The sequence below is a fragment of the Meleagris gallopavo genome, chromosome 1, assembly GCF_905368555.1.
Source record: "Meleagris gallopavo chromosome 1, MGAL_WU_HG_1.1, whole genome shotgun sequence".
In the NCBI taxonomy this organism is placed as follows: domain Eukaryota; kingdom Metazoa; phylum Chordata; class Aves; order Galliformes; family Phasianidae; genus Meleagris; species Meleagris gallopavo.
In genome coordinates, this window is record NC_139404.1 from 76,762,363 (window position 1) to 76,869,773 (window position 107,411).

Below are 107,411 nucleotides of genomic sequence, written 5' to 3' on the forward strand. Positions count from 1 at the left end.
GACCTGGCTATGAACATACAGGGATGTGGCATCCACAGCTTCTCAGGGCAGCCTGTTCCAGCACCTCACCACTCTCTCAGTGAATAATTTTCCTCTGATATCTAATCTAAATCTCTCCTCTTTTAGTTTAAAACCATTCACTCTTGTCCTATCACTATGAGGTCATATAAAAAGAGTGTTTCCTTCCTTAATATAAGCAAGTTTGCTGATGACATTGAGCTGAGTGTTGCAGTTGATAGTGTATAAAGTAAAAGGAAGGAATGACATCCAGAGGAATCCAAACAAGCTTGAAAAGAGGGCCTCTGAGAATCTAATGAGACCCAACAAGATGCTGCACTTTGGCTGGGGAAATCCTAGATATGTATGTAAGTACTTAAAAGGAGCTTACTGACTTTTTAAACTGTCTTATAGTAATAGTACAACATGGATGGTTTTAAAGTGAAACATGGGAAGTTTAGATGTTAGGGGGAAATGTAATTTGCACTTTTACATCAAAAATTGGTTGGTGCATTTCCTATTAATTAATGTTGTATGAGTTAACTAGAAGATGATGTACATTTGTTCTCCAGACTTTCAATCTACTCTTTATCCATAATGTTGTGGTGACTTAAACCGTCTGCAGAGTGGGTTCTGAAGCAGAAGGTCAGGTAGCTCTCCTTGAAGGTCAAATGAGTCAATCATTGTTGCTCAGTTTTCTTTTTAATTTCCCATTAATCTTCCCTTCCTTCTCATAAAAACCACAGCAGCAACACCAAAAGCAAAGCAAAAAAAAAACCCCACCCACAATCCATTCCTCACCTTTCTTTCCTTCTTTTCCCTTTCAATGAGATCAAGTTGGAATTCATGACCTTGGGGCTACCATTAAAAATTCAAGTGACACAAAAGATCTGAAAGATACTCCTTCAGCAGCTGTAATGTCATCAAAGTGCATGTCTATGTAACTTTGTTTTTGGCAGCTTAATGATTATTCATGTTTTCTAGAAGTCTTCTCTATATTTAGAATTATCTAAATATATAATATTTATGTATTAATAAATATATATAAATAACAGCTGCATTTGAACCAGAAATACAACAGTACTGAGAGACTGGATAAAATTTTGACTTTCATGTTTTTCCTTTCACAGTTTCCCTGCAGAGAAGTTGTTATCATTTCTCCTTTCTAACTGAAAATGCAACACAACATGTATCACTTCGCTTCTTTGTGGAATTATACTGAAAGTTGCCATTTATTTAATGCTTACACTTCACAAAATTTGTAACTGTAGAAAACAAAAGAAACTCAATTCTGTGACTTGTCTCAGTATCTTTGGAGATCTGCTTTCTGCTTTTATTTCCATAGCTTCATTTATATTAAGAGCAAACTGCTTCAAAATCTTGAAATTAGTGCCACTTTTCAATCAAAAAAACAGTAGGGATTTTTAACCAGCTGAGAAGTCTTACTAGAAACTGCAGTGCACATAGCAGCTCAGTCTTAATCCTCAACTCACTATGAAGTATTACTTTAGCTTATTTTCTGCATCCTCCCCTTCAAGGGATAGCAAGACTTGCAGAGGTAATTGGACTTATCAATATGGCTTATACTTTACTTCTTTTGAGAATCTGGTAATATATAACTTAGTGATACTATTCAAACTGTTGAATAAGATATCTGGAAATATCTGAATTCTGCAGAGAAGGATTTGTGAACATCACATCTCTCACTTAATTACTATTCCTGGACTCCTTTTTTGTTTTGTTTGTTGTTTTTTTTTAATTAAAGCATTTTTTATATTCATGAATGTTTATGAGGATATGTATGCTAGGATACCCAAAAAAAAAAAAAAAAAAAAAAAAAAAAAAAAAAAAGCAAAAGCTTTTCTATTTTAAAGCTTGTATTATTGCCATGCTTTGGCAATAAATAAAAAATTTCAGGAACCTAATGAGGAAGCAGAGCCATTACTACAGGATTTTGAAGCCCACCATTACTGAATTTATTTATTTTCTTCCAGATAAAATTATTGTATTAACATGTCAGAGTTGTCAGAGTTGTCATCATGTACTGCTGCATGACATTACTTCTTTAACACCTTCCATGCTTTGCAACTTTTGATTTTGTAAGATGATTAAAATTGGAAAACAATAAAAAATACTGCTTGCCTCTTAGTATCTAGTTTGAACTTAAAAAATTTATGGTTTATGTAGAATCAGACATGTTTAATTTTCAAATAAGAAAAATGAATCTAAGAGTGTAATACCAAAGAGGAGATGATAAGTATCTATGGATTGGCTCCATCTTTAAGGTTAGTTTCTCAAAGATGAGTTACATTTCAAAACGACTGAATCAGAAGTTATATATCATCAGTATCCAATCATTAGCAAAATATGTACAATCATTAGCAAAACATGTATCTTGGACAAAACATCTCATTAATCAAGAGATGTAGCTTAGAGAAAGTGTTATGAGAATGTTTTAACCTCTTCTTGTTTGGAAGCATAGTGTCAAGGCCTACTAGTACACAAACTTCCTTCGCTCCTCCTTGAGCCCTCTCCAGGCTTGAAGTGGAATCAAAGGGAGAATGAAACCATAATTCTCATGTAAATGTGTTTATTCAACAATATATGGATCCTCTTGCAGCAAAGTTGGAGACCTCACCTACAAGTGGATGCACTGCATAGGACTTCCCAGTTGCTGGGAAAGGCTCTTCACATCCTCACTGCAACCAGGGCTCCCCAGTGTCTGCAGATCTGGATGATGATAAAGTATTAGGGCGATCTGTGATATATCTTTCTTAATCACTATCACTATCTTCATGTAGGTGCATTGCCTTGTTCTGTATTATTCTTGCAGCATTGTTTCACTTATTTTCTCATTGCTTTAAAGTTAAGTAAAGATAAATGCATTCCTTTAACTTGATCTTTGTGCTGACCTCTGTTCACTGGCAAAACACCACCCACTGTAGTAGTTCTTACCATCAGAACAGCAAATTGTAATTATTTATAATCTTTCTATGCATTACACAACAATTCTTAGTCTTTCCTAGTATCAGAGAAATTACAGATGTTAGGAACTTAAAAGCTACTTACCATAGTGGTATGGGAAATTATCAATGAAGATTGGGAGCTAGCTGTTTACACTAAGATGAATTACATTTGGTATTATGTTCCTATTTTACATATGATAAAACCATAATGGAGAGTTCAAGTGTCCAAGGGAATAGACGCGTTTGGTAGCACAATAGTTTTTATATTATGTATTTCTTTACACCAATGCACACAGCCTGGGAAATAAGCAAGAAGAGTTGGAAGCCACAGTGCAATTAGAAAACTGTGACCAAATTGTGGTCACAGAGACATGGTGAGGTGATTCACATGACTGAAGCATGATGAATGAGGGCTTCAAACTTTTTAGAAGAGACAGGCAGGGAAGGGGAAGGGGGAGTTGCCCTTTACATTAAGAGTTGGATAGAGTGTGAAGAGCTGTCTCTGAGAAACAGCTATGGTCAGGCTGAAAGTCTGTGGGTGAAAATCAGGGACTGGACCAACAAAGGGCGTCCAGCGGCCAGAGTATATTAAAACTGCTTGACTGAGGGAAGCCAGTGGTTGAGGCCTTTTTGCTTCATTTTACAAGAGGTGTCATGCTCACAGGGGGTTTTCAGTCACCTGGATGTCTCCTGAGAAGGTAACACAACAGACTGGAAGCAATCCAGGAGACTCCTGGAGTATGTTAAAGATAACATCATGGTCCAGATATTAGATAAACTGACCAGAGAAGTGTTTCTGTACCTGATGTTCACCAATGCAGAGGAGCTCATTAAAGAGATTAAGATTGTAGGCACTGTGGTCTTAGTGACAATGCCCTGTCAGAGCTTGTGATCTTGAGGAGAATGGTCTCAGCGAAAAAAAAAGTCAGGGCCCTAAACCTCAGGAGAGCAAACGGCAAACTATTTAAGGAATTACTAGATAAGATTGATTCCCTGGAAAGCTGTCCTTAGAGACATAGAAGCCAAACAGAGTTGGAAACTTTTTAAGAATGCCTTTCTGAGAGCACATGAGTTCTCTGTCCCCAGACAGAGGAAAACAAGCAGAAAAAGAAGCAGAGGAGGTAGGAAACTGGCGTGGCTGAACAAGGTCCTGCTGGTCAAACTGAGTAGTAAGAAGGACATGTACAGGCAGTGGAAATAAGGGAATGTTACCTGGGAAGAATAAAGAGAAGCTGTCCAGACATGCAGAGATGGGATCAGGAAAGCCAAGGCACAGGTGGTATGGCATTTGGCAAAGGATATTAAAAATAACAAGAAATTCTACAGGTACATTGGTCAAAAGAGACAGGCGAAAGCAAGGGTACTGCTTCTCATGAATTAGAAGGGGAAAATAGTTCCAAGAGACATGGAGAAGGCTGAAGTACTCAGTGGTTCTTTGTCTTAGTCTTCACTGGCAGCCAGGCTTCTCATTCTCTCACATCTCAGAGCCTCACACACCTGAACCTCTGGGTGGGGACTGTGGAAGAAAATCTCTCCCAGCAGTAAGACAAGAGCAAGTTTAAAACCACTTGTCCAGGTGAAAACTGGTGATGAGTGGTGTCTGCCAGGAGTCCATTTTGGGATCAGCACACTTTAACATCTTTTTCAGTGACATAGATCACAGAATCTAGAACACCCACAGGCTCAACAAGGCCAAGTGCAAAGTGTGTCAGGGAAATCCCATATAGGAGTACAGTCTGGGAGAAGAACTCCTTGAGAACAGCCCTGCTAAGAAGGACTTAGGCCTCCTGCTAAATGAAAAACAAGTTTGAGAAGTGGACCCATGTGAACCTAATGAGATTGAAGATCAGGGCACTCACAGATCTGAGTATGGATAATGACAGCAGCCCTGCAGAGATGGACTGGGAGGTTCTGGTGGATGAAAATCTCAACATAAGCCAGCAGCTCAGAAAACCATCTGTATCCTGGCCTGCATCATAGGGGGTGTTCAGCATGGTTAGGGAAGTGACTGTCCCCCTTGGCTTTCTGTCCTTGTGAGGACCCACCTGGAATAATACATCCAAGTCCAGAGGAGGTCCATGATCAGAGGGCTGGAGAACCTGTCCTTTGAAGGAGAAGGTGAGGGAATTGGGCTTGTTTGGTCTGGAGAAAAGAAGGCTCAGAGGTCTCATGGCAGCCTTTCAGTAATTAAAAGGGCATAAAAAAAAGATGGAAAGAGAATTTTACATGTTCTTGTAGTGACAGGAAAAGAGAGAAATAGTTTTAAACTAAATAAGACTTAGGCTAGATATTAGAAGGATTTTTTTACTTGAGAGTGGTGTGGCACTGGAACAGGCTGTCCAGAGAAGCTGCGGATACCCCATCCGTGAAGGTTTTCAAGGCCAGGTTGGATGTGGCCCTGTGCAACTTGGTCTAGTGGATAGCAACCCTGCCCACAGCAGTGGAGCTAGAACTAGATGATCTTTGAGGTCCCTCCCAACCCAAGCCATTCTGTGATGATTATGTTTATTTAACAAGAGATCAATTACCTAATTCATTTAGCAAGAAACCTGTTACATATCTCATCCTCACACTTCAGTTTTCATACTTCTTTGATTAAATAATGTAAGAGAAAATAAAAATAACTGCAGAGATATCTTTATTAAAGGGAACTTTCTGGGGATAAGTCTTTGCAGACCCTTTGCTGTTATATTTTTGGTTTAATGACTCCCAGAAGGGGGGAAAAATGGCTTAGAGTAGGCAACAGGCATACATAGTTTTTTCCCCAGGGACTGCACTGTAAGCAAATGCATCAGGACTTGCTCATCATGGTAAGAGACATGAGAATTTTTCCTCAAACATAATGCAGAAGAGCTTCAAGCAAATCTTTGGCTTTCTTTTTAAGTGAGGGGCAAAATGTAGCAGAAAAAGAAAGTGAAAAGGAAGGAAATGCAGCTGGTGACAACCTTTGTTGTTCTCTGCTATTTCTCTTAAAATCTGTACTTGGAAATCTGTTCTGGAAGCTCTGTGTGGGGCATAATCAGAATACAAAGATTCCACATAGCTTTTACAAAAAAAAAAAAAAAAAAAAAAGTGCTTTTTTAGAGAGAACAGAGCTTTCTCTCTAAAAATCAGAAAGTGGTATGGAAGAAAAGTGTGTGCTACCTTTCACTAAGCAACTTTCCAGCAGGCTTTCTCTGAAACTTACCTTCAGCCAAATGTTGCAACTCTTTGTTGATCTTCTGTCTTGACCTTTTCCATAGAAGCACCTGCTTCCCTCTTAGGTTGTTTATTTCGAGTGAAATATGGAGAGAAAATACTGTTTACAGGCATTAGAGGGAGAAAGACATGTAGGTGACCATTACACTAGAAGGAGAAAAAGATGAAGGTGACAGTTTGAGTTCAGATGGGGAGGAAGAGCACAGCATCATGGAGATCGTCCTGTCTGAGAATCATGGGTTGCTCCACTAGCTCTTGCCACAGTTTGTAGGGTGAAAGAGTTCAGGCCAGGTTCCTGGATGAAATCAACCTATTGCAGCAAAAAAGCTATGGCTAAGAGCTCCCATTCCTCACTGCTTTTTATTTCAGGTCTTTGTCTTGTCTGCTGTTCCCACCTTGTATTTGTTTTCTGCCATAGGCAAAACATAATTGCTGTCTTTCAGGCAGCTTGGAAATAGTTCTTTTCATATATCATTGGTTGTTAAAATGGGTATTTCAGAGGGCAAACCTCCTAAGGACTAACTGAAGGGCACTGCGACAAAAAGATGATTTGACTTCAGTAGGTCCCAATTTTTAGGGAAAGAGTAACAGAGACCTTAGTAATCTTTTGCCATCTTTAGTCATCTGTGATCTCGAAAGAGACATACTCCAACCTTTAGCCCAATTGCAACCAGAAATTTGATGTGTCACACCCATCCTCTGTTATCTTCTCTGTTATGTCTCCTTTCTGCTGAAATATTTGTGGAGAGAGACACATTTTTAAAGCATTTGTGCTTTCTTCTGACTGTGGATAAGAATGTAACAGAGATTTAACAGATATCTTCCACCATCTACATACAAAGTCCTAGGGGAAGAAAATCAGACAATTAGAAAATGCCCATTCAGTTAGGCTGAATTTATGTGGCCACAGTATCTGACATCTTGTGCTTTGGCTGCCACTGGAAAGAGAAGATCCCTCTCCGTCTTTCTTTACTTGTGCAAACACTGATGCTAATGTATCTGTGCTCCAACTTGCAGCAGAGAAATGAAATTGCTGCAGACTACAAATCTGTGGAGAGTGTTTGTTTTTAGCGGTTTCAATTCTTTTACTGTTTGCTGAGAACTGAACTATCATTGACACATGCAAAAGAAGGCAGAAGCAGAGAAAATGATAGGACTATTTTCTTTGTTCCCCCCCCGCCCTCCGCACTCAAAATGGTTGTGCAGCAGCAACCTTAAACACAACTTGCTTAACATCCTCCTCCTGTGATGGTGTTGTGCATTGCAGTGGGGGATAGCCAACTGTCTGAAACTAGGCTGCAAAAACTACCCCTTCAGCCCTTGGTGTTCTTGCTGAATAAGTAGTATTCTTGAGTTTTAGCTGAGAAGTACCTCATTCTTCCTTGCAGGGAGCTATATATGAAAACCATCATTGTTATAAATTTTAAGGAGACAAAGAATCAGTGTTACTTAAATGATATTTAGGAGGGGGGGAGCATGCTCTGGGTGACCTGTTGCTCTACCAGGTTGAATACAGTGAGGGAAATAAAACCCTTTTGTTATTATGGGAATTTTTTCACAATGTGAGCATAGTAGCTGCTGTAGACTCTTTTCTTGTGAGGTATTTGGAGAAAATTGAGTGTTGTGCTGCAGATGATAATTTCCTCTAGGTGGCCAAATAGGTGACTCATAGGACTGGCTTGATTGGTTGTTTGTGCTATTAAGTCTTAGGGTGCATACATTTAATTCTGTTTGTCTCAACCATGATGACTTGTACCTCGGAAATTCATGAACATGAAGGCAATAAAACTTGACCTGAGAACTGAAGTACAGAGGGCCAGTAATTATATAGTAACTAGAAGTAACTGTAAACCTTTCTTCTAAGCCCTCCTACTCAATTATTTAACAATGTTCACCACCACTGATTTAACCAACTGTCTAAAGCAAATAACGAAATTAATGGAATATGTTTGTAAATAGGAAAAGTGTTAGGTGTTAAAATATTTCATTTCTTACTAGTTTACTTTTTAAATTTTAGACTATTTAAAAGTAGGTAGAGAATGAGAAAATAATAATGCTTAGGGCTATAGGCAAATATAAGCTGAATGAAATAACAGTTACAGTCACCATCGCTCCAAAAATTTGCTTCTGTCTTATTCTGTAAATGAGTGAGAAAATTTTCTGCTGGAATCATGTGTTCAGGTTACCTTATCATCCTATCTGGAAAAAAAAAAAAGAAAAAAGAAGGAAAGAGGGTAATGTGTGAATGTGCACAAAAGCTTATTGAAAGCATGAAGAAACTGTGATGTAAGAAGGAGCTGAAATTGTTTGGTTTAGAAAGTAGGTGAGTAAGTGGGAGTCTGTGTACACAGAGGGAAGATGTCCTAAGATAGTCAATGGAGTAAAGAAAGATGGCCCTATCCTTCTTATAGGGGAAGAAATATGAGATGCTTTTAACTAAAAAAATTGTTTTTAGAGAAAATATAATTAACTTCTGGAATAGGATATAGTAAAGTAAAAAGCGCAGCACACACACACACACAAGCATAGAGAATATAGAGGGGTTTTTTTTGTTAGTTTGTTTGTTTTTAAGGAAGATTAAATTCATAGTTACATAGTTATCTGTTGTTTACCAGAATACAGTCAGAGATCCAGGAGACTTTTTAATGATGCAGCTTTACCAGGAAAGGGACAGTTAAATGTCCTGCAGGTTCTCCCATCCTCAGAGCAATTATGCTAGTTTACATTATATATCCCTTAGCATCAACTGCCTCATATATTTAATGAGTGGATCTGACCCAGATATTGGCCTCTGTAAGACCTCTGGCATCTTTCTCCAGAAATGTCTCGTATATGACATTGGCCACATTCTCTAACAGAACACTGGATGAGTGAGCTGCAACAGTGTCACAGTATGGTAAAGACTGTATTTTCTTAGTAGTCAAGATGATAGTGAGGACTAGACTATTATCTTAGTTTCACAGTATTTCTTAACTGAAAGCAAATTTGTGTTGCACAAGTGCAACTTAATCTTGAATTTTAATTGTGGTTCATCGGCATGAATAATTTCCTCTGATTAATCCACATTTTAAAACAGGTCAACGTTGATTAAAAATGTTAACTATATCATAGAGAGTAATATCTTGGTTAAATTAAGAATATGAAGGGGTTGATCTTCCAAAGATTTCTATTTCTTAAAATCTGTATATACCATTTGATTATGCATTTTAAATGATTATAAATCATTAAATTATAGATATATTTTTGGAATATGCATAGAATTTTTTGACACAATGTGCATTCCTGGCATAGGTAAGGCCAAAGACTGTCGTTGGTGTGTGCATGTTTCATGTTAAATCAGCTTTGTTTAGTCAGATGTCTAAGAAGTGCCCCACTACCTAGCAAGAACTGGAATTTCATGTAGAACTGTCTGGGCATTCTTTTAGATGATTACATAGATAACATGCCAAGGAATGCAGCCCTGCTAACAGAGTATTAGCAACGTAGTCATTACCATAAAAGAATGACTTTTTCTAAAAGGTTTATCTAAAAGTTTATTATGTAACACAAACAGCCTGGAGCCATTGCATTTTTATGAGCTAATTCTTACTGTCAGTGACACTCTCCAACCCCACTGACCTCAGCTAGCCTGTCCAAGTGGGTCCAAGAATGTATGACCTTTTGACCAATAGTCCTTCTACCTATGTTATCTCACAAAGCTACACAAATAGTTGAAGGATTTTTATATCTGAAATCCAGTTTGATTTTTTTTTAATTATTTAATTGTATCTGGCAAATAGAAATGTGTAGTAAGTACAATTAATTGAAAAAAAATTGTCTGTGTTGGAGATAAATCTGTTTAAACCCAATTTCATGTTTTCCTTTCTGTAACTGGCATCTTTAGCAGGTTTACTTGCATAACAAAAGCTGAGCGAGAGCTATATGAGCACCATGAAGATGGTCTGCCACAGTGATGTGAGAAAGTTTGTTTCTAATATTACAGAATCACAGAATGGCCAGGATTGGAAGGGACCTCAAGGACCATGCCACATGCAGGGCCAACAACCTCCCCATTTAATACTAGACTAGGCTGCCCAGGGTCCCATTCAATCTGGCCTTGAACACCTCCAGGGACGGGGCATCCACAACCTCTCTGGGCAGCTCATTCCAGCACCTCACCACTCTCTTTGTGAAGAACTTCCCCTGAGATCCAACCTAAATCTTCCCTCCCTCAACTTAAAACAATTTCTCCTTGTCCTGCCATTATCTACCCTTTCAAAGAGTTGATATTAATTATCCTATCATGATTAAAGGCAGGGATGTGTCTTTTCTTGCATTAAAGAACAACGGGATTTTTACAGATTTAATGGTTTCTAATCTTTTTACCATTTCCATATAATTAAACCAAAAGAAGAGGAAATCTTCTTTTACAATTCCTTGCAGGAGTCTGGTGCGAGCCTTTTCCTAAGACTCTGAATTAAATTCTACTTTGTATTATGTATTGTATGGATTTAAATTCAGTGCTGCCATAGCGTAGGTGAATGAGTTGAAAGGCACAGTAGGGTGTCGCTTTCCCTTCCCTTTAAATCTTGTATATGATAGTTCTGTTTATATTTGCTTCAATCTGATAGGGTTCATACTTTGTGGTCCTAAGGTAGTTGTAAAATTAGTTCCAAACTTAATTTTCATGTGGATAAAGTATTTGCCAAAAACTGCAAAACCAGCACCAGCAAATCATCAAGTACATTAGCTCTAGTAGAGTAAATTTAAGTATGGATGTTTAGATATTTAGAGCATTTTAGTTCTAATGGATTTGAAGTAGTTTGATGTGCCTAGGCTTCACCTTAGTCAAAAAGTTCTACAAAAGGATTTCGTAGAAAATTGCAATGATATTCTCTTCATTTACAAAGGTGATCTATGATCTTGAAGTGACATTCCACCAACTTTGCTCTAATTCACTGTGCAGCCAAAATTAACGTAATTCTGAGCCCTAATTTAAAGAGAATTATGTTCTGACCTAAACCTAAACTAAGCTAGTTTTATTCTTAGAAAAGAATGACTTCTCTGGTACTCCAAATCAAGTATTTCAATTGTTGCAGTTTTTTTTAATAGTCATTTACTCCACAGACGTATTCACATATATTTTATTTACTCGAAATAGCTTGAATAGAATCTCAAACATCTCCACTTCTTTGTTGCATTTTATATCAGAAGTTCATAATGAAGATAATTCTCAAAGCTCCGTATTCTGGGCAAAATACAGTATTTGAAGACTTAAAAGACACCAGCACTTTATGATGTCATGTAATCCATATTCCTTCTCATAGAACACTACTCCTCTTTAGTACAGTTCTTAAAGAACTTGAGCCCTAAGGCTTTTGAAATGGAAATATATGTGATGATCTCTAGGGTGATATGATCTTCTAGGGGACAGAAAATTGTTATGTCCTGAGTTACCTATACCTAGGATGGAGCAGTAGATATGTTTATAGACTAGCCTTTGGAATAGAACTCTAGTTTAGTAAGAAGAGGATTTATTTTGTTTGGAACTTATCAGACTTCTAAACTTGATAACCATAGTAAAGGAACATTAATAACTTGTGATATTTTTCCTTACAATTCTTTTCATGAAGTGGATCTGAAATAATAAATATTTGAATAGTTTTAAGCTTGGATTTTATCTGTTTGAAGATAAAGGGGCAAATTTTCTCTCTGGTATCTGACAGTAGGGCTTAGTGGTTACATCAGGGAACTGAATGACATGATACCTTCGAGTTGGGCATTTTCATTTTGACTGGCTTTGTGAATTTGACATCACTCTCAACATCTCAGTTTCCTCATCTGCATAATAAAAAGAAAAAACATAGCTGTGTTCTGAAAAGGATTTGAGATAATCAGATGAAAACAGCAACATGAAAATGAATATAAAATTTAATTCCTCAAGAAGTAGAAAGATGGTTCACTGCAGTCTCAAAGCTAGCATGACTTATATTGAGATGTCATGAATCTAAACTGCTTTCAAAAACACTTCAGCTTTTTTTTCAATTTCAATATAAAGACAACTATCCCTGGAATACTGAAGAATGGAAGCAGCCAAGGTAAAAGTAGAGAAATCCGACCTGTATTATTTCAAAATAATTTTACCCACAACAGCAATATAATAGGAAAATAAATGACACTTTGGTCTATTTGAATGATGTCGAAGTATCTTTTTTTCTTTTTTTCCTCTAATTGCATAAAAATCGAGGTTCATTTATTTCACCTTTTTCCCTTCAATAAAGATGTCCTTGTCATCAATGTATTTTTTATCTCCAGATACTGTAAGAATATTTTACCTGTGTAATTTCAGGAGGGCAAATCCCTTCTAAATGTATACATATTCTACTTGGTTTTATATTTTTCATTATTTTTCTAACGTTGCATGAAGAATAAAGGAACAGTAAGTACCTGGCCAAATGATACACAATGGTACAGTTGGATTTTGAGAAAATTGAAGTAAAATTAATATATATTCTGACCTGAGACTTTTCTAATCTGTGATTCAATCTCTGTTGCTTGGTATAAGAATAGTCAAAGTTAATAACTTGGAAAAAAATCTCTTAATCTCTGGCTATTATTTTGAAACAAAGGTTTCATTTTCAAGATTTACTGACATATCCGTAAAGAATTGCCCAGATGTGTTATTTCCAATAATACACTGAATATAGTGTGTTGGTGCTTCTAATTTCTGCTCAGCTGGACGTGAGGATGGTGAAAAAAATCAAGTAGATATGATATGGCTGGGTACTTTGTTCCTTAGGAGCTGTAAGAACGAAGTAACAATTTGTCCATGTAGGGAAGGCAGCTAAAATAAACACTACTGAATAATGTGTTCTGCACTTATTCTTGAATGGCTCCTTTTCTTATCAAACTACGTGCACACTTCCAAAGCAGAGTGTCTATTTATGCAGGAAGAAAAGTTGTTTTAATCTCACATGACTTAACACCGAGTTAGTTTATAACAGCACGTTTGAAAACCGAAACATAATTCAGATGCTTTGTATATACTTGAAATTGATTCATGTAGATCTTCTCTAAACATAAACATATATTTTTACTCTTTAAAGTGTGATTATGTGCTAGCTTTATTAACCAGTCCAAATATATGTGTGAATAATACAATATTAGTCTTTGTAAATGCAAGTTAAATTTCTAGAAACAGCTAAATAAAAAGGTGTTTCTGGGTATCCAAAGACACAGTTAACATAATTATCTAAATGTCACTGTAAAAATCATTGTTCTCAGTGATCACGGCAGATCTATTTACAAATAAAACCAACCCAACTGCCAACCTGATACAGTTGTTTTGTATTCTGAACACATCTGAGAACTCTCCTACTTTTCTGTCATTAAAACTTAGCTTTTACATCAATTTCCAGGTATGCAAACGGGCAGTTTTTTGAACAGCTTACTTGTAGTCATATACTGAGTTATGTAATTCCTCCCAGAAAAAAATAGATTTCAAACATTGGATTTCCTTAAGCCACTTCTGTTTTCCACTCAGGTCTCTGCTGTCACCTTGTGGTCATATAATTTCATTACATCAGAATGGATATCAGATTTGTATTACAGCCTTACCAAAAATCTGTTCTGGGACCTTACAGTAACAGTCCAAAATGGATAGTTTCAAGTCCAGACAAGTATTTGTAGTAGTCTTTTGAGGTATACTTTTAGGTCTGAGTGATCGTTTTTAGATTAGCAAATTCTTTGCAGATGGTTATTTCTGTCTTACACCCACTATCTGTTCACACTAAAGTTTGCTCCAAAGAGATTTTTTCTATCCACTGAAAGATAGAAGCCAGTGCTTGGCAAAACACATGGTTTATGAGTGTTTCTATTTCCACCATCATTCTAGAAGCAGCAGAAACACTGGTGAGAATTTTCATTTTTCAGTGAGCAAGAAAATTTCATTTGATCAATCATTTGTCAGGCAACTGTTCAAAAAAGCTGTTCTGCTGATGACAGGATTTCTTGCTGCTTCCACCTCTAACAAATATATATGTTATGAAAACAACTGTCATGTTTATTTCTTATCTATCAAATAGTCAATTTTCACAAATGTTTATTCTCTTTGGCATGGTGGTCTATCTCTCCAGAAAGGCTTACTGGCCAGACAGACCTGAATACCACTGTATTTGTTGAGGTAATTTTCAAATGCAAAGAAAGAAAACCACAGGCTTGAATGACATTTTATCTTATGTTTTTATTAGATAGAAAATATCCACTTGCTCAATGAAGTGAAAAAAACTGTGAAGAACTATTTTCTTCCTGTAGTCACACATCTGAATAATAGATTGTAAAAAGAATAGAAAGAAAGCTGAAAATTTGCCATTATGTAATTCAGAGCTAAGTCCTGCATGTGAGATGGAACTGACTGCATGACAGTACAGGCCAGGGACAAAGTGATGAGAGGATGGCCTGGCGGAAATGAAATAGGCAAACACCAAGAAGAACATGTGTAAGAATTGTGCCTTTGAGGTAATGCCTTTAACTTCTTGCTGTGATGTGCTAGAAAAAGCATAGTCTACAGGACAGAGAAGTGATTATTTACTTCAGCACAGATGAGGCTGCATTTAGCAAAAGTCCTGGGCTGAGATCTGCAGTACAGAAATGAGTACAGTTAAGGATCAGTGTAATATTCAGAGTGCTGGAGGAGGGTAATTGAAAAAGGAGTCATCCCACTCTTCTTAGAATAACACAGTGAAAGAGAGAGGCAACTGAAACAGTTTGCATTATGGAAAGTTCTGATGGGTTTAAGGAAAAAATTCTTCTCCTGATGGTAGTTCAGGCTCAGCATGGGAAAAGCTTCCCAGAGTTTCTAGCCTGAAGAACCTAGATTCTTGGAGATGTTCAGAATTCACTTGAAGAACCTGGTGAGAAGGCATTTTAAGTAGAAAATCCCAGAGAAGACACCTCCAAAGGTCTCTTCCAGACAAAATATTAAATTCTGACAAGGTAGAATTCTTTTTTTCCTTGAAGCTAGTCTCAAAAACAGGTGGTTTGTTTTTGTTTTGTTTTGTTTTGTATTTGTGTTTTTTATCTCCCAATTAACAAAGCAAACAAACAAAAACCCAAAGAGTCTTAAATACTGGTTTGTGGTTGAAACAGTATTAAAATAACTGGATACATAGTATACAAACTGGGAGAAGGGCCTCAGAAAAGCAGCCTATGGTGACATCAATCAGTCAGTGCCTTTTGTATCTGGTAAAGTCTCCTCCTTGCTATCAAACCAAACACTCAAGATATGCCCAATAGTTTTAAATGAATAGTAGATAGGAGATCAGGGCTATCTTCTATTTATTTTGAGTATAATCATTTCATTCACTGGAACAGGCTGCCCAGGGAGGTTGTGGAGTCTCCTTCTCTGGAGATATTCAAGTCTCGCCTGGACGCCTACCTGTGCGACCTGGTGTAGGGAACCTGCTTTGGCAGGGGGGTTGGTCTCGATGATCTCTAGAGGTCCCTTCCAACCCCTACAATTCTGTGATTCTGTGATTCTGTGATTCATTGGAAAGATTATTTTCTTTAGGTAGTCATTGCATGTGCAGGGAAGAGACAAAACACTCTCAGCACTTGAATTTGAATTTTCATGGTCCAAAATACTGTTGCTAATTTGTAGAAAAGCTGCAGTCAGTGGAGGAAACAGAAAAAGATGAGGGGAAGAAAATCCCTTCCTATTTCCTACCTTTCGAAAGAGGAATTAGTCTCAGCTCATGACCCACCAGATGTACTCTCATTCTTCCTAGATATGTTTGATTGTGTTATTGGCCAATTGTCAGATTAAGATGGCTTGAGCAATGGGATTCTCTCATTATCCTTGGAAGCATACACCAGAATAAAGACTTCTCACTGATTCATGATTGTTTATTTTTCATGTTTGAATCTCTGAAAACAGTTTCTCCCTACACGTTTTCTCTGCTGGTCTCTACATGCTTTGTAGTCACTGTACCATACAGTAATGGTTTCTAAAATCATTAACAAAGACCATCTGAAGGGTGAAAGGTCTAAAATAAGTATGTTTCTGGCAGAAAATTAAACAATCAACTAGGAAAAAGTGATAAGAATTGAGTCTGTATTTGGCTTTTCAAAACATAATGAATTTTTCTTTCTATTGTATTCCAGACAGAGTATCATTCACTACTCAGAAAGCTCTAAATGGAGAATTTTGATACAGGGTTATGCAGAGAACAAAAAGAGGGCCCTGTAAGGGCTCTATACTGGAACTCTGAAGTACTTTGATATTTCTTTATATGGAATATTATACCACAAAGCATGCCCCTTTCTACTGGGTTTATGTAGCAAGCAGCAGATGTGCTATACTGAACAGCTACTGTATACTGACACACTCTAAGATAGCTTCTATTTTCCTTTTGTAGACTTACCATTGTTTTTTTTTTAAATGCATTTCATTTGGAACAGTTGAGCCTGAGTACACATGAGACTAGAGAACAATGCAGATTTCCAGCCTACCAAATATCTTGCAGACGTTCAGGCTCAATACCTTTCGTTTATTCATGACTCTCTTAGGAGTACCTTCTGAGAGGAAAGAATTGTGATTTTGAAGGTTTGATCACCATTCCTGAGGAACATTCCTGAAGAACCTGCTAAAAAAGGAACATTTGAACATTTAATAATGAGAAATATCATCTGTCAATTGTTTTGTGTGAATTCACTGTTCCTTTTGTAGTTATCTCAGGCAAGTAACTAGAGGTTGAAGGTGAATACTAAAATGGTATTTGGTGGAAGAACTGTTTCTTATTCAGTCTTAGCATATGTTACTTGTCCTCTGCAGCTGCAGTTTCAGCCCAGAATTTTTGTCTTGACTTACTGAAAGATAAAAAGCTACTCATTTGTGGAAATAGCATTCCATGTTTCTTCTGAAGAAAGAAGTTTTCTGCTCTTTCTCACATACGTATAGCTTTCTATTCTGAGTCATCACTGAAGATACAATAGTCTACCTGGACAAAGAGAAGCTACGAAGACATCAGAGTAGTCTCCTTTCCCATGGTGTGCATGGAAACTGAGGAGAAACACAATAAGTGAACATACAAGACATAAGTAAGATGGTTTCCCCCCTTTTTCTTGAATACTTCAGGAGCAGCAGTATTGATTCTATTATTTTACCCAAACTCAGGGCAAAAATTACGTTTAACTCTGGATTTTTTCTGTAAAAGAGTTACTATTTTAGAATGCTTTCGAGGCAATTCTGTGCATTGTTTCAGAATTGTATTTCTGAGAAATACTGAAAAAAATAAGGAGTATAATCTAGACATTCATGTGGAAGACCTAGATACTGTCATTTCCCTGTCTCCAAATAAGCTTCTACATTTCTTTGTGCCTCAGTTTCTCCATCTGCTTGTTTTGAATGACTATTCACTTCACAGCTATGATTTGTTTTTCCTTGGTCAAAATAAAGTCTGCATGTATGGGAAACTAAGCCAGATCTTCGCAAAGGAAAATATCCAGAATGTCTTCTACGAAGTCTCTGTCAACATGCAAATTGGATGAGAGTCTGTTTTGAGAATTACAAGAAAATCTAAAGAAATTAGATCCTTGTATATTCACTGTTGATTCCCATGGAAAACTGAAAATCCCATGTTCCCCCAAGCATCTGAATTTTCCACTAAAAAAATATTTCTGGCTATGTTGTGGATGTTTAATTGCCGAAGAGCTTCTGGCACCTTTCATGTGGTGAGACACAGTTTTCACATTACTAAGATGAAAAAATATATCAGTCTGGTAAAAAGCAATTGTGGGAAAGGGAGTTGATGACAAGAATCCTTGAGCCTCAGGATACTCTCATCTGCTTTGGTATTTATGTGAGAGCTAAACTGATACGATGTCTTTTTATCTGACATACTAGCTGAATGTCTTTGTATTTGTCTTCCGTTTCTTCCTCTTTATATCAATATCTCTAGCCAGTAGCATGTCCTTGAGTCTTTCATAAGCCCTAAGATTAGAATTGACAAGGAATTCTAACCTTGTCTGAAATGTTGTCATTGTTTAAAATAAATGAATAAAATAAAATAAAAATTTACTGCATTTACTAAAAATTTCCTATCTGGAATTAATTTTCATTGTGGGGACAAGTCTGTGAGCCTGTAGGCAGCCTGAAACTGTAGTTAAAAAAAAAAACCAAAAACTTTAATACTTAATACTTTAGTCTTCTGTAATATAATGATATTCATGACTTCACTGTCACCTGTTACAACACTAATAGAAATAAGCTGAAAACTTCATATTGTATTTTCTCTTGTGCTTAAGAGCAGAAGCTCTTCAGTATATAATCTAAGCAACTTCAACTATGCAGTATGGAATTCTGAGGTATATTGAAAATAATAACAGAACAAACCCATCATAAAAATGCTATGAAGAGCAAAAGAGCAGATTGTATAAAAGCATTTGTCTTGTTAAATGTTTTCTTCTCAAGTATTTCTGTTGTTCTGTGGGCCCACACAGGCTGAATGGAAATATTTGAGATCATCTATAGCTTTTCTATTTGTCCCTTAAAATAATTTAGTTATTTTTGTGTTAATTACACTGCTCATTTAAAATACAGCTTTCAAAAAATATTTATACTTATATACACAAAATTTCGTGTGCTATTTTGAAATGAAAGTTAATTGCCTCCAAATGCACAGAGACTGGTAATTTAATCATCTGTCTTTTGTTTCTTTCTTGTGTGAGTGCTCTTTTTTCTGCTTCTTTCTCAGTAACCATGTCACGTCTCATCACACCACCTCATCTTACCTTATCCCATTCCATCTCATTTCATCATATTCTTCAAAGAAGTATATGACAGCCAGGGAGAGCATTTTTTCAAAAAGATCCAAGAAAACATAACAAAAAGTAAAAGAATTTAATAATGAAATGTATAGGTTGAGCATCAGGAAATATTTCTGATAGTCAGGGTATGAAGTATTTCCCTAGGAAGTTTGTAAAGATTTCAAAGCACTATTCACTTTAAACAAACAAACAAACAAACAAACAAACAAAAACCTGAGAAAAAAATTAAAGAGGAATTATATATTTAGCTGACAGTTCTCTTTTGACACAAGATGCTGCTGAAAATGTTGGAATATCTTTTCTGACAGTATTTGGCAAAATAGGAAGATCTGAAACTAGGATGGTTTCAGGAGATAAGTATATTTTTGTTTTACCATTTAGCTGAATAAGCCCTGAAGAGTAGAAAACCTCTGCAGGACAGATAGAAAAGAACGCAAATCCAGAACGATAATTTTTCATTTTTACATTTTATCATCTACCTGGCATGTTTCTTTTCTCTGTAAATTTGGGTTTTTCCTCTAAGATGTTACTGGTTGAACTGTCATTTGATAAAACCTGGAATACTGCAGAAATATCATTAGCTGATTTAAAGTAGACCATTATTTTTAGTAATTGTCCATGAAACTATCCATGAGTGTAAGCAAAATACTTATGTTTAGGAATAAATTTACAACTACTTCTTTATACTGGTCCTCAAATTCAGTTTTTAGTCAGAAATCTGTGCTGTGTATATATAACTGTGATATAAATACATGTGTGCATGTGTATTTTATATTTATGTATAATAAATACATGTATGTATTTATTAGACGTTGCAGTGGAAATGCTAAGTCACATCTTGAATCAGTGATTGAGCACCTGGTGGGAACACAGGATAAATCCAGGGAAGCTCAGGTGCAAACAATGCACCTGAGTGACTGGAAGGGATGGAGCCAGGATCCACCCCTTGCTGGACCTCATTTAAGAGTTGACAGTGGAGGTGAGAGTATCTCATCTGGATAACTCTGCCTGCTCAAGATTGTATGGGCCTTCTTGAGGAAAGCAAATTCTTATCCCTTTTTTATCTCCTGCTAAAGTTATGTTCCAGCAGATGATCTCTCATCTTAGTTGAAGACCTTGCTACTCTGCTTTCTTGTGACATTTGGCAAGCCAGCCAGGAGTACAGTCTAAGTACTGTGGCTGAACGACCTCAAAGGAATAATGCACTGGCTTGTCACTGGAACTGTTGAAACCCCATAGGTGGAATTCCTAGGGGAATCTCTGTGATTCCTGGTTTCCCTGTGCCTAAGTGCAGCACAGTTTATTGAAGAATGGGGACCTGTAATGGACAGTGGTCCCATTATTAAATTCCCTTCTGCAATAGCAGAGCTTTTGAATAAGTTAGACCAAGCTATACTAACAACCGAGGAAAGAGTAGCAGCAGCATCTGCTGTAGAATGGCCACTACTACTAACTATCAATGCATGATAAAAGGACGACGTGGGTAGCTGTCAAAACATGGAAATTGCCCATACAACTGTCTGACGTCATCCACACATGCAGAGACTGTGATACTTGCTCCAAGACAAGACCAAGAATTGTTACTTGAAATGACAGCCCACCTTGCTAGAGAACACAGTACTCTCCAGTAATGGCAGGCTGATTATGCTGAGCCCCTCCCTTGCTGTGAGGGAGGTGAGATATGCCCTTACCTGTGTTGACGCATCAAGTGAACTGATGCAGGCCTATCTAGTGCCAAGAGTGAGCCAGACATATACCATCAAGGTACTCACTAAGTTGATGGCCGCCTGTGGGACACCTGAAATAATCGAGTGTGACCAAGGGACTCACTTCACTGGCACAGTGGTACAACACTGGGCAGAAGGAAACAACACTGAATGCCAATTCCACCTGCCATGTAATCTGATGTGAGCAGGCCTTACTGGATGATATAATGGCATTCTTAAGGCTACTCTGGAGACAGACTCTCAATCCCCGCAGGGGTGGACAAAGAGACTCTACAAGACCCTGCGGGATCTGAACAAAAGGCTTAGAGATTGGCAGACTCAGCACCCCAAAAATACTGCAGATGTCACTGGCTACCCCACTTAAGATCCAAATGATGGACATGGATAATTGAGTAAGACCTCAAGTTGGCATTGAAAATAACCTTCTACTCCCTGCCTCTGAGAACCTATGAGCGGGTATTTGTAGAATGGAGTGGCTTTTGAAGGTACAAGTGGGTCCAAAGTGGTGTGGCCTACTTGCATCTTGGGGAAATTATTGGAGTTTGGGGGATCAGTAGTTGCCCTGGTAATAAGTACATGGCCTGCAGTTTTCATCATTTAATTGTGTCCCTCAGGTACCCCTTTTTTGTACCTGATATACAGTCTCAGATATTGGGTACGATACAGACAGAATTTGTCCGGGTGCAGGCTGAAGTGTTGACCCAGGACAGGAACATGGTCTGTATCTTGTCACATACAGTGGGCCTACACTTCCTTGTACCTCCAAAACATCTGTATTACTCCCCGTGAGTCTTATCGAATCCACAGAATCACCAGAACCCACAGGAGCAGCAACATGACATTAAGATGCTCAAGTGTCACTGTGAGATCAGTGTGACATCCAGTGATGAACTTTGAACTATGTGGGACTGACTGAACGCAAGCTGAATCTTCACTGGTCCAAACAACCATGTGCCTCCAGGAAAAACACTGAGGACTGGCCCACAAAAGAATAAGGACTTCAACTAGAAACCAATCTGCAATCACCTCATAACTTGTCAATCTACATCACAACAGGTAATTGTACAGGGATCAAAAATCTGCTAGTGACCGTGGGCTAATCTTATTCCTGATTACATCACTCTAAATACTGTAACATTTCAGTGAAAGCATTTAAAGTGAACTATTTTTATCAGGAAAATATCATAATCATAGAGACAGTATGAGGCTGATGCAATCCTACTCACATCAAAAAATAGGGCCATAGTGGGATGTACACTCTGTGCTATTGTGCTAGATGAGCTTCTCACTCATACGAATGCTGAGTAGGTACATCCACTCAAGTTCTATTTTGCTCTGTTAACAGTAATTATATGTAGCAAATAAGACTGTGAAGAGAAGATAAGGTTAATAAAAAACATTTATCTCCCTTCTTTTTTTGATCTTTCTGATGCTTACAAGTAATTTATAAGACTAAGTATTTTCTTTGTTATGTGTCAGTTCATACTTTTATTATTTGAATTGTCCTTTCTCTCCATTCTGTAAGACCAAAGGAGGATTGCTTCTTCTACTCCTACACCAAAATGAAAGCATGTAAAAGTACCTGCCTTTGGCTGTGTGACTTTTGAGAAAAAGACCAGGGCTTCCTGGTGGTCACTAGGTCAATCATGAGCCAGCAATGTACCTTTGCTTCTAAGAAGGCTAATGCATCTTGGTCTGATTCAGTAAAGTATTGTCAGCAGGTCTAAGGTGATGGTCCTTCCCCTCTACTCACTTCTGGTAGCCCGTGCCTGGGATGCTATGTCCAGTTCTGGGTCATCCAGTGCAAGAGAAAGATGGCTCTTCTAGAAAGAGTCTAACAAATGGCCACAAAGACAATCAGGATACTTTACCTTCTCTCACATGAGTAAAGGCTGAGGGTGCTGTGACAGTTCAACACGTGCAAAAACAACAAGAGATGTTGTAACACACCAAGAAACAACAACAAAAAAACTGAGACATATGCTCTTCTCAGTGATCTCCAATAATAGGAATAAGAGGCAAGGGGCACAAACTGAAATACAGGAGGTTCTGTCTGAACATCAGGAAAATCTCCTAGTGTGAGGATGCTAAACGCTGGCACAGGTTGCTCAAAGAGACTGTAGAATCCAGTTAGCCCTGTTCTTCATGTATTCGCTGCATTTTCAGCCTTTTAGAAACTTTAGATCCAAAGCTGTTGCTTAGTTTTACTTTTTTTTCCCCTGCATTTTCTCCATGCCATTTCAAAATGTTTGTTTCTTATGTTTTAGAGCACAGGCAGTGTTTTCATCAATCTTCTCAGTAATGAAGAGAGAGAGGGACAGAAACAGTTGAGCCATCAGCTCCAATAAAGGTGGCTCCACATAATTTTGAGTTTTATAATGATTGAAGAGTCTTTAAGATGAGCTTCTTAGGACCTCCACTTCAAGTGGGAAAAATTTCTTGGACCATAACTCAGCATGACTGATTGAGAGAGCTTTAAGCTAGGATTGATGAGAGAAGGATGCCAGGAGGAACCCTAATGTTAAGCCAAGGGGTTGTATGGCACAATTTGAGAATGGTAAGGCTAATTGGCAAGGTATACACTCTGCTATGAGGAGAAGCGCTGAGATTTCAGGGGCACATCTGAAATGCTTGTATATAAATTCAGTATGAGGAACAAACTAGCCTTAGTAATTTAATCTCCATTTATGATAAGGTCACCCACTTAGCGGGTGAAGAGAAGGTAGTGGATTAAATTAAATTAAAGTAATTTAATCTGAGTTTTAGTAAGGCCTTTGATACCATTCCTAACAGCATCCTTTTGGACAAATTCTCCAACACTGAGCTGAACAGGTTTGTGTTATACTAGGTGATGAACTATTTGAATGGCAGAGATCAAAGGGTTGTGTTTGGTTATGACTATAATAAATGACAAGATATTTTTACAGTATTAATATCCAGATGCACCAACAAATTTTAAAATTTAAATGCCCTGGCCTGACATCCACAGTTGCCCTGCTGGACCTATAAGAAGTAGTTTAAGATGTTTAAAACTTTGTTTTCTGAGTTTAGATCCTAGTTCACTGCTGTGCTTACCTATCAAATCACACATGTGACTCAGTGTTTATCTCTGCTCTGAGCTGGTAGATGCTTTCTCATTGTAACTAAGAAATCAAAACTGTTGTGAAAAATTTGATTAGAAAAAAAAACTAAAAAAGCAGTTATGAACAAACATTTGTGATGTGGTATTGTCTATCTTTTATAAGGCTATTCAATTTTTAGGTAATGGAGAGAAAAATTTTGTATCTTCATAAAGCCTTAAACAATATATAAAATGCATTAGTGATAAGACCCAAGATTTTGTAAATCACTGCCTTTGTTTCATTGTTCCATTTATGAAATTTTATTGTTCCATTTTATGAAATGGAAGCTACAGAGTTAACACTCACTATGTTTAAGAAGGACTTACAATTTCAGAATAACTAGATGACTGATTCTTCTGACAAGGGGGTCCTGAGCAAGCATAAAAAGCTGCGTCTAGTGAAGATGTGGCAGACACTACTGTATTTAATTCAGATTGTTCTTGTATATGATTTGGATAGTAAAGCTCTGATAAAATGTTCAGATGTGAGCTATAGGTGATTATTATTTTGTGGAAGAGATTGGCAATGCTGATTAAAGATTGATTACCATTGTAAAATACTAATATGAAGACTCATTTTTGAAAAACTTTCCTCTAAGGTTAGTTCTTGACAGCTAGGGAAATAAGTGCATATTCTTTCTACGTAGAATGAATTTCCTAAAAAATGTAGAATTGAGAATGATCTGTGTGTCCTACTGGTCAATGAATTCCATTGCAAAAGGCTTACTGTGGTCTGTGGTTGGATCAACAGCAGAGTCAGTGTGGGAGCCTGATTTTTCTGTTCATGTATGCTATTAGTTAGGCTAATGGTGTCTGGTCTTGATATTCACTTAAAAACAATGGCCAAAAATGTGATGAAGCAATGAACCATAACAATAGTATGGAGGCAGTATGAGAGGTGTGACAAGAGATATTTAAATATTTCAAATTTTTAGAATATAGAGAAGTGAAGATGGGACCTGATTATGGTGGGAAATCTAGAAATATCATGTTACAAATAGCTCTTTATTCTCATTTGGTACAGCAAAAAAAGTACAAGGCAAACTGCAGTTAAAGATTGTGTAGCCTCGAGGGAAATTAGTCTAGGTGTCTGGTAGATTCATTGTTCCTGAATTAATCAAAATTAGATGTCTTTCTAGCTAATATCCTTCAGTCAAGTATAAATTAAACTCAACAGTGAGTAGAAGGGTGAAAAGAAATGTACTGAGGAGTAAAGGTAATCAGACTAGATGATCAGTGTTCCCTCTTCTGCCTTAATTTTCATGGTAAGATGCTCTTGTTTCTTTTGTGAAACAATTTAGTCTTTTTACTAAAGACTTTTACTTTGCCTAAGCTGCAGATATGTGAAGTGTGGCCCAAGCAGAGCCTGCTGAAGGAAAAGAGAGGTCATGCAAGATCAAAGAACAAGATGGGGCATAAGTCCAGTAGCTGTCCTCTAGCTAACAACAAGAACTGCCCCTAGCCATGCAGGTCAGATAAAAGGCCATAGTTATGCCTCTGTCACCCTCCTTGCGTAACACCATGTAGTCCAGTACATGTGTCAAGGGACTGAGCTATGACCAGAAGTTCTCAGGGAAAAAAAAAGTACTGCCTTTGGCAAAAATACGGAGACCATAAAACTGTGTGATAATTAACACATAGGTAATCCCTCACGTTTTTGGGATCTGAAATCAAAGTCTTATGGAATGAATGGAAGTTTGTCTGCTTTTCTGTGAAGTCATGTGTTCTTTATACCCCTTTCTATATTTTAATCTGTGTATCTTCTAACAGTTAGCCCCCTGCCCCTTGCTCATCAAGACAAACTGTGTGAAAAAGGGGTATAAAGTCAGGACACAGAAGGACAATTTTCAGAGCTTCACTCAGCCAGCATGAGACCCCTCCAGCTTGTAAGCACCCCCATGTGTGCTTGGACCCCATCCCACAACGAATTTGTTAATGAGACAGGTTGTATAACCTTTCCTGCCCTAATTTACCTTCCCCAAAATTTGTATAACTTTACCCAACCTAATTTACCCTTATCTACCCTAACTTCCTGCCCCCAGAATACTGATTAGTCATAGGCTAATACACTGTTTGCTTAGAATACATGTGATTATAGATCATATGTGCAAACACATTGCTCAGAATATATTTAATTGTTTTTGTGCACCTGATCTGTGTCACTGAAGTGTGGCACAGTTACTAGCTGTGACTGAGCAAAACAAACCAGGGAGCAAGGTGGAACAGTAAAATTCAAACTGTTTTGGTGCACCTGGTATGCATTAGTGAAGTGTGCCATAGTCACCGTCTTCTCATGGGGTGAAATAAACTCGATAATGGGGTGTGTCAAGATGGTATTTCAGGACCTCACGTGGCTCAGCTGGTTCATGGTAGATATGATCTTTGGTTTTGCATCACGTGAGTAAGCATATGTTAGCCAACAAGGTGCCACAAACAAGCCAGTAGAGATTAAAAGGCTAACACAATTCTCCAAAAGATAGCATATTTTAAATATTCACCAACAAAATCCTATAGAATATTTGTATGTGGTTTTCCAATATTTGTGTAAGTCAAGTTAGGACACATAGGTGTGGCTATAAATCTTCTATACATACTATGAATACATACAAATGCCTACTCTGTTATTTCTTTTCTTTTTCTTCAGTCTTCTACTTTTTTTTTCCTTTTTTCATTTTTCTGCTCTCCTTCTCATCTAATCCCTTCTGTCATAGATGACCTGATATATCTTAGCAGAAAAGTTGCTTTGACTTAGTTTGATTAAAAGAAAAGCTATTGAAAGGACCCAAATTATGTAAACTCATAAGAAGAGAACAACTGGAATTTGATTCAATTGTGGAAAAATTCCAGTACTGTTAGTAAGAGAGAATCTACACTCTTATCATTTTTTTTTTTTTTTTTTTTCAGAGAGGCAATATGAATTCACTTCCAGTTCCTGAGCAACAAAAGCATCCCCTGGCCAACTACTGCAGTTTTATTGTTCAGCATGATGTCATGTAGTATGGAATATACCTCTGGTCATTTTGGATCAGCTGTTCTGATTCTGCCCTTTCTCAGCTTCTGGCGCACCCCTGACCTCCTTGCTGCCAGGACAACATGAGAAACTGAAAAGTCCTTGACCTAGTGTAAGCGCTGCTCAGCAACTAAGATGTTGGTATGTGATCAGCATTGTTCTAAATCCAAAACACAACATCATACCAGCTACCAGGAAGAAAATTAACTGTCCCAATTGAAATTAGGAAACATATATAGGAGAGACCAGGATGACATAGCGGTTTGGGCTAAAATCCAATGCTATAGTTTACAGATTATCAGATTATGCTGGCAAGGGCCATGACAGTGGCCTTCAGTTTTCTTCTTTTTTCTATTTTTCCTCCTTTGTTTTATTTGCTAGCTTTTTAAATCATCTTCCAGACCCAAGATCCTGATGGCCACTTTCACAACTATATTAAATCATTTTTCAGTACTTAAGAGTTCTTTACCAAGATGAATGGACCTGCCAGCAGTGAAATAGACCAACCCCTCATGTATTACATCAGATATTTAACCTTCACTGTTTCTGCCGCTCTCTTTATGCTCAACTTGCTCATTGCTGTGATGGATGCCACCCTGTGGAGAGTGGCTTATAAGCAGGATGAGCTTTGGAGAATGCAGGTAAGAAAACAGTTCAGTTACATAATTCCCTCTTTGAATTGTGATGAATTTGATGGAAAGGACAGACTGCTTTCCAGTTTCGGAAGAGATAGAACTTGGGTCTCAGAGACATTTGGCCAGTTCAGTTCATAAGAGTTGTGGATTTTCTTATGGAGGGAAAAACTGAACACTTACGAGCAGAGGTGAGACTAGGTGATAATTACACGTATGTGATGTGGAATACCAATAACGAAAATCATAAAGACATTAATGAATTTCAAGGTGATTAGAAAAATGTGACTTTTATATTTGCTATGCTGGTCTCATGGTAGCCATGGATATTCTTCTCTATCTCTTCTGCTTCTGCATCCTGTAATGCCTATTATACACATTACAGGTATTATCCACATTTACTCCATATAATAACTAGTTAATCTCCCAGCTGATTCTCCAGCAGATAATATGGTTCTGAAAGACTTCACTGTATTTTTCTCTTTTTCTCCAGTAATTACAGATAGCAGATGTCTAGGTGGATCTCACTGCTTTCCCTTCTGATTTTCATTCCTACTTGTTGAGGGTGCTCATATATTGCAGAAGATCCCCACAGATGTCTGTTGGAACAGAAAGTGAGATTTCTATTTTCACATAGGTTGAGTAAAGTGAGATCAGGATATTATGTCTAGTGCTTTTTTTCTTCCTCTTATCTTTTGTTTATTCACTAGACAGGATTACCTTTCCTTCATATTCGCGGAATTGAGGAGTGACATGATGACAAATCACACAAGATATATTAAACACAACAGTCTTTCCACCCCAAGTTACGAGGAAAAATAGGGATGTCCTGAGAATATATAAAGGGGCTTCTTACACAAGACAGTTGCCCTTTTGCACTCCCTCTGCAAACTCAAGCCTCTCTCTGCACAACTCTAGCTGCAATAGGACATCTTGAATGTTGACCCCTTGGGCCAGTTATAGGAATATTTCAACCAAGCTCGAGAACAGGGAGAAAATTTATCATGTCTTATCACTACTTACCTATCTTGCTATAGCAATGTCCTGATTTCAGATGAAACAGTGCCAATTGCACATGGATGTTTGGTTGTTCATGAGCAATGGAGTGTGGAGAACAGCAGATGCCATGATGGTACAGGGGATGGGACAGAGCCAGGACAGGTGCCTTACCTAGTGGCACCATGTGGAAAGACATAACGCTATGTGGAGTTGGCCAGAGAACAGCTGCTGCTCAGAGATTGTGGGAGCACTGATCAGTGTGAAGGAGACCTTGCATTGCTGGTGGGATGTTGTATTTATTGCTGAGTAATTGCCTTGTGGCAATTATATATTGCTATAATTGCTCTTCTGTTTCCATTTTCCTATTCTGCCTTAGTAAATACTTTTTTATCTCAACCTATGAGTTCTATTTTATTACAAATTCTCTCCCTCATTCCATATAGGGGGGTAGGTGAGAGAGTGAGCAAACAGCTTTGTGGTGTTTAGCTGCCTGCCAGGTTAAGCTACAATAAGCAAATAAATCATTATCCTTTGTATGTGAAAACAACTTTATCATAGAGTTGGTATGCAATAGTAAATGTACTATTGCCTGCACTCTCACCAAACAGATAAATTCATTGCAGATCCCCATAGAAGGCTATTAAACCTCACTGTCATTAGTCTGAGAGTAAGACAAGGCTCCTATCTTGTTTCCTACTGCAGAAAAATTAAGTGCCGAAAAAACATGTAGGATTAAGTTCCCACTGGACTAAAAAGACACAAGAATTTGAACTAGATCATTAATTTCTCTACTAATCTTGACCACTAAAAGGGACCGCTGTGTATGAAAAACATAGCTTGCTGTTTCTCCAAATGGCCTGCAGAACTGTTAAAACATACTCATATATGAATTCATGTACATGTGTTTGTGCCCTCTGTGGAAGGTGCTAGAAAACCTAGATTCCCCTCAACACCTTCTGCTCACTATCCTTTCTGAAGAGGGCAACTCTTGCTTAGTCTCATGTGCTGTGGGTTTAACTGATAGTCAGCATATGCAAAAGTTTGGATTTCTGAGCATTACAAGATCCTAGAAACTCTTTAAAAAGCTACAGACTCTTGCTTTTTACAGGTGGACCACTTCTAGTTTCATTCATTTTTAAAAAATCTTCTCATTCTCTTTGTACTGTTATGAATGTTTTGTTCTTGTTCCTTTGGATTGTTTTTGGATTGACTTTTTATTTCTTGAAAAAATGTACTTCTGTTCTTACTCTTCCAACTGAAAATGTTAGCATATGTTGCTTTTATGTTGTAATAATCTGAACTGTGTTGGCTATTAGAGCGCAAGTATTTTGGTGCACCTCCTATTGTATTATAAGATTCTTAACTGTAAAAAGTAATTTCTGTCTTTTAATTGCTGGGGGAAACTTAAAATTATACAGGAATTAGTTCTGTGGAAGTTGTGCTATTCACACCCTGACAGCTGGAAAAATACAGTGAGTTGATGACTAGTTCATGGTGAACCAAATCATTCACAGATCAGAACAGGTAGGGTGATTCACTCTAGGCATGAAGAAGATATCTTTTTATGCAACGTCTTAATTGTAGTCTTGTTAGCAAGGCTATTTCCATTTCCTTTCTTATGTTTTGATGAGGTGAACAAGTGTACTGGTTGAATTTTACTTTCAAGCTGAGCTTCTTGTTTTCCTGCTTCTGCACAGTGACAGACACTAGGATACCTCCTACATCTTGAAGCTCTTCCCCTCCACAAAGAGATCTTCTCTTAGGCAGTCTATTTAAAGGGAGAGAGAATCTGACTCCTCTGGTCATTCTTTTGCACTACTGACCGGTTGATCCTGAGAACATAGTTATTCTTAGAGACTGAAGTTACTGCTGGGACTGGTACCGTTCTCTGAGAAGAATTTGTGAAGGAGTTTCATATCCCTTGATCCAATTGTCTATTTGGAATTGACTACTGCAGATCTGCATTTTCCTCAGAAACAGTTTTCAATCAGTATTACTGTGGACTGCTATGACTTGTCAGGATGAGAAAAGGAGAAAACATTTTTCAGTTGCAAAGGACTTCAGATTTATTTCTGTTACTCTCTTCCATATCTGCCTGGGTAGAGGGGAAGGACTGGAAGAGAGTTAGAAAAGAATGAAACCAGAATTGAGTGCAACTTGCACCTTTCTTTTTAAGAATGGGCTCTCCAATTGAAAATTCAGCAGGATGGATTTTATGAACCATTATTCATTTTATTCTGTTTAAACTCCCATAGATAGATGCTATGCATCTAAGTCTTGCTATTCCTTGCCTCAGAACAATGGATTAGTAAGTTTCCCTTCTGGATCATGGAACAGACCCAAGAACTGCATATGTTATAGCACAGAATTTCAACCCCTTTACTCTTAACCTCTGTGAAAAATTACCAGGTGATGTACCTCATTGTTTACCACATATTGTGTATTAAGTAGAACGCCAGTTTCTCACAAATCTGGCATACTGCAGATGGAAGCGATGTCCATTTCCAACTGAGTGATAATCTCTCACAATGTGCTGATATTCCTCTGGAAAAATTCTGATTTCTTTGTGGCTTTTATGTCTTTACCACTTTGTTGAGTTCCCAGTCACAGATAAAGCCTGCTGATGGCGTTGGAGAATTGTCTGATATTTTTAGGTAATGAGAAGAGCTAGCAGGTACATGTGATCTGTCCAAACTATTATACCAGCTCCCCCCTGCATTACTATAACTTTCCCTCCCCTGACCTACTCCTAGTGTATGATGCCAGCCATATTTAAACACCACCAGCTATTTAGCTCTGCTTTTAAATCATGGCAAGATTCTCTTTTTGCTGATGGAATGGGACATGTAATGTCTACTCTCTAGGTGCAGTAAGTCTTCAAGGAGCATCTTGCCATTTCCTTTTCTTACAGTGACAATCCCTCTGAATTCTCTCAGAATTTGAGTCTGGTGAAATAAAGAGAGTTAAAGCATCACACTTCAACTGGTTCAAGCTGATTCAAATGAACTTTCATGAGCTGGATGCTGTTTAGAATCTTTTTCTGGTGACCAACCAGGGTGATTCCAATACGCTGGAGATCTCTGCAAAAGAACAGAAGGTGTAGAAAGTGTTAAAATGGTTTTATTATTCTGAACCATCCCAGTTATTCCATATTGATATATATGGTTATCCAGGCCTGGGAAACAGTTAAAAAGGTTTCTGCTTTTGCTTCGCAAACGTTTGGGTAGAGGAGGTACGGGCAGAACTTGATAGATTATGATTTAAAAAAGAAGCATTTTCCTGGCTCCTGTGCTCTATGTAACACTTCACAGAATCACATAATCTTAGAATGGCTTGAGTTGAAAGAGACCTTAAAAATAATCCAGTCCCAACCCAGCTGATACGGGTAGAGTTGCTAGTCAACCGTCACATCTGGGGCATTCAACAACTTCTCTGAGCAACCTGTTTCAGCACCTCACCACACTTGGAGTAAAAAATATATCATCCTAGATAGAATCATCATAAAATCATGGAATGGTTTGGGTTGGAGGGGACCTTTAAGATAGTCTAGTTCCAACATCTAACATAAATCTCCCTCTTTTAGCTTAAAACCTATCGCTATCAGATCATGTAAAAAGGATGGATTTTTTAATAAACTCTCTTTATGTACTGAAATGCTGCAGTAAGACCTTCCTGATGCCTTCTCTTCTTCAGACCAAATAAACCCAGCTCCCTCAGTCTTTCTTCATAGCAGAGGTGTTCCAACCTTCTAATGATCTTCGTGGTCTCTTCTGGACCCACTCCAACAGTTCTGTGTCTTTCCTGTGCTGACAGCCCCAGATCTGGACAAGGTACTCCAGATTAGGCCTCATAAGGAGCAGAATTGGGACCATCCCCTCTTTCTCCCTGCTAGTGACCCCTCTTTTGATGCAGTTGGCTTACAGGCTGTAAGCACACACCTTTTCATCCACCAGAATCACAAAATTCTTCTCTTCAGGACTGCTCTCAATGAATTCTTCTCAAAGTGTGTATATGTATCTGAGATTGTCCTGAACAAAGAGCTGCACCTCGCATTCGGCTTTGTTGAACCTCATTGGGTTCATGCAGGCCTACATCTCATACTTATCCAGGTCTCTTTGGATTGCAACCTTTCCTTCTGCAGCATCAACTGCACTACTCAGCTTGGTGTCATCTGCAAACTTGCTCAGGGTCAACTTGATCTCTTGGCTATGTAAATGATAAAGATAAGAAGCATTGGTCCCAAGACAGACCTCTGAAGGACACTTCTCATCACTGGCCTTCATGTGGACACAGAGCCACTGACCACGATTTCAGCTGCAGCCATGCAGTCAACTCCTTATCCACTGAATAGCCCACCCATCCAATCCATTTCTGTCCAATTTAGTTACATGGATGTTCTGTGGGACCACATCAAAGACCTTACAGAAATTCAGACAGATGACATTGTTCAGTCTTCTCTTGTCAACTGACACAGTCATTCCATCATAGAAGGTCATCAGATTGGTCAGGCATCATTTGTCCCTGGTGAAGCTATGCTGGTTGTCTCAGATCACATCTTTGTCTTACATGTGCCTTAACAGTGCTTCCAGGAGAATCTGCTCCAGGATCTTCCCAGGCACAGAGGAGAGGCTCACCAGCCTTAGTTCCCCAAGTCTTCCTTTCAGTCCTTCTTAAAAGTGGGAAAATTGTTTGTTTTTTCCAGTCACTAGAGACTTCTGATAGTCATGACTTTTCAAATGTGATGGCATGGCAACTACATCGGCCAGTTTCCTCAGTACTCCGGGGTTGGACCCCATATCTTACACACATTCAATTTCACTGAGTCTGCTCTTTGCTTACAGTAGGAAGAACGTTGCTTCCTCAGTCTCCACCTAGAAGATCAGGAACTAGAAATCTGGAAAGCTTGACTGCTAATGAAGACTGAGGCAAAGAAATAGTAGAGTGCCTCGGCCTTCTCCACGTCTGTTGTAGCTGGTTCTCTCTTTCCATTTATCAGAGGGCCTTTCTTTTCTGATCAATCTACCTACAAAATTCCTTCTTGTTATTCTTTGCATCCCTTGCCAAGCTCAGTTCCATATGTGCCTTGGCTATTCTGATCCAATCCCATTCTTACATACACTGATGGCAACCCTGTTCTCTTCCCAAGACACATATCTTGCTTCCACTGCCTTTTCCTTCCTTCCTTCACTGATTTTCCTTCCTTAAATCTCAATTTGACTAGTTAGTCCTTGCTCGGCCATACCAATTTCCTGCCTTCCCTGCTTCATTTCTTACACATGGAAACAGAGAGTTCTTGCACTCTAAGAAAGGTTTCCTTAAAGAGTTGCTAGATTTGCTCAATTCCTTTGTCTCTAAGGACATTTCCCAAAGAACCTTTTCTAGTTTTCTTTTCTAAAGTTCAGGGTCCCTGTCTTTGCTCTTTGTTGAGTTCCTGTTCCTCAAGATCACGAACATAAACAAAACACGGTCACTGAAGCCCAGACCATCTCCAGTCCACCTCTCCTTTAATGATCTTCTCTGCATTGATGAGCAGTCTGCAAGTGTGAGGCCTCTTGTAGCTGAAGCAAGGTCTTGTCAACAGGCTCTCCTTGATGAGGTGTGCAGTAGATCCTAACCACGTGTCCTTTATTGGTCCAGTCCTTGATGTTTAACCACAAGCTCTCAGCCTGTTCATGGTTGTTTCTCAGAGTTAGCTCTCTGCAATCTGTCAATTTCTTAACATAGTGGGCAACATTCTCACCTCTCCTTCTCTGAAAATCTTGTAGCCCTTTGTCATAAAATTCCAGTTGTATGATTCAACCCAATATATTTCCTTGAAAGAAATGACATCATAGTTTTCCAATAGCACTATGATTTCCAGCCTCTCCTGCTTATTTCCCTTTCTGCATGCATCAGTGTAGAGGCACTTCAGCCAGGCTGTTGGCTGCATTACTTTCTTAGAGGAGCCATTCCTATTATTTGGGGGACAATTCACAATTTTTTCCCTGCTGCTTCCTAAAGTGTTGGTGATTCCCTGGATCTTCTTTGTCACTCAGAAGTGCATCTCTTCACCCCACTGAATCTAGTTTAAAACTCTGTTACTACGTCCAGCCATCTTGCTGCCCAGAACATTCTTATCTGAACTGGTCAGCTGTGTCCCATCTGGTATCATTATATCCAGTTTCTTGAAGGTGTGTCCAAGATCATACAACCAATATCCCTGAGAATGGTAGCAACCTTGCATACAGTCATTCGCTCGATCCATTTATCTCCTTCTCCAACTGGGAGGACAGAGGATAACGCTACTTGTGCTCTCAATCCCTTCAACATTTTTCTGAGGTACATAAAATCTCTTTTTCTATTTGGATTCTTCTCATCACAGCCTCATTTGACCATACTTGAAAAAATAGGAGTGAGTTGTAGTTATCTGGCTTTAACAGGCACCATAGCCTCTTCATGATATTGTGAATCCAGACCTCCAGCAGACAGCAAACCTATCTAGAGAGAGTGTCTGGACAGCAAATGGGTGCTTCAGTGTCTTTTAGGAATCTTGAATTACTAGCATCCACTGCACTTTTTTGGTAGCACTGATTCTAATACAGGTGGTTGGTTGGACCAACTTTATGCAGTTGCCCTTTCCTGGGTCTTGATCATTACTTATGTACTTCTCTTTTTTCAGCCCCAGAGCTTGTATCTGTTGTGTGGAAGCACATCAGAGGCAAGAGGGAAATGTCTCCTTCCGCTCTTAGCAGAGATGTCTGTCCAATCTCACTTGTCTTGTGTATCAGTGCAGTCCATCACCTCAGGTTTGGAAACTAGTCAGCCTTCTCCTCTCAGGAATTTAAGCATGACTGTCTCTTGATCAGTACACAATACCAGGCATCAATCTCTTGCTCGGATTACTGGTTACTACAAGAGAGAGAGAGAACAGCACAGCATGGACTATTACACTGCCTGGTGATTTCTTCATGGAACCTGGTAACTTGCTCGAAAACATTCATCCAGGTAGACACATTTGCACCCATGACACCCACTTTCTACCCTCAGGCTTTAGGGTGATATCCAGAATCTGTAGTTCCTTGAAAATGAAGGTCTGGGCAGCTTTTTCAGCCCTTTGGAGGTCTGTTTGGATACATGGGTCTGCATGGGAAGGTTGTGGCCCCTCCACCTGGATTTCAGCTAATTGCCCCAGCAAGTTAATGATGCTTATGCTGTGTTTAAATGTACTGCTTCTGTTCCTGATCTTGCCCATGCCTTGTCAGCCACTCTCACAATGTCTGGTGGCTCTCTCCACTTCCCCTGAGTATCTTCAATCGCAGGAACATCGCTGCACACCTTGATCCTCTGGTCCACTGCAGAACATGCCTACACTGGAGCTGATCACCTCAGCAAGCTATATATACTCAGTATATAGTGTGGCTGGTTCTACACAACCCCCTGTAAGTGATTCCTGTTCAGGTGTCATGAACTTTCTAATGTAACATTCTCTCTGTAACACTGACAATATGTTTTGTATTGTACATCAGTTAGTGCTTATATATTAATGCTTATAGAAACAGATTATGTATATATACAGTGGTATGGAGGGCAACCAGAAGTCCTAATAAAGATACAAGACAGAGTAGCTACTTTGCTCTAGATTCTTTCTCCTGTTTTATGCATATATATTCTCCATATAGCTCTTACTTTGCATCTCTCACTTTCTGCATTATATAGTACGCTCTTTGTCTCTATACTTACTCCAGAGTCATGCGTGATACGACATCAAATGTATTCAGACCAGCCTGGTCAAAATTCTCCTTGTAACGACCCATCTTGATGGCATCCAACCACTCATGGGCATTGCTGAGTGAAGGAAAATCTGGAGGGGAGTTGCTCAGCAGAGGTTGAGATGGTCTGCAAAAGAGTCAGCTTCTAAAATTCCCTGTTATCAACATCAGGTGACCATGATAAGGTCAGTTACAAGAGAGAGAGAGAACAGCACAGCATGGACTAAACAATTACATTTGTTCTTCGTGCTCTGATTCACAAAGCCCCACCTTGATATCTTTTTTTAGATTATATCTTCCTTCTGCCTAAAAGCTATCCACCCAACCTAAGCTGTTGATCCTTCCTTCCCATTTTCTGGGTCTAAACCTATCCTCTGAGTTAAGAGCTGCAGTCCAAGGCACAGAGATGAGACCCTGTACCTTTTTCCCTTTGTGAACAGCTCTGTTTCTTGAGAATGGTTTTTTTTTTTTTTTTGGATCACAAAAGACCCAATAAGATAGTGTATCATTTGGGTTTCAACACACATCAGGCAGAAGAAAGCAATAAAAAGTCAAAGAAAACACTGTTTATGAATGGCATGTTCTGTTTTTCCTGGCATCTGAATCTGCCTAGAGCAATTCCATGCTGTTTTTCAGTAAATTGGGCATTACTTCATTTTCCTTCTCGCGCCAAGCTTTGCAGTGCATTGCACTGAGCAAAGTCCATAACTGCAACAAAATCCTCCATATCAGCAGGATGTAATTCTATTATCAGCCCATCAGCTTTCTAATCTTAGCTCCATTTACCTCCCTCTGGAGACTTCTCCCTTGCTAACCTCCTCCTGCTGGTTATATCAGGTAGCAAAGTAGTGACGGGAAAATATGAGATGTAAGCTGCAATTCTGATTAGTTTTAGCGACAGAATTCTTTCACTCCACAAGCTATGGTCTTTTCTTCCTTTAACACCTCTTGTTGTCACAGAATTTTATGTGATCATACAGTACCTTGTATAGCTGCACTAGATCTGTCCCGACTTACATCCCCAAAGGTCTCTCAACTCATCAAGATCTCTTTCTTGTCACATTCAGCACTCACAACTCCTAATTCATCCTCATCACTCACAAACTGAATCAGGATATACATCTCTTCCAATTGTCTACTTCACTTTTTATTTATTAATTGGTCTCAGTCTTGGAAGAGAGAATTGGAAAAACACTATATAGACTGAGTTCCTGCCTTCTTTTCCTTCTGATGTCTACCCAGATACCAGCTGTATTATTTTGCATTAAATCCTCATCTCACCTGCTGCTCCCAGTGCCAGTGGCTTTGAGAGCAGATGGCTTGCGGATCATTTTATCTAGGGCACTGACTATTTGTTCAAATTTTGGTCTCTGGACTCGTTCCTTTTGCCAGCAGTCAAGCATCAGCAGATGCAAAACTGTTGGGCAGTCTGGGGGTGGTGGCAGGCGATAGTCCTGGTCAATGGCATTAATTACCTGCCAAAAAAAGAAGAATAAAGTTTTATCACAGCTAGGAAAATAAAAGACAGACAAGCTTCAGTCACTTGGCAGTGTATGACTTTCTTCTGCTTGCAGATGCAGAGCAGAAAGGCAGATGTACATTCCCACCACTTCCCCAACTTACATCCTGGTTGGACATGTCCCAGTAAGGTCTCTCACCATAGGACATCACCTCCCACATGACAATGCCATAGCTCCAGACATCACTGGAAGAAGTGAACTTGCGATACTGGACAGCTTCAGGGGCAGTCCAACGGATGGGGATTTTGCAACCCTAGAAAGCATCAGAGAGTAATCAGAATGTTAGTGAGATAAGGACTACTTGGGAAAATGACAACATTGACCTGGTCAGATGCCAGCAGAATGACACAACTCTGAAATGATGTGACAGTTCAGTTAATGCTGTCTTGTACACATTGGTGGTTTAAATTCAAAGTATGTTAAAAGTTCCCACCTTGTTCTACTGAAACCTACAAGTTAAATAAAAACAAACAAACAAACAATATAGATTCATGTCCCCTTGCTGCTACAAATCCTTAATATAATGGAATTTAAGTTTTATAGCTCTTCTGTGCAGCATTTGAGAGGTAGCAGACAGTCAAATCCTCTTGAAAGTCTCAACAGTTTGGAAATTGAAAGCCATGCAGAATAGAATAGAATAGTTGAACAGAATAGTTCAGTTAGAAGGGACTTACAAAGATTGAGTCCAACTACATTATCCAAATGCCTCTTAAAAAGAGAGTCTCACAAGATATCAATCACTGTTCCAGTGACTAACTGGAAATTTCTCCTATGGTCTAGTCTGAACCTCCACAAACAGCTCTGAGCTATTGCCACATGTCCTGTTAAAAGAAACGGGATAAAAGATGAGCAACTCTCTTTCTACTAATCGTACTCAGGAAGTTGTAAAGAGCCACAAAATCCCTTTAAGCCTTGTTTTCTCCAAGCTAGACAAATCAAGTGCTCTCACCGACTCCTCAGAGGACATGCTTCCCAAAGTTTTAACCAGTTTTCTTGCAATCCTCTGAATGCATTCAAGTATCTTAACATCCTTTTTAAATTGTGTAACTCAGAACTGCACACAGTATTCCAAGAGAGGTTGGACCAATGCTGTATGTGATAGGATAATGACCTCTTTTGACTGGCCAGTGCTTAATGCATCCCAGAACACGTTTTGTCTTCTTAGCTGCCAGGGTACATTGCTGGCTCATAATGAACCTACCAGCCAGCTTCCCCACATCCCTTCTTGCAGCACTGCTCTCCAGCCAATCTTCCTGTATGGCCTAACCTCGGCTAGAGAGATCATAATGCTTTCTTTTTCTACTTGAATTCAAGAAGAGTTCCTTATTCAGCCAAGCTGGTCTTCTGCCCTGCTTACTTGATTTATGACACAGTAGATTTGCCTGCTTCTGTGCTTTTAAAAGGGGTTCTTAAAAAGTAATCAGTTCTTGTAGACCCCTAGGCCCTTAGAGGAAGATTCACAGGGAACTCTACTAACTCCCTGAGTACTGAAGTTTGCTCTTCTAAAATCAAGAATGACAACTTTGCTGATCATTCTTCTTATTTCATTAAAAATGTTAAATTAAATCATTTCATGATCACTTTGGCTAAGACAGTCAGCTACAGTCTCATCTCCCATGATGCCTTCTGTATTCATGAACTAGTACAGGAAGACACCTTTCCTGATTAGTTAACTAAGTATTTGTGACAAGAAGTTATCTCCGACATACTTCAGGAATTTCCCAGACTTACTTGTCACTACAGTATGATGTTCCCTGTTAATATCAGAGAAGTTAGAATCTCCCAAAAGGACAGGGACTACCAATTCAGAGATTTCTCTTAATTGTCTATTAAATAACAAATCAGTACTGTCATTCTGGCTGCATGAACTATGATAAAAATCTATGACAGCATCTGCTTTGTTGCACATACCCCTAATCCTTTTACTCAGAGGCATTCAAGCAGGTTATTCCTAACTGAAAGGACTGTACAGTTTAATCTCTCCCTTTCCGGGAACAGACTGAAGTTTTGAGTTCCTCCTGTTTGCTTCTCATAATACATGCACTGATGTAGAGGCATTTCAGATAGACTCCCAAGCCCTTAGTTCTCCCTGGACCAACGTAAACACTCCCATTAACTGTGTCATTCCTTGCCTCACCCACAGCATTCCTAGTGGTTACAACAAAGATTTCTGGCAAAGAAATCGTTGCCAGAAACGTTGGAGCTAGATGTTGTCCTGGATTTGTCTGTTTCTTCCAATATCCTTCTATGTCAACAGGAGGATAGAGGAAAACACTATCTAAGCACCTAAATTCTCTAGCAATCATCCATTTTCATTACCTGAAACTTCCTGAGGCAATATAATTGGTTCCTGCATGAAAGAGAGGAGTTGGTAATAGTTGTAATACACTCTTCATTACTCTAGTGAGATCCCTTATCTGAGTCCTGTGGAGGCAACAAATTGAAACAGGGTCCGATCTGCAGATGGTCACCTCAGTACCACTCAAGAGAGGATCCTGTATGACGATAACTCACAACATGAACTATCTCAACCTGCAGCTCCAATGATGGATACATTGAGTGACTATCATTAAATCTCTCTTCTTTCCACGTTAACCTCTCTGACACTTAGTTACAACCTGGCAGACGAAATATGATTCAGGAGTGTTGGTTCTTCAGAATATGTATATGTAAAACTTGTCTCTGCTTTCAGTGACAGAATTCTTCATTCCTTGCATACTAAATGGTAGTTTTAATACATCTCACACCACTTTTGTGGAAGGTATAAAGGGCATCAGAACATTATAGGCAGTAAGTTCATTTGATGATTTGTAGTAAGTCCATATTTAGGCTGATTGTCTTTTCTACAGGAAAAAAATATTATTTTCTCAAATGTAGTAGAACAGACTTCAATCTTATCTTCAGTTCTTTTAATTTCCTATAAGAAGCTAATGTAAGGGAAAAGATACATCTGTATTAGTTTATGAAGCTTGTCTTCTTTTTGTCCTATTCACCATCATCCCACAAAGAACTTCACTTAGACTCAATTTCACATGGCAGAGGGAATCAGATACTCAAGTTACCGTTCTCTGTTTGTTTGAAATAGACAGCTTGCAAGGTAGAAGGCTTCACCCTCACCTGACTGGTCACACAGGCTTCGAGATGTGCTAGAATGGGTGCACACAGAACAAATTTATAGTGGGCAACACTGCAGTAAATCACTCCACAGTGGTAACTCACCAGAGCTCCAGTATAAGTGGGATTTGAAGCATCATCTTCAAGAAAGCGGGACAAACCAAAGTCTGACACCTTGCATACAAGGTTACTGTTGACTAAGATGTTACGTGCTGCGAGATCACGATGCACATAGTTCATGTCTGAAAGGTAGCGCATGCCTGCTGCAATCCCTCGTAGCATTCCCACCAGCTGTAACACACTGAACTGTCCCTCCTTCTGCTGCAAGTGAAGAGGCAAACACAGGCTTTTATGACCACAGGAAATTAAGCCTATAGGGAGGATATCAAAGAGAAAGTTAATAAGGTAGATTTATGAAGTTAGAAAACATGTCTTAACTTCAGCCGAACTCTAAGGCCTCATGGACAGCAAATAAGAAAGGAAACTGGGCCTAAAGGACTGAATCTCAAATGAAGTCAGACTTTGATGATGTACTTCTGAAGATAAATCTCATATTGTGGTCGTATCCTCCTTTAGCATCCTATGTCTACTCTCTCGTTAACTACTAAGATGTCTAAGTGAAGGGAAACATAAAATCCACTCTTAATGTTCTGAGATTTTTACAATGAGTTCTATTCAATTCCATACAATGGTTTCCTGTGCTTTTCAAAATGCACCTGCTGAAATGGCTGGTTTGAATTATAATCTGCATCAACGAAGAAATAAATAAAGCATCTATACTACAGAAATATCTGTATTTTTATTTCATTACTGGGAAAAAACACTGGAGATTCTTGAGTCCAAAAATAATAACAAATTTAATTATTGGAAGTTACTTGAAAACATTCAGTGGAATTAACTCTGAACAGCATTATTTAAAAGGTAAATTTAGAATATGTCCATAGTAAGTGAAAGGCCATGTATAAAGGTGAATAATTTCATATTGTTGAGTTTGAGAGGTCTAAACAATGCATAGATAATAGGTGAATTTTTGTAATATGGGCTTCAAAAACAATTAGCCTGATTTGCTGTTATTCCTATTGCACATACAGAGGACTATTGAGGACTTGTGGAGACAAGGGGAAGAGGAAGGATAGGCAATTATCAGGTCTGAGAATGGCACGTAGCAAGACTAAGAGGTAACAGTTGTGGGAGACTCCAGTTATGGTACCCTGAGGAAGGAATCCAGTGATCCATTCTCCATGAACTCTGTGACAATCATGACTGGTCGGCTTTTGGTGACCACACCCTCCAGGTGGATGACATTGGGATGCTCAAATTGCCCCATGATGCTGGCCTCACTCAGGAACTCTCGACGCTGTTCATCAGTGTAACCTGACTTCAGGGTTTTAATAGCTACTGTGTATTCACGTTTCCCTGGGTGTTTTAGGCGCCCAAAGCACACCTCTCCAAATTCTCCTGTTAGGAAGGGATGAAACACACTTCAAGTAAGGAAACACAGAAAAGTGTTTAGTCAGGTGCATTAAAACATTCCTATATGGAAGATCTCTGAAACTGCTTGGAAATAACGTTACTTAAGACCATTTAGGTCAAAGTAAAGTTCTTGATGAAGGCTCTGAATTCAGTCAGGTTGGGGACTACTTGTTCAGAGTTCAAATGAGGAAGTCAAATGAATCTTCAAAGGGTGTTTTAAACTTGGTTTGGAGAGAGAGAGATTTGATGTGTCAGAATCTGGTCCACTTCAGGCCACTAGTGTGCTAAGTTATGACAAGAAAATTCAAAATCCAAAGACTCTCATACTACCTGATCCAATGACTTCCTCAATTTTGATGAAGGACACATCAATCTCCTTGGCAAACTCTCGAATAGCTTCGTTGGGATCTTCATACGTGGAAGGATCAATGTAATACTTCACTCCAAGTCCTGCAGTGGAGGAGACAGTCCAAAACATCACCAGAATCTGCCCCTGAGAAAAATGGGTTCTACTGAGTCCTGAAGAGATACGTCTTTGCCATTTGCTGCTTAAAAACACTTACCTCGTGTACTGATATACTGCTGCAGGCGGTCTGTGTATGGAGTCTCTTGTCTTTTACTGCAGGACGTAAAGGAAAGGAAAGTCAAAACATGCAGAAGTCTGCCCTAGATATTGTGGTAGGCTTCTCAGTGAAAGACTTGAATCCTTGAATTTAGGTATATATGATACTGTTAAGATCCTGCAGATCTCATGGTAACCTAGCTTGTTTTCTACTTGATAGTTTTTACACTATCAAGATAGTTTTTACACTATTTTGATACACTATGTATCAAAAATTTGCAAAACCAAGTTAAAATTATTGTATTTGTCTCCATGTATATTTGACCTTTTAAAGATTTTCATTTGGGTTTCCTACATCATCATTTTCCTTATCAAGGACAAATTAAAAATAGCCATGTTATTTCTTCACTTTCTCTGAGCCACTACTATATGATACTTCATGTATAAATGCATCTACTTTTATGACATTTCTTTTTACATGTTTATATTTACCAAAAAAAAAAAAAAAAAAAAAAAAAAAAATCTTTCCCCTACTCAGATTTGGTAATATTAATTTACTCTGGGTTTGGATTTTTTTTTTTAAGAAAAATACACACTTTATTGACTTGCACACATAATGCCACATTTCCATCTGTAACAAGAAATTGTATTTTAAGAGTTCAAATCTGCAAAAGGACACAACATTGTAAATATACCAATATTTGATTCTTTTCTTCCCAGAAATAAAAATATTAAAAGTGAATACACAGTGATGAAAAAAAAAAAAAAAAAGGAAGAGAACAACAACAGAAAAAAAAAGAGCTAAAACTAGGTGTCACTTTCTAAAGATAAATTATTTACATAGTTCTATAGTTCAACAAAGTAAGTTAAAAAGTTCATTTTGTGCAGTGGCAGAGTGGAGAAAAGATCCACGAATTAATTACTGACAGTCTAGGGAATTAAGTTTAAATGTTTACATTGAAGGAGCAGGTGATGACTGTTTTTTTCTTTAGCCCTCCTACACTGTTTACTTTTATACCTCTACACAGCTCTTCCAGCAACCCTCACTTTTCTTCCTTTTTAAGATTCCTGTCCTGGTCTTTTACCATATCAGACTATCTCTACATTGAGTTAACATTTTTTTCCTTTCCAAAATTGAAAGTGGTATTTGCTTTCTTTACCCTATGTTTTATGAATCTGTATTCCGTGGAATGATCTGGGATGTACAGCTTTTATCCTTCAGCAAACTGGCTACAGCTAACTGTAGATCAGGCAGCTGTTCTGGGGATTGTGTTATGTAGCAGGGGTAAGAAAGTTTCACTGTTGATGGTGCAGGTACTGGGACATAAGCAAGTCAAAGAATTCACCTCTTAAAGATGATGGCAAGAATGGCAATGGCAGCAATTACCAAAAAGGCTAGACCACCAAGTGCTGAGCCCACAATAAGTGGCAGTCGATCCTGTGCCGTCTCCGAGTGCTCTCCTAGAAAAAAATACACACACGTGCAAATGTACAGAACAAGTACAATTAGAGTTTCCCATCTGCTCATCTAGATTTCAGCCATAATTCTATCTGTATCAGCTTTCTACCTCCCAGGCTAAACCTGATCATTTAGCAAATGCTTGCCTCAGTTATCCTTTTACTCCTTCAGCTGTGCTGCTCCAGTGCTTTCCTTCCTATTTTTGAAAGCCAGTACTCCCTCCCAGTTCATTCTTCCTTTCCCTAGTTCACCGACAGCTGTCTAGCCATTTAAGTATTGCCTGGCTCTAAATCTGGGCTTTGATCCCATTTCATACTATTATTTTAGCTTGTAGACACATGTACCTTTGATCAAGAGTAAAAGGCATCACAATGCAGTACATTACTCTCTGCATGAGTGGATGGGAATACTGCTAGAAGGTAAGGTTCTGTGTATATGTCCTTTGTCCCACTTGTCTTAAGACTTTCACAGAGCATTCAGAAGTAAGATGTCCTGTCGCAAGTGGAGACCAAACAATGGCATATTGTGCTATGTTCCTAAAGAGACACACACTGCTCCTGCTGAAAGGTATATGAAATCAAGGAGTAGGAAAGGATAATAGGAAGGTAGTCAAAGCTAAGGGAGTGCAAACAACATGCTCTGACAACATGAATTTTCTCAGAGTAAAAACAATCGGCATATGCAAATTGCAATATACAAGCACAAGTTGAGTAGCAGTGTCTTGTAGCATTCTCCAAAGGATAAGCTAATTAAAAGAGTGACACACAAATAAAAGATGGGGATGTGCAGATGTGAATACAGAATGGTAGCACTTACCTCCCATTAAAGTCTGGAAATACATCTTTCCACTGTATGGACCATAACCTACTGCTGTTCTAGCTCGTACTTGGAAGACATAGATCTTGCCTGGACTCAGATTTAATATAGTGGCCATGTTAGTTTCACTAGTCAAAGTAAATGAATTATCTTCATCTTCTGCCTGTGAATGTCAGTGACCAAAAAAAAAAAAAAAAAAAAAAAAGTGAGACTTTTGCCAATATGGCTGGCTCTTCATATCAAGGAATAATAGTTTCCATGTGGGTGTAATATTTTTTGAATTTGTTACAGAGCCTCCCAACATCAATGCTGATTCTCATGGCTACTTTTCATTCCATTATGTCCAGGTTCCCGACAAAGCTCTCAGTGGCCCTTGTGAATCTTTTCCAACTCAGGATATTCTGTGACTCATGTGATTCTCATTGGAGAATTCTGAGTGAGAATATACCCAAGAAGCTAACAGGCAGGTTGTTACAAACAGCAGGCCCCTTTGCTGCTAGAAGAAACAGTAGCCCTACAGAATTCTGCACATATTTAAGTAAGAGAGAATGGCAACTTGTCTGAACAGCCCTATGGACCTCTTCCCCTCAAGATTAGGAGTTGTGAAAGAAGTGAATGGAGAATGACTTTGTATGTGTCACCCTGTCATTTCAGCACATAAACATGTAACTGGGATCTGCCAGCTAGTAAATGAAAGAGAGCATTCTTTTTGCCAGAATTTCTTAGAGGTGTCCATCCAGGCAACAGGATAGTTGCAGTGAGTCCATTTCCAATACAGACATTTGGAAACTTGAGCTTCTTCCACTGTTTCCTGTATCAGATGATGCTAAATTTATTCAGTTATTTCACTCACCGCTTTTTACCTTAGCTACAAACATCTTTTCCCTTTTTAACATCATCTCTAGATGGTTCCAAGCTGGGAAATGCAGATGGACAGATGTTAGATGAAGCATATATTACAAACTTTGGTGCTTACTACAGTTTGATCTTCCTTCATAATTGTATCATTTTTCTCAGCCTCATCCAACCTGATCCAAGGGTGAATCTTCCAGACAGAAGACTTCCCCATTTTCTTCTGCATAATAGCTATACAGCAATCTGCACTGCATCACTCTCTTCTCACCTTGTCAAAGTACCGTAGCTGGTAATCCAGGATAACCCCATTGGGCTGGTCTGGTTGAGGCCAAGACAGTGTGATGCTACTGGTAGCACGACTCACCTGATGTATCATAGGGATTGAGGAGGGCACTGGAATAAAAGAGAGAAGGAGTGATTGCAAAGTGAAAAGTTTAACAAGGTCCTATTGAATATTTGTTATGAAAAATTAAAAGGTTAGGTCACTCCCTCCCTTAATTTCCCTTTTTACTTTGTAAAATAACCAGAAGAAAACCAAGTATAATTTTACTCTACTGGGAGTAGAGATATAGTCACTGAAAATTGGGACAGACAATGAAGAAACCCACATCTAACTGATCGTGCACAGGAGTTCTGAAAATATATATATATATATACTGTAGCTAGAATTATTCTGGGCTTCAAACTTTAAATTTTTACATGCAAAATGAAAGTATACTGACAGAGTGTACTTCCTTGCTCTAGGGTCATGCTTGGACATACAATATGATAAGAGCAAAAGGAGAGCACACTACTCTCTAAAGCTTCTTCCCTACAACATAATTCTTTGCCTGGGGAAAAACAAAACAAAACCAAAACAAAATACTAACTATGGGCTCCCAAAATAACAGAGTTCTCTCACTTCCACATCACTGTTGCAAACTAGAAGACTGACACTGGAGGATACAGATGAGTTAAGGAACAGACTTTGAAGTTTTCCTCTATTCAGTGGTCCCAGATCAGTTGCAGATCATAGAGAATGAAAGCATCTCATTTTCATAGCCTCATCTGCAGCCTATTGTTCAGATTAGCTCCTAAATCTCAGACCAACCCTTAACAAGACTGTAATCCAGATAACAAAACAACTGTTGTATTTAAGACTCCCAGTATCCCTGTGGTCCAGTTTGAATGGAATTCTGACCAGCACTCTGAGTTCAGATTTTGATGTTCAAGTTTCTCTCTTATTTAAGGTCAACATATTAAACACAGCCAGAGAGCTTTCCCACATTTCAAGTAAAAGAGTTTTCTAGATTTCTCCTTTGAAACACCTCATATAAATGCAAAGGTGATATGAAACATGAATGGATCAGTGTAAAATAAGTACGCATTTACTGTCAGAAGCTTGCTAACAAAGTTCTTTTCCCAGTGTTAGCAAATTAGGGAATACAAAGTTCAAAGTTTCCTATCGTAAGAAAACACCTATGCTACCTTGCCTCTTGTGCCACCAAAGCGCTAAAAGCATGTTTTCCTTTGTATGCATTCTGATCTTCAACAATCTGTGTAACAGAATACTGGTTTCAAAGCTTCTTTCACGTATACAGTGAAGCACTTTGTAGCTTCACTAACTATTCACTGAATGCAAACAGCGTATTGTGAGATATGAGGCCTGCATATTTTAAGAAAGTTTGTAAATAGACTGTTTTTTATATTTCTTAAAATATTTATAAAATAGCAAATTCTTGCACAAGTATCACATGTAACACCTAATGAAACGTGTTAAGTAGTCTAACCGCTAGGTGAATACAGCACTTAGATTCTATTTTTTGTTGGATGTTGGCTGCAATTTTTCTACATATAAGGATAATATTTTTCCTGCTAGCACACAATGGTGGATTGAATTTAGAGTACCATGAAAATGTTACATTCTCTGAGTTACTAGTTTTTGACAGGTTTCTGCTCTTTTATAATTCTGATGTCCTTGATAGTAGTATCTGGTCAGATCAGCAACACGAGTCTGCAAGCCTAAAATTGTATCTAAATAAGTGGATTGGGCAAAGAAAGAATGTGAAGGAAAGGGGGACACCTCTTCCTTGGTTCTGCTTCTCCAGGAAAGGGGGACACCTTTTCTTTGGTTCTGCTTCTCCAGAGTTACTCAAGAGGAACATACTGATTCAAAACCCCTTTGTGGGAAAAAAAAAAAAAAACAACAAACATCTATGTTCACTAGATTTAGGAAGTGGACAAAAAGTAGATCTCATCTTGGATCAATATACCTTGCTACCAACTAATCTTCATGAATAGACTGAGGAGTCACACAACCCAAGTTTTTTTTACAAGATGTACTAGGATCCCACAGTATTTCCTTTTCTATCAGCCTAAGATGCCACACAGCTGGGCTTGCAATTGCCAAGAAAGAGAACAAGACCTTGGGAGAACTGAAACATTTGATGAGCAGCAAGTGGGAATTCTGCAAAGATCAAAGAATACTGATCATCATCATCACTTATTCTTTAGCTTCATGTGTATGCAATTCACCAATAAAGAGTTAATGAAACATATCATTTAGTAGAGGGTTGTTAGAGTTAGGATACTATGGTTAGACTGCGGTTGGACTTGATGATCCTTGAGGTCCCTTCCAACCTGAGTAATTCTATGATTCTATGATTCACTTTTTTATCAAGTTACACTGAAGACACAACGATAAAAGGTTTTAAGAAGAGATTCTTTATCTATCACTACCACTACAGAGTATGCTCAAATACTACCTGCCTGTAGGCCGGATACACAAACCTTTTTGGGAAACAGAAATCAGGATGTCTTTATTTCCTAGGAGAGACTGTATCACTGAGGAAGATTCACAAAACTTAGTTATTGCATTAAAAAATCCAGACATAAGGTCAGAGGTATGCAGTTATTATAGAAATAATAAAAATAAAAACAATCTCAATTTTCTAAGACTTGTAGAATAAAAACCAGTTCATATCAAGAGATCTCCAAGCAGTTCAGGGATTCTACCACTGGAGCGCATTTTGTGTTGTTTGATTCTTGCTTAGTGATGGGTGTGTATCTGGGGCTAAACCCAGCCACTTTGCACGATATACCTGCTGGCAGGATGGCATGGGACAGGGTAGGGGCTGCAGGACAGGTTCAGCCAGGCCTCATGAGGCCTGTGGGCCATGGGTTGGACATGACTGTCCAATCTCATCAATTCTGTGATACTGTGCAGTCAATTGAATCACTCAGTTCTACTGTTTATACCTCCATGGATCACCACAGGAGTTCAGATCACTGATTCACAGGTGATTCAAATTAAATCCCATCAAGACCTGTGATTCTTTTCTAGTTATTATGTCTTTTCTTCGCCTTTCCTGTCACTTCAGAGGCTTCTAGAAGCTTCTTTAGGCAACCACTCTTTTTAATTTTGTTTTGACCACTAGGTTTCACATTTTGATCACCCTCACCTATGCCTTTTTCAAGCTCACATTCTCACATTCTCATACTTCTACTTCTTTACCTCTTCAGGTATTTTGGTCTTAAACCCTAGCTTTCTTTGTCACACCATCCACATATCTGTCTGACTACCACACGGAAATCACTTTCTTCCATCTTTAACAGCTTCTCTTCCTTTTGGCAATGCCCTACATCTTTTCCATAGGCTTTAGTTGAGTTCTGACCCTTATTTTTTTTTTTAGGAAATCCTGTAAAAGTATCTTGGGCTGTATTCTGACATAAATTTGTCCTGTAATTGCTATGTATGATAAGTGCTTTTCAAAGGCAAATTTGTTATTTTCTCTATTCTTACTTCTATTATTACTACTTTTTGTGAATGGGTTCCACTTACGCCTAATATACAATGAATTTTCCCTTGGATCACAAGGTGATGGGTGACATTTGGATGTTCTATTTTTTTCAGAAAGCTTCTGTCTTTATTGAAAGAGTTGTTGAAATCTGAAATATGAAAGGAGCAAATTCATCCTCCGCTTATGCTGCAGAAGCAGCGCATGTTAGAGAGAAGAAACTGAAACAATTTCTTCCTCTGGAGTGACCAGAACAATTTTTCAGATCCCACCACACCTGAGCAGATCCACTGGAGACAACAAAGTTGACATATGTTGCTAAGGGAAAAGTTAAACTTCAAGAGTACTTTTGATGTTGCTATACGAGAAGAAAACTTGTTAAATTCTTAGGGATCTCTGCTGAGTGACTGGAGTTGGCAATTAAAGTGATAAGTAAGCAGCTTGTTACTTTGGAAATTAGTGTAATTTATTCGATGGATGATGAAAAATCAGCTCACATTCCATCTGCTTTAGCTGCTCGTTTCAGCCTGGCAAAACACAGTAATATATATTTTTTGTCTATGGGACACTTCCATTTCTTTTTGAAAGAGCAAACATCTTCAAGAAAATTTTCCTGACTGACTCATTCATTTGCCTTTTTAAACTCAGATCATACTTGGAATTTAAGACTTTCTTCCTTTCCACTTGAAAATCTTTTATCAAGTCCTTTGAAATTTCCTGGTATTACCCATAACTATCATTGTTTTCACCCGACCTCCTACACAAGCCTTCAGCCTCTCCAGCTTTTATTTCTGCATTTCTGTGCTTCTTTGATATTGCCAGGTTTCACTGCTCTTAACCAGCTGATGCATAAGGCTGCTAGATATCTTTCCACAGGTACAAAGCAATCTGGTCACATTACCTTTGTCCTCTGTTAGCTAACACAATATCTGGATTCAGCAAAAAAATTCTTCTTGCTTTTAAAACTCTGCAGGGACTTGCTCCAAAATTTGCATCTCTTCTGTCTTTTTCTCTACTGACTAGGAATGCAACAAGTTTCAGAATGAGTAAGTTCTGACTTATAACTCAAGCAACCGATATTATTTCATGCCTCAGTGGAAGGTAGGAAAAAGAAATAATGGATAGGCAGTTTACAGCTGTGCACAGAGAGTTTTTTCAGTGCCCCTAAAATGAAAGCCTGACTTCTGCCCTGAGGCATGAGAAGAAACACTGTTAAAATAATCACTAAAATTTTAATCAGATTATTATTTTTTTTCCAATAATATAGTGATTGGTTTTTAAGTTCTGTGTTCACTCTGTGCCAGGCTCTCTCCTGTCTGAAGAAGAATAATCATGTTAACATTAAATAGTAACCTTTCTTCATGCAATTCAAGCTATCTGGAATGGCCTCCTAACATCCTTCTACATATCCCAATACTTCTTTAGCTATTCACCCTTATCACTTCAGATCCAAGCTGAAAGCAATTCCCTTTTCTCTTGTCTCTCCTCTGGGACAGTTCTTCCTCCTGGTGCTTTGCCTCAGTGTCAGATAATGCCTCATTTTATATCACATTATTACCATCCAAAAAGGTTTCAAATGTTTTTTGCTGTAAGAGATTAATTCTTATTAAAAAAGTTACGTCTAATATTAAAGAAAGTTTCTCTATGCTAGTCCTTCTTATTCTATCTCTAAAAACAGTCACTGAAGGGTAAGAATATCATAATCATGCTATCATTTAAAATGTGATTGTGTAAATAAAGGATCCTACCATACTTTGAATTAGGGTTATCAGACTGTAAGGGATAAGTACACCCTTAGATGAACAGTGTTTTGGAGACAAAGATGAAGAGCAAATGGGGGGGGAAGGAGAAAAAAAAGTAGAACTGTGCCACGACAGAATACCACTTATGACATCTTTAATAAAGAGTCAGTGTGGGGAGGAGTATTTTTTGCATCAAGGAAGTCAGAAAACTCTAATGCATGAATAAGCAGAATATTCAGAAGCTATCAGTACTGAAGGGTATTTCTTTTGTCACTTTTAATTCAATGGAAACCAAATTTATGATATGTCCGTTCATTCAGACAGCTCATCTTTCTCCAATTTAGATTTTTCTGCTCTTCATGTTTTCCTGTCCCCTCCTTATTTTTTTAAGAACGGAACAATCTGAAATATCCATCTTTGCCATATAATAATAATTATTAAAATAACAATAACTATAGTAAGCTAAACTAATGTGTGGCATTTGCTAAAAGTAGGAAGTTGCTTGGGTTGTATGTGTGTTCCCTTCCTTTTGAAGGCACAGAAGAAGCTGAAATCAAAAGACGTGATTTAACCAACTTTATATCCTGCATCACTTTTTTCTTTTTGAGCTTTACTGATTTTTTTTTACCCCAGTGGTTCCTGCAACTACAGTGTGAAATCCAATTGGTTTTATTTTAGTTTAACGCTTACACATCTCTAAATGTTTACAGACATTTTATGTTGCTCAGTTTAAATTGTTCCCCCTCATTCTCTTTCTTATCATATTACTCCTCTCCATACCTTCTCAACCAAGCTGTGTACAGTTCCTCTCCATTCCTGCTTATACATGCTTATAAAGAACAATACATGCCCAATCAATCTCTTATTGCTAACACTTAGCAGAATTGTATGCACGCTCTCTCCAGCTGCTTCTGTAATTAAGTCCTTGTGTAGGATATTCACAGAAATACAGAATTCACTGTTCTTTCTTCTTTCAGATATGCAACTTCTCTATACATCAACTTGACTTCCTCTTCAACACTTTCACCTCTTTTTTTTTTTCTTCTCTGACTGCCCACACAAATCATTTATATTTTAGTGATTATCATGAAGTATAATTAGTTCCTAGTCATCTCTCTAGTTTAGATCCTAGCTACAAGGATCACAACAGCTTTGTGAAAAATGTAAGATATTTTAAAAGTTCTATCATGGTAAAAGGCAAAAAAAGTCTGTTCCTTACTAACAAGAGAGTAACATTCCAAAATCATTTATCAAAACAAGGATAAAAAGGTAAGAGCAAAGTACCAGTAAAAACAAGATGCATAAATAATGGAGTGCAGCAATTAGCAATGGTGACTCTGCTTCTGGATGTTTTGTCAAAATTCAGTTTAACGCTTCCCCAAGAACAGTAAAAACTGTGATTTTCATATTCATTATATGTAGGTGATTAGTAAATGTAATTCTGTACATTCTTTCTGTTATGACCTGTTATACTGTTATACAGTGCCTATCGGTACTCTTTATATTTACATAACATCTTTCTCTATTTTCTACCTTCTTACTTTATTAAGCAATAAGGCAAAAGGTGAATAGATCTGACAAAACACTCAATACTATTTGTTAAAGTGCATCCAGATAGGAACTGAAATGAGGGGATTGGAAGTTGATGTACTGGAACAATAAAGGGCGGAAAAACAGTAACTTTGAAATTAAAATTGAAGAGGTGAAAAATTCTAGTTATGTATATGAATGTACATCATTGAAGTATAAGAAGATAAGGGATTGAACACTTCTACGAGGACAGGCTGAGAGCTGTGGCTGTTCAGCATGGAGAGTAGACAGCTCTGAGGTGATAGCAGCCTTTCAATATTTAAAGAGGACCTACAGGAAAGAAGGGGACAGGCTCTTTATCAGGGTGTCTGGTGACATAACAAGGGAAAATGGTCTCAAACTCAAAGAGGATAGATTTAGGTTGGATATGAGGAAAAAATCTTTTACAGTGAGTGTAGTGAGGCAATGGAACACATTGCCTGAAGATGTGGCTGATGCCCATCCCTGGAGACATTCAAGGTGAGGCTGGATCAAGCTCTGGGCAACTTGTTTTAGCTGTGTATGTCCCTGTTCACTGCAGGGGAGTTGAACTAGATGACATCTAAACATCTATCCTAACACTAACAATTCTATGATAAAATGGAATTTTATTTTAGAATGGATTCTATGATAAAAATAGGAAATAGACAAAGTGAATGAAAAAAAAAAAAAAGAAATGCTTTCTGAGAGCTGCTGTGGGAAGCTGATGCTCACAAAATTCTTATCAAACCCTAGCAGCAGACAAAGCAAAATGCTTTGTCTGACCCATGGAGCTACATTTCCCACTGCTATATACTCCAGGGCAGTTTGTCCTCAACATCTACTCACCATGTACAAGAACATCAACTAATAAACTTTTTTTTGTTTGCTTGTTTTTGTTTTTTCAAAAGGGGAAGAAAAAAAAAGCCATTCAAGAGATATCAGGAAATAGAAAGACAGAGGTGAAATCAAGCAATTGATAGAGCAAGATAAAAAAGGGCGAAAAAAAAAGCTTCAGCTCCATTGAAGCAAATCAAATGAGAGACAGACATAGAAATTTTGTGACTCAGATGCAGGAGGCTTCTCACCTGACTGGCTGGTGCTAACGTTGATGGTAGCATACTGGGGTGCTTCTGAACTCAACTCAGTCACCAAATTGACAGCCTGGATCTCAAAAGTGTACTGCACACGGGCCAATAGGTTGGAGACTTGAACACGACTTTCTGTCAGGCCCACTTGGCGTGGTTCAAATTGTACATTGTCCCCACAGCGCATACATGTCCCTGCTGACCTTGTTGGGCATTCTTTGCAGATGACATTGAAGAAAACATCCTTGCGGCCACCCAAGTCCTTGGGGAGGCGCCAGGTCAGGAGCACGCTGGATCCAACAATTTCGTAGCTGAGGTCACGGGGAGCAGAGGGAATGCCTAGAAGACAGTATGAAAGACAAAAATTTTACGAAAGAATGGGAAAGAGGCTGGGGAAGGAATAAGACAGTAAAGTAGGGAAAAAAATTGGAAGATTAAAAATTAAGATGCTTTTTCTTCTCATTCTTACTCTTTTCTAGATGTTTCTCTGGATAAGATTAAGAAAAATGTGCTCTTTGCTGTATCAGACATACATTTATATACAAAGGGAGTAACTACATGATCATATTTTAGGGATACAAAATTGACTGGAAAGGTACTTGTATCAAGGGTATGACTTATATTTTTCCCCAAAAGAACATCCAGTGTTTAGCAAAGTTTTGAACCTTTGAAATGCTAAATTTTATACAAGCTTAGTGAAGACTTGTCTCCACCGAGACCTCTAGATCTCTCCTTTGGCACCTAATACCTCTGAATTCTCTCACATTTTAGTTTGCCTGCTCCATATATTGCAACAGCTGAACAGCACTTGCCCTACAATTATTCCTGCTGCAGCAGGATGGCATTCTGACAGCATTAAAAACAGCCCATTCTTTGCCTCCACCATGTTGTAGTTTTTCATCTGGGACGGAATTGTTTTTTTTCAGTGCCTGGCCTGATATGATGCCATGCTTTGGTTCTAGGAGAAAAAAAAAATGTTGAAAATATACCAATGTTTATAGTTGCCTATTAAGCAGTGTTGTACCAAGCCAAGACCATTCACAGCAAAGGGCCAAAGGAGCTGGGAGGGAACAGAATTAGGACAGCTCCTGAACACCTGCAATACATTGACAACACTGGGACATACAAACACTGGGACACACATTTAGCAAAAGCTACTTGGCTAATCAACATTCAGGGATCTGCCAGTTGAGCTAGTCCTGCCCAATCAAACCTCCTACATACTGCAGAAGGGGATAAAATGCCAGTGATGCACATATCTACACGTTTTCCATGTGGGGCAAGACAGCCTGGGTTATTCTTGCCTTGGGCAAAGGCAAGCCTATTCATGAGATTGCTTTTGTTCAAGGACCTGGGTACACATTGTGGGTAATGTGGAAGGATGGGAATGTCCATTGTGTACCTAAAGGTGATTTGATGCTGGGTGAGAACAGCCAATAATTTAATTTGTATGATGTTAAATTACTACATAATGCTGCATGCCATTTTATTACGGCTATTATAAGAATTTTTAACAGTAGTACAAAAAGAATTTCCCAGGTTAAAGAACAAAAAAACTTCAGTGGAACCAGAATTAGTTTCTGGATGCAGGAATTCAACACTGTGAATCATCCTTCCCACACTGAGGACTGTTATAACAGATGAAGCCCAAAGTTATGAACTACAATGAATACCATAGACAATTTACATTAAAGGCCCATAGACAATAGGATTTGTTAGGATGTGTAGAAGTTGTGACACCTGAGCATGATGTAAATGTTATGGGATAAAGGGTGGATATTATCTTAGTTTCATCTGAGATGAAATTGTTTTCTTCAGTGTCTGGTATGCTATATTTTGTTTATAGGAGAAAAACAATGTAGATTAACATGCTGAAGATTATAGCTGCCTGCTAAAAATGGTGTACAGAGCCAGGGCCATTCTCAGTGAAGGGCCCAACGAACTGGGAGGGAGCAGAATTAAGACGGCTGACTTAAAGTGGCCAGAGATATATTCTATACCATATGACATCAAGCCGAATGAGTTTTGAAGAGGGTGGAAGTTCATCTAGCTTTCTTCCCCTGTTTGGGGATAGCTGGGCATTGGATGTGGGGTGCTGAGCAATTGCTCGTGCATCACACGTTACATACATACATGCATATTATATATTTGTATATATATTTTTTTATATGTCATAATTATTTTTCTTTTCCTTTTCTCTGTCTTAGAAAATAGCTTTATCTCAACCCACAAGTTCTACTTTGCTTTTCTCAATTCTCTTTCCTATCCCACTGGGAAGTAGGGGGAGTGAGTGAATGACTGTGTCGTGCTCAGCCATCTGCTGGGTTCAAGTACAACACACCACTTGTCCTGTTAGAGGCAGTAAAGTGAAGGTATAAAATGTAGAGAATGAGAAAACAGCGTGGGGATAAGAATGGGACAAGACACTGAAAGCTAGACAAAGCTGTCAGAAAAGTAAAGATAAGAAGCAGAGTTGCACTGCTAAATCTGGACATGGAGACAGGAAAGGCAGGGACAGAGTGGCTGAGCTCAGTAACAGGGAGGGGTAAGGGAAAAAAGAATTACAGAACACATCCTTCCAGAAGGCTTGAACAAAACCCAAGAATTCTCATTCTCACTATTCTTCTATTATCTACCTATAGGTTTCATAGATACTTGCTGATAGTCTTTTGTCTATTTGCTCTTGATTAATTTAAAGGATTGTATTATTTATTATAACAGCATGGATGAGGTTTCTGTGGGGAATCTCTCAATCTACAGTCTTGTTCAGTGCTGGAGCATTTGAACATACTCTGTAGATACATGTATCTAGAGGATTCACTTCCAGTGTTACGAACAAAATAAAAATGCCGAAAAATTGCATGCAGAAGACTGGTTAAAACATATTAGAGGTAAGATGAAGGATCAGAATGTCAAGAAATATAAGAACTAAATTCGATTTTGTTAACTTTGCCACTTTGTATCTGTAATGTATTTGTATTGTACTTGTTTTATGATATAGTATTCAATAGTATAATCACGTACTAGTTTTCCTTGAGGATTCTTATTGCAGCCAATGCAAAGGGTAGACAATTGCTCAGGAAATAAATCTCTGTGAAGTAAAAATTGCTTGATGTTGTTGCTGATAGCGTCTGTGCAGTATATATAGCAAGAGATTACAGAAAAACAAAACAAAACACATTTCCTAATTTCTGAGTGTTTAACTTCATAGCCATAGAGAAACTGTAAGTTGCTCTGGGACACGAATTACTTCCATCACTGCCACAAAATTCATGAGTGATTCTTGATGTGTTATTTAAACTAGACTGTTGAGGACTCATCACCAACTCGAATTCCTTTTCTGGAGTTAATTACTTTCTTGATCTATTAACGTTCATAACTATAGAATTAAAGAATGTCTTAGGGTGAAGCTTAGCAATCATCAAGCTCCAACCCCCCTGCCATGGGGAAGGTTGCCAGCCACTAGATAAGTCTGCCCAGGGCCCCATCCAGTCTGGCTTTGAACGCCCCCAGGGATAAAACATCCACAACTTTTCTGGGCAACCTGTCCCAGTGGTTCACCATCCTCAGAGTAAAGAATTTTTTCCTAACATCTAACATAAATTTCCTCTCTTTTAGTTTAAAGCCATTCCCCTGTGTTTTATCACTATTAGACCATGTACAAAATCGCTCCCCTTCTTGCTCATACTCTCTCTTCAAGTACTGGAAGGCTGCAATGAAGTCTCCCTCGAGCCTTCTCCAAACTAAACAAGTCCAACTCTCTTACCTTTCTTCATAGCAGAGGTCATCCAGCCCTTTGATCATCCTCATGGCCCCTTCTATGGACCCTTTCCAGTGGTTCCAGATCCTTCTTATGCTGAGTGCCCCATACCTGGATGCAGTACTCCAGATGGGGCCTTACAAGGACATAGTAGAGGAGTACAATCTCTCTCAGCTGGCCACACCTTTTTTGATGCAGCTCAGAATACTGTTGGTCTTCTGGGCTGCAAGTGCACAGTGCTGGCATGTCCAGCTTTTTGTCTATCAGAACCACCAAGTCTTTCTCTGTGGAGCTGCTCTTAAGGAGTTCCTCTCTCAGTCTGTAAACATATCTGGGATTGCCCTGACTCAAATGTAAGGAGTTGTCAAACCTCATTAGGTTCTCATGGATCTACTTTTCAAGCCTGTCCAGATTGCTTTGGATAGCATGCCTTCCTTCTGTGGTGTCAACTACACCAGTTAGCTTAGTGTCACCTGCAAACTTGCTAAGGGTGCACTCAATTCCATCATCTGTGTCACTGCTAAAGATGTTAAAGAGTACCAATCCCATGACAGACCACTGGGGGACACCACACATCACCAGCCTCCACCTGGACACGGAGTTGTTGAGAACAACTCTCTGGCTATGACCATCTGACTGATTTTTAATCCAATGAATAGTCCAGCCTTCAAATCTATGTCTTCCAACTCAGAGATAAGGATGTGATCTGGGATGATGTCAAAGGCCTTGAGCAAGTCCAGGTAGACATCATCAGTTGCCCTTCCTTTGTCAATAACTGTGAAAATTTATAACCAATAGATAGCTCAGTGAGAAAATTGATCATTTCCATAAATATAATTTGAATTCCACACGGTAAAGATGGCCACTTTCAGTTATAACAGAAAGAAAATATTGGTTAATTCTTTTAATGTACTATGTTTATCCTGTGTATGAAATGAGCATAGCATGTAATGAGGAATTAGCATATTATTCTCTCATCATCTTATGCATACTTGCAACAGACTTATTTAATGTTGCATGAGTCATTTCAAATCTGGCATATCTTCATTCTAAGTATCTGATATTGCAGCATCCCAATATTCTAAACACATAGTTTCTCTGGTGTACCAACTTTGTAAATAGCATGTAGGAACACTTCTACCTGCTTGTCTACAGTCACCAAGAGAAGGAAGCCCAGGGACATTTTGGACTGTTTCAGTTGGTTATGAGAAGTGGTGAATTGGAACTTCCGTGAATCATTCAGACATGTTATCTCTCATTAACTGCCCTTCTTCCTATTTTCAAATAATCCTTTCAAATACTTACCAGTGCAGGGAGCATCAGAATTGTCAGAAGCAGATCGGTAGTAGTGATTCTGACACACACATTCAATGGAACCTGGCAGTGGAGCGTGGCTGTGGGCAGGGCAGAGAAGGCAAGGGTCATCTCCCACGGATGCTTTAAAGAAACCAATGGGACAGGCTAAGGAGGGGAAAATAAGACAGGAAAGAACAGGAAACTCATTAATTCAGATTCCAGAAACAATGCAATCTTATTTATATTTAACTTGTGCTGCCGGTGTTGAGAAAACTTGTTACTAGCTATGGCAGTTTTCACTGTTTTATGGCAGTACAGAAAATATCAGCTCTGAACTTGAGCGTTGTTTAAGTTGCAATTTTAACACAGTTTATTTTTTTCAGTAAAATAGATACTTAAATTAATTCATCAGCAGATGAAAGAGAATCAGTCCAGGAATAGCTTTGGCCATCAGATATAACTGTCTTCTCTTTACTCACCTAAAGAGCATTAGCACTGGGGAAGCCAAAGAGTGTAGTCATGTGATCTGTTTGGAAATAGCCATTAACAATGCACATCTACTTTCTCTCAGCTGGCACAGCAGAAAAAATTGCTTTTTTAAAAAGCTGTCTTAGACAGTTTTATTGCTTAAAGTAATGTAAGCTACCATGGCTGATTTTGCATCAAATTGAAGCCAGAACTCAGAAAGGCAATCCTAACTGTTTTTCTGCAGTTCCGGAAACTTCCCAGGCATAGATAGAAGCCTCTTAAGTTGGTCAAGTCCAATCTGCAAATTTATAGGAACATGCCTATGGAAAAGGCTGAAACAGGGATGGAAATCCATTGCACAAGAAAGAAAATGAAAAATATAATAAGTTATTATGAATATGGGATTATAACACATTCTAGGGTCAGCAAAGATGCTGTACTGAATTACCTACCAGAAAGTACTTGGATCTTGTGCTGAAATATTAGGACACAACTTTTATAATTTTAATGCAAGTTTTATGCATGCTTTTAGAACTGCTTTTATATATAAATAGACACAGAATTTTTAAATGTTACCACCTAATTAGCTGTGGTGAAAGTTCATTCATGGACTGACATTCGTTTAGTTAGTTTCACAATAAAGAACATTTCTAGGGAAGGAGAAGCTTTCATATAGACGCCAAATGTGTTTTTGATTTCAGAAGAGAGATGGGAATGCTGCTTTCTACATTCAAGAGAAAAACTGTCCAAGTGATTACCATAAGCAGAAGAATCCAAAAGACTGAGAATAGCAAAAATGTTATATATCAAAGAGAACTGCCTAAGAGAAGAACGTTGTGTGCAACTGTTAATATGAAGTTAGGACATCTAATGAGTGTTCTGAAATGGACCACCACACCAGAAACTGAAGAATTAACTCACCTGGTAATTACTTACTATGCTAAAGGAAAGCAGGCTTCCACCTCCAATATCAATAACAAACTTTGGAAATTATTTCTAACTCACTTAGGCTCTAAGTGAACATTTATGCATTTTTCTTAACAACTAACTTCAGAAAAATAGAATATCCCACTTATTGATCCTCCTTTTCATATGCATTCAATTCCTATTGCTTTGAGTTTTCTAAGTACTTTGGGGATTTCTGATGTATACTTTGGGCCTGCGTACAGCCACATTCCAGACATAGCAATCAATAACATCCATGAAGTCCTGTGAGCCTTAGGTCTCTAGTATCATATTCTCTGTTTGCAGTCTTCTGACTGCAGCATAACCTCCACATGTATTGTGATAGAGTGGTAAGTCCTGGAAGAGTCAGACTGTAATGCGGACTTCAAGAATGGTGAATGATAGTAATTAGATGCTTGTATTTCCAGAAGAAATGGCAGATACAGAGCAAGGATCACACTTCCAGATTCTCATTTCTGTCACCCCTACTTATTTCTACTTCCTATGTCAAGAAAAAAAAAATAACCAGCAAACTGAAATCACACAGCATACTAGAAGCTAAGCTGATCTGTAGAGATTAAATAAGACTCACATCTCCCTCACCTTCCTAATGAAAATTTGGGGGGAAAAAAATAGAAAACAGACTATGACCTAAAATTCTAGTTAACTGCATTTTTCATTTGCAGTTTTGTCCAATATAGCTGGACTGATTATAGTAGAGACTAATTGACCTTCATGTAGCTGAAGAATATCCTGCATGGTCAAGGACCACAGCTGTCACACACCTTCTCCTTCCATGCAAACTCAGCTTCCGTATTCAGTTAGGCAGCTGAACACATTTGTGAGCATATTTATCCTTTCCAAAATTGCCTAAGATATGATAGCTTACTGCTTATAGATGGCACCAATAATCATCCCCATGACATGAGGCTCTTTCTAACATTGCCTCAGTCCAGTCACTTTATAAATAAGGTATCAAAGATTAACTCAGAAGGAAAGAGAAAAAAATTCCCTAGCAACCTAAATATGCTAAAGCTATCTCCTTTTAGTCCAGCAGTTGTAGTGAGTCTAGAACCGTCTTTCCATAGTGTCTAGCTTTCACTCATTTCTGCAGGATTCCCTTCTTTACACTCTCGAAGTTTATAGTTTTTGTGTGCCTAAAATTCCCTTCTTAATGCAGATCATGGCATCATGTTCACTTTCTGTATCTTACAGTCTCTGCAGATTTCTACTGTGTTCACTGGAAACAGTCAATAACAAATACCCAAGCTGAAAGGAGCCCACCATTACTAGGACTAACACGTATTGCCTTAGTGAACATCACCATCTTAGGACCATCCTGGAGAAAGCCTGAACAAGAACAGCTTCCCCTGAAACACTTCCACCATTTGCCTATAGAACAACCTCACAAAAAAAAAACATCGATAGAAATTAAGCCACAGGCCTTGTCACTGGATCATCCCCCAGGCACCAGTACTTACCAATAAAACACAGAGTTAGGCCTTATCAATTGAGGAAATCTAATGCAAGGACAGAAGGTAGCAGAGCTAGCACTTCAAGGGATGTAGTAAGCTGCCACTTCCCATTAATCAAGGCTATGATAGGAGAATGCTGACTCTGGCATGCGCAGGTGCTTTTTCTCCCAGCATGTCTCAGACATTTTCACATCTTGGCCCAGTTCCAGAATGCCACAACAGTTTAGTTGGGCAAAGCTCATCTCAGAGACACTGACCCAATTTTCCTTAGCTCCTCCCTAGAATATTCCATGCTGTGTTGTCTGCATTTATCTGAATGCTCTGAGGAAAAGTTCCTCAGAGAGGCTAGAGAAGCAGTTTCTGATAGAGGACTAGCATGTCATAAATAGCAGAGAAAAGTCCTGGGATCATGTGTAGAAGAGGACGGAAATAAAGAAAGCAAGAGAGAAGAATAGGCATAACAAAAAGCTCACTTAGGCAATAAGCAAAGAAAGGTAAGCTTCTGAGAGCAAACAAAATAGAATAAGGAGAAGGATCAAGAAGGATAGACAGAAATATCAATGTACATGTACCCGCAGTGCCATTTTTAGGGCACGACACACAGTTAATGTTTTGACTATTTGTACCCAGTCATACTTTGGTTCAGAGCTGGGACTTAGGAAGACACTTAGAAGAGCAAAAAATCATTCTCCTTTTGACTGAGACAGTGATAAGAGCCCTGGGGAAAATTCCTTTCCTGCAATTGCTTAGGAAAAATTCATGTTTCCATTTTAAAATATGGCAATTGTGTGACTGATCAGTTCTGAAACAAGACATGTCTGGGATATATTTGCTCTGACTGCAAGTGTAGGAAAAGAAATAGTCCAGGTACTAGATCAACAAAACTTTTTGATTCATAAGAATAAGATCAGTATGTAAAAATACATAACAATGATAAAGGATGCTATATCTAGGGAGCTGTTGCTAGTCCAGAAAAGATTTACAGGAAAAATTGCCCAATTCTTATACATACATATATGTGTAGATTATACAGACACATTCTCATGCTCAAATCTCTTGAGCAACAGAGTAAGGGAAAGTTAAAGGAACATTATTGGATGGGATTTAATCAGAACATCCTCTCCAAGTCACCAGTCTGTTTTTGGGTGCTATCCTACTATTAAGGAGAGAGCACAACAATACTAGAAGGCAACTGCTTGGGGAGGTCAGATGGAAAGAACTCTAGAAGAGGACAGAAGAGATCTACTGGCTTTGATATTGGTTATTGATAAATTTAGTAATCTGAAAATATTTCTTATTAAACTGCATTTGTAGGATTGAATGAAAGAAGCCCCATACTCTTACAGTTATCCAGCAGAGATGCAAAGGTTTTAGGACTGCACTGATATTATTACATCCAGTTTTGGATCCCTCAGAGCTATTGAAAAACGGGAGCAAGTTCAGCAGATGGCCACTTATACATTCATACAACTGGGGCAACTGCTCTATGAAGAAAGGCTGAGAAAACTTCATTTTATTAACCTTGAGAAGAAAAGACTTGGGGAATCTGGAAGCAGTCTTCCAAAGACTTTTCTTGGAAGACAGACCTAGGTTCTTTGCAATTGTGCACAGTAGAAAGATGAGAGGTAACAGGCATAAGTTGAAAAACAGAAGATTCTGACAAAGTACAATGAAATTCTTTCCATCATCACAACCATCAAGGAAAATTTCCACAGAGAGGTTATATGGTTTCCACTCCTGAGGACATTCAAGACCATATTAAAATAAAGCCCTGAGAAACCTCTCTGATCTTTTTCTGAGGCTGTTTTGAGCAGGATGTTAGACAGGAAATATAGATCAGTCACTGCCCAGATATAACTCTTCTCTAATCACACAATATATATGCAAACCTTTTACCAGTGCCCTATTACATCAGTTCAAGACAGTGCTAGGGAGCCTTAAGACATGGTTTGCATCACTGCCTGATCTGATAATGACTTATTCTTGAAAAATCAGACACCCATACCTTTACTTGCATTGGACCTAGTGACTGTGTGGTTTTAAAGTGAGTCCATTCACCTATCTAATCTGTTGGTAAAGTAGTCCAACAAATAAACAGTGTGGGACAGCAAGAATGAATATTAGATGTGAGAGTATCAAAAATAAACAGAGTATCAGAGCTGATATTAGAGTAAAACTGTGAGGAATATAGGAATACTTGAGATCACAGCCAGAGAAAACTGGCTGTGCAGAGGGCCTCACATATGAATGACTCTAGGCAAAATATTATCAGCATGGAGTTTAAAAAAGGATAAGTTGGTATGGGTCATGCTGCTTGCTCTCTTGAAATAGTGGAGGACAATGCAAGACAAAGATGTGAAATGGATCAGCTGTAAAGAGGGACAGAGTTTTGTAGTTACAAATGTGGTTCAGCTCTGGTCAGCAGTGCATTCCTGTTGATACCAGCTGGGACAGGCACATTCCAACGTGAGGTAGCTCCTAATCTCTCCACAAAGAAATCAACCCTGCAGTCCCCCCACTGCCAAAACCTTGTGAATCCAATATATTACTAAAAACATTTTTCCCCTAGCTCTCTCCCTTCTTCATTGAGGGGTTTAATGGAGAAGGTTTAATAACTGATACTAGCCCTCAGTAATAGGGTTGTGATTCATTCTACAATGAATACAATACAATTGCAATTTTATCTTCTCCAGCTCACTTCTTAATACATTGGCAAACAGCCAAATGCCCACCCAGCCACTCCCCACCCTCAGCATGACATGGGGAAAAAACAGGATAAGAATGTGGATTGAGATAAAGACAGGGAGATTTCTTACCCATTACTATCACAGGCAAGACAGATTTGTCTCGGGGAAACTTAATTTACTGCTCTTTAAAATAAATTTGGGTAGTTGAGAAACAAAAAAGAAATGCTAAAACAATACTTTTCCTCCCTTCTCTGTTACTCCTTCCCGCCAAAATCTTCTATCTCACTCAAGAAGCACAGGGGAAGATGGGATGTGTGTGGTCAGCACATAGCAATTCCTTCTCTCTCATGCTTTTGCCCTTCCCTGGCATAAGTTCTCCACAGGCTGCAGTTCCATCAGGAAGTATTCACCATTAGAGCACTGGGTCTACCACAGGCTGCAGAGAATATCTACTCTGGTGGCTGGAATACTTCCTCCTCCTGCTCTATCATTCTCTCTGCTGTTTCTCAGTCTTTTTATTCTCTCTTCCGCTCTCTGTCTGGTATTTTTTCCTTTAAACGTGCTTGCCTAGAAATGCCATATGTCTGATCAGTTCAGCTGTGTCCTGTCCTTGGGCTATTGCAGAATCGTCTGGAAACAGTTGTGTCTGGCACAGGAAAGCCCCTAACCTCTTCCAACAGAGGCTGCCCCTTCATTCTCCACCATTACTAAATCCTTATCACAGAAGCTGTATATGTTGTGATACCCAACAAGGGGACAAAGCAGTCTAACTCTAACCAGGAGACTTCAGTAAGTATATTTATATCTCATGATCTTATGATCTAAGTAGCTCCCACCACTCCCCATCCCTTTCAAAGTGTGGTTCGATTTGTGTTCTTTCCAATACTTCTATTATCTTTTCTCCCTCAGAGATCAAAGTGGATAAAAGAAGAAAAGCTGATTCTCTGAGATACATAAGCAGCGATGTAGCTGGTGGGCAATTGCAGATGTAGAAATACACAGATACAGTAATGGCACATTTTCAATGATAAAGGGCAAACACTGTATTGGATACAGAAGAAAAAGATATAACGCTTGATTGACAAAACTGCTCTGGAGTTAGTTTGTATTCTGGACTTCAGAGGGAAAAAGAGAAACACATTATTAAATTAATAGCCTTATTTCAATGACTTTTCAAGTTCAAAGATCACCTTACTCCTTCATTTGAAAGTGTTAGCTTAGCACTTTATCAAATAGTCATTTCTTCTCTTTCCCCCCGACATTCTCATTATTGAAATATTTTCTAAATGATGTTTTAGTCATTAATTCTAAGTACTATTTGCAAAAGCATCTGATAACCCATGGGACTTTTAGCTAAGAGCCCACGATAAACAGTGGGCAGTGAATGCCAAGAAACATATCACACTGTAAACTGATTTGTGGGAATGAAATCCAGGAGCAACTGCTTCCATAAATCAATCTGTCAATTTGAGATTTACCAGTGAGTTGAGTAATATGGGAGCCAATAATCTAAGATGACCTAATCACTCAGAAATTTCTATTCCAGACCCTCTGTGAGGAAAATCCCTTAGAGCTGCAGAAAACCCCACAAGACAAGAATCACAGAATCATAGAATTACAGATTGTCAGGTATTGGAAGGGATCTTGAAATATCATCAAGTCCAATCCCCCTGCTTGAGCAGGAACATCTAGATTAGGTCACCCAGGAATGTGTCCAGGCCTCCAGAGATCCCACAAACTCTCTGGGCAGCCTGTTCCAATGTTCTATCACCCTCACCATAACGAAGTTTTTTTCTCGTATTTTTGTAGAACCTCCTATGTTCCAGCTTGCACCCATTATTCATTGTCCTATGATTGGATGTCACTGAGAAGAGCCTGGCTCCATTTTCCTGACATTCATCCTTTATATATTTATAAGCATTAATTATGTCACCCCTCACTCTCCTCCAAGCAGGAGACCTAGAGACCCAGCTCCCTCAACCTTTCCTCATAAGGGAGATGCTCCACTCCCTTAATCATCTTTGTAGCTCTGTGCTGGACTCTCTCGAGCAGTTCCCTGTCCTTCTTGAACTGAGGGGCCCAGAACTGGACACAATATTCCAGATGCAGTCTCACCAGGGCAGAATAGAGGGGGAGGAGAACCTCTCTCTACCAATCACACCCCTTTTAATACACCGGAGGATGCCAATGGCATTCTTGGCCACAAGAGTGCAGTGCTGGCTCATGGTCACCCTGCAGTCCACCAGGACTCCCAGGTCCCATTCTCTTACGCTGCTCTCCAATAGGTCAGTCCCCAGCCTATACTGGTACAAGTATACAAAAAGACTCTACACTTGCCCTTGTTATATTTCATTAAATGTCTCCCCACCCAACTCAACAGCCTGTCCAGGTTTTGCTGGATGGAAGCACAGACTTCTGGTGTGTCAGCCACTCCTCCCAGTTTTGTGTCATCAGCAAACTTGCTGACAGTGCACTCTATTTCCTCATCCAAGTCATTGATAAATGTATTGAAGAGTACTGATCCCAGTACCAACCCTTGAGGGACTCCACTAGATACAGGCCTCCAACTAGACTCTCTCCTATTGAACAAAATTCACTGGCTTCTTTCTTTCAGCCAGTTCAAAGTCCACCTCACTACCCTGTTGTCCAGACCACACTTCCTCTGTTTAGCTGCAAGAATGCTGTGGGAGGCATTTTCATAAAAGATGAAGGTTGGTCAAGCATGACTTCCCCTTGGTGAGGCCATGCTGACTGCCCCTAATGACGCTCTTATCATTGATATGCCTAGCAACAGCACCAAGGATAAGCTGTTCCATCACCTTTCCAGGGATGGAGGTGAGGCAGACTGTAGTTACCCGGGTCCTCCTTGACCTTTTTGAACACTGGAGTGACATTTGATTTCCTCCAGTCCTCAGGCACCTCTCCTGTTCCCCATGACTTACAAAAGATAATGGACAGTGGCCTAGCAATGACTTCTGCCAGTTCCCTCACCACCCGCAGGTGCATCCCATCAGGACTCATGGATTTATGGATGTCCAGATTTCTTGTTGGCCCCTAACCTAATCGTCATTAACCAAGGCAAACTCCTCCTTGATCATGACTTCCTCTGGGGCCTCTGGGGTATGGGGCCGTATGGCAGTACAGACAGAGACAATGAAGGCATTTAGTAACTCTGCCTTTTCTGTACCTTCTGTCACTGGGACACCCACCTCATTCATCAGTAGGCCTACACTGCCTCTAGCATTAGTTTTATCTGCAATGTATTTGAAGAAGCCTTTTCAGTTGTCTTGGCTCCTCTTGCAAGGTTTAATTCTAAGGAGGCCTTAGCTTTCCTACTGCCTCCCTACATCCTCTGACAACAGCCTTACATTCCTCGCAAGTTGGAATACTGTTGGGATACTCTGATCTTGAGCTTGGAAGAAGCGTTCCCTGAATACTAGCCAACTATCTTGGGACCTTTTAACTTCAAGTACCCTGTTCCATAGGATTTCCCCTAGCAATTGCTTGGAAAGGTCAAAGTTGGCCCTTTTGAAGTCTTGGGTTGTGATTCTGCTTGGTCTTCTGTTCTTCCCACATGAGATCCTGAACTCCACCACCTCAAGGTCGCTGCAACCAAGGCTGCCCTTAACCTTCACCACTTCAACCAGATCCTCCTTGTTAATGAGAACAAGATCCAGCAGTGCTCCTCCCCTATTTGGTTCATCTACCATTTGCATCATTAAGTTATCATCAGTGCACTGGAGGAGCATCCTGGACTGTGAATGGCTCGCTGAGCATGCCTTCCAGCAGATATCAGCGTAGTTAAAATCCCCTATGATAACCAGTGTCTGTAATTCTGAGGCTGCTATCAGCTGTCTGTAGAAGCCTCATCAACTTCCTCATCCTGGTCCGGTGGCCTGTAATGTACGCCCAAAACTGTACCACCTATGCCAGCCACACCCACAGACTCTCATTTTTCATCTGCCCCAGGACAGCACTCAATGAATTTTAGTTGCTCTCTACCACCTTGTCTTGCTGGCTTGTCTTTCCTGAGAAAGACATAGCCATCCATGACCACATTTCAGTCATGTGAGCTGTCCCTCCAAGGCACCCTTTTTACACACATCTCCAGGAAGAAAATAAAACAAGATTCCAACTTTCCCTTTTCTTCTGTAACTTGCCATTCTCCTCTCTGATTGTTTTGCAAAAGAAAAAATTCTACTTGGATAAAGTGAAAAGTGATGATCCCCCAACCATATCAGCTTGAGGTCTGACTTATCTTAGATAAGTCATTCTGTTTAGCTGGAGAAATTTGCCGTACAGTAAGAATCATCAAGCACTGTTAAGAAACTAATGAAAGAAAGAATATCTTAACTGATGGTAGGAAGCAGAGAAGTAGAAGGGCTTTCTATCTACTCTGAATGCTTCTTGCCAAATTCTTTGTACTAAATAAACAGCCAACAGTTGTTCCAGGAAGGACTCCCATATGGTGAGGAAGAAGGCAATGCCCACACTCTTCTACTAAAGAAGAGTGGAATTTGCTTTTCCTTCCTATCCCTAGTTCACCCTTTGGTCCTGATAAAAAGAGCTCTATGCAGGACATTCAGTAGAGGTCTGCTCTTAGACTTCTGCTTTTGCTCTGTTATTTCATATAGAACACTATATAATCACATACCTAATCCTTCAGTTCTTAGGAAGAAGTGAGAACATACAAAGAGGAGAAGTACTGGAAAAGACACTTTATAAAGTATAAACAAGAGGACAAATTGAACTAGCTGAATGTTTTTTTTCATTCTGACAGGACAGCAACATATTTTTAGCATAGGAGTTCAGGTCCTCAAGAGCTTATGAAAAATGGGAGGAGAAAAATAATCTTCTAACACTAAGGTTCACTAGTTGGTTGTTTTTGTTTGGTTATTCTATGCTCAGGAAGCAATTAGTAGGAGTAGTGTTCTGAGTTTGATAAACTGTAAAACTTAAAATATTTGCCTATTCTCATCTATGCCCAGCTCCTGCAGTAGTGGGACTGCAGGGGAGTGTCTGTGTTTTGAAGCCTACAAAAGCCAGAACGTTTGAAAATCTGTAAGATATTTTTAAAAATCCTCATTTTTACTTGCCCATTCTAATTTCCATAGTTTTTGAGTGCTTACAACTACTGTCTGATACTAAATTTTTGACTGGTAGTTTACCTGGATTTTGTATTAGTCGTAGTACTGGTAAAGACAACAGTGGTAGTGCTATTTAGAACCACTGTATGACCGACTGAGTTTTCTCTTTTAAGAGCAATACTGTATGAATGTAGCTTTCAGGATGAGCAAGATAAAAAGACACACACATTTTAATTGTTCTCAAAGAATAAACAAATAAGCAGTACTAACTAACTTTAATTACTCTCATAAATCTTCAGCACAATGAACTGTGTTTTAATAATGTTATTTTGCATAACCCCAACCACTTCAAAAAAACAGAAAGCGAGTAATAAATTGACAACCATTAACAATTATTGGATTTGAACTTTGTGTTAACCAGAATACTTGTACTCTCAATGTCCCAGTCAAACTCTTATTTGAATAAATTATAGTCCAACTTTAAAATTGTGTCTGCAGCTGAAAACAAGCTCCACATTAGATTTAATGTTTTAGAGTACTAATTGTGGTATAGCAACATTTTATATTGCTGGGATGCTCAGTAGATACATATCAAAACCAAGGAAGGATGAAAATGACAATATACATAATATTATATAAGCAAGATAAGCCACAGTTTGGTCTAGTGGATTGTCTTGAGATTGAAATGGGAAGACAGTCAACATATTAGTCTGGATAGTCAGGTTTTAGCCAAATACCATTACTTAGAGATGGCCAAATTATTCTACTTACTCTTAGAAACATTTCACAGAATGTACCATCAGCCTCAGGGCAGAGAGTACATTAGAGAACTAAGAATAAAACAGTTATCACTGTTCCTTACCAAGTCAGGCTCACAGATCTCTGATCCACTGTCGCATGACCAGGATGCTGCTACTTCCCCTTTCTTTTTTTTACTGTTGGTTTCAACAGCACGAACAAAAGGGCCCAAGATAGTTAGGATGGTAGGTTATATTAGATTTGACCTCAGCTCTGCTCCATGTGACATCTTTACTGTACTATTGTTGCATATTCATAAAGAATAAAGAAGTGTAACCACATTAGAGCCGTCTAGTTACAACTTTTCATTCTGGAAATATAGCCCAACAAGCTCTCTCTGGTTGCAGCTTAAACTAAGGGCCTGAATAGAGTTTCCAACTGTGTTCCTGGTTCCAGACATGGCCCCTGATACTGTAGTCTGAGGAACTGGAATCATAAGGAGAAGAAGCTGCTAGTAATCATTCATTCTCTGTGAAAAATGATTTCATTTTCTAGCTCTGTGAACTTCTGGTAAATACCAAATGTTATCAGAGGGAAAGAATAAAAAGGTGTCTACATAACGGGTGGGAAAATGGGATCTCACCTTGACAAGCTTGTTCATTGTCAACAGATTGGTAACCAGCCTTGCAAGAGCATCGTCCAGTGGCCACCATCCACTCTCCTTCTCCATTGCAGTGCAACCGAACACCTGAAGACCCAGTTGTGCTTGCTTCTTCAGCATTTGCTACACACGTCCCTGGTGACTCCACCAGTGAGGTCTTTTCTCCTCCAGCAAAAGTTTCAGGGAAGGAGGCAAATCCTTTCACCACAGCCGGACACTTGTAGAAAAAGACTTGGACTGCCACAAGGGACATACAGGCTCCTGAGTCCTGGAAGGCCAGGTAGAAGCCATGCTTTGTGAGTGGTCCAAAGCTACGTACTTTAACGTTCATCCTTACCACCTTCCCAGTTCTGTCCACCTGGGAAAAGCTTTCATCAGCTGCAATAGTATCCACTTTGGTCCAGGGGCCTTCATGCCACTCTGGCAGTTCCTGAGAGGCTATGTCGACATTTGACTGGTGGTAGTAGAGTGTGAAAGTCTCTTTGCAAGTAGAGGCCACAGTACGCATGCTGGCACAGTCTCTCACTGAGAAATGTAGGCGGACATGGACTCGGTGGGCACCACGTCGCTCTATGAAGTGAGTACGCAACCAGTTATTTTGACCTGGTTCATCCATGTTACAAACTTGAAAGGTTCGGATCTGGCGCTCCTTATCATCCCGGACACTTACTTCTTCCCACTATAAAGAGAAAAAGAAGAAACGATATACAAAATTTAAAAAGGAATTTGGCGTTCAACTATGCCAGAAATACTGGACAGGACTTCTCCCTTTTCTTTCTTCTTTCCCTGTTTATGGTAGGATTTGAACCTGCTGCTGTCATGCAAAACAACACACTACACAGGACTGAGTATGACCTGGTAAAGAAGAGCTGTTTAAGCACATAGGAAAGAATTGTTTTGAAACATAACTCATGTAAAATTGTCATGTGGCATTGAGAGTCTTAAAGTCAGAGAGTCACATCTTTCCCCACTACTTCCCTGTCTCTACATACATGCATAACACAAACAAGACAGAGAAACGAGATCACTGTGGAGAAAACGTTAATGCATCAGTCTCTCCTACCCAATTTCATCAGTTGGTCTGAGCAGAAGGTTGAATAGAGACCTATTAAGTATTTTAGAAGCAGAAAGAAAGGCAGTAGTATCATACCCAGTATCATCTTCTTTTAGTAATCTTGTTTGAACAAAATATGTTCAAGTTCTTCCTAAGTACATGAAACCATAAAACAAATCTTGTTTATTCCAGTCTCCCTTTCTTCATCAGCTGCATGCACACCTTCCCAGCAGAGATGATGTCATGAAAAGGGCAAAGGAAATGCTTACCCCATCAGGAGGGTGAGAAGTCCAGCCAATCTCTGAGGTTTCTCCAGTTGTATCCAGAAGTATTTCTGTTTATATTAAAAAAGATTAAATAAAAAAGTATGTTGTGCTTTCCAAGTCAGTCTAGAATCTTATCTGTCCCTCACAAATTGTCTTTGACAATTAAAATCAAAGAAGTCATCTCTTGTAGAGAGCTTCTACACACCCAGAATATACATTCATATTTTGAGATTAAATACAATAGCTTACCTCTATATTAGGAAATAAAGCATGCCCAACACAGAAGCATGAGGCACGTGATCATGCCTATTCTACGGTTACTAGGTTGTTTGGAAATATTCTGGCCACAAAAAATCTCTACCAGGCAAAGTGTAAGCAGAGTCACATTATTGAATAGTTATTGTAATGAGCAGTACAGGTGAGAACACCCTCCTTTTCGAAAGGAAATAGCAGAACAGAAAGATTAATTGCATGAACTTATGCCAGGCTTTCCATAGGACCATGGTTGTGCGTACATAAACATGGACTAAGCCAAAACACGTTGGTTTCCAGCTCTGGAATAAAATTTCTGTGGTGGGAGTTTAGGACAATAACTGAATCTGTAGTGTATTCACTTTGTTCTGGAACAGAGCATTAGGCTGCAAGTCCAGCTTCATCAGAAGCTCAGTATTAAACAGTCTCTTGCATTATTTGCTCAAGAGTAGAGTATATGCAAAATTTCACAAGCCTAACTTATTCCCTGAAATAGTCTGAATTTCCATTGAATATGAATCTACCACTGGAGACAGGTACTAGATTTCACTGTTCTTGGAGATGGTATTCTCTGTTCAGGTACAAAACAATACAGAACAGATTGTAACAGTGCAAGCTATATATTTAGTACTCTCTAGCAGTTTATATCAGGTCTGTAAATACCCTGGGAAATACTTTTATGCAAGCATGTGTAATTTTCTGTGTACACTTATAGTGGGACATGGAAGGAAAAAAAAAGATTCAGTCAAATAGATATTGACATGTATTGATATACACTGTACAAGTCAACAGTTTTTTTTTCCCCTAAGTTCTGGAAAGTTACTCCGTTTTCCTTCACTTACTTAAAGTTCAAATTTTCTGTCTTTCTATTTTGTGTAAAAGAAAAAAAGAAACAGAAAATACTGGAAAAGAGTATTTTCCAGTACTCTGCAACATCCAGTTTATTTACACACGGTATTTATTAATTATCTCATAAGTGTTTTTTAAGGACATGATTACCCCATCTTTTATGCAGGCTTCTATTTTCAGATTATGGATTGCAAGTTTCACTATTTGTGATCCTTGGGATCTGGTCCACATTAGTCACAGAATGGTTGGGGTTGGAAGAGACTTAGAAGTTCACAACAACTTCTCAGGGCAACCTGTTTCAGAGCCTCACAAACCTCATAGTGAATAATTCCATCCTAATATCTAATCTAAATCTACCCTCCTTTAGTTTAAAGCTATTACTCCTTGACTTATCACTGCGTTCCAGAATAATGCGTTTTTTCCCTGCCTTTCTTGTTGGCCCCCTTTTAACTACTGTCAGCTCATGTTGAACTTACCAACCAATACCCCTTTTCTTTTAAACCAATACCCAAGTTCTTTTAATCAGAGTTGCCTTCAGTCTATTCTCCATCCATCCTGTATTTGAGCTTGGGATTGCCCCAGCCCAGGTATATCACCTTGCACTTGGCCTTGTTGAACTTAATAAGGTTCACAGCTCAAGACTGACAAGGTTCCTCTGGATGGTATCCCCCTTCCAGCATGACAACTGCAACACACAGCTTGGCGTCAGCAGTAATCTTGCTGAGGGTACACTCAATCCCACAGTCCATGTCACCAGCAAAGATGTTAAATAGCACTAATCCCAATATTGATCCCCGAGGAACACCACTAGTCGCAGGTCTACACTGGAACATCAAGCTATTGATAGCAACCCTTTCAGTTTGACCATCCAGACAATTCCTTACCCACAAAGTCGTCCATCTGCCAAATCTATGCCTATTCAATTTGTAGACAAAGATACTGTGTAGAACAGTGACAAGTGCTTTGCACAAGTCAAGGTAGATGGTGTCAGTTGCTTGTCCTTCATCCACCATCCATCACTACTGTAACCTTGTTGTAGAAGGTCACCAAATTTGTCAGATATTATTTGCTTTTAGTAAAGCTGTGGTGGTTGTTACCAATCACCTCTTTGTTTTCCATATGCCTTAGTACAGTTTCCAGGAGGATCTGCTCCATGATCTTACCAGGAACAGAGGAGAGATCAGATCAATGGTTTGTATTCCCCCAGGCCTTGAATCTGCTTTCTTCCAGTGAGTGATTCTTACTTCTCCCAGTCTCTGCCTCTGTATTCAATGTGTTGGGAAATGTGGCTATAGCACTTGCCAGTGAGGGCTGAGGCAAAAAAGACAACAAGTACCTCAGCCTTCTCCATATCTCAAATCATCAAGCCACCCATTTCCTTCAAAGAAAGGCTTACATGGGCCATTAGACCAGGTTTCTCTCAAAGCAAGTCTCATGGTTCAAGCAGCTGAAGCCCAGACTGTAGCATCAGTTCTGCAACCATTTGTTGATTCGCTAAATTCAGCTGCCTGTTTTAATATTCCTTTTCTCTGACCAGGAAGACTGATGAAAGAACTACCCACGCTCCAGAGTCCCTTAACTGCAGTCCTAATGGCTGTGTAATCCTTTATGATATTCTTCAGACTGCTCCTAGCTGTATCACCAATGCCCACATGAAAAAACAGCAGTGGATAATAGTAGGTGTATGAAGCATTTCTCAGTTACAACCCCAATACGAGTTTCCAGTAATAAAAACACTTCTCTAGATAGTGCATCAAGTTGGTAAATGAGTGCCTCAATATCTCTAAAGAAAGTTGCCTACCACTATCACCTGTTGCCTTTTCTTAGTTGTACTGGTCAACCTAGGAGTGGACTGGACTGGATTAGTCACCTCCAGCAGATGTGCAATGGCATCTCAAGCTTCAGGGGAAGTATCTTCTTCCTGCTAGCCCCTGCTGTTCTAAGCTTCCATCCCTCCATGTTATTGGCTCCCCTGCCGGCTGTGTGCCAGTGGAGGAATTTTTTGATTGTTTGGCCATGAAATGTGGGTCCACCGCAGAATGCATTTGGCACAGGCTATCTATCTCCTTCTTAGATTCCCTAGTGTCATGCAGCCTCCTCACCACCTCCTGGTGCAAGCACTTGCTTGCAGGATATTCTCTACTTTGGCACACCCACACCTTTTGCAGGTGTAATCAGCTACCTGGCTCAGGAGAAAGATCTAGGTACTTTCTGCAATCTGAGGACTGCATTGTACTGAAGTAAATGGTGCAGATCTTCCACCCAGAGCTGTATTCTTTGCTCTCAGACAAGTGCCCACCGTTCTGCCTTGAGTGTTAGATCGGATGAGTGTCCTTGAGCAGTGCAGATGCTTTTGGAACAGCCCTAGCTGCTGAGTTATATGTACTGTGAGTCTTCCCCCTTGGCTAACGGAATGGCTCTCCTTCAACAAGGGAGAAATCAGCAGAAAACATCAACTGTCAGTGTTTATCCAGACCTCAGATTTCAGCAAGTCCTAGAATTTATGTTTCCTACATGAATTATTTCTTAGGATTTTCTGAGGAGCAACTGCAGTTCCCAGCTTCAAAAGCAGTGTAAAACATCCCAGCTGGCCTGCCAGAAATGGAAAAAGCAACTGCTTACTGCTAAGCCAGACCTCACTACAGTTACCTAATAGGCCTCATGAAGTGCTATGCAGTTTATTACTCAAGCTAAGATAGCACATTTGAGGAGAAAATATCTGAGAAATACCTATGCCTTCTTGAGGCATAGTCCCTGGCCAGGCTGTCCCAAGAGGAGGACTTCACATTCCCCAATGAACACTACTGACTGAACTGCACATTCTGAGGGGCTGCATGTCATGTCAATCCTTCACCACTGGATTCCCAAGTATGACTTTGACATGCTGAAATAACATGAGGTCATTTTTAAACAAAGAATATATATATATTTTTTCCTAATCATTTCTGAGTCCATCTGTTTTACCAAAGTGTAATGCAACTATGCCGTGGAAAATCTGGGAGAAAACAAAAGAAAAAAAGATTAGCGTAGGGAAAGATAGATAAAAAGTAAGAAAAGTCAGGAAAAGAAAGAAGACTGAAAATACCTGCTCAGTAACTTGAGTTCTGCCATGACTAGTGGGAAGCATATTTTCCAGATGGCTTCTCATTAGTAAGCAAGGTATATTTTATCAAGCACATGCATATTCCACAAACAGACAGAGGCTGCCTGAAGCACATAACTGTACATCTCACAGAAAATATTTTGTTAGGGGGCATTAAAAAAAAAGAAAGTGCACAAAAGTTCTTTTGTGATTCCTCTTCTAGTACTGGTTGTATGCCTCAAATCAATTCCCCAGCCTCACTGGCTGCACACACTCATAAATCTAACAAGTTGTTTAATTCTGAGAACAACTGACACAGTACAGTTCATGTTTACATGGCTAAAAACCCTGCACCCACAAAACCATATGATTGTATCCAGTCTGTCCACTAGGGTTTAGGAGAAGACTAGGTGGCATGGGCCAAGCCCATGACAAGGGACTGTTACAATATTTTAACAGAATAGATGACTACATGCCAGTGTACAGGTGTAAGCTTTCGCAATTATCTGTTCAGTTGAATTTATTGGTCTGGAAAAAAAAAAAAAAACAACAAAGAAACAAACAAAAAAAATTGGCTTGCACCATTTCTATCTCATTCAAAACCAAGGGTCTTGCAATCAGCAAATCACTCCCAGGACCAGGACAGTCCATGATATTAGAGACACTTAACTAGGTAACCTCAGAGCACCAAAGTAATGCTATTCCACTCTGGATTAAAATTGAGGAATAACCAGCATATTTGAGTAATCTGGAGTTTTTTTTAAACACAAGAGATGATCAAAATTCTCCCTTGACTCCTGCTTTAATCTTACTATTTCTACCAAGTATGAGATTCCAGTTTCTTATGGAGACTGTTATTTTAGTTTAAAGAAAATAAAAACAGCTGAGGAAAGATTCTCCTACATTTCTCTTCCCTAAATTAAGAAAAAAATATGATCTTTAATACAACAAACAGATTCACTGTACTCTTCCTAAAGGAAGCTCAAAATAAACTACATATGCATTTCAGTGTTTTCTGCTCTTACAGGCCAGAAAGGGTAAAAAAATCTCAAAGATTAGTACTGGCAGCAGCCTATTCTTAAAACACAAACCAATCTCTTCATTTGCATTGTATTATGATGTCAATATCAAGATCAATTTGGCAGAGACTAAAATTCACTACTACAGATGACAGTAGGCATATTAATGATCTTCTAGGTTATTCAGTGCTTTCAGCAAGACACTGAAATATACTGCCTCCATTATAGGCAAAATACTGCCCTGGTGCAAAAAGATGACAGTTCATCCAAGGATGATCGACTCTGGGACAACATCCTTGAAGGCAGAGGTGGCCTAATAGCTTTCTGGACTGAAACACACTTGTCCTCAGCATTTGAATAGTAGAGTGGTGCAAGGAGGAGTTATACAACCCAAGTTTAGGCCAATCCATAGCCAGAGATTAAATCTGATTTTAAGAAGACAGAGAAACAATCCCTTTACCTGTGGTTTTAGAAGGTGGTGCTAAGAATGATCAAACCATGGAATCACAGAATGAAACAAGATGAAACAGAGGTGTACAAGTCATATTGTGCAGTATCCCTCTCAAGACAAGGCTAGATTACAGTAGATTGCTCTAGGCCTCATCCAGTTGAATTCTGAGTATTTCCAAGTTTACATTGGTAGATAAAGCAAAGGGTTCTAAGGTAAAATATAGCCTTCAGGAAATTTGCTTTGCTGTGCCACTGAATGCCTAAGCAGCACAGCCCTCTGGATTCACATACTTCTTGAAAATAACTGAAATATTACTGGGCATTTTCTTCTTTTCATGACCATGTCTAAACATGAACAATGGGAAAGACTGTGAATACTCTGAGAGTTCCGGAAAGAGAAACCATTTTCTGGTCTTGTCTAAAAACATGTTGTTAGGTTCTGCTTAATCCAGTTATCTGTCAGAAGCAAGTCTGATCCAGCTCAGTGTGCCCAAGTTTTACACAACGGTTGAACATTCCCCGGGTCCAACCAATATTGAGGTTGAGTGTGAATTCTTAATAGGCATACACACAACATACACACAAACATGTAGGCATTACACACATATATATGTCTAGCCAAGAAGATCAGCACAGACAGAAACACTCACCAGTCATGACAGCACCACCAATGGCCTCATCCTGCTCACCTTTCTGGTTGGTCAGGATGCAGGTCTGTTAGTGGGAAATATATATACGTATTTATATACTGTACGGATCCCTGAAATAATTGTCCTCAAACATTGACCTTCCAGTAACTGACCTCTAGGTACATGTTTTGTCCATTTGTTGGCACCTAAGTGTATGAGCACCCAAAACTTGCATCCCCACTCCAGCTGCTGCTATTCAGACACTCTTGCTCACTGATAAACACACATACAAATACAAAATAAATGCACAGGCACACCCACTGTGGATTCCTCCAGTTGTTTGGCTACAACAAACCCAGGCAGTGCTACAGGCTTGGGGCAGAGTAGCTGGAAGACTGTATGGAAGAAGTGGTGTTGGTTGGCACTCAGCTAAACGTGAGCCAGCGGTGTGCCCAGATAGACAGGAAGGCCAATGGCATCCTGGCATGTATCAGAAATAGTGTAGCCAGCAGGAGCAGGGAAGTGATTGTCTCCCTCTACTCAGCTCTGGTGAGGCTGCAACCTCAAGTATTATGTTGAATTTAGAGCCTCTTGCAAGAAGAAAGACAGAGACCCTGGAGCATGTCCAGAGAAGGCCAATGAAGCTGGTGAGGGATTTGGAGCACAAATCTTATGAGCAGCAACTGAGGGAACTGAAATTGTTTAGTCAGGAGAAGAGAAGGCTTGGGGAAACTTTCAAAGAAGGTTGTAGTGAGGTTGGGGTCAACCTCTTCTCCTATGTAAGTGGTGATAGGACTAGAAGGAATGGCCTCAAGTAGAGGTTCATGTTGGATATTAGGAAAAATCTATTCTCCAAAAGAGTGGTCAGACACTGGAACAGGCTGTACAGAGAGGTGGTTAAGTCACTGTCCCTGGAGGTATTCAAAAAAAATTTAGATGTTGTACTAAGAAACATGGTATTCTGGAGAGATATTGGTGGTAGGTGAACAGTTGAACTGGATGATCTTGGAAGTCTTTTCTAACCTTGGTGATTCTATGACAAAAAGATAATTTCACTTTTTTTTTTCCCATTCAAGTAAACTGATATCCATTACAACCTTCCTTTGTATACAATACAAGTAAATGCTATTTCATAGAATGGTTTAGCTTGAAAGGGACATCTGGGAGCCATCTTGCCCAACTCTCTCCTCAAGCAGGTTGCACAGATCTATGTTAGTATAACCGTTTATATTTCCAGGGAAGGGGACCAAACAGCTTTTCCAAGTAACATATTATTTTGCTCAGTTACTGCTAAAGAGATGTTTCCTGATGTTCAGACAGAACCTATCATGTTTCAGTTTGTGCCCACTATCTCCAGTCTTGTCACCTAACGCAAATGAAAAAAGCCTGTCCTCTTTGCATCTCAGGTGCTTACATTTATAAGATCTTCCTGAGCCTTCTCTAAGGTAAAAACTCCCAACTCCATGTCTTGTGTTTTCAACTCATTCAGCAAAAAGCCCAGATCTGTGTTAGTCTTCATTTAGTCACCAGTGTTCTTACAGAAGCCCTTTTTGTTATCTCTGACACCCTTGGCCAGAATCAATTCTGCTAAGGCTTTAGCTTTCTTAACTTTCTCCCTTGATGACATCTCTATACTCCTTCTAGGTTACCCATTTTTTCTTCTACTCTCTGCAGACTTTCTTCATGTGCTTGAGCTTGGTCAGGAGTTCCTTGTTCATATCCATGCTGGTCTCCTAGTGTTTCTGCCCAATCTCTTATTCATTGGAATGGACTGCTTTTGAGCTTGGAGGAGGTGATCCTTGAATATTAACTAGCTTTCTTGGGCTCTTCCTCCCCCCAGGTCCCTATTCAACAGGGTTCTTTCAAGAAGTTCTTTGAAGAGATCAAAGTCTACAGTCCTAAGATCCAGAGTTGTGAGCTTGATTTTCACTGTTCCGCATGCCCTCAGGATTCTGGACTCCTCCATCTCATGATAATTGCAGACAAAGCTGCTTTTGATCTTCACACTTCCTTTTTGGCAAATATGAGCCTAACACCTTTCCTTATTGATTCCTGCCACTTCCAGGAAGAAACTCCTGCAGCCTCCCAGATTGCTTGTCTTGTTGTGTTGTCCCTCCAACAAATATCTGGGTGTTTGAAGTTCTCTATGAGGATCAGAGCCTCATGAGTTATCTGTCTGTTGAGGGCTTCACTTACTTTTCTTCCTGGTCAGATAGCTTGCAGCAAAACAAACAAACAAACAAAAAAAAAACAACTATGCTGGTCTTCCTTTTAATCCTAACCTTTAACTGGCTCCTCATCCATCCCCAGGCAGTGTTCTGAGCACTCCAGCTTTTTTCTCACACAAAGAGCAACAGCCAGTACTTGTCTTCCCAGCCTATCCTTCCTGGAGAGACTGTATCCCTCCATTGCAGTGTTCCAGTCACAGGAAACACATCACCATTTCTTTGCAATTCCAACAAGTTCATAGCCATGCAACACATATCTCTAATTCATCTTGTTAATTCAAGATAATATGTGCATTACTACACAGACAATTAACAGAGACACCCCAGTGTGCTGTGTTCCAAGAAAAGGTTGGGGGGGATTTCTCCATAACAATGCCTATTAGGAATTTCCTTGCCTACGAGCAAGTGCAGAAGGTGGCATTGCTTACACCCTATCTTGTTGATTTTGTGACACCTCTATCACATCACCCTATGCCTTTTATTTTCTGATAGTGACTTCTTCACAGGGCTGCTGCTTGCTCTCTCTTCTATATTGTTCCTAGTATAAAGCCCTCCATACGAGGTTAGCCATCCACTTGTCAAAAACTTTTTGCCTTGCTTTGTGAGGTGGATTTCATCTCTCTCAAGCATTTTTATTCAGAAGATTACCCTTGAAAAGTTTTCCTCCACTTCAATATTAACTGATTTTAGCAATCACTAAGCTGCTTTAAACGACCCAAGATGTCAGACAGTATGTAGAGAAGGTAGGGTAAGAATTAAATAAGAATACTATACTTGAACTCTCAGACTTTTGCGTCCATATTTCCCTTTTGCTAAGGAGGCACATTAATACAAGAAGTTACCAAAGCAGCAGTATTATCCTCTCTTATCTTGAACTTCTAGAAGACATTTAGAAAGACTGTCCAATCTTTCAGCAATCTGTATCATTCGTTGTAAAATAAATGCAGTCACTCACATGCAGAATACATCACTTCTTTGGTACTGCAAAATGAACTCTACTTGTGTTTACAGTTGTAAGCATTTATAAATCAAAACAAAACCAATATTTCACAGAAAATTAAATTGTCAGCCCTAATAAGAGCTATTTAATTAACGAGTTATGATTCACTATCCAATATTTTGACTGCAGCTCATCAACCATTTTTAAACTCTGTGTTTCCTAGCTTTTATGATTGGGAAGGTTAATTTACCAGAAATATTAAATGGCAAACTGTAAAGAGAAATACCAAGCATATACGAGTAGCTACTCACAGATATAATATTTCTGTGTGTTTTTATTTCAGGATTTTTCAAAAACAAGGAAAAACAATGTCTACATTTTTAACATCCGGTATGAAGTTAGAAAAATAATGATCCCAAAGTTAAAATCTCAGAAACTCTTGAAAAGCCACAGACATTATAAAGCACAATCTTAATGAGAAACACTGTGCAATCTTATGTCACCGTATAAAGTTGAAAAAGTTTACAAATGTCTTTGGTTTCCAAAGCAGTTTTATCTCATACTTGCCATTCAAATTGTTTTTTACTCTACAAATCATGTCTGGAAAATTTTGGATATATATTTTCCATTCTAGAATTGTATCAAATTAATTCAGCCTAATGACTTTTTTTTAGACATAAAAATTTTCCACTGACAACAGCAAACAATATTTTAAAGTGCACACAAGAACTTGTTTAGTTGTGAGGAGTTTAAAGTTCAAATAGGTACCGTAAAAGGGTACCACATTCATTATATTTGAAAAGCATTCTGCATAAATAGTAATAGCACTCTTAAGAACGTATAGAAGGCTGGTTTGAATATTTTGTCTATTTTTCTATTCCACTCTCCAGCTTCTCCTTCTATTCCTTAACTACTTGTATTAAGTTTTTAGCAATATTGTTTTTCCACTGATAGAAAATTTTAAAGTTTTGTTTGAGAAGAAAATGTCTAAGAAAATCTTGAAAGAAATATTGTCTTGATTGATTTTACCCATTAAGTCAATTCTCTTCTGCTGGTGTTGAGATGTATTTCACAATGATAGAAACCTCAGTGTTGGAAGAGCTTTTTAAAGGCCACCTAGTCCGAATCCTCAACAAGGAACAGGGACATCCGCAGCTAGATCAGGTTGCCCAGGACCTAGTCCAGCCTCACCTTGAAAGTCTCCAGGGACAAGACACCCACAGAATCTCAAAGTAACCTGCTCCAATACCTCACACTATTGCTGTAAAAGATTTTTTCCTTTATCTATATGGTAACTGTTGAGTCATGGCCTGAACTACTGATTGAGCACCTGGGGAAAGGACCTGGTCAGCCCTGGGAGCACAGGTGAAGGCAATTCACTTGTGCAACTGGAAGGGTTGGAGCCTGGCTGCACTTCTCTTAGACCCCATTTAAAGGCTGGCTGCCACTAGGGAAGGGTCTCTTTCTGGAGATTCCTCCTTGGTGGAGTTTTCTTCTGTGAGCCTGGATCTTTAGAGATGGGTGAACAGTCCTTTTTACCTTCCCTTATAACACCATTCTATTCTATTAGTCCCTTTGTCATTACACTTCTTGTATCACCATTCTATCACATTAATCTTTCTGATTGTTACAGTATCTAACTTAAATCTACCCTCTTTGAGCTTGAAACCGTTTCCCCTTGTTCTATCACAACAACCCTACTAAAGAGTCTGTTCCCTTCTTTTCTGTAGATTCCCTTTAAATACTGAAAGGCCACTATCAGGTCACCTCAGAGCCTCCTCTTCTTCAGACTGAACAGCCTTAACTCTCTCAGTCTGTCCTCATAAGAGAGATGTTCCTTGAATCATTTTCTGGACGTACTCCAACAGCTCTATGCCTCCCCTGTATTGAGGACTCCACATCTGAACAGAGTACTCCAGGTGAAGTCTCATCAGTGCAGAGCAGAGGGGCAGGATCACCTATCTTAACCTGCTGACCATAATTCTTTTGATGCAGCCCAGGATATAGGTGGCTTTCTGGGCTGTGAGGGCACACTGCTGGCTCATGTCCAGCTTGTCATCCACCAATACCCCCAAGTCTTTTTTGGCAGGGCTGTACACAGTCATTTCATCCTCTAGCTTGTATGGTAGTGGATGTTGCCTCAATCCAGGTTTAAAACCTTGCATTGTGATATTCAGTAAATCCAGAGTTTTACCTGGGCCCACTGCTCAAGCTTGTCTAGGATCCTCTAGATGGCAGCCTGTCCTTCTAGTGTGCTGACTGCACTCTACAGCTTGCTGTTATCTGCGGACTTGCTGAGGCTGCATCTGATCTCACTGTCAATGTCATTAATGAAGATATTAGAGTATCAGTCTCAGCACTAACCTCTGGGTTAAACTCATCACCAGTCTCCATGCAGTCAGTGAGCCATTGATCACCACTCTCTGGATTCAATCCTGCAGCCAGTTCTTTGTCTATTGAACAGTCCACTCATCAAATCCATATCTTTTCAATTTGGAGAGCAGGATGTCGTAAGGTACTGTCAAAGGCCTTACTGACATCCAGATAGATGACATCAGTGGCTTTTCCCTTGTCCTTTGGTGCAGTTACACTATCATAAAAGGCCATTAGGTTGATCAAGCAGGATTTGCCCTGGATGAAGCCACGCTAGTTCTCTCACATCACCTCACTGTCTTCCACATGCTTTAGCATAACTTCCAGGAGGATCTCTCCATGATTTCTCCCAATAAATGTGAGACTGACATGTTGATAGTTCCTGGGATCATCCTTTTTAACCATCTTAAAAATTGATGTGATGTTGTCTTTTTTTCCAGTCACCAAGAACATTGGTGCTTTAGAGTATTTTAGACACTAAAATATTTTAGTAAGATTTCTTGAAGACCAAAGTGAATATTCTTTATATTTCTCAACTTAAATCTCTAGTCTGAAGTTTCAAGTTTCTACTACATATGACCATAAGTTAACAGAATGTCTATGGCCGTCATTTCTTTCTTATGGATAACTGTAATAAACCAATGGTGTTTTTTTTACATGGTAATCATCATTTACTTTCCTTCCACTAATACGTAATTGTTATTTGCCTTTTGACCACAACAGAAATACATGTGTGATTCAAATTAGTTTTGGAGTGTGATCCCAGGATGACATAATACTATCACAATGTAAGATTCTGCCTTCCCTGACTGAGCTGAGGATTGTACTTCAGCTTATGGACAGCTGCACTTCTTAACTGTCCTATTCTATCTGTGAAGTTGTATCACACAGTATTTTCTAAAGTCTGTAATGATTGAAAGATTACAGGAGAGATTCTAAAAATGTTCTTGCAGGTATCACTGAGTTACTTCATGTTTAGACATTTTTCCTGCCTTCTGCATCTCAGTTCCCTCTACCAGTTACACAAGCATATAACAACACTTACTGTACTTTTAAAAATAATGTAAAAAATCAGTAACAAACAGTTCCAAATATTTAAGGATTTGTTATATTGTTATTTCCTCTCCGAACTTCCCCCTTGTTCCTCTCTGCTTCTATTAAGTGAAGGAATAATTTAGCAAGATTTTCTCTTCACTGTAAGAAAAAACAACAACAACAACAACAACAACAATTTTTCTATCCATTCTTCACTGGCTGTTTCTTAGATCACTACTGCTCTACTTTCTGTCCCTCCAGGTCTTTCCTTCCCTGTCTCCCTTTGATTCCTCTCCTTTTTCGGAAGCTTTCATGTGTGAGAGAGATGAGCATTCATCACAATGTAGTGCAGTTCAGTGAGCACATGCAGCTGCAAGGATACTTCTTGAAACAAATAGGATTTTTTCAAAAATACCTCTGACTTTCTACATCTTGCTCCCATAGCTGCCATCTTATATACTGTTCTCACAATCCTCCATCCTATCATTTATTCTTTCTTCTCCTCTTTTCTTAGTTTTTTTCCTCCCATTCCTGACTTTTCTGCTTTCTCATTACTCTTTTCTCCTTTTGTCTCCTTTTCTGCTGGCTTAACACAGGCTACCTCTTCTTAATGCAAGGCATTCTCTCCCTGTCTATTTTTTGAGACAAATAGTTCAGATGGAGGGGCAAAAATTCCTGATTTCAGCCTTCCGGATGTTGCCCTGTTGTTGTGGCTTTGTGATTTTATTATTTTTTTGTTGTCAGTATTTCACATCATAACATCATGTAAAGTACTGGGTATTAAAGAGTTAATGTTCCAGTTCCGTGGACCACTGTTTCTGGGTGCTTGGTTCTCAGAGGGGGAGGGAAGGGGCTGCATTCCCCAGAGGACTTTGCACCCAGAGGAAGGGAGGTGGAGCTCCTGGCAGCTCAGGAGCCTCTCTTTCTTTGTTCGCTGCAGAGGAGCACATGCCACCTTGCTGCTTTTTGCCTGCAGCTTTAGAGTAAGGTCTTCGGTTTGGACACTCTCTCATTTTGTTTGATTTGTTGGCCTCGATTCCAATTGAATTGTGTTCTATTGTGTTATCTTACATTCTGATATCATGTTTAGTAAATTAACATTCCTCAGATCATTGCCACTGCTGTTTTTAGACCCATTAACTATCTCCCTGCCCTTCCCCTTTTCCCCTCTCCTGGAGTACGGGTCTGTGGGTCCTCTGTCTCATTAGTCACAGGACCAGGCCAGACCAACCTATGAACTACTGACACTTTTTTTTTTTCTTTCCTTCTTTTCCAGGCCTGTGGGCCTGCTGTTCCCATCATGGACACAATTCCATGACATCTGTAGAACAGTACAAAGCTTTAGAGACTACTTCACTAACATGCTGCAAGAACAGGAACACGAGAACCAAATACATGCAAAGCATGAACAATCAGCTTATTCCTGGGGCAAGTAAGTTTATTATTTGAGACCCTCACTTCCGAGGTAGCCAGTAGTCTCACTAATGAATATTTCTAGTTTTTCATGAGTGTTGTCCTCTCTAGATACAATATTGCCCTTTCCTCTAGAATCAATATGAATAAATATTTTTTTATATCTCAGGAGTTACTGACCAGCCATCATAATCAAGAAAGACATTTGTTTAATGATCATCTTTACTAGAACAAGCATCCTGAAGACACTTTTTTCCTCTAAAGACAATTCTCTTAAGAATTATATGAAATCTATTCTTACCTTCTAGCGAAGTGACTAGATGAAAGAAGCAGACCATCCAGAGCCAATCCATTCCTGACACTCTTCTTGCACTGATGTCAGCATTAGAATCCATGAAGATTCTCTGTAGACTCCAACATATCCAATAAACACACACCACTCACTTGAATTGTTCAGAGGTTGCTTGGAGTGTTTTGGTACCTTTGAGTGTTTTGGAACCAGCCCATAAACCGTTGACATCAAGTCAAAGCAGAAACCTTCACACTGAAATACTGGTTAAGGAAAGACAGAAGTTAAGTCACAATAATACAGACTTGACACTTATACACTTACTGTATAACTTACTACTGAGCTACAGGTAAGAGAGTAGCAAAGACCCAGTATGTACCATATTCCCATGCCTCCCACCCATCACCCTTCATTCTCAATTATTTTGTATGCTGCCAATAAACACAGATTCTGAGACATTCATGGCATCAGCAAGAGTCTTGCTACAGTACTGAAGATGGACAGCATTTTTTCCCTATAAATGTGACATTAGTCAGGAAGCAAGCACAATGATTTTTAGATCAAACAGCAACCCTGCACTACAAATCCAAATTTATTATATAAGTAAAAGACAGGTAAACAAAAAAAACCAACACTATGACAACGCTGATATTAAGTACCTAACATCAAGACTGCTCTCACAGTATGGGAAAGCATGGAGGCTAATCCAAGACTGCGTTACATCAATCCAGTACAATAATTTTACTAAGGAAAGTGTTTCTGGCCCTATCTGCCCAATTCTTCATCCGCCAGAGAAGTATCATGGTAGCATGCAGGTTGCATGCGAAGAACAGTGTGTTTTGTTTTTTTAGGTGCTCTTTGTGCAGAATGCTGAAAACAGGGAAGATAGGGAAGCATGGCTAAGGAGATAAAGAGAAAAATATATATAAAGCAATATAAATAGGAAATGGGCTAGTAGCTCAGATGAAATAGGGGAGGGAAGGGTTGTAATTAAAAAGGGTAGGCTCAGTGAAATTATCTGAAAACTCTGCAAAGGGGAGATTGAACAGTTTTCAAGTGGAAGAGAAGCAGCAGCCTGGAAAGTATGAGATCAGGCAGTGGAGTGGAATTTGATTTGCTTTGTTAAAGATGAACAGAAATTACCATATGAAATGGAATAGTTCTCTCCTGCATTACTCCTACTGAGATTTCAAAATACCAAACCAAAAGCATCCTCAACATCAGAAAAAAGATGTATGAAACTAAAGGGAAGAAAAAACTTTGATTCAAGGAAGTTATTTACGAAGAAAAGAAAATCAGTTACACACAACTGAGTAAAAGTGAAGATTATAAAAGCAGATGGAGGTAATGTAGGTGCTATGTATTAGTTTAAGAATCTTGTAAATACCACAGAAGAAAAATATCACAAGATAAAACTAAAAAGGAGAAAATTTCAGGCAGAATGATCAGAAAACCCTCCTAGTGTCATCTGAAATCTGTGAAGAAAACTCTAATTCCTATGTGGTGTTAGAGAGCGGCCTTCCTTTATTCCTCAAGATGCACACCAGGCAACTTGAGGAGCAAGTGCACCCTCTGAGTTCAGGTTCTAGGTTTCAACAGTTAAGGCATATGTATGCAGTACATTGGAGTACATAATTCACTTTTTCAAGGTCTCACAGATACGTGATAATGTCCCTTTCGGCATGCTGAATGGTATTGAAGGTGGTCGAGTGCCCACCTACTTCTTCCCCTTTTTTCACCATCAGCTTAGTCACTGAAACCTCTGACTTGCTTTCCTCCACTTTTCCCCAGTATGAAAGATTTCCACAGCTTAGTAGGCCCCAGCCAATTTTTGAAAAACAATGTATGTGGAACCTAAGGAAAATGTCCTCACGCGTTTTCAGGTAAAAGACAGAAGTATTCTATTGTGACTCCAATACTTCTTGTGAGACAAAATCACTGAGGCAGAAGATAAAAGTATTCTGTAATGTTCCCAGTGCAAAATTATTGAGGAAAAACAAGGCTGTTCACTCACAAAAGTTGAAATGAAATGTTTCATAATTATCACTTATGGATTCCTTTCACTAAGCAAATATATTGGTTCTTAAACTGATATACTAATACCTATTGCTAAACAAACCAACCTGTATCACTAGCATATCGCAGTGTCTTCCAGAAAAAGGGTTGAAGACTATTTCTTGAGCCACTGGAAACAAGACTGCCTGTCTGACTGCTCTAAGTGCAAATATTAATACTCAGCTTCTGCCTTCCAGCTAATCTCTAATATTCTAATACCCAAAAGGCCTTTTTCAGGCCAGATAAATTTTAAGATATAGGGACTTTTAAACATTCATTTTGAAAACAGATTAATGCAGAAATAAAAATCAAAAATTGAAGAAACATCTTTTCATTTCCATCAGTGGGATGGAAGCAGTCCACTGTTCAAGCTATTTCAGTTACAGAACTTCTGAATGACAAAGCAGGAAACAGAACATAAGTTTACTCTGGGTACAGGTATTTAATCCTAGTTGTGAAATTACTGTGCAATATGTAAAGAGCAAATCAGATTGCTACTGCAAAACAACTAAACAAGTCTTCTACCAAGAGGCCACAGAAATAATTCTGTCCCCGAAGTAACTTTTTGTTTCTCCTTTCCTCCCTACTTGTGCATCTATCCCTCTTTCAACACCTCTCCAATTTACTCTACTAGGTCCTGTGTCCTGTAAATGTTAGACTCTTTATAATGCACCATATGACTTCTGTCTGGACTATACTCAAAAGTTATTTTTCCCCAAAATTAATTGTGGCTAAAGCAAAAAGCTAGATTTAGTTTAGCAGTTAAAAAGGTAAATCTGTCAGATTTTTGGATTCTGCCTCTTCTACAGCCTGATGAAAAAATGGTTATACCACAATGAAAGGAAAAGGAGAATATCAACAAAGCACATAGAGGAGTTGGAGAGGAGTTCTGGCCTCCCTGAATTACTGACTGCCATGCCCGTACACTGCTAACTACTGCTGTGCCTTCCCTCCCAGCACTTGATGTGTGCAGAATTTGACTATGCTCAAAGACACTCATCTAAAATTCTTCAGTTCCCCTACTGTTCCTTCCTTACACCAAACTACTTAAACAGAAACCTCAAACCATCTCAACTTTTACATTGCCCACTTCTGCTGTGCATACAAGTCCCTTTCTCTGACTTTATCAGGTTACTACTTCTTCCAAAACTGCTTTCAGATTACCTGTCCTTGCTATAGAAGCCACTATCCTCTCCTCCAAATCTAATGTTTGCATACAACTTCCCCACACAGGATACTTAAAAAAACTTTCTCAAATCTAAGAACTTTTCCAGATCACCTTGTTTTGTCCCACTGAAAGAATGCTGCTGCTTCTCTTTTTTTTTGTTTTGTTTTGTTTTTTTTGTTAACTGACTCCTCTAGGTCTGTACATGAGTATAGCTTCCCTATAATATACTTAACTCAACAAATGCCCCTCATATTTATTATACTTCTTCCTCATACAAAGCATCTATATGCAAAATAAATGCACAACATCTGAGCTAGTATAATCTTTCCTCCTTTTTCACATTTTGCACTGTGACTTCTAAATGTGTATTATGCCTCTGTGGAGATAGATGAGCACAACCTATAGGAAGTGAATAAACTACTTAATCAATTAATTTATACTGATTCATCATGCTTAGGAGTTAATACTTCTTCCCATTCGTGTTAAATGGGAAATCACAATAGTGTCATACATCAAATCAAAGGCCTTTCACCCCCCCAGTTTTCTTCTTTTACACAGAGATACCCTTGCAAATATGGTCATGAACCTTACTAGGATAAAGCTTATCCGCTCAGCTTACAGTGCTGTTGCTATAAGCTGTCACTCAATGTCTGCAGCACATCGTACATGACATAATACTGCCTACCTTCTTCCTTTAAGCATAATTACATTAACTATTACTCACAGAAATCTTTCTATAAATCAAACAGGAAGTGAACAAGGGTAGAATAGCACATAATTTACCACTAAGAGTTTTAAAATCATGAAGTTAATGTGAGAAATGTTTAACTGTGTAAAAAAGAAGAACTATGGACCGCTAAACTCCTCCTGGTAAGTCATGCAGCCTAAAGATATCAGAGGAATTGTCCGTGCATGCAGTCTTTCAACCTCTCCCATACTCAGAACTGGCACCTTTTTAGCTAACCACAGTATTTTCCTTTAAATTTCTCTTCTCGTTTACCTAGCTATGTGTCACAGCTTTAGATGTCACCCCAGTTTATCTTCCTTACCACAAATTCTTTGCCTTTGCCCTGAGTTTCTTTCGACTCTTCCCATTCCTTTCCATTACATTTCTGCTATGCTTATCAAAAGGTTAGTATCCATTTTGTTATTATTGCAATTAAAAAAAAAAAACAGTAGTCAGACTTTTAAAATTAAAGATACAAATTAAAGATCCTTTCTTTGCTTGCTAGGTACTTGAATTAAATGTGTAGTAAGAACCACAAAATGTACGTTATAGCTCCTGCATAAGTTCTCTTGGCACCTCCCAGGTTCTGACTTGACAGTTTTTATAATGATTCATAAGCGTCTCATACTAATCACGAGTTTTCAAAGAAACACTGTTAATTACACTCAAGTTTCTAACACTAACACCTGGATACAAAACCTCAGATTTATTCTATTAAACACATTATAGAATGTATACATAACCAATCACTTATCTGATATAAACTTTCCTAAAAATAATAGGAACTGGAATGGCACAGAGGTTATTTTAGTTGAATTTTCATACCGTAAGAGATTGCAGAAAGAAGAGAGAACAGCAAAATAAGTATGATTCTACTGTGCTCTTATAATCAGTTTTACTCTAATGTTTCTCAGGAAACTTCCCGTAGCATGAACAGACCTTTGCAGTGCATTTCTATAATATGTGGACATACCATCTATCTTCCAGTTTCAGTTGTTAGCTTTTACAGGTATTCTTTTATCTGTGTAAAAGAAGGATATACAGTTTTGAAGAGACAAAAAATAGATAATTTTCAGCTTCTCAGGAATAGAATAAAACCTTTTTTGTAGCAGTATGTAAAAGATTTTCTTTCCAAAATCCTAAGCAAAGAATTATAGGTATAGGAGATTTGACTTTGGGTATCCCTGAAAGTGATTATATCAAAAACTTCTAGGTGAAAAAAATCGGTAGTAGTTCAAATTCTTTGGAAAAAAAAAAAAAAAAAAAAAATCAGCGTTTCTTTCTCTTGTACAACTGACAGAAAATAATTTTAAGTAAATTCTTCAGGTTTCACAATAATTTTAAAGAAGTGACACCTACAATTTCAACAAACTTGAAAAAATTCAAAGAAAAAGATACATACAATTTTGTCAGAAGTAAAAAAAAAGACATGGAAAATGAGATAAAAGAGGTTTGTAAACAAGGTATCCTTGCTTGGAAGTTGGGCAGATGCTTACAAATTCCCCTCCACTTGATGTATTTATACATTGACCCAATAAAGCTTCAGATATGAAGGTCGATTGACAACCTGAATTTACGAACTTGGACTTACTACACAGGCTTAATAGGCTAATTAATATTAACTTCTTTGCCCCAAGTGATGTAAAGTTGGAGTTCATTATACAGGTGATGTATGATACACAGGGGAGTCACATACAAGGGGGAACATGTATTAGGCAAATCAGCAACTCTGTAACCTCTGAGTACTTCAGCTGGTAGGAGGAGGGATAATGCGGTCAGGAAGAAAGGATAAAAAAGGCTGCATCCTCTGATGGTTTGAGAGACCATATGGGCATATGCCCCCAGCAGACTCTCCCTGTATGCAAATAAAGAAAGCTAAAGTCTCTTTCTGGGATAAGGATAATTGAGCAAGCCTATTTGAGAAAAAAAAAAAATCCGAACAAGAATAAACCTTTATCACGAACAGTACTAAAGCAAAGGATGTCTGACTTGAAGAATATGTCCCTAAAATTGTGTTCTCATCCTTTCATTAATTCTGATCTGTCTCCTTTGCATCTGAAATTAATGTTCTTGTATATATCAAGCTCTGATTCCTAGTGGATGGAAAAATAACAAAGATGCCAGCCACAGCTTTAGTAAGGGCAAGAAGAACAATGTCACAAATCAGACTAATAACCTTGACACTTTCTGCCCTGTCTGAGAGATCATCTGCAAATCTGCATAGACAAACTAAGCACAGAACTGCAAAAGGGCCTTAAGGGCACTGTCATGATGCTGGAAAAGAAATCAAGGCCCTGAAGGGTTGGGTGAGGGGAAGATAGTGGTCGTATGAAAGTAAGACATGGATAATAAAAGCTTAGAATACTAAGAAAAAGGGGTATTTTATCTTAATGCTCTTTCCAATTCTCAGTTAAGAATATTCCCAAGCATGCCACATAAAGCTATATATAAACCAAGATCTATGCACGAATATTTAAAATATATGCTGGAGGGAAAAAGCAAACCGACAGAGAATGTTTTTCTTTACTCAAATTAACCTTTGTGGACAAAAGTTTTCATTAGTAAAGATTAATATTATTATTATTTTTTTAATCTACAGTAAATAATTTTAAAAAGCATTTATTTTTTTCACCTCTGATTTCACTATATGAGGGCTTTACAGCAAGGATATTTGGCATAGGTAGAAAATGCACACTGTTCATTTTCACAGTAATCAAATGTATGTTGTCCATTAGCATCATCATCACTGATAGCAGTTAAAAAAAAAAAAAAAAAAAAAAAGAAGTTCAAATTCTATGGAAATTTCCTACATTTTGAAATTGACTTTAATTCCATGAGAGAAACTGGCCTTTCCAAAATGACTACAGAAATAACTAATATTAAAACATCCTCATCTAAGTGCTGGTCTTTTTATAAACCTAGAAATCTCTCCCTTCTGGCTCCAAAGATGCAGCTTTGGGTTTTCAGATAACATACTTTATGATTTAAGGGTTAATTGTAACTATTTTTTTCATTTTAATCTGCCTTGTGGCCTTGGGGTGTGAAACAGCTTGGATCTCAAACTGTTGTCTGCAAGCATTTCCAGACACAGGCTACTCTTACTTATAGAAATTATTTAAATATGAGCATTATTTATCATCACTGGTTTTATTTCTGATAAGAGAAGTAAACACAGAATGCTTCTTTGTAAAACACAGCAAGGCACAAGTAACAGTGAAGCATATTCACATCACTTTTTCTTTTTGGTGTCCTCGTCTTACTGTCAAAACCTCCTTCTCCAGTCCCACTCCATGCATTTGCCATCAGGCTTTTATCCAATTACACCCCTTCATCTCCTATTGCAAAGGTAAGTTCTCTAATTTTAGATCTGTAAGCATGGAACTAGGAAATAAATATTATCTTCAGTCATATTAATTCACTTACATTTCGTTTTCTGCAACAACAGGCTATACAATGTATAGGCTTTAGCTGCAGAATGTGAAGTGGGGGATATGGAAATACACGCACAAAACTATGAAACACACAGAGAGAAAATGGCTTGTATATGATCACTGTTTACCAAGACAGGAATTTGGTCTTTTCCACCAGCAGTATGAGCTCCACATTGTTATCAGGCATCAAAGCACTACACAGTAAGCCTATATTATACTGGACATTGTCCCCAGAACTGCACACCAACACTAACTTCAGTCTATACCGAACCATTTTTGGATGAGGATGTAACACGCAATCAAAAAGCTATCTTGGTAGCAATCCCTGTAGGCAAAATAAGAGCACAGAGTCAGGGATTATGAAACTAGAACTTATTCTAGGCCTAAGAAAATAGCTGATTTCTCCAGTTTTTCTCTCTCCTGACCAGCTTCCTTATCCAGAATCTTCATTCAGACTCAGTCCTCACTTGTCTCATGGTACTTTGGTCTCACGTGTTACAATGACTGAAACCAGCAAAAAGAACATAGAATATTGTTGTCCCATTTAAGTTCAAAAACATCTTACTTTAATACTATCTTTTAGATTAAATCTTTTGTAAATGATATGCAGATATTTATTACAGGACAGTAGTATAGATTAATGACAATTCAAGGCTCAGACTAGGCTCCTTTTCTGATTCTATATATCTGGTTGCCCAAAGTCAGCTCTTGTTTAGGAGACAGATGAGAGAGCAGTGAGGCAGAAGTGGCAGCCTGAAGAAGAGATTTATGTTCCGAAGAAGATAGAGATGACCTGAAAGTGAATGGCTGGGTGGAACAATTTGCTGAGTTGAGTGAAACACCACAGGGAGTGATGTGCCTTGAAGGCAGGTTAGAGAGCCCCACCAAAAATCTAAACTTGCCACTGGCAGAGCAATAAAGTCTATTGTCATGTCCTTCTCTCTTCCTCCTCCATCCTACATTTCCAGTTCATTGTTTCCAGCCTCAAGAAACAGAAGCATTATGTGTCACTAATACCTCACAAGAATAGAAAAAAATATAAGAGGAAAAAGGAAGGCATGGTTGTACTATTTTCACTGACAGAGAAGAAAGGAATAAAATATAAACTTCAGAGCTCATCCTGGCTCCTCTGTGTCTCAAAAGCTTATTTAAATCGATACTGGGACTCATTACTCTTAATACAATCAAGTTCAACATCAAAACCAAAGGATTACACTTCAAATGAAGCAAGGACAATACACCACTTCCTCTCCTCAGGTACTGGTCTCTAGTTCTCTCTTGTAGAACAGCAGATCCTAGATGCATTTTTGACAGCAAGGCTGTCTCCCTCTCCAGTTGCTGGAGAGATTATGATATGAATAACCAAATAAAGGGAAAGGGCATCTTTATTTTATGACTTCTGGTCTACTGCCCACAGTCAAAAGCAAGACTCTTTTCTGTGTGTTCCTTGTGTTCATTTGAGCTTTGTTAGTTACGCTTGGGTTTTTTTTTTGTTTTTTTTTTGTTGTTTGTTTTTTATGGGGGGAGGTGGGGGGGCAAGGGAATGGTTTTTGTTTTGTTTTTAAATGACATAAGCAGTAGGGCTTCAACTACTTCTCTGATGGAAGAAAACATATCTTAATACTGAACTTGAAATCATTTACTTTGGGCAGTTCGAGAGAACCATATTACTTTAACATCATACTGGGATCTTATAAATTATCTCCCAGGTATTACAGATACAGAGGAGCAAGACCTTTTTAGTCATCATTAAGCTGGTGCTTTTTAATAACATGGAAAAAAAGTCCCTCCAGTTGTATAAGCATTTCTGTTGCTCTCCACTGAGCTCTCAGTTCACCAGTGCCCTGGCACAGAAGTTCAAACGATCAAACGCAAATTGCTCATGTGTATTTACATCTCTGCCACAAAGTCAGGGATTGTCCAATTTCAACATCACGGGTTCAGAGGCATCAGAAAAATAGCATTGGACTGATCTCCTATTATAAGGAGGACAAAAAGAACAGCTTTTTTCAAAATAATCCTCTGAAGTTTCATTTAAAATAATTTTCTGATGTTTTAAGGCAAGTTCATCCTTAACACTCTGATTTATTTCCCTACAGTATTTTATAATACTATTGTACACTATAGTTTTGTATATAGTATGCTGCATACACTATCAGCCAAGAGAAGAAGACAAGTGTAACAACTCAATTCTGATCCTTTCAATTAGAGTTGTTCAGCTGTTGTTTTAACAAAGACAGAAGAAAAACATGCCTTAGCCTAATTCCTTCTTTCAAATAATTGAATATTATTTTTATTTTTAGCCTGTTTCCAAATACTAATTAATTTGCTTTACACTTTACCTTCACCTTGATACACACTCTTGCAGGAGTAATAAGGGTTTTAAAATAAAAAGTATATAGGTAACAATTTTTAAATCCGTCTCTCCAAGCAGTATGTACTTAGTCACTATTTTGGTTCCTGAGTTGCAGGAACCTGCAGCATCCAGTGCAAATTCTAGTTCAGTAAAATTATCCATGAGAAACAAGCAATTGTATTGTCAACATGATTCATTCAGTCAACTTTTGGAGGACTTTTGGCTGAAACAAAGAGCACAAGGTATGCATCATTCCCATAATGCTGTTTCAAAAAACGTCTTCTTGGTAAATAGTCTGAGGCCCTGAGCAAAATGATGCTATAGTAAGGCACAAAAAGAAAACTAATTACTTTTAAGCATCCGACTCCCAGATTTGTATGCCCTAGTGGAACACAACACTAACACACATGCAAACTACAGAAAATTCCCTCTGTTAAGTCTCTGTTTATCAGTTAGATCTGAACAGAAAACTAATTTATAATTAGGTCAACACAATTTGTTATCAATTCATGTTACACTGCTAAGACCCAAAGTATGTTTAGGGAGGTACTAGTGGAGAAGGCCAGTAAGGTACTTTCTATGCTAGTAATTAATTGAACATTCCTCAACAGAATTCCTCATACTACAATGATGGCCCTTTTATGAACAACCATGCTCCAAATGGGATTAGTAAAGTCACTGAAAAGTGAAAATGCCAGTACATTTGCATTCCCATTGCTGCTGGCACTAGCTCAAAGCATACTAGCTTTAGCAAGGGAAGGAACTATCTGGGAGAAAACTGCAAGAAAGGATTCCAATCTTGCTGTATTTCCAGCAGCAATTCTTCCTGGCTCAAAGCCAAAAGAAGTAATTCCAAGTATCTTCCTTAGTACAGAAAGTATTTCTGTACTAAGAAATGTTTATTGAGATTAAACTGAGCTAAGCTGTGAGTAAAGGAACATTTGGAAGTTCAGTTTTTATAAACAGTCCAAAGCTTGAATTTCCAAATTGAATAATTTCAATTCAAAATTTGTCTAGGAATGTCTGCAATGATATCCCTCGTGACATTCCATCTTCTTCTTAAAGAAGAATAATTAGGACGAAAAAACAGTTCTGCCAAGGAAACCTGGTTCCATTTGTAGACATCCTCAGGATCTGTGAGAACCTGTTGTGTGATGCTGAGAGCCTCACACATGCATCTCCATCCCACACAGTGCCTCTGAAGTGGTCAAATGGGCCAAAGACATTCATATCGTGTGTTTTACATTAAGTGGGAGAGAAATTGTGTCATTTAGAGAGATCTGAAAGCTTTACAAAACTTGGAGGTACACCAGTATGCCATGCTTTACCTTTCAAAAATCAAAAGCTTACTAAAACAGAAGAAAAAAAAAAAAGATAGATAGTAATCCTCTGTCTCTTCTTCTAGGGTTTAATTATATGATTTAAACATACAGAATATTTTCCACAGACATGACACAGAGAAAAGCTGCACTTAGAAACTCCAGAATCAGCAGAGGAATCATTTACATGGTAAGCCTGGGGAAACAAAACAAAACAAAGACTGTCTGAAAATGAAGTCATGGATGCTTTGATCTACAGGTCTGGACAGGCAAGAATTTCCATCCTAAGGTGAATCAGGGCCTTAAGGATCTAGCCTTCATATGTAAGGCATCAGTTTTCAGACTGGAGAGGCTGACTCTATCCAGTAATCTCTTGAGTCCCAAGATAGCACTTTTATTCTCCTCTTAAGTGCAGTTGTGCATGTACATGGGCACATGTACATATGCATGTGTGTACACACGTGCACATGAAACAACTGAATAACCATTTTCTTGGCAAACAAGCCCTGAGTAGCATAATACAGAAGCTTTTGGAAGCACAGAAAACTAATAAGGTAAGCTTGATTCCCAAGCTCAAAAGTGGTCTCCAGAGCTCCAGAACAGTCATCAAATATCAGAAATATGTACTTAGTCCAGAACAGTCATCAAATATCTGACAGGAACATTAGCCTGCTCCATGGACACTTTTCTTTTTTCTTAGGACAAAATACAGCATTTTGTATTATAAACAAAAACAAACAGCACACACACAAGTAACCATGTGCCAGTCCCTTCATAAAATAAATACTTTAAAAATAAAATACACATGCACAAAAGCCAAACCCAAAATGGCAAAGTAACTTAAAACATCAATAGTACATTTAAAAAATTCTGTTCCTGATGGCAGAAGAATATTTCAAAGAACAACACATGTTTCTCAGAAGAAAGTGCTAGCGTAGTTTTTTTCTGTTGTTGTTAAATATAAAATTCCAAGTGTAAATTGAACACAAGAGTGATGATATAAAATGGCATTTTCTTACTCAGCAGATTTACTCCTCACATGTAGCTGACGTGAGTAATTAAGAAGTTTTTATTCTTTTGAGAGTCTGCTTGCCTTGCTCAATTGTAAGCACATAGGAGAGCAAGTTTTCTGCTGCACAACATCTACAGATTACTTGCTAAATTCTTGCAATTTATACTCTTACAGATCCCCTGAAGTTCATGACACTACCAAAGAGAACAAATACGGAGCGAAGAGGGATGTCTGGCACACGTCTCAACAGGGAGAAGCTTGTTAATAAGGTTGTAAAGATTTGAAAACTTGCTGAATTTGTAGAGTTAGCAGCTAGAAAAGTATGCTAGCTGCATTGCTGTAAGGTGATATAAAGCTTCCTGACAGTTGAAACAGTAAGACATAATAGTAGCATAATATTAAAGAATGTTTAAGAAAAATATAAAAAAGAAAATACTGACAAAATTATAGCAGACTCTTCAGTTTCCTCCTAAAGCTTTAACCAGCTTTTCTCTTCACAGAAAAGTCTTTTGGATTTCTGGAGGAAAAAAAAAGAAAAAGAAAAAAAAAGAACCTCATTATGTGTTTATGAAGGAAAGCACCCTCTCTGGAATATTCTTCACAAACGCTATTCACAATAGTGCCCATTATGTATATATTGTTACCCTTTTTGGTTCCTAAATCACTATATACATTTAGCTTGACCATACATACTGGTTTCTACTTCTTGTATCTTCTATTGCATATGTGTACAATAACCACATGTAAATATGGCAACAGAAATGAGAAATAAACCATGAAATGTAAACAGTATGCCAAGAAGTTTGCACTGATTTTCAGTGACTTTAGGAGAATCTTTCCCACAGGAGCTACTAAGGAATAATAAATGCTTAACAAGGAAAAGCAGGTTTTAGCAGGAGCAGACCTGTAGAGGGAAGCGTTCCTGAGGCCAGGGAAAGAGCATGTGTAAGTCTCATAGAAATTCAAGGGAGGCTGAACTGGCCACAAAGCAACACTTTCTTAATGGAGATACACGGGGTAAGAGCGGACAAACCATAGCAATCTCATATGATTTTCATTCTCCACATGGCATATGTAGTATCACAGGACATAAGAGGGAAAACAGGTACACCTTAGCACAGTGAAACGTACACAGTGAATTTGTATAGGTTTATACCTATCTAAGACAATTATCAGACAGCTGAGGTATCAGCTATCTTGTCAGATAAGTGTGCTGGCAGCCTCCAGAAGCAGTGCATACTGTAAGTAAGCTGCTGTCTCTTTAGGACCAGTAATTTCCTTTCCCCAAAAAAGCATTTATACCGTATCAGTGGGTCAGCCTGCAAATGAAATACAGAAGCTGAAAAATGTAACGGCCTTGGGCAAAAGTAAAGAGAAGACATTCCTTAACTAATCCCCTCTAAAAACAGTCTCTATAACCTAAGGTGTTCTTACCGAAGTTAATAGCTTGGAAGAGCTAAGGACCTCAGAACAAAGCAAGGGAGCAAGTCTTTCTGCATGGTTTCAGTGATTAGAGAGGAAACAGTCCTGCTTCACACGAGCTCCAGTTCCTTGAGTAGTGGTCTTTACTAGTAAACACACAGCCATACCTACTATTCTGTGTTCCTCTAAAAGAGTAAGTCAAATAAAAGAGAACTCAGAACAGAGGATAAGAACATCTAGGGATTATAGAGCTATCCATACATGAAAAGGAACAAAAATCTGCACATGTAATTTGACTAAAAGCACATACATGCAAAAGGTGATACAGGAATACAGTCACCTGCAATTACATGAGGCTAGCAAAACAAACTGAAGTCACAACATGGGCTTTATTTTTTTACTTCAAAACACCTCAGCATTGGAGTGATCTCAAACTGGGAATGAAGAAAGCCCTAAAAACAGTTATGTGATCTTATATTAGTGGCTCAGGGCAGGTGGATCTGCTGTGACTAAACAAGACATGCATCCAAATCCAGACTGCATGTTTATGATCAGTAACTACACTACAAGGAAGAGGGGAATCTCCCTTGCATGTCCCAGCTGAGGCAGCACTTCTGTTTGTAACAAATATGCCTAGTAGCAACTATTCTTTTCCCCTTACTTGACTTTGTTCTTTCCACTTACCCTCTCACTCTCCTTCCTTATCAATCTGCATGAGTTGATATCATTATTAATGGACAGTGCCCCTGGGAGATATGCTTCACCATCTTGAATTTCTTATTTCTGTAACTTGTTGGGGAGGCAGGTGAAATTTAGTCCTCTCTTCAACCAAATGAGTGTGGTAACAGCAAACGAGACTTCAGAGACAGTGAAATCATTTCACAAAAGGCAAATTTAAATTACCTAACACAGCAACAGTCCTTCCCACACCACAGTTTAATATGAGAAGTAGTAACTTTTCAGCATCTTGAAGAATAGAGTAGAATGGCTTTCCTCTGACACAAACAAACAGTCTATTGTCTCCCACAAGAATATTAAACAATGCTATCCCCAGAAAAGGCCACAAAGCCTTCCCTATGTTGATCCACTATAATCAGAAATCTATGCCAGTATAAATCTATCCCTGCCTCCCTGATTCAAAGTCTTCCAAGGCAGCACAAACAAAATAGAGAAGGAGAAAACAACCAGAGCAACAAAACCACACAGAATGAGACCAAATCAACCATGCATGTTTGAAAAGTATCTGATTTTGAAAGCGCTTTCCGTGAGCACAGAAACCGTGACATCACTTCATGCAGCTTTTCTCTCCTTGCCTTGCACACGGCAAAAGACATGAGAAATGAGCTTGGGGGAGGGTCTCTCTGGACAATCCGAGCTCCAGTAACACAGTCTTTGATAAGCAAATACCAGGAAAAAAAGCCGTACAATTTTAGGAGTTCTAATCACATTCTTTAGTACCTCGTTTGTTCTCTCACCCCACCCCTTCTCCCCCTCGAACAGCAGAGACCCGACCACACGGCTCTCTTCCTCCGATCTCTTCCGCCAGCCTCACGTCCTTCGCTGCTGGCCTGCTCACCCGCCACAATATCCTTGGTGAGACTTCAGCGACATCCTCTTTACACCCTAGAATTACTCAAGCAGTTTTCACAGAAGCCCTTCCCGCCAGATCTATAAAGAGCTGCTTCCTGACATCAGAAAAGTTAGACAAAGACCATTTGCACCGTGTAAATCACACCATCTCTGTGGGCCAGTACTGGGTTGTTCCTGCTCCGCTCCCACTGCCGCTTTGTCCCTGGGCCCCAGGCGCAGCGGACAGATGTTTTCAAGAAGTCCGACACCTGCGAGCAGTCCCAATCCTTATGCCTTCCTCCCTGCCCTTCTCTGGGAATATTTTTCCCCTCTCCCCACGCAGATTCCCTTTCCCTCTCTGTTTTTATCCTGCTTACCAGTATCTGCTGCTTTCCCTTTCTCCAAGATTCAGCCTCTCCTTCCCAACCCCCGCCCTCTCCTGGCTACTCCTGACGTGCCCCTCCTCCTCTCTCCGTGCTCTTCCCCCTCAAGCTGCCTTCCTTTGGGAAGGCCCAGTTTAGTGCGCTGCGTGATTGTAAAGGGGGACGGCCGAGGTGGCAGCAGCCGGTACTGTCACGGCTCCTGTGTACCGCTGCCATCACCACTCCCCCCACATACTGCCGCCATCTCGGACTCCTGTGTTCCTGTTGCCGGGACTCCCGAGGGTGCTCACCCACTCTCCTTTCATACCCGCGGCACTGGGTTCCTTCCTCGATTCATGTTGCTGTTGTTCGCAGACCCCTCCTCAGCCCCCTACCCAGCGTTTTCCAGAGAGACCCTGGATAGGTCCTCCCTCGACCAAACCTCGGAGCTGAGGGACTGGACTGGGCCTTTCCCACTGTCTGTCTTTCTGCAGTGAAGCTTTCCATGGGGATGCCAGATTGTGATAACTTTGCTGCTCGGTGCAGTTGCCAGCTTCATGCTGGATGATACACACTGCAGCAGAACAAAAGTAGCAGCAGGAATTACTGATTTGTGTCTGGTCACTGAAGGCTTTCCTGAAATCAGTGTTGCAGTATAGCATCTGCTATTGTTTTATGGAACCCTCGCTTACAGTTATATGTATTTCCATACTATAATGAGTTTCTAAACACTAAAGGTCAAATTTCACATAGGCTAAGTTCTTCCTTATTTCTAGATACTAAAAAGCTTCCATTCTGCTTTAATTTCCAGCTGTGGCCTAAATAATGGATATCCCCAATAGCGGGCAGAACCTCAGCTTCAAATATGAAAATAATGCACTGGAAGCAACTTTCTGTGCCACTCTTACCTCCTTTTAGTGCAAGAATATAAGCAAGAATCTACTATTCAGACTGTGAATCATAGAATCACTTAGGTTAGTTTAAGACCTCTAAGGTCATGAAGTCCAACCATTCGATCACTGGGCTGAATCTGGAAAAAGACTGGAGGACCAGGAACAGGGTAAAACCCTCTGTTTGTATCTAGAGTTACATTCACAGTAAGTTACAAAGTGGCAAAGTTAGAGTGTCAGAAGCAACAGTGAAAATGAATGAATGAAAAATTTTCTGAATGAAAAATCTACAAAAATGAGAGCCTTACAACTTCTTACAATTATTTCTTTGATAAAACAGAGTGAAATGTTGTGGTTCTTCTTCAAAAGTAGATTCCTTTTGATTTGAAATATGGGCTATTTTAAATATTACACACAATACAATGTGACATAACACAAGCAATTATGCAGATCATTTTCTTAAGTATAAAACATAGGGATGCATGCAAAAGTACTTTGGCCACCCCACTGAAAGGAAAAAAATATAAGATTCTGCTTAGAAAGGATACTGTCTGAAGATAGTGTCACATTTCTCCATTCAAAAAACTAAGGAGTTTCTATACTTTGCAGTCTTTTCTAGCAGTTTCATATATGGGAGTATATGCATAAGTACTTACATCATCATAGATGGTATAGTTTCTCCTGGGGGGGGGGAGAAAGAAGAGAAGAGAAGAGAAGAGAAGAGAAGAGAAGAGAAGAGAAGAGAAGAGAAGAGAAGAGAAGAGAAGAGAAGAGAAGAGAAGAGAAGAGAAGAGAAGAGAAGAGAAGAGAAGAGAAGAGAAGAGAAGAGAAGAGAAGAGAAGAGAAGAGAAGAGAAGAGAAGAGAAGAGAAGAGAAGAGTCCTGTCATTGCTGAATGAGGCAGGGAATGTTATCACTGAGGAAAAGGCTGGAGTCATCAATACTTTCTTTACTTCTGTCTTTAATAGACAGGCCAGTTATCCTCAAGCTACTCAGCCCTCTAAGAGAAAGACAGTGATGGTAAGGTAAATCAACCCTCACAGTTCAGGAGAAAACAGCTAGTGGCCTTCTACTGCACCTAGACCATCACGAGTCTATGGGACCAGATGGAATCCACCTGAGGGTACTGAGGAAGCTGATGAAAGTGATAGCCATTTTCCACCATCTCTCAGTGGTCTTGCTCAACTGGAGAGGTCGCAGACAATGCTTACTAATGTGACACCCATCTACAAGAATGGTCTGAAGGAGGATCCAGGAAATTACAGACCTGTCAGCCTGACCTCTGTACTGGGGAAGGTCATGGAGTGTATCATCTTGAGTGCGATTATGTGGCAGGTACAGGACAACAAGGAGATCAGGCTTAGCCTATATGGGTTTATGAAAAGCAGGTCATATTTGTCCACACTGATCTCCTTTGTGACCAGGTAACATGCCTGGTAGATGAGAGAAAGTCTGTGGGTATAATCTACCAAGATTTTAGTAAAGCCTTTGACTCTGTTCCCCGCAGTATTCTCCTGCAGAAGCTGGCAGTCTGTAGCTTGAGCCATATACTCCTCATTGGGTAAAAAACTATCTGGATGGCCAGGCCCAGGGAGTGGTGATGAGTGGAGTTAAAATCAGCTGGCTATTAGTCACTACTGGTTTTTGGGGCTGACTCTGTTTAATCTTCATTGATAATTTGGATGAAAGGATTAAGTGCACCCTCAATAAGTTTGTAGATGGCAAGAAACTGGGAGGAATTGTCAATCTTCCTCATAATAGGAAGGCTGTACAGAGACATATGGATAGGCTGGATCAATGCGAGGCCAGTTGTATAAGCTTTAACAAGACCAAGTGCCACGTCATGCATTTTGGTCACAACCAACCCATGAAGGTTTGGGGCAAGCAGCCCAAGGCAAGAAGGTTTGGAGTGTCTGGCAAACAGCTTGGAGGAAAAGGATCTGGTGTTGTTAGTTGACAGTCAGCAAAACATGAGCCAGTAGTGTGCTCAGGTTGCCAAGAAGGCCAATGGCATCTTGACTGCCATCAGAAATAATGTAGTCAGCATGACCAGGGAGGTTATTACTTCCTTTTACTTCCAACTCCACTCCCCACCCCTATCCTGATTCTAAAAGAAATTGACTTCAAGAGTAAATACAGGTACTCAGCTCCTCTCAGAATCTGGCCTTTCCTCAGTTTGATGGTAAATTTTTTCACAGTTTCCATTCTTCCTTATTTTAGTACTATGAGGAGTAGTATCCATCCATTAGAAAGAAACAGTGAGATTGCAATGGGGTTAGGAAGGTAGGCAAATGACTATTTTGTTCACAGAAGAACTTTCTCCCCTTTACAGTAATGGAATATTCCCCCCATACACACACCTCCCCCACCCCCTTTTTGTGAAAGGAAAGCCAAGCATGAAAAAGCTCTGAGTGGTGAAGTCTGAGCAAAGTTTCCTGTGCCACAGAGACACAGATGCACATGAAATGGCCAATAATTCTGTTTAAAATTTCATTTACTGGAAGGGAAGACAACAGCCCATCCTTTACTAGGGATTAACTTTAAGGAAGTGTATAAATATCTTCTCTTTGATGCTACAGCATTTTTCAGTGCATACATTTATACGTTTGAAAACATTTCCACCTTATTAAACTTTCCTCTACTAGGCAAATTATTAATTCACATCAACAAAGCCTGAACAGCCCGTTCTTCTCTAAAATATAAATGATCACAGTCTGTACACTGGCAGAAATAGAGAAACAAAAGCTCTCCATCCCAAACTGCTTTAGGTCTATCAGATTCGCAGGTCAATCTTATATGTGATAAAACTAGCATAACTTTTGCAACTGTGGGACTGCATAACATAGACTTGTGGTCTCCAAAGCAGGGTGCATGCTTCCCAGGGATTGCACAAGATCCTGGAAGAAAAGATTAGTGCTTCAGTAGTACATGTGTATAATTTATAAACAAATTCACATGCTCAAAAATACATCCTCATAAGTTTTTACTGACAGAGATACATAATAAGAAATCTTTGGAGAGTGACAATACAGATAATCATGTGAATAATTAGACATTCATTCTATGGGCATAGAATTCCACAAAATATTGAAACATAAAAATCCAGACAGAAAAGCAGATCTCATAATATCTAAAACAAAATAAGAAGATTCACTTCTTAAAACAATGGTCAGAATAAAAAAATCACATTCCATCTCAAAATAATTTCCTCACTGTGCAAAACATGTTGAATCCTGAAAAGAGATGGAATGTGCAGGGCAGATCTCATTAGCCAAAGAGAAATAAAAAAGACCCTTGTGAATAGCTGAGAAGGATAAAAGGGAGGGGTGACTCTAAGACATGGGGAATTGATTTTCAAAAGAAAAAAAGGAGGGTGAGAGTGAGAGTGAGAGAGGTGGAAGATAGAGACAGAGAAAGCAACATATACACAGAGCAATCATAAAAGACAGGGAAAGAAATGGAAGGAATGAGGAGAGGGAGGAGCTGGGAACAGCAAATAGAAGGGCAGGCAGAGGAAAGAGTAAGAAGGATACATGAGAAGATATATTTTATAAGCAGTTTTGAAGCAGAACTATTTTCAGTGGATAAGTTCTGCCTCGAGAAGGTTGTTTTCAGGGGCAGGTTTATCAGGATTTTAAAATATCTCAATTTTCCTTCACATATTTCTAAAAAAGAATCATACAGATCAGATTTGATAGGTGTAAACTTAAACCTTACTATACTCTTCTGGATATCATATATTTATGACCTTGTTTTGTTTGGTGATGCACAAATGTACTTTCTCCTTAAGTAAGCCCAGTGTAGAAAGAAGGGAAATTTACAGAAAATTAATAATACTCAAGTAGAGAATTTAGAGGAGCTTAAAAGTATAAGCAGACTGGAAGGCAGACCAAGATGAAGTGTAAAAGAAAAGAAGCTGCAGCTTTGGAATCATACTGGCTCTTGATAGC

At 39.0% G+C, this 107,411-nt stretch overlaps 1 protein-coding gene across 4 annotated transcripts; it reads right to left on the reverse strand.

The window, feature by feature from the left end:
• Positions 1–30,494: 30,494 nt before the first annotated feature.
• LOC104909217 (ephrin type-B receptor 5) lies at positions 30,495–102,661 on the reverse strand. 4 transcript variants are annotated; one of them, XM_010717471.4, is made up of 19 exons: positions 102,588–102,661; positions 99,660–99,736; positions 87,164–87,414; positions 78,895–78,958; positions 72,596–72,660; positions 71,255–71,951; positions 59,221–59,376; positions 54,156–54,494; positions 46,270–46,394; positions 45,147–45,309; positions 44,218–44,332; positions 42,873–42,928; positions 42,640–42,828; positions 42,047–42,294; positions 40,942–41,157; positions 37,826–37,975; positions 37,484–37,677; positions 36,174–36,329; positions 30,495–31,534 (listed from the first exon to the last, which is right to left on the reverse strand). In XM_010717471.4, exons 4-19 carry the CDS (start codon positions 78,899–78,901, stop codon positions 31,426–31,428), a joined length of 2,985 nt encoding a protein of 994 aa, XP_010715773.2. In that variant the 5' UTR covers positions 78,902–78,958; positions 87,164–87,414; positions 99,660–99,736; positions 102,588–102,661; the 3' UTR covers positions 30,495–31,425. The 4 variants fall into 4 exon arrangements, with proteins under 4 accessions (XP_010715773.2, XP_085092152.1, XP_085092136.1 ...); XM_085236026.1 differs by lacking the exon at positions 78,895–78,958 and having other exon boundaries at positions 42,640–42,759; XM_085236010.1 differs by lacking the exon at positions 78,895–78,958.
• Between the last annotated feature and the right edge of the window lie 4,750 nt (positions 102,662–107,411).

Excerpts from the sequence above, each read along its gene's own strand:
- LOC104909217 (XM_010717465.4), bottom strand. The coding sequence starts at position 87,257 with ATGGATTCTAATGCTGACATCAGTGCAAGAAGAGTGTCAGGAATGGAT. Across the intron at positions 71,952-72,595 it reads CTTCTCACCCTCCTGATGGG|TGGGAAGAAGTAAGTGTCCG; the intron begins GTAAGCATTTCC and ends TTCTCTTTATAG. Across the intron at positions 46,395-54,155 it reads CGTTAGCACCAGCCAGTCAG|TGCCCTCCTCAATCCCTATG; the intron begins GTGAGAAGCCTC and ends CTTTTATTCCAG.